Below are 144,179 nucleotides of genomic sequence, written 5' to 3' on the forward strand. Positions count from 1 at the left end.
TTGAGACCTAAGAATGTACTTTGTTCATATGATCAGCTGGTAATTTGAAATCTAGGTCTCCTCATGCTCTTATTTCCTGGCAATTCTTCCTAAAGACTGTTTTGGGGTGGCCAGTCATTCTCAAATGCTTCATGCAAGAAACTGATCTCTACAGAATCTCCGATAACTGTTGTCTTTAGGGGTGTTCTTTATTGCATGCCCATTGTCCAGTGTTATGTGCTTACCTTGGGGTATATTTATTCAGTGTGTCACATGAGCATCTGCAGGGCAGATAACAACAATCTGTGGAACTTCTGTCCTAAGCTGCAAATAACTCTTTTGTAACACAAGCTGCCTCATCCCTCATGCACAAGGGGAAAGCATTGAAACATAGGATGAAAATGAACTGATAATTTTACCATAACTTAGCAATGTTTCTTTTTTTTTTCTTGTTAAAATTAAAATCTCTTCAAATAAAGATTTGTATTTTTATTATCAGGGACAGAATTTAGAATGACAACTTCTAAAGATCTAAACTCCTAAAGGCTTTTTTGGAAATCACTGCCAGGAGCACACAGGAATTCTCCCCTTCCTATGTTCACTGTTGCACCAGTGGATTCTGTACTGCCTCTGACATAAAAGACACATGGCATTGCTGGTATTAAGACATAATAATTTTTGTCTGTTTCTTTGTTAGTTTTACGGTATAGAATATACTTTAGTTATTAAAGTATAAAACCTAATTAAACTTTTACATACATAAAGATCTCAAATGGTCATAGACTTAATGTCCCTCCATCCTTTTTACAGGAAGAAAAATGACTAAAACTTGAAGTCAGACTCTGGCATGCTTGAATACCATATGCCTGCACTATTGAGAGGCTGGAGCAGAGTATCTGGAGAAAGATGAGAGAGTGTGGGTGGCAACAGAAAAAACAACCACGACTGTAAGTTAGCAAGATAATATCCTTACTTTCTTCTGTGGGTCTCAAGAGTGATTAAAAAAACATTGGTGTTTCAAAAATATTGCTGAAGACTACAGTGTGACTCATAATGCTTTAGAGAATGGAATTCTTGGAAGTTTCACTGTAATGCCAGATTTTAGAATGGAGGGCAGCAAAGCTGGAGAGAAGTAACATGAGGCTATGTTGACGGAGAAAGAACATCTCTGAGGAAATGCAGGCAAGAGAGAAAAAAGAGAAAGAGTGCAAAGAGAGATGGAAAGACAATTATTTTTACTGAGAACAGTTGTTTGCACTGATGGGAATGTTTCATTGCCTTTTGAGATTTTATTGGCCAGCATGCCTGCCTACAAATTGCTTGGTCATATGCACAGCAGGGGAAGATATTTAAACATGTTAACCTATCAGACAGTGAAAACATTTATACGCGACTCCAAAAGTCCATCCTAGAGCTGGCCTGAAACTTTTGAATGAAACTCTTTATTTTTTGGAGGGGGTAGGAGGATTAAATTTCTGGTAAATTCAGCTATTTTATGAGGGAATGTATTGGCGAAAAGTAGATTTTCATTGGGAAGGTTTCTTGAGGCTGAATAGACTTTCTGGTCAGAATAAAATAAAGAAGAATGACAATTATTTGGAACTAAATAGTAGCCTCACAGTTATGGCATGCACCTGATATTTTGCTTGATACTGTAACGTACCTTTTTTATATCTTAAGTAAGTACTTTTGCTAAGAAAGTGGCCAGTCTTTCTTCCACCATCCACCACAATTGCTGACCCGTACCTATTCCTGCAAAGTTCCAAGGGAATGGTTTATGTACTTGACAGGCTATCACATCGGCAGAGATATGGAAATTCCAGGTTCAGATACATGAAAATAGGCGGGGCTTGTACCAGAGCCTCCTCCTTTAAGTGAGTGTTCTAACTGTCTGGCAGTGGAGGTATGATAAAATTCAGGAAAAAATATTGTTTATACTGGAAGCCTAAGTACTGAAATTGAGGCTTTTTGTTTGTGTGTTTTGTTTCTTTGTTTAAGAGCATTTTTATTATATAGTATCTCTTATAAGCTATATATTTAGTTTGTGCATACAGCTAAATATGCACTCAGAATGCTGAAAATGCATTGATTGCTTGAAGGTGGATAAACGCTGCTGTCTGAGTAGAATCCTTATATAGCTTTTAAACATTAAATGATTATTCATCTGAAAATTCACATCTGAGAAATGTCATGACTTGATACTTGGTACTTCCTCTCTGAAAAAAAGAAAAATCATCTATCCAGCAGGAGAGAAAATATGACACCATTTGTATAAGCGATAGTCATATATCACAGTTAAATAAATACCAGAAGCGAACAATTAGTTGATATGTTCTTGGCTGAAATTTGTTCATCTAATTTGATCGATGAAGTGTGTGGATAAAGAATAGATTAGCAGATCATAACCAGTTCATGAACAATTCATGAACAGGAAGAAAGACTGCAGAGCAGGGAATTTGAATAATGTATATTTTATTTCACTTGTGTAACAGGAAAATGTAGGGTTTTTGAGTTGGCCAAAATAAAAAAAAAAGAAACTTTTCATTCTTTGTTTTAGGTTCTTTATTTTCTTTTTTTATTTAAGAAATTAACCTAGTTATATTTAGAAATTAAACTTCTTACATGAAAAAAAGATCAATGATGAAAATATGAGTATAGAGTTTTTGAGTCTTTACCTTCAATGTTTTTATATTTTAATGAATTATTGTGGGAATAATCATGTCATTTGCAGGTGGATGACTCATGGATTTTAGCCAGGTTGAACAGGAAACTTATATGGATAAAACATTAGATCAAAAATTTGTCCAGCTTTCCTGGGCTTATGGTCTACCAATTCCTTCATTTCCCAAGAAACAAACTGAGAAATGTTTATCCATTATAGGATTTATGCAACCAATTTGCTCTCATATTACCTGTCATCCTCTAGATTTCATAATGCTGTTATGACCTCAGAGTCAACAGTGAAATCTACAATGCATGACAATAGTAGTTTCATAAATAAACAGGATCTTGGACAGAGTGAAGAAACACACCAAATCTTTGAGTAAACAACTCTAAGACAAACTGTGACCAGACAAATCAAAGACAAAAACAACAAAGTAAGACAATCTGTGTCTTCTTAGTTTGTGTAGGAGATAAGTCAAAGCCGGGAAACATTTTCTGATATGCTCATTAATGGATGTACATCCAATCACTCCAGAGCTAATACTGCACTTTTCTGTTCTGTGCATAAAAAATGTCATGCCAAATGACTCTGAGTGGTATCCTTAATGATGAATTTACAGCCATCACTCAGGAGCCTTCTTTGATTGTCTGCATTAAAGCAGCAGATGATTATCATTCCATCCAGTGATGCTTTTCCTTGTCCTTATTAAAAAGAGCAGCATACAAGCCAATCATACCCTTGGGTGTCTTCTGACTTGCTCAAAAGTATGGCATAAGTGTTGATTTCTTTTCCAAAAAATACCAAATTCCATTTTACAATGATGACACATCCATCATCTGAAAACGAATGAAATGGAAATTACAATGAATGCCCTGATTGCTCACCTGGCATTAAAAATAGTACCAGGTTTCACCAATGTTTAGCTGGCATATCTGTCAACTGTCCATGCTGTGCATGGGAAACAGACACCTGGCTCTCTCTTTTCATCAGCCCACAATTTGGGCTTTATTTCATGCATTTATTATGCATTGCTGCAGTCTCCCTCAGAGACACTCCATGGCTTCTTCCCTATGAACCATGAGCCCTAGGGTCCATGAACCATGGGCCTTACTGCATTGAGCAAGAGAAGTTTGACAGATCTGGAAATTAATTTTAAGTTAGGGGGCATATTCAATAACTAGAAAGAAAAATAAAGTCTGATATTCTTTTTTGTCAAGTCCTTTTTCAAAGGATTAGATTTATTAACAAAAGATTCCAAAGCAAGTTCACAGTAACACAGAAAGATCTTTCCAGCTTCCAGCAGTGTCTGCAGGAAGTGCTAATACACATCTCCCTGGATAGCTTCCTATACAACTTCAGAAAATACAGGTGTATTTCTATGATAATACCAATATGTTTCAATTCTACTGGTAAATACTGAGTTTCTCAAACCTCTTTTTCTGTTCATGAGAATGTGGCTGAAGACTTTAAATTTCAATGAGTTAAAAAAAAAAAAGAGAAAAGCAAAATCAATGACATTTCTTCCTTGATGTGCTCTTTTTTTCTTCCATTCTGTTCCTCCTAATAGATATTTTCTGGAAATTATTTTGGCTGAGTGAATCAAGTGTACACATCTCATGAGAATAGGAGAGGTCTTGCAGGTCAGTTCTGGGGAACGGTTCCATGTATTGCAAATGCTTTTCTTGCTCTTGCTTGCCACAACTTCGCTCTAATCAGGTAGACAGAAGTATTAGTTTGATGTCATGGTGGATTATTAGTATCACGTCAACTAAACACTAGCTACAATAACTATCAATCTGCATGAATATAAAAAACTAGAGCTCAGCACAATCATTCCATCAGTATGCATTCTAGAGAAGGCAATATACAGTTAAAAGGAGGAAAAAAAAGATTAAATTAAATAGAGGAAACAAGACACTGAGTTCCATTTAACAACTTTCATTTCCCCAGAAATGTTCATTATTCACTGACATACGTGCAATGGATGTGTTCCACTTAAGAGTGAAAAGAAATAGAAATGAACTTGGTAATTTGCTTAGATTTTTGTATAATTATCACTTTATGAAATAAACATTTCATTCTATAAAATGCACAGCTCCATCCATTTCTGATGTTCCAAAGCCACTTTGGACTAATTTTGATCTCTGTTTGCAATTGTATGCATGTGTCTGTGAGTTGGTAGCACAGTATGTTCTCTATGTCCCTGTGCTGCAAATCTAGTTGACAGCAGCCTTGCGCCCTTTTCCTTTGTGATTGTCCTTCATTACAAATGGTAAGTGATCAAATAACTATTTTTTTCCCCCTTGCTTTGAGTTGTGCAACTTTCAGAATTTCTTTAGTCCAGATCCCTGGTTTTCCTAATAGTCAATTTCCTTATAAATTTTTTTAAAATCATAACGTGTACTTTTACATTTTATTTACAACTTCATAAAATACAATTTTTCATAAACATACGGTTTAAAATTTATCCCTAGATTATGTAATGACTTTTATTCTTGGAAAGTGTTTCCATTATCAGGTCTTTGGTACTGACTATATACTGGGCATGCTTATGAAGTTATGTGAGCTCTGTGAAAGCTCAAAGATGTTTCAGCACAACATTTTTCAAGTTTATGATACCTGAAGTGATATTCTGTGCTGCGAATCCTCATTAAAAATTTAAATTCCTAATTTAAATCCCACAATGTGGCACAAAATTTGGGGAATTGTGCCTGATAATCTGGAGTGACTAAATAATTATACTGAATTTGGGCTACTTCAAGGACTGACTTTTCAGGCAAGAGAAGCAAGACCCACCAAGGAAATAGAAATGTGACCCCAAAAATCCCACCCAGGGAGCCTTGGAATAGATATGGAAGTTCAGTTAAATGCAGACTGCTCAATCACTAGTTGCTTTATAAGCTGAAAAGGTTAGGGAGGGAGAAGATGGACAGAGGGGATAGAAAGCTTTGTCATGGTCCTTACTCTCATTGCTACGGGTTTCAGTAAAATTTAAACTGTTTATCATTTTTTATAGTGCCCATTACTCTATAATGGATAATGGGACCCCCTTCTGCCAGGGGCTGTATGCCAATTCATCCTTGAATGTCTCCAACAAGAATTGCAGCTCTTAGATGTTGTCTTTATCAGACATTCAAGGATCACCTGTGTGTCAGGGTAATTCTGGGCACTGGTGATGTGTAGGAAGCTGAACTACCTTACCCCATCTGGCCATGTCCTGAAGGTCCTTTCAAGGGAAAAGAGAGAGGAAACATCAGATAGGCCTGATCTAAGTATGATGGGCACAGGAAATCCATGGACCATACTGAGGGATCCTTACCTTTGTGAGCATAAGTGTTATACACTGAGAAGAATTCTTACACAAAACATACTAGCTGAAGGATTTTAACCTTGTCCTGTAATGTATTGTCACACAGAAAGTATGAAATACTGCTTACTGTTCAAGTTAAGATGGTTTTGGCTGTTGTTTGCTAGTGCATTTACCACTGTAAACCACTTCCAGAATCGCTGAAGAAGCAGGTGGAAGGCCAAGAAGAGAAGAAATAAATGGAGTAGTCAATTAAGCGGTCATAAATGAACCCCTTTTCAAGAGGCATCATCACAAATTTGCCTGAAAGGAGAAATTTGCAAAGAAGGAAGCAGGTGTCAAATTCCTTTTGGCAGCTGGATGCTTAAAAGCATTTAAAATTAAAAGCTACCTGATGTAAAGCTCAAGACACCAAGAGGATGTGCCTTAACATGTGGAAGGGAACACTTATCAATGGGGTTTACAACTCTCATGCTCTAGGAAGGATGCAGAATTGTGAGAAAACGTGCTGACCAAGTTCTGGCAGGATTTAGGCCACTGGCACTGTCAGTGAGGAGGAACTTGAGAATAATTTTGAGCTCTGTATTCAAACAGCTGTCTGTCTTCCGCAGCATGCTGTAGAAAAATAGAGGTTTTGAACCCTTAGAAAAGCAAAGGAAATGCAATAGCCCAGATTTTTATCATAATTACACCCAGGTGGTTCTGAAGTGACTACACCCGTGTCATTGAAGTTACACCAGTGCAAAACCTGTGTGAGAACTGAATCAAGCCCTTTGTTTTCTTGCATTTGTATACCAAAAGAGCACTCTAACAGCTCTTAGTAAATAATAAATTAATAATGATATGATGATCTCCCTCATGACTGGAAGAAATACAGAAAAATTAGTGTCAGAGTAAGAATTTGCTTGCAAGATTCTTTGTATGTGCCATTTCTGGATTTATATTGGATATATAACACTTTACTGGACTGATTTCAATTTTAATTTCAAACAGGAGAAATGTCAAATTTAGTCAGTATGTGGTGAACGATACAAAATCTACAACATACAGCTTACAGATCAAATGAGTAAGACCTCTTTTCTGCTCATTGTAAACCACCTTTAAATCCACAGCAGAAAACTAGCAATGAAAACAACTAATGAGAGCAGATGCTTTTGCTTTCTCACTGCTGTAAAGCAAATAATATTTTAGTAGTTGATTTTGTTTGTATTTCCCCATTTGTGCCTCATAATACACCAGATTGCAATGTTACATCACATTTCTAATGCCTGGAACCATGTCCTGAGATCCCCCTCTGACCACACCACAACTTCCTCCTTTCTTTTCGCCTCCTGGCTAGAGGACTGTATGTAATTATGCTGAGGACATAATTCAATTAATTATTGACAGAACACGTAATCACCACTCAAATCGCTCTTTGATAAATCTCTTTGCTGGTCTCTGACTTCTGTTTGTCAGGCACCAGGGAGGTGGAAAGGCAGCAAAAATGCTTTTTAAAGATAGGACGTTTCTCAATACTCCCTATCAGCCGGAGAGCCCTGGGCTCTTTAGATGTAAAAGCATATTGTTCTCTGTGCTAAACATGTGGCCACGAGAAAGCTCAGTGGGATTGAGGCTTATGATTCATTTTAGGTGGCAGATATAATAGGAGCAGATAACTTTGATTTGTGCAAAGGAAAAGTGTGATCTCTTTCAGGGATTCCGGGCATTCACAGCAATTTTTCCCCCCTCTGCTGCTGATTAAAGAGAAAGTGATAAATAAGAGCTCTGTGCTCGGTTTAAAAGAGGAATGTAGCTTTAGAGAGCTGAATTATTTAGGGAAAAAAAAAATCCTGACCTCAGATAGCCTTTGACCAAAATCTGCTAGTAGTAGAAAGTAAAGACGAGGCTGTTCCTGTAACTGTCAGACCCCGAGTAAGGGCAGTGATCATTTCTGTCCGTATGACAGGAAAATGTCCTGGGGGCCGGGCCACGGTGGAGACATTCCCGGGGTTTGCCCGTAACTTCGGATTACAAGTAGAGCATGCCAAAAGAGAGTTAGGAAAAGGAGATAACCAAATGGGAAAGCAAATAAGGGCTTTATTGTAAAGTGAGGACAAGTGGGGAAGGAAAAAAAGGAAAAAGCGCATGTTGTCTCTTCGTGGGGCCTCGGGGAGGGGTCCGAGGCTGATGCTCCCATGCAGCAGGAGAGACAAGAGGAGGGCACCTGGAAGCGGCTCAGGGATCGACACCTTCGCCGTGCAGAGAGGAGCGGGAGATGCCCTGCTGCCGCCTGCGCTGCGGGGTCACCGCGGTGGTCTCCCCGCTTCAAGGCTTTGTCAATGTCTCCGCGTTCAGCGCTCAGTTCCCAGTCGGGGGAAGTAAGCCCACTGCAGGCTCTCCCCCCGTCAGCACCGGAGGTTCCCGAGGCAGGCGGAGCCGGTGCAGTCCCAAGCCCGGTGCCGCGGAAGGCTTCAGGCTTCAGCAGGGCGTCAGCTCGAGGGGGCAGTGGAAAGGTGAAGAGCTGCAGGGTTTGGAGCCGGCGGAGCGAGCTGTACGGCTGGGCGATCCTGGAGAGAGCACCTGAGCCGGGTCTGCTGACACTTCAGCCAAAGTGGTCTGATTTCCAGGGGCGCTGCCCTCCCGTCCTCCCGTCTCTCCCAGAGCAAGGGCTGCGGGGTGAAGAGAACCTAGGAGCGGGGACATGACCGCTAGTTCAGCCGTGGGAGACCACCGGGGGCTGCTTGTCTTGCGGAGTAGAGGAGGGAGCGGTCACACGAGCTGATCTAAACCGTGAATGTTGAGGGACAGAGGACCATTGTCATGGGCAAGACAGGCACTATAACGCCTTCACAAACAGCTTTCCGCGGGTTTACCTTAGTCTTGTGGACTCAGCTTGGCCCCCACCTGCCCCCTCTCCAAAACTTACTCCAGAGCTGAGCAGCCCTGGCGCCTCGTCCCGGTGCTGCCAAGGACAAGGAGGCGTTCAGAGGCACAACGGGAGGTGCTTAAAGACTCGCTGTTTCTGGGAGGCTTTGCGCAGGCTCTGCGGGGGTGGCAGGATGCTCCCCGTGATCCGCTTCACCTGCCCGGCTCCGGCACCCCACACCCTCTGAAAAGCGGCTGCCGGAGCTAAGCCCCACGCAGCTGGGCTGGGCGCTGCCCTGCTGCCCGAGCAGCGCAGCCGCCGCCGCTTGCCGGGGCCGCCCCGCCTTGCTGCAGGTGCTGGTCGCGCTGCCCCCGGCCGGGCTCTGGCTCAGGCTGTCCTCCCGCGACGGAGCGGTTCTCTCAGCCGGGACGGCTTCCCCTCGCCTGTTATTTTGACCCGGATTCTCTTGCCTGCACGACACCGACCAGCCCTGCACCTTCGCCCTCCCTGGGCTCAGCCCCAGGGGCGGCTCAGAGGGGCCAGAGCAGACGCGCGCGGTCCTGTGCCTAGGAGCACAGAGATACTCCCTCCCCTGGGGCGCCCGGGGTTTGTATTTTCCCCCTGGGGACGCCTGGTACACCCTGTTCTCCACGCTTGCCGCCCCTGAGCCCCCAGCAGCGCATCCTCTCCCGCCGGCCGGTTCGTCTTCCACTCCCCGGCTGTGGGAGGGTGTTGTGAGGCAGGCAAAAGGGAAAGTGAACATAGCGGTCTGGAGATAGAGAGAGGCGGTCAAGGTTAGACGTGTATTTACTGAACCTTTATTATTTAAAAAAATTCATAAAAAAAAGGTGAACGAACGTCTTACAAAACCCCCCCACATAAATAGGACATTCCGTTCAGCTCTGGCTATTGGCAGTTCTAGTACTTGACAACATCAGACGCGATTTCTTGGCATTAGAGGGACCCATTTCAAAATCGGTCATCACAAAGAAATACTAGAAATCCCAGTTAGCACTTGCTAGGCAGCACGGAGCACTTGTACACAACTTTCAGACACACACCCGCGCACACACGCAGCTGGGAGCAGATCCCGTAGGAAGAGAGCCTCCTTAAGAAATGATAAACGCTTCTTAAAAAAAAAAAAGAAAGAAAGAAAAAGAAAGAGTTATTTACAAACGCACATGGACATACAGTATTGACAGAGCGTGGCTGGCAAAATCAACGTGATTTGAATAGAGAAAGGCTATGGCACATCTTGCTCGAAAGCTCGCACAGCAGCCTCCTTCGAGTGTCCCCGGGGAAGACAGCTCCTGCCACCAAGCCGTAGCGCTTTCTCTCTCCCCACCTCTCCCCCCACCCTCGCCCCCCCCCCCCCCCCTCACACCTTTCCACCTCTGCACTTCTCCCCGGGTCTTTTTTACACTTGGATGACCACCGTGCTGGGGCTCTGGAGGCGGGTTTTGTACTGGTCTAGCCAGCTCCTCAGCTCCGAGATCTTGTAGCCCTCTGGTCCTCTGCCTCCCTGGTACATCACCTTCTCCTCCTGGATGATGTAGAGCCTCTCGAAGTAGGCACCGTAGGCGGCGCTGGAAGCATTGTCCATAGTGTCTACGGCCAGGGGGCAATCGGGTGCCCCTTCTCGCATCAGCTGAGCTGCCCGCAGCCGGTCCTGGAGGCACTGGTGCTTGGGGATGTTGTAGGCTGCGTCCGAGCTGACCCAGCCGTCGGACGGGTGTGCTTCTTCGATGTACACCAGCAGGAAGTCAGCAATGTCCACGAAGTGCGAGGCCAGGCGCTGGAAGGACCTCAGGCGGGCCATGAACGGGGGTCAGGTGCAGCTGCCGAAGTTGAGGATGAGGGGTCTCTTGCCGCGGGCGAAGTCCAGGATGCGGAGTCTCTTCTGCCCGTCCAGCTGGATCACCTCGGGGTTCGGGGCCAAGGAGCCCACGTGCGCCGACTTGAAGAAGTCCAGTTTCTGCCCGTGCCATACGGCTTTCAGCGACTCCAGCGTGAACATGCGGTTAGAGTCGGACACGCAAACCGGGGGGTCGTCAGGGGGCGGCCCCTCGCTGGCGCCGGCCACCTCCTCCGCCGTGGGTATCGTCAGCATCTTCTTCCTAATGCACAGAAAATCCAGGAGCCAGAGCATCACGGCGGTGAGCAGGAAGCGGGGGAAGAGAAGGATGCAGGCGGCCGCCTGGGTGAGCAGCTGCAAGGTGTGAACGCCAAGGGAGTGGAGCATCGCAGCGGCTTATGCTGCAGGGCGCTGGCTGCTGGGGGGGTCTCCACACACCCTGCTTGCTGGGGTCTGTGCAGCACAGCTGAGATCCCGCTTCTCTTTAAGCCCATTTTATAGTCAGGGATTTAAATGAAAAGTGACTCCACCTCCGGCCAGAACCCGCCCCTCTGGAACTTGAGCCTGGGGATTACCTACCCCTCCACTCTAATGACCTAAAAATACACAGACAAAAGGGGAGAGAGCCCCGGCGGGAGCTGCGACGGACGTGCAACAAAGCAGGGAGCAGCCGCTATCGGGCACAGGCACAGACTCCGAGATAGGGCACCGCCGGGATTCCCGGTCGGAGATAGCGGCAGGCGCTTGCAAACAGCCCCGCCAAGGGCAGTGCAACAGGAGCAGCCCGCGCCCTTGGCTCTCTCCGCACTGGGTGTGCGAGCGCGGGGCTGATGCCGCGCCGGAGCGGCAGCGGGGTCCGTGGCCGTCCCGGCAGCCGCCTGCAGGTGACAGGGACGGGCCGTCCGCGCCGCGTCCCTCCCCGTGTTTCCCTCCCCGCCCCGACGACCCAGTGGCCCCAGGGCACGGCCTCCGCCCCGCCACACGCCCCGCCGCCGCCGCGGGGGTACCCGGGGCTCGAACCCGCGTACACGCTGAGCTCGCATCCTCCCCCAGCGGCGGCCGCTGCCCCTACGCCCGGACATGCTGTCGCTCCGCGGCGCGCGGCCCAGTCCCGGGCCGGCGGGTGTCAGGTGGGCGCGGGCCGGCGGGAGCTGCTCCGAGGCGGAGGCCGGGCGCGGAGCGCGCTCCGGCCGCTAGGGGTAGCTGTTGCCCGAGAAGCTGCGGCGGCGGCGCTGGGCTGCCGCGGGCCTGTGCAGCCGCCAGGTCGGGAGGTGTGCGCGGCCCCCGAGCCGGAGGGAGCCTGCCGTCCTTCTCCGTTTCCTGTTGGGGTGGGGGTCACCGTCCTCCCCCTCGGGCCCTAGGGAATGAGGGTCATGTCAGGGAGCCGCGGGGCCAGAGGAGGCTGTGGCAGTGCGCCGGGGTGTGAAGGTGGGGCTCGGTCGCGCTTCAGCTGCGCCTTCGAGCACGTCCGACGCCAACCTAGTCAGGACAGTCGCTGCTTCCCCGGGGAAGATCGTCCTCCCGGTTGCGGGGTGTGTGTCGTCCGGCCTGGGGCTTCTCCTGGGCGCTCCACCGTTAACTGCGGAGCTTGGGTCCTCTCGGTGTTTCCGGGAGCAGGGGAGGGACGCGAGGGTGGGCGCAGGCACGGTGAAGGCGACAGGCGAGTGCTGTTCCGCCATGTCCCCTCTTCACTGGGGTGCTGCTGCGCCCAGGTGAGCTGTAAGTCATGGCAAACATAAACACAAGGTTCTCGTGTGAGTAGCTCTAACAAGGTCCTTGGACAGATGGCTGAAGTGTCACCTCGTGAGTAACCATCTGTAACCATCCACACAACAGGGCTTGTGTTAAGTTGGGTTGGTGGGTGTATTGGTAGCAAAGTGCTTGCAGTACTCAGAAGTGAACACAGACTGTCTGCCTTCAGTCTTCAGCCAGCCAGGAGGAATTTATGGTCTGTAAGTTCCTTCTTGCTGGACTATATGGAGACCTGTCCCAGTGGTGTGGAGCTTAAACCTACTTTGGTGTATACACACAGCCCTAGACAAAATACACTAGCTCTGCTTGCAGCTTTGTCCCTCACTGATGCAGGGTTCCGAGCTCACAACCTCCCCATAATTTGCCATCATTTTCTTCAGCAAAGGCTAGCTAGCTGGTGTCCAAAATGCTGAACACTGCCCTCTGCTATGCAAATCACACATACTGGAGCTGCTGCTGCAGCTACCACTGACCCAGGTGCCTGCCATGCTGACCTGGGGACACAGGATCCAAGCATTCAATGTGCATCTGGGTACTGGACGCCCCATTTCTGCCTGTGGCCAGCACCAGGACACTAGCTGCAGAGTCCCAGAGTGCCTGAGGACCTGCGACTCCTCCTGGGTGCAGCTTGTACTTCTCCAAATGGGACTGTGTGTGTCTCTGTGCCTCCTGTCTAACATCTGCAACATGGAACAATCAATGCTGAGCCTCCTCGTGGGAGTCCAGGCAGCTTACTTCATTTTTATGTAACTTGTTACGAGAACTCTGAATAAAAGGCAAAATTAAAATTGCATTATATTTTTTCTTTATCGGGTTCCGAATAGGCTGTTGGAGAGCAATCTAATCAGGCGCCTGGTTTGCAGCTCCCCGGTGTGTGTCTTTAGCTGGTGTCAACAGCAAGTGAAGGGAACTCAGCGTTTTACCATCTGAATGGAAATGTATGCTCCAGTCCTCATAATGCCACATTCCTACACTAGCGTGATTAATAACCTTTTTTGACGTTCTGTGGTACTCAGTCCAGGGAAAATTACTGAGTAGATATTTACTATATTGTCAAACTTATTTTGAACTCTTCATGTGGGCCTCTCACCACCTCTCTGTAAAGTTATGCAATCTTAAAAACCACAAATTAAAGCCTCTAAACAGATGCAATAAATTGTGGTAGCTGTGAAGAAACCCCCAGGAAAAAAATTGATCTCTCAAAGCAACCTCTTCAAACTATGCTGACAGACAAAAGCCTGAGTAAACAGATGGGTTTGCAACCTTGAATATCAACAAACTTTGCTCTACTAGATCAGTGAGAGGTATTCCAAGGAAAAAAAACCTCTTTGGTCTTGTATAGCTTATTTGTAGCTGGATAGGGACTTCAGAAATGACTTTTTCTCCATTCCCTGGAAACAACTTTGCTTTATTTTTATAGCTTGAAGGAGACTTTTGAATTGGGGTTTCCTATTCAGCTGTGGATACAGCAGAGAATGAAGCATTTTGCTGCAGTGTCCCCCTGCTATACTTTCCTGCCATAGCAAAATTCAAGTATAACCTGAGGATGCTGTTTCTTAGTGAAACAGTGGCTCTGCGTGGCTCTACAAGCCATGCACGGATGTGTCAGTTGAAGTACAGTGCTTGTGTATTTAGACAAAACTCTGTGGGAAAGTGTGGAATTCCTTCTGCAGCTCTTTGGTTCTCAGGAAGTTTGAAGTGATGTGTTGCTGCTGTCTTTCTGTGTTCTGCTGGACCTTTTTCAAAATCCTGTGTTTTCATGACAGTAACCCCTTTCTCTACGTCACAAGGGCCATACCAGCCAGCTGGATCTTGGATTATTTTTAGGTATGTGAAGGTAGTCTTTCTAAGAATCCATACCGCTGCTGCTAATAGTATGGGAACTTACGTCTTCCTGCACTCTGAGGATTTCATAGGATATACCCTAAAACATGGAATTAACAGTGGCACATCTGGTTATAGGTGTTTTTTACTCTTCTGCATGTGGTCTGTGGTTCAGCAGTCACTAACTTAAATATATATAAGTTTGTATGTGTGTGTCAGCACAAGTGCACATACAAGGCTCACATTATTTACTTTTTTAAGAAATTTATAGTTGTAGTTTTTCTCCATTTGATAAATGGAATTCATAACTCTTTTAAGTTCTTTTCAAAAACAGGAGCTACAAAATAAATTCAAGCAACTTATAAAAATAAAACCCCAAAAAGCTGAAATTAAAACCATCAGGTCTGCTTTGATGTAGAGGATGTGTTGAAATGGTATATTTACATGTTTATTTTCTATTTTATAATTTCCTGTGCAAAGGCACGCAATACTTTCTGAGAGGAAACTAAATGTATTTTGGAAGAGTTCCACCTCTCATGTCATCTAAGCTACATGTCATTAATGTGTTTGTTAGAACAGAACAGTAAAGGAAATGAAAAAGACTTTTGCTGACGTTTGGATCCATCCCTGGAATAAGAGCTGGATGATTTCTTTCCATGTAAGTGGCTACCCAGGGGCTGCAGAGAGCTGCAGTAGTGTAGTAGTATTCACTACTCACCTGTCTGGTATCTGTAAGAAATAGGTAAATGCTGTATTGCTGAAATTGGAGGTGGATAAACTCCATTTGCATTTGTTTGCTCTTAGTGTCACCTCTGGAAAAAAGTTGCCATAAGCTGGAGTCTGAGCATGGCTCTGGCTGTCTCTGGACCTACATTGCTCTTAATCTTTCACCATGTTTTTCTTTTCCTACCTTGTGTTTGGTTTTTTTTTCTTTTCTTTATTTGTATTTAAAAAAACAATTTATGTGACTCAGAGAAAACCATGAGAAGTCAAGCACCCAGCCAATGATTTGAGTAGCTATGAGAACTGAAAGGGAAAAAGTGCCATGCCACAGACTGATCTATAAAATTACTAACAGAGCCGTGGACTTTGACACTCCTACCCCAGCCTGGCATTCTCATCCTCAAATATGTGACAAGTATGTCATGTATGATGAAGAGGTTCCTTGCATTTCCCCTCCCCCCACACTTCTTGCTGACTCTGTGATGAATTTGGAAGGAATCGTTTAATTTGGAGTGAAGGCTGATTCCACAGCTACATCTCTGTTAGTGCTGCACTCAGGTCTTTCCCTGAGCGTGGAAATGTGACAACCAACATTTTCTTGAGTCTGTGAGCCACCCACCAAAGCTTTGCAGCATGAGCAAACGTACTGTTCTCTGGATGTGTTAATGGGCTTCTGCATCTGCCTCTACACTGCTGCTTGCTGGTGCCCCTTTTGTGCTAGCTAGCTGTGGTAGAAATGAGGTAATCAACAGGCTCCAAGTTAAAGAATTCTGGTTTTAAACCCAGGTGATTTAGGTGACTGGGTTTTCTTTAGGACCCCCAAAATAGTGTATAATAGCCCAACTTAAAGTCTAACTTGATGAATGCCAAAAGGCGCATTCTTTCCACCCTTCTTCCACCCTTCTTCCTTACTTCTGCTTGCACTGTGTCTTGTGTGATCTTCCATTGACCTGCAGTGACCTGAATCAGGGACTAAGGGGGCAGAAAAACTTGGCTTTAAAAAAATTAGTTATTTTTTTTTCCTGACAGGTTTGTTCCCTAAACTGGATCATGACAAAGGGAACGATCACGTTTGTTGCAGAGAAGGCATAACGGAAATGGCCACAGCGTGTGGCCAAAGCAGGGGTAACAGAACTGCCCCATCAGACTGCCCTAGCAATACTATCAAACTGCCCCAGGGTGGAACTGCAATTGAGAATATATTAAGAGCAGAAATTTCCTGAGTAAGCTTCACTGCATGGAAAATGTAGGTAGTCTTACCCTTTTGAGTAGTGGAAGAGTACAGGAGATATACAGGAGATGACAGTGGCTGTCACAAGGTTCTGCTGTTCAATGTCGCTGAAAGGGGTGCAGAGCCAGCTTCTGGGGTAAGCCAGCAATGTCAGCTTCAGCAGCATCTGCTAACACACTTCCTTCAGCAGTAGGAAATGAGATTATCCAGAGCCCCCCACGCCAAACACATCTTTGCTACCCACCAAGCAAACTGCTCAAAAGCTGCTGTGGCTCAAGAGCTCAGGCTGGACCCCCTGGTAGTACAGTATAATTATAGTCATCTGAATGGTTTGCTCTGCAGCAAAGACAGCAGTCTTGTCCAGAAGTGGAACCCCATAGAGTTATACTTAAGCAGCAACTTTATACACATTGAATACAGATGAAGTCCTTGGCAGAAAGAGAAAATATTTCCTCCATTGTCTTTGGTCATACCAGTTTCAGGTGTGATACAAAGGAGGATGAGGAGATGCAATTTGCTTGAAACTAAATCTCCTCTAAGAAGATTGTAACAGAATTCACCACATGCGGTGTTTTATAACAGTATATTTCAGCATATGACATCAAATTTCAATACATTAACACTGTTCAGAAAGATGACAACAGCCTGATAACTAAGGTTAGATTTTCATCTTTTAAATGGCAACAGACAAGGGTATTTTCTCAGAATGTTAAAGGTACACTTTTGAGTTGACAGACTGGGTCCAGGCTTTGTGGAGGGAAGTGAAACACCGCTCCTTTGAGCTTCCTTGCCATGGGGAAATCTCACTGCTGCCTGGCAGTCTTTGTCTCAGGCTGATGCTCAAAGCCCCAAGGTTTCTGTGGTGAAAGTCATGAATGATCAGCGGCAAAACTCCTGATGCCTTCCTTGTGATCAGGATTGGCTGAAGCCATGTGGCATGATAACAGATAAAAGGAAGGCTGAAGGCTCAGGGTGTGATTTCCATCATCTCACTTTCCTTAGAAGTGCAGTAAAATATGGAGGTTTAAAAAATAATATAATTTAATAATTCTCAGGTTTTCAGGCAATTGCACGTGCCCTGCCTGAACCAGTGTACGCATTTGAATTTTCAGTCTGTAACAGACTCAGAGGGGAAGGCATGAAAAAAGGCATTTAGAAAACATTTATTCAAGAAAAATCTTTAGGGATCATGTCTAGGATAATCTTTTTCAGGGTGACCCTCATTTTCTACAATATAATGGTTTTACCCAGCAGTGGTTTAATGGTTTGGAATAAGCTGTAGAGTAAAGGAACAAATACTTTAGCAAGAATGGCGGAGTTTTACCCAGAAAGGCAGGAGTGTCAGCCCACTTTTGAATATAGAGTGGGGATGATTCATCTACTGACCTTTTATCCCCAACATCACTAAAATGTATATTACATACATAATGTGGTCTGGTTTTGTGTAAATGATCACTTTAAGTATGACAGACCCGTTTGAAGCAATCAGCATACCAATCAGGAGGCTCGAAGGCACTATTGCTGTGCACTTAGTCTCTATCAAATAACTCACTTGAAGCCTTTTCTTTGAACATAAATGTTTGTGAAGTCTTCCAGTCATTTTTTTTTCCTGGCATTTGCCCCACTATTCATTATTTTTAGCCATGTAAAATGGCATTATGCTATTGCTGAATTTTGTTTCTTTCAGCCCATGATGATTTATAAATCTTAATTTCCAGGATACTCCCTTGAAGTTACCTTCTCTTTGTGACCTCAGGATTTCTCTTCCCAGACCTTTGGTATTTATTTTCATTATTTCTGTGGTTGGGGTTTGGCAGTGTTATTTTGGATTAATGACAAACATACATGAGAACTGAAAGGAATACACATCTTAATCTCCTAATTTAATGCATGGCTTGTTTATCAATAATAGAAGGAAGCTTCTGGACAGTTTGACACATCCTAATCATAGGACTCTGCAGCCAGATAGAAAGATTTTGATGTATCTGAGCTGCATGTAATTCTTCATTTGTTCCAAAATAGATGCAATTTGCTTATTTTATATTGCAGCGCGGTATTTCTTTCTCATACTTTGGCCAGAAAGAATTGGAAGTCAGTTAGTTTGGACAAGTATGCATTGTTTATATGGAATATTTTAATTGTCATAAAATTGTGTAAACCTGCTAGCTTCTCTGCTCTTGGATGAAGAAAAGAGCTTTGGCATAACAGGGGCCTGAATTTCTGTTATGTTTTTCCTTTTATGCAGGAAACTGCAAATAATTTAATGCTCAGATGAAATTACTCAGCATTTTACTCAGTATTTGGATTTTCCTCATAAGCAGTATATTTTGCTTTCATCATATATCCAGTATTTTTTTTACTACATCTGCCATCTTTTCTACATCTTTTCACTTTCTCTCTGTATTCTTATTTACCTTCATTGTTTGTTTACTTAGGCTTAATTCCTTCAGCCTACTGTGAATAAAATGTTCCTCTGAAAATGATTAATTTTTCACTTTGTTTACAGAATAGTCTTGCAATGTTATATCTGATACTCATTAGCAGGAAAACAGAAATAAAAGGAGAAACATTATTTCTCACCACAAATCATTTTAATTCACTGGGATCAGGATCTGACCCAAAATGTTTAGGTTAGCTCAACAGCTCAAGATGATTCGAAGGGTCTCAATGTTTATGCCTAACAGCACGTCCTCCTATGACTTTTTATTTTTAGCTGCTCAACAGTTCTTACTTTCTGTGAATTTTAAAGTTATTCTTAGACTAAGCAATACAGTCTCTTCACAGGGAAAAACTGTGACAAGCATAGAGCTATGTAATGCAGCTCATCATTTCATAGGGCCCATAATTTCCACCTGAAGCTCTGTCAGGAAAAAAAAGAAAAACAACCAAAGATTAAATGGTCGCATTAAGCTTTGATATTAAATTTTGAGTTCCAATTCACTATTTGTGGTGTGTGAATTATTGTGGCTACCAGGAGCAGTCCACTATCATCTGTGAAACTTAATTTAAGGGCCAAAAATTACCTTTGAATATTAACATATGTGCAAACCTGCTTCCTGGAATCCAGCTGTACTTTTATTTCTGACATTTTATTGAAATTGATTTTGTAAGAGTATTAATCCCTTGGTGCTGGTTCTCACCTGGAGCCACATTTGAATTTCTTAAAACAAGAAAATGGTGTTTTTTAAAAAAAGGCATTAAGAACCCCTTTTTAGAAATGGAAATCATATACAAAGTGGGGAATATATATGCGAATAAAATGGATCAAGGTGATGTAAGCACACTAGTACAAAGAGGAGAGAGTCCTGAAATGCATATTTATTGCCAACAAACCCTGGATTTACTAGGTACTGTGAGAACGTTTTTTTTTAAGAACAATTATGTTGTATTTGGACAAACTGACATTTTCTCTCTTAACTAATTTTAATTGGCATTATGCTCCCACTGAGCCAAAAAAAAGGAAGACAGCAGCAAAATATAAATTAAAGTAGGAGTAAAGTATCTCAGCTGATGAAAGCATAGATGAAAGACTGAAGCCTTTTTTACAAATACCTTCTTCAAAGTGGGGTGGTCCTCAGGCAGCGGTGGCCTGTGCCTGTTCCTTGGCCTCTTTTACAGATGTTGACATTGCGCTGCCAATGAAGCAGCTGTCACTTTTTACCCGTGTAATGCCTGCCAGCAGCCAGCTCAGAAGTGCTGCTTTTAATTAAATTCCTGATTTCAGTTGGGTTTTGGTTTGCAGCTCACAGCTAACAGAGATTTTCAGGGTGGGGTCTTATAGGGCATTAGGAGCATTTTAGACACCTTTGTGTTAGAGAGATCTGTTCCGAAACATCAAACATCACCTTAATATTATTTACATTTTTGTCCTCATTACTTGTGAGAACTCTTCTAGGTTCTCGCTTCCATAATAGTTAGAATTATTCATATTTCCAGCTTAAATGTATCTATGGTGGATTTACACCGTGTGTTCATGTGCCAATATTGTCTCTTTGCTGAGGCAGTTTTCCTGCCTTCCCTTTCTCTGTGTGTTAAAGAATCATAGAATCGCTTAAAGGAAAAGACCTTTAAGATCATCAAGGGCAGTCCTATATCCCCTTGGGCACCGCTCCACTGTGGCTGATAAGCCAAACTTTAGTGGGGTGTATCAACACTGATGGGGACAGGCAGATTCAGATTCTCTCTGCTAATGAACTGAGTGAGCTGGGGTCTAAACTGGCCCTCTCCTGGTGCCTGTAGGGCTATGGCAGTGTAATGCTAAGCCTGAGCTGGTGAGTTCTGTGGGAGATTTCTTTAGCACTGTGCTAATTCAGTCTATAAGGATTCTGGACCAGTATGAGGCCATTTGAGGCTCATATTGGTCTGCACCTGTTAATTCAGATGTGCTCACAGTCACTTTTCATGAGATGGATTTTCCATTTCTCTGATCCTCCTAGAAGTCATCTTCTGCACCTGTTTCATGTCAGGTCTGTTTTCCTGCACTGTGTAGGAAGAGATTAATTGGAGAACAAGAGATGGCTGTACCCTCTCCTCCTTTTCCTTGCATTGGCGCTGCTTGACACAGCATATGGTCACTGCTTCAGTACAATCATTCTCATCAGTCTGGTTGACGTCTGGAAGTCCTAAACAAACACAGATGCAGCTTGACAGCTGAACACCTGGGCAATGAGTACGGCATGTTAGGAACATGCTGGGTGTACCCTATGTGTGCTATGTTATTTGATTGATGCTGTGCAATACAGCTTGAACCTACCTGAAACCCAGAGGACAAATTAGAACTTTATATATAGTTGTTCTGGAGCCTCCCTGTTATATCAGCCAATACACTACATAGTCAACCCATCTTGGTGAGGCTAGTGCATCCAGAGAGCATTGGGAGGATTGTGCACTCACTGGCCATCTGTGCCACTCATTTTTCCCACAGGCTGGATTTCCTGCTCATGCAGTGCATGGCATGGGATTTCCCAGACACAAACATGGGAGCCCAGGCACATGCTCAGGGGCCGTGTGGCAGGGCTGTGGCTGTGGCTGTCCCCCATATGGAGCACAGCTGTGTCTGTCCTTGAAAGGGGTGACCTAAATTTTACACAGTACTCCAGCGACATATGACCAGCACATCCATTGCTGCTGGAAATACCTGTGTGGTTTTGAATTGTACTTCACCATGGCTGCCTCTCTGTAGGGGCTTTTGCTAACCCTGAATTTGACTGAACCAGCTAGAATTTTCTCCTCCGTGTGCAGCTGGCAACTGCCCAGTTTATAGTGATATTTTTTCACTGCCAGCTTTATGAAACTGAGCTAGGAAATTCTGGATTCCATCCTGTTTGTACTGCTTCAGTCCTTGAAGTCATGCAGTTCTAGGGAAATAGCCTGGTTCTGTTCTGAATACTCACAGATTTCATAAGCTCATTCCCAGTTTTTGCACCCCAGTTTTCTGTCATCTCTGCTGACAATATTCCTGTAATGATGTTTGATCGTGATAATCAGCAGACGGCAGATAACCTTAGCTGATGTAAACTGTCACAGCTTTTGCTATCAAAATAGTACTGGTAGTCTTTCCAGCTAAGGTTCTGCCAGAATGTAATTAGAAATGTACCTTTAAAATGGGATACTTCTTTAACTACTGTAAACATATTTTAAAAGAATTCAGAAGGCTTTGCTTAAAAATATGACTATGCTTATGAAATAGCTATTCCTAGACCAAGTTAACACTAAGAGTGTATCATAATATTAAAGATGCTACAATGTTAAAGGTTTAGATTTCTATTATTAGGAATATTCTCCCTTATTTAACCCTGTTGTAACTCTGTTTTCTACATACAGATGGCCCCTAGCTACTGCAATAAAGCATGCTTCTCTTTCTCAAGTCAGATGCCAGAGAGGTACTGCAACAAGCTCTTCTTAGCATGACATCAGTCCATTTCAACAGTGGCCTTGGAGCTGGCTTTTAAAGCAGTTTTGTTCTGATACCCAAAGAATTGGGCATTTTGTTGCTATCATCTTCTCTATGCCACAAGGGCTGCCTTATTCCCATCCCATCTCTCCAGTTTTATTGCTGCGAAGAATACCTAAGAAATATAAACCAAATGTGTGTTGGAAAAGAGTCTAGGTAACAACTCCAAAAGATACAAACTGGGCCACATCTCGCATATGTTCAGCACTGGTGATTTAAGTGTTGACATTGTCATGGTGACAATTAAGAAGCAAGAAGGGGAGGATCCTACATTTGTGTGGTTTAATGGAAATATTTTGATGCTGATAATCAGCTCTCATCAAGAGCCACCCAAACTTAGGCCTAGCAGTGCCCATGGTATGACCCCATTTTACAGGCAAAACAAGCTGGAAGTGCATACTGAGCAACTCTGGTTTTAGTGGCCAGTATCTCATCTGGTGAACTGGGACAGATGTCGCTTAACTAGTGAGTGCTGACATAACTTTGGACATTAGGTCTTTGACAGGAGATAATAAAATTTGACCATGTGGCAATAAGAGGCAGTGGTGAGGCCACTTGCATTTAATGAATCACTTTTGAAAGTGTTTGGAACTTTTTCCCATTTCTAAGCTATAATCTGTCAGAGGAAGACTTTATAAAAATATTTATCCTCCATTCTGTGTGTAAAAATTTCTGCTTTATTTGGTGTTTGATTAATTATGTTTTTTTTCTATTAGGAAAGCAAGCCATAATCTGCTAAACACCTGTGTGGAAGTACCCCAAAATGACCTGATATGATTAATACTGTTACAGACTTCAGTTGAATGGGTGCTTCTTTTCCCAGCTGTAGGAACTGCAGAAACTAAAATATTATTTCTGAAAAGTTCTTGAATCAACTTTTTCTCTTGTAGAGAGCTTTCTAGTATAGACTTAAAGTTGCTTAAGTATATTTGCTTGCAATGAAAAATCTAAAAATAATAAGGGATGATAAATAAGGTGACATTTATATTCAGTGCAGTTCTCATTGCTATCAAATTCCATAACCACAACCCTCTTGTACAGACATTCAATTTAACAATACATCACCTTTCATTCACAGCTCTGAATAGCTGAAAAATCCTCTTGTAATGCTTGCCCTTGGACTCCAATAACTTGCTATTTGCTTGAATTGCAAACGGTAAGCACTTGAAGTAGTGTACATCTGTACTTGTCAGTAATGTTTGCACAAGGTTTAATTTAGCACCATATATTGTATTGCAGCTTTCAGTTTCTGGTAAAGGTGATGTAAGGAAATTGTTTTGCTAAGTAGGGACAGCAAAATCATTACTTACTGTATGTTATTTTAATGTACCATTTTTTAATTCTAGATGGATTTTTGCCATTTGAGGGCCAAACAGTGTAATGCTGGAGTTCAGCCTGGGCATTTGTGTCCTGGAGTACATGAGAATGACAGTTACTAAAGAGGTTTCTAGCAGCTTTCTGCCAGTTCAGGTATGTAGTGTGATGAGGGTGAAGTTACTCCTTACTATAGAAGACAGAGAACTTAGAATGCAGCATTTCTCTCCCTGTGTGTGTGTTTGAAGCATGGGGTGCAAATTTTTACTTCCTTTTCTGCTCTAATTGAGTTGTATAAGACTGCCCTAGAATTTGCTGTAATGATGTTTGATTGTGATAATCAGCAGACGGCTGTCACTGGATAGTGCTATAAATGTGTGTCCAGATGCCCAAAATGCAACTCTTCTCTTTAAAATAACTTATCAGTTTATTTTATTTTATTTTCTTTTTAGTGGAAAAATGAAGTGCATTATATTTGTTCATCTGGCCTATTGCATTTCATCCAACCTGGTATCATATGTAGCTTAAACATCAAAATGTCATGGGGAACTGTGAGTAATCTGAGGCACTCAAGGTCTGACTAAGGCAACTTTTCAAGACTGTACTGAGAGATAAAATACTTTTAAAAGACTGTTGGAAGTCCTGGTCCATGCCTCATTTGTGGCATGCCTCAATTGTGGTGGTGTTATGAATGGTGCAATCAGAAACTTCAGAAACTAATGTAAAGCAAGTGCTTCTCTTTTTGTCTGTGTGGCTGCATTTCATTAAAAAGTTATCAACATCATCTGTAACTTCAGCAGCACCCCAGTCTCCACCTTTCGGTCCTATACTTCTTCCTAATGTATTTCTCCAAAGTGGCATTCTTCCAAACTAGTAAGCTTGGGTAGATGTACATCTACTTGTGGACCTCTGGTGACCAGTCTTCACCTAGATGTAACTGTAGATCTACGTGAAGATAATACCATTAATAGCCACAGATCCGTAGTTGCTCAGTGCAGCTCAGTTTGCCCAAAAGCATCATGTGCTTGTCTGAAAGGAATTCACTGTGGCTATCAATGAAATTCACTCAACAAGTTCATAACAAACTTTGACTATTATTAGTACAGTACAAGTGAATGTATTAACAGTGCAGTTGTTTGAAAACAGCACTATTGCTTATGAGATAACAGCTTCAATTTTCCTTACACAATTTTCACACATGGCTATTCATTTAAAGTGAAAGAGAAATGAATAGAGGCTCGATTTGTAATCTGGATATTTTACTACGTCTGTTATACATATAGTAATTTATTCTAACTTCTTCACTGTGTGTGTTTCTTCTCTCACTCTGTCTCCATTAATATCCTTCAGAAATGATTGGTTTATGTTTTTTTTACTATAACTTCAAAAGAGAAATGAGATTTTCTCAGCATGCTAAAATCTTGGGTGGTATACAGTGTTGTCACTAGTCATATAATTTAAAATTAACACCATTGGCAAATGCTGCTTTCAAACTTCTATTGAAAGATCCTAATATATAAGTGCAGAAGGGCTTTTTTTGCTGATCTGGATTTATATTTGTATAATATACAGTCAATAACTTGAGAGATCTTGTTATAGATTGATTACTCTTTTTCAGTATATCCCTTGTTTTTGTATCCTGTTATTCACTCGAAGAGCTTAATTAAATGAATCAGAGTATAAGCACACATTTGCTGCAACAATCGCAATTCCCCAGAGATAATTTTCTTTGGCTTGTCTTGCTGGGATTTCCAGGAAAGTTCCCAGAAGCAGTTTCACAGAATAGAGGGATTTCTCCTTTTAAAACCTTTCTTTTTGGTGTTACACAAATTTGAATCCAGAGGAGTTTAATTTTTGAGAAATAACCATGAATACTACATGCATGTGTGCCTCTATAATAACAAAATCTTCAGAATAAATTGAATTTATGTTGAATCTTATTTGATTTCTGTGGTTGGCTTTGGAAACATTTGGTAGTTATTTTCCATTGAAATTCACAGCCGCTTGGGGCAGCAATATGCCTAAATGTTTCTCTTGTTATTTCTTCTCTGTAATCTTACTTTTAAAAGTATTTTTTCCTTATTTGCTCTGTTGTGTATACTTGTCTTTTACATGGCAATAAATAATTCTGCATTTGCTATTGGTGGTCTTTGTCTTAGTGTGCATGTATCTGTGTTGAAGGGGTACAATTTATAGCTCTGTAAAGAGCGTTGTTTGATTTTGAGAACAGGAGAAGGAGAGATTTTAATTTACATTCATATGGCTGAAATAAAAATGTGTCCTCTCCATTCAAGAATGTGGCTGTGATTTTCCAAAATGACTTGTAAAGCTTAGATGACTCCATTTATGGGTGACTACACTAGCACAGTTTTCAGAACCAAGTTCTTAGAGGAGAAGGTTCAGCATTACAGGCATTTTTAACAGGACAAGCTGCCCCAAAGAACTAGCAAAACTTTCAACTGCTGCTGACTGCGAATGCAGTGAAGTTCTCCTGGTCTCTGCTGCATGTGTTGGGTCAAAGTGCTTGATTCTGTATTAGACTTTAAATAAAAGTGATTCACTTCTCAGTGTACTGACAGTCTGATGATAACAGGCATTGAGGAAGCACATGGAATAAGTTAAAAGGGAGAAGTTGTTCTGGTATTTATTAATTTAGCTTACAAATATAGAGATGAAATAAAGATATTTCTACAAGAGGAAGTGAAACCTTCTTAGCACAGCAGACCGAAAAGGTACAAGCCAGCTTTAATTCAGAAACTCTACTGCTATGTCAGCACACCACAATTGAGTAGAAAATATTAACTCAGGCAATAGCAGGCAAAGTAACCTGCTAACACTTTTGCACAATGTTTGTGCTCATGCCTAAGAGCTCAACTGCTGTTTGTTGCAACTAAGTGTTACACCTAGGAGCTCCAGCTGATGCATGATTCCAAATGGCAAATACAAACTAAGAAAGAGAACCTGCTTCCAAAACTTCAGCATGAATTGAGAGGAAGCTTAGATGGAAATGATCATCCAGCTCCATCACTTGCCAAAGCAAGACTATATCCTGCAGGCTGTTTTCTAGCATTTGCCAATCTGGCTATAAAAGCACCAAACAAATGAGACCCATTACTGGGAAGAGTCTGGGAGACTGTTCCATTGTTTAAAAGACATCATGCCAGTACATTGTCTTCCAAAATGAAGTATTTACATTTTTCTTATCTTAATTGCATCTTGTCCTTGATTATGTTCTGAGATACCAAATTAATATCTGTCATTCTTAAAGGCTATAATATAGTGTTGGCTATTACAATTCACCTTTGTGTCATCTAGCTGACCAGCCTGGTGTGTTGATCACCATAAGGGAAGGGCTTCTCAGCTGTTTGAACATAATTTCTCTATGTCACAGGGACCAGGGCAAATGATGGTTACAAAACTCCTTTTAACTTCTTTGTGCATCTGGCCTGCTCCTGCCGGTTTCTCCATTCTCCCATCCAGTCCCATCCCATCTCATCCTATCCTTTACTTTTCTCCAATGGATGTTGGCCTGCAGATGTCTCTACTTTGTGCAAGTTTTGTGGCCTGGTAAGAGTGTGGTGTGGATGCAAAACAGGACCTGTAAAATAAAATCATTGATGATGAGGGCTTAACATCCACAGTCATGCACACTTTAAGGTGTTAGAATAGTTCTGGGCTGATCCCTCAGAATGGATCTATGTACTGGTTAAAGATCATTAGGTGCACACCTGCACTGCATTTTCTGAGCGTTTTTTCTTTTTTTTCTGAAAATCTGTGTGTCTGACACTGTTGTATAAACCAAAGCAGGGATGAACTAAAATGCTAATGCAGATACAACCCAGATAGTTCTGGGAGTGTATTGTCCAGAGCTGAATGCAATGTTATATAGCAGGAAGAGAGACTTGAGTCAGACCCCAGGAAATGTTTGTAATAATAAGGACAGTGAAGCACTATGGAAGTTGAATAAAAACCATGATGAGAGATTTTTAGGAAAACGCTAAACAAAGCAGAATTTGGGAATATGATAGATAGACACAGTTGTTCTTGCATAGAGAAACAGGAATGGATTTGGTCAATTTATGACTGGAGGGAAGAAGGGCCCGACAAAGCTGGTGAACATTTAAGGGTCACCTCCTTTAAGCTCAGGAGCGATGCAACTTGACAAAGAGGAAGTCAGGCAAAACCACAAGAAGGCCTGCATGGATGTATGAGGAGCTCCAGGGCAAACTCCATCACAAAAAGGAAGTCTACAGAGGGTGTCAGCAACAATGAGTAGCCTGGGAAGGATACAGAGAAATTGTTTGAGCTGCCAGGAATCAGGTTAGGAAAGCTAAAGCCCTGACAGAATTAAATTTGTCCAGAAACATCAAGGGCAACAAGTATGTATGTATGTTATTGATAAAAGAAAGACGAGGGAAAATGTGGACCCTCTCCAGAAGGAAATAGGAGACCTGGTTACCTGGGACATGGAGAAAGCTGAGGTGCTCAATGACATTTTTACCCTGGCGTTTCCCAGCAAGAGCTCCAACCACACCGACCAAGACACAGAAAGCAAAGGCAGGCACTGGGAAAATGATAAACCTCCTGCTGTAGATCAGGTCTGAGACCATTTAAGGAGCCTAAAGGTGCATTCATTCATGGAAATTTACTCTTCCAAATACTGAAAGTTTTCAGTAAAGTTGAAACAAAAATGGTGTCTACCAAATAATCTACATTGCTGATGATAATTACTGTTAGCCAGATTTCAAAACATGTAAGTGGTTCTTTTCAAACCTGCTTAAATTCAGGTTCAGATCAGACATAATAGCAAATATTCTACTAAACTGATGGCATATGATTGTTTCCTGCCTCTCATTTGTAATTTAGTCAAGCAGAACAAAAAATTTCAGCCATTTGCCTACTCTATGTTGTCTATTATTGTGAATTTTTAAGTGTCTTGAAACAGAATTGTTCCCCACAAAATACACACTTCAGAGCCAAAACCCAAACAAGTCCCACTCCTAACTGTCAGATCACTCAATAAATTTGGACTTCTTTGACATTGAATTTAAATGGCTGTTCAGATCTTAAGTCACTAACATTCTTTCTAAACCCCTCCCTACTGTATAATTGTTACTTTATGTATTTTCTTCTGTAGCTTATGAGGCACCCAGTGTCCCAAGAGGACTGACCTTTTCAGTGGATGGTACAGGTGTCCATTTTCGACACAGAGGTCCAGCGTAGCCTTGCCTCTTGACTGCTGCTTAATCCAGTCTCTGGCAAAAGGAAGAAGTAGACTCAAACCTACCCTACAAAAATGTTTTAAAATCCAAGTCACTCGTTTCCCAATATTTTATCTCAACGTTGACTCTTGCTGAGAATATAGCAAAGATTTAGAGTTCCAAGGCCATTTCATGTGTGTGGTTTTGTGCTTTCTGATAACATTTAATTAGAAAAATATATGTTTTTACTTCCCAGAGAATTCTGTTTTGCTAGTATAAATAGTATTCAGAAAGATATTTTTTTATGTCCAAAATTAGTTGTATACCACTATGCATATTTGATACTGAATTTAGTAATGTTGAAAATGAACAATAAACGGGAAGTGTTTTGGTACAAACACCAGTTTTGGAATGAAAACATTTTCAGCTATGAGGCTCCATTAGTTCTGCAGTTAGCAAATAGTTCAATTGACACTGTTGTCAAACCAAGGACATAAAACTGAGAGTGTGATATGTTATCTGCTGCCAATTACGTAAGTTCATGATGCATAAGTTATTGCAAAAAATAAGGTCATGACTCCTAAACCAATTCCTTTTGAAGTTGTAGTTCTTCATAAAACCTCCCTCATATTTGTATATTTTTGTTGATTAACTCTTAACTGAATTTATGTGAGTGCTTATGAAAATGAAATATTATATGACATTAAAAAAAAGAGCAGAACCTTGCATGGTCTACAGGAATACCAACTTCTTGATATAAAATTTTTATAGAGAGGTGAGACTGTCTAAAATATGTATTTTAGTTTCTAAACAAAGAGCTTAATCAAAGTTCCCTATCAAAATGTTGTTTGAAAACAAATTATTTTGACCATCAAGCATAAATATTAAAGTTATTATGGAACATTATCTAGTAGATAGGTAAAAGGATTAGGATTCAACCCTCACAGTTCTTGTCTTACCTTTTATGTGGCCTTTTATGGTAACCTTACAGTAATCACTGAATGTTTGATTGCCTTCATTTATCTTTCTGTATGACTAAATATGAATAAATGTCATATTTGCCATATGAAAATACCATGTAAGTAATAAACTTAAGCCTTCCTTTGAAAAATTCCAGCAGAGCTGGAAAAATCACTGAAAAAATCACCCACTGAGAACCGGAACACTGAGGTTCTTCTTCATGGCTGGGGCAGAGGTTTCAGAAACTTTAAGAATCAAGCTATCATGATAATAAAGATGCTTAACACCTTCATCCTAATGTAAAAGATTTGTTAAGAATCATACAGAATCAGTTTGTTTTTTTTTCACTTCAGACAAAAAGGTAAGACCTTTAAATACTACCTCTTTTGAAAATTTGCATGAACCATGACCTTTGGAGATTATTTGACAAAGCTGCGCCTAGAACAGCTAGTAGTCCATGTTCTGTCTTATTCAGGTCAAGGGCTGAAAAACAGGTGTTTCATAGTCTACTAAATGACTTTACCAGAAGTCTTTGTTGGTTTTTTTTCTCTTGAATTTTTGGTACCCCCTCAGCTACATTTTGTTGCTCTGCAACTTACTGAGTTTTTGCAAATTGTTACCTATTCACTGGCCTGGAAAGACACCAATGCAATAGTCCAATGAGCAGTCTAAGTTCAAGCCCTTGTTCCAATTAATGTTTAATTTTTTATAGAAAGTGAAACAGGTCCAACAGAGAGACAGAAGAAGCTGTTCATCAGAATAACTGCTAGCTTGGTGGCCAGAAAGCTTGCCTGGGATGCGGGATTCTGACATTCAGACACCTTGCAGAACACAAACTTGAAATGTGGACTCCTCTGGCACCAGGCAGTGTCTTGATCATAGGATGATTATCTGAGAGGGGTGACAGTTTTCTTGCTCTTTCATGTATTCTGAGTCTCATCCTAGGCATAAGATCTTTCCCAGGTAAGAGCTTCACAAGAACTGGTAAGTACATTAAAAAAATTCTGGTCTTAACAGAATATAATTCTGTTGTGGTTTAAACCAAGTCCCCCAACTCCCTGAGAGTTAGGAAGGAGAATCCAAAGAATGTAGCCCCCACGGATTGAGATAAGAACGGTTTAATTGCTAAGGCATAACACAAAACCCCTACTGCCATTTACTACTACAAATAATAATGATACAGCAAATAGCAAGTGAAAAGAATACAACACCCCACCAGCCACCGACCCATAACTCACTCCACCCTGCCTGGCCGAGCACCATGTGCTCCCTCCTCCATTTTCCTCCAGAGCTCTACCCCTCCAGCTTTCTCCTTCCCAGTATGCATCCTGGGCATCACGTGCTATGGTATGGAATACCTCATTGGCTAGCCTGGGTCAGGTGTCCTGTCTCTCCTTCCTCCCAGACTCCCCCTGGCTGGAAAAAACCTTGAACAAAAACACCCTCAAAACGTGCTCAAACCATGACAAATTCATCAGTGAAAAAATGCATCACTGTAAACTCTGATGGGCGCATGACTAGTTTTCATGACCATGTAGGTCCAGAGTGGCTTGGCCATTGTGAAGATTTCTCAAAGTCTTGTGTTTGAAGGAGAGGTCAACAGGCAGCGCTGAAGGGCATGAATCTCCGGAAGTCTGTAGAATACCAAAGCATATGTCTGCATTAAGTGTCAGACTTTAAAATCAGCTGTTACAAAAGTTTAACGATGGAGAAATGGTCACATACAAACATTGGTTTGGACATTAGGCTTATGAGTCTTGCTGGTTTTAAACACTTCAGCTGACATTGGTATGAACATGGGGCATAAAAACAGGGCCCTAACATGTGATCTGTTGCCAGTTGCCTTCAAACTACCATGTCTGATGAGGAAAAAAAGAGAGGAAGTGGATGGAGAAATAGGAGAGGTCATCTGAACTCTGATAATTAATGTTCCTTAGAAAATTAAAGTTTTGAAACTTTCCTGGAAATGAGGTTTTATGATCTGCTACAATGGCCCACCGGGGATGCTGCAACCTACACATATTGACAATTGTGGTATTACCAGACGATTCATTTTTATGAGTAATTTCCAGAGCAATCCTCAGCCATGCAGTCACACATACAGGGAAACAGCATGCCATACAAGAAGGACTCAGCTAGAGGGCAAAGATTATACAGATTTATTAATACTTGGGAAAAAGATCTTAACAGCAGAAAGTAAGTTGAGCAACAGAAGGGGGAAGAAGGAATGGACTTGACAGCAAAGTGAGCTCTGTAAAGGATGTGATGCAGAACACAGTGAACTCAATGGAAATATTTCCATTGATTTCTTAAATTCTTGGATAGATCTCAAACACTTCTTATACCTTTCTCCCTCCTTTTCCATGTGAATGGAAAATACATTCTTTCTGGTTCACAACTAGCATAATTTAGTGTCCAAGCATCACAGTAAAAATATTGATCACACTTGGGATGCTAGAGCAAAGAATCCCTACCTAAGCAACCCCAAAAGGGGCTTGACTTTTCCAAGGGTTGAGCAACTTGCAAATTTTAACAGTACCTTCATCTTTTCATTAGACTCAGAATAGTCTTTACCTAACTTTGCAAATTCCACTCTGCTTTCTCCTTTAAAACACAGAGAGTAATGGAGCGAGCAATTGGATCTATAATACTGTTCTCTTAAATCTTTCTCCATAAACACTTTTCTTGTAAAGGTACTGATCGTTTAGTCTTCTGTTTATGTATAGTCTAAGTAGTTATAGCTTTCACTTTTAAACAGCTATTAAATAGCTCAGTAGTTCTTAAACTGTGCCAAGGAATACTTGGAATAAAAGAACAATGATTAGAGGTTACTGAAAGTGAAGTTGAAGAACTGAATTTGATTATATATCTTTCAGAATTAAAAAATAGTTCTGTCAAAGTTCCTATTAAAGGGGGTTAGAGAAAGTGATATACTTTATATGAAGTGAGGCTACATAGATCATGAATCATGGCTCCAAGTGATACATCTACAAGATCTGCTTGATCATCTACTTTCAAAATCCTTCCTTCTATGGGAAGAAAACTTTGCTGACTAATGTAATTAGTGTTTGAAAAACTCATCCTGCCATGATAGCAACTCTTATTTCATCCTACACACTGAAGAACATAATTTATCTTAACACTAGGCATTAAGCAAGGCTAGCTGTGGGGAAGTAGAATAACTAGTGTTTTCTTTTGCTACTGAACTCAATTGAAATCTGAAGTCAAGTCAAACCTGGTTTAAGTACTCTGTTGATTATTTTCTTTAACATGGTTTGAAAGACCAAGGTTGCTTTATTGCATTGGGTAGGTAAGTTACCATCAAGACATGCTGAGATGAGGAACTGGTGACAACATACAGAAAGAGAAATGCACATTAGACCCCATCACTTTGGAGATACAAGAATAAACTTCCTTATAAAGAAAACTAGAACATTTTCTGTAGAGAATGGTAAACAGAGAGTCCTACTGTTTGATGGATTGTAGCCTTCTCAGTAAGCAGGAGGTCAGACATGAGCAATTCTAGGTCCCTATGCATGAGCTCCTCACCTTGGTCAGTCTGTACATGGCTGGAGTGTCTGCTTTTTTTCCTCCCTATCAGGAGGCCAGCTGTGTCAGAAAGTCCAAATTCCGTGGTCTGAGGGCTTGCCCATACCCTCCAGTAGCATTGCTGGCTTTCGCGGTTCACTCTATGTTGCTTCCTCTAAACTCTGCAAGTTAGCATTGATATATATTTTACATCTGCCATTGGTAGTCATAGTTACTGTATGTATTAGGATCTTGAAGCTGGGTCAAGGTGACCTTCGTCAACAATAAGGATTTAATGAGTAAACCTAGGACCTGGTTCTCTTTAAAAGATCAAAGGAGAACATCAGGGACTGATTATGTCAAGGATAGATTTGACAGCTTGGCAAAGTGACTATTTGATTAACCAGCTTTGCACTGAAAGTAATTTTTAGGGTGTACTGAAGTGCCTTCATTATAATGAGTGGTATTCCTCATGGGTTGGTATTGGGGCTAGCACTGTTTAGCATCTTTGTCAATGACATGGACAGTAAGGTTGAGTGCATTATCAGCAAGTTTGATGATGACACTAAGCTACATGGAGGAGTAAGCATAATGTAAGGAAGGGATGCCCTCAAGACCTTGACAGCCTGGAGAGGTGGGCATGCATGAACCTCATAAGGTTCAACAAGGCCAAGTGCACAGTCCTGCACCTGGGTCAGTGCAATCCTCAGCACAAATACAGGCTGGGCAGTGAATGGATTGAGAGCAGCCCTGAGGAGAAGGGCTTGGGGGTCTTGATTGAAGAAAAACTCAACACGAGCCAGCAGTATGCACTCACAGCCCAAAAAGCCAACCATGTCCTGGGCTGCATCAAAAGGAACATGACCAGCAGGTCAAGGAAGGTGATTCTTCCCCTCTGCTCTCTTTCATGAGGCCCCACCTGGAGTACTGCATTCAGCTCTAGGGCCCCAAACACAAGAGGGACATGAACCTGCTTGAGAGAGTCCAGAGGAGGCCACAGAAATGATCAGAAGGTTGGAACACCTCTCCTATAAAGGTAGGCTATCAAAGTTTGACTTGTTGAGCTTGGAGAAGAGAAGGCTTCAGGGAGATGTTCCAGCAGCCTTCCATTACCTAAAAAAGGGGCCTACAAGAAAGCTAGAGAGGGACTTTTTACAAGTGTAGTGACAGGACAAAGGGGAATGTCTTTAAGATGACAGAGCGGAGCTTTAAATAAGATACTGGGAAAAAATTTTTAACTGTGAGGGTGGTGAGACACTGGAAGAGGTTGTCAGAGTTGTGGATGTCCCATCCTTGGAAGTGCCCAAGGCCAGGCTGGATGGGGCTTTGAGCAATCTGGTCTAGTGGAATGTGTCCCTGCCCATGGCAGGGGGGTTGGAACTAGATGATCTTAAGGTCCTTTCCAACACAACCGTTCTATGATTCTATGATTTTATGATAATGTTGTCACAGAATCACAGAATGGTTTGGGTAGGAAGGGACCTTAAAGATCTAAAAAGACCTAAAGGTCTAAAGATTATTCTATGACAATATTAAAAATCACATCCAGAGGTCAAAAAGACACTTAAGCAGGTGAAGACCTCTTCTCTGAGCATGTGTATCTATATGAATGAATATCTAATCATATGTTTATTAATAACCGATCAGTATGTAGTGGGACATGTACCAATCTATTATTGGTGTGCATAAAAGAGCCCTGAAACTTGCTGTTGTTTTGCTTCATTTGTGGAAAAATCCAATGAGCACCTCAGCCTGAGTAAACACAATATTTCTCCGGAGTGTGTGGAACTGACTTATTGCATGCTGGGCATAAATCTGCTTTTTGGATAATAGTTTTTGGCGACCTAGATAGGACAGCTATAATGCTTTGCCCATATCCACTTGCCAGCTCTTGGAAGGAAGACACTGCTCTTTGGACTCCAGTGTGCACTGACCTTTTGACGGGGGACTCTGATTTCCAGCCAGAGTGGGCAAGTGACACAATGGTGCAATGCTTAAGAGACACTGTTTTGAATAAGGTTGTGCATACACTTGGAGGATTGTTGATAAAATAGATAAAATTTATATATGCTTGACAGTTATAATTGGAGTATTTGAAATTGTGGATCAAAATGTTCTTTTTGGGTAAAAATGTGGAAATTCAGTCATCTAAAATGAATCCTTATTCTTCTGGGTGTATTGTGAAACATTATGGAAGATATGGAGAAGACTCATTAACAAAGGAACACGTAATTGAATATTGTAGTAAATGGTGACCACTATATAAGTTGGAAGATGGGGGAAAACAGCCTGAGAAAAGATTGTTAAAATATAATACTCTTTTACAACTAATGTTTCATCAAGGACAAGACAAATGGGATGAAACTCGAGTAAAATGTAAACCTTTAGATTCTGATTCAAATGTAATGATGATGGAAGATACGGATACAGATTCATGTTGTTGTTCAGCATGTAGCATTGGAATATTGATAGCTCCAGACAGTGGAAATAGCCATAGAAATAATGATAGAGTGATAATTTTACTCTCATAACAGGGAAATATGAAGCACAACAAAATCCTATAGTACTGGCTCCTCTTTGTCAGACTGTAGGCCCAGGAGGAAAACCTGTATTTGTTTAAGTGCCCTTTACTAATTCTGACTTAATGAATTGGAAAGAGTCAGATGGATCATATAAAGAAAATGTACCCTCTTTTAAGATGATAATTGAAAATCATAACCCCAATTGCCAGGATATACAGATTTTATTAAATAATTTGTTGTTGATGAGAGGAAGCAAAGGAAAAGAAAATGATAATGGAAAAAGCTAAAACAGAGAATAAAAGATTAAATGGAAGAGATACAGATAATTTTATGCCAATTCAGGAACACAACAGAGAAGGTTAATGACAAAGCAGTATTAACAACTGATATTATATGAAATAAAAAAATGGAATAACTCTGCCAAAGAATCTTGCTAAACTAACTAAAATAATTTAGGGACAACCAAAAAACCCCTACGCCTTCTATGAAAGGTTATGTGAGGCAGCTAGAAAAAAGACTGATCTGGACCCAGGAAATTAAGGACGTAAGGCAGTATTTACCACCTTGTTTGTTGGACAGGTGAAAGTTACAGAAAGTAGATGAGGTCATGGGGACGACCATATCATAGGTAATTGAGATTGCATATAAAGTTTATAACAAACGAGAAGGAGAAAAAAGCAATAGAGAAAGATCAACAGACAAAAACCAAAAAACCTGCAATCTTAGCAGCTGCATTTGCCCAGTCCCACTTGTCAGCTTGAGGAAGGGGATTTCCTAGGGAGTGTGGAAGAAGAGGCAGGAGAATAGGATGTGGAAATATGATAAGACCCCTAAGGATCAATCAATGTGCTTTTGCAAAAAGCAAGGACACTGAAAAAATGGATGTTCAAAAAATAAAAGGATCAGCCAGCCTCAGGAAATACCTCCTGAAGCTGATTTACTTATGAGGGGAACTGGATCTGAATGATAGGCAGGAGGGAAGCCAGAAAAGATTTAGAGCCAATAGTGAATAATTTCTTTCAATATGGACTTTTGAAAGAATGTCAATCTGAATGTAATACTCCTATTCTTCAAGTGAAATGTCAGACACAGCTATATTAGATCCTGGAGTTGGAGTGGCTACAAATTATCATATGATAAGAATTACTTATGCCTTAGTGAAAGATATAAATTATACTTTGCAGTCACTTACAGCTATTGGAACCGAAATAATGCAGATAAGAGAAGCTGCTCTTGAAAACAGAGCTGCAACTGATTACTTACTCCTTCAACAAACTCATGACTGTGAAGAATTTAAAGGGATGTGTTGCTTCAATCTAACAAATAATTCATAACTGACAGAGGGAAAAATACAATTGAAAGAAATAGCATCTGAAATTAAAGAGCAAGAAGGATTAGACGTTTCTTGGTTACTCCTGTGGCTTCCCAATCTTAATTGGCTAAAGCAGCTTTTTCTGTTTGCATTGCTCATTATAGTCCTAATCATTATAACCTGCTACATATTACAGTGCCTGCCTCTTTGTAGACCAAATACCTAGAAAGGAGCGGTATTAGACTTATGATGTGGAAGATGTTGAGAAGACACAAAGGTGGGAATTGATGTATTTTACATCTGCCGTTGGTAGTCATAGTTACTGTATGTATTAGGATCTTGAAGCTGGGTCAAGATGACCTTCGTTAACAATGAGGAATTAATGAGTAAAACCAGGACCTGGTTCTATTTAAAAGATCAAAGGAGAACATCCAGGACTGATTGTGTCAAGGATAAGTTGACAGCTTGGCAAAGTGACTATTTGATTAACCAGCTTTGCACTGAAAGTAATTTTTAAGGTATACTGAACTGCCTTCATTATAATAAAAATCACACCCACAGGTCAAAAAGACCATTACACAGGTGAAGACCCATCCTCTGAGCATGCATAGCTATATGAATGTATATGTAACTGCATGTTAATTAATAACCAGTCAGTATGTAGTGGGATGTGTAGTAATCCATTATGTTTGCATATAAAAGATCATTGAAACTTGCTGTTGGTGTGCTTGATTTGTGGAAAAGTCCATGAAGCACCTCAGCCTGAGTAAATGCAACATCTCTCCTGAGCATGTGGGATTGACTTACTGCATGCTGGGCACAAATGTGCTTTTCTGACATTATCAGTGGAGACAGCTGTACTTAACCTGGCCTAAGCACATGCACACACAAGCTAACAACAGCCATTGACATGTCCTTCTGTAAGGTGATTCTGACCTAAGAGTTGTAGCACCAGCACTTCAAACTTTGCAACAGAGCAGAAAAAAAATGCAGTAGAATTGTTTTAAAACAACAGTGATAAATAAAAAAGGCTGTTCTCTGCTATTAGAGCATGGGATAGTGAACATCAATGCCAGTCTAAAGTCTGTCAAATGATGAAGCACACATAGTGCATTTAGAGTTTTCAGTGCGACTTCTGACCCAGACCTCCCTGAGGACACTGGGAATCCCTCTGGGTTTGATATGCCACAGCAGGGACTCTCTCCTCAAGGACAAGTAAACACATAGTTATTAACAGGTTGTAAAGGAGAACTGGGCTTACCTAAGGACTTGTTTTCTCAGATTAACCCTACCCTATCAGTTTGAACACATTGGTGAAGATCCCCTGTAGGTCCTGCAGTTTTCCTTTGGCTTGCTCTCAGGGTTTGTTTAAATGAGTTCCCTGTCCACAAAGGATGACGCTTGAAAACCTGGTTCAGCTCAATTTGTGCACAGTAGATCTGGTTTGTTTACCAGGAAGCCTCAGTGTTACGACCTGAGGAATGAAGGGGACATAGACTTTATTTGTAGAAGGTATTTTAAAAAATTGGCATTGTTGCCATAAATAATGTAAAGATGAAAAATTCTGATTCATACATCGGGAAACAAAGGTGCGTATGAGTTTGTTGGGCAGAGACAATGACTTGATCTGTGCTGTGAAACAAGTTCACATGCATCCTGATCTTGGTTATATGCAGCAGTGATAATGATGGTAAACATGATATAGTCCTATGCTGTGACAAAATTAATAGATTTTTCTATGGGCTTGGTCCAAAAGCAATTGGAAACCGCAGGAAAAAACATACCTCCCCCCAGAATACCCCAACAACAAAAAACCCCAACCAAACATAAAAAAAGCCTCTCAAACAACTAAAGGAAAAAAAAAACCCTGAAACCAAGCCTCCTCAAAACCCCACAAAAAACCTCCCAACAAAACCCAACTGAAAACAAACAACAAAAGGTGCTTTTCTGTGCTTGCATACTGAAGAAGATGAATATCAGTTTTGCTTTCAAACACAAGTCTCAGGATGAACCCAGACACATCCAGCACATGACTACCCATTTGATGTGTACATTTTTCCTTTTTCCACTCTCACCAAAAAGTTCATCAAAGCGGTGGAGATGTTTGATATTCCTGGTGAGACGAGGTCAGTGCCCCTCTCTTGGAGCTGAATCATGTGAAGTGGAAGCTGAAAGGGGACAGAGGGCATGGGAGAGAATAGGTACTATTTTTAGCACAAGGACATTCTTCAGTAGCCCTGGCATCACTGGGTATCTGCAAGGAGAAATCTCTGTTAGTGACAGGATTTATGAAATAATATACAGAGGAGGTATGGAGACCTGCAAATAGCAGCCTCCCTTTCAGTCATGTCATGACACTGACATCTGTTTGCATTTGGATTTTATCGTACTTGTGTACCAATATTTCAGACTTCTTATTTTTTCCTTTGGGTCCTTCAGGGGGTAGCACAGAATGCAACTTCTCTTGTGTCTTTTGCCCTTTGCACTTGTTTTGAGTGACCATATGACTGCCTTCATTGTGCTTCTGTTCTTTTCAGAGCACTATTGATTATATACTGCACTTCGTGGGAATCTGGCATAAAAGGACAGGTTTATAAGGCATCATGGGCTCCAGGTATCTATTTTTATCAACCTGAGCAATTGTTGCTTAGACAAAGAGACCCCCTACTTCCTGGGCCATGTGTGGCTGACCTCGGTTAGTTCGAACTCGATTGACCCCAGTGCAGCTTAAGCGATGTGACAGCCGAGTCAGCCCCTTTAATTCCAGTCTTTGTGAGGCTCATGTGATAATCATGCACTTGCTCTGTCAGAGGAGCCAGCAAAGAGCGATTCTGTCTGTACTTGCTCCCTGCAGCAGCCCTTTTTCTTGCCTTCTCTGTTCCACCAGATTCCTTTCATTTTGTTGGTTCTATTCAGGAACAAAGAGGACTTTGTTGAATTGCCTTTGTGGTTTATTTTCCTGAGCCTTGGAAGATAGCAGACTTTTGCCACTGTTTTATCCAACCCTTTATCACACACACAATACTCTGAATGCTTGATGGAGGCTAGTGTGTGTTAGCCTAACTCTTTGCTTTTTTTTTTTTTTCAGGTTGAAAGCCAGGGCTGACTTCTGGATGCCAAGTTAGGAATAATTGCTGGAGTAAAAATTCAGGGAGGAGTCTGTCCATGCAGCTGCCATAAAGGCTCGAGTCAGAGGAGCCACAGTTGTCAGTAGATTTCATCTTGTTTTTCATATTGTCTGGTCTTACCAGGTCCCAATGTCTTCACAGCCATGTGTTTGTTTAAAAATGTAGAATATACTGTCATCAAACAAGCTCTGGGCACATGTTCAAAAAGGAGTAAAAATGCATTGACTGGCCACTAGAACTGTTAATGCTTATCAGCTTCTATCTGAGCCTGTAAAAGTGTTTTGACATGATAAACTGCTACAGTCTTCACAGATGTGGAAGGGCAGTTGAAGAAGAGTTAGATGAGGGAATCTGGTTTATAGACTTTGCCATAAAAGACTCCTTCAAATCTCAGAACAAGTTAGTAGTGTGGAGAAGACTAAAAAAAGCAGCTAACTCTAATCCTTTGCCCTAACCACTGTCCCAGCTGCTTTTCACATGACCTGGCACTCTACCTATTCCCAGCACAAAGCTCCCATCATAGTTTTTTTTTTTTATTTAATGCATTAAAAAATCTTTTTTAAATAATGGAAAATCTAGCCATTACTCAAGGCTGCCCTTGAGTGATAACTTTATCTATTTTGTCTATTGCCAGAGGGACACAGCGTGGTCCTGGAGAGTCTCTGGACAAGGTATTAACAGAAAGTTGCTTCATCAAGCCTCTTCCCATGAGACACGAGATCTATAATCTTTGTTTTTAGTGGAACAGACTAACATCTCCGAAGGCATAGTAGGCGTCAAAATACAGTGCTTCTGAGCTCTGTATGCAAAAGGTCAGGCAGTGTTTAATCCTGGGAGTGACCTCATGGTCCTTGAGGGAATTTCATCAAGGATGTAGCTAGTCTGTATTTTGCAATAATCTGTAGGAAATAAGCTTGGCATTTCAGAGATAAAATTTGAGAGCAGTACCATTCCAGTCACCCAACATGCTTTGTAGATGGGGTTTCTGTGACAGTTTATTTCTAAAAAAGTCTCATGCTCAAAACAGAAACTTTCAGCCCTTACTCAGGCAAAAAATTGCACAGAAATCAGTAGGAATACTGCCTAGAGCAGAGTGAAATAAAAGCTAGAGGATCTGCTACTGTGTTATTTGGCTCATGCTGCAAAACTTCAGCAGATTTGTCTCTAGCAAGCAAAGTGAGCAGTTTTGACAGCTTTTATTATATTGAATTACAATGACAAATAGGGGCATTGATTTGTAGAATCTTTAAAAGTGTGATAAACACGGTCCTAATGAGAAAGATGTTTCTTTTTATTTGACAGAAACACTACTGTTTTTCCTTGTGCATAATCTAGGTGCACCAACAAAAAGAAAAGACCTGGCTATTTGAGGCAAAATTCCTGAAATATCATTCTTTAAATCTCTAAGCTTTCACTTATTACTTTTTATTCCCAAAAGTACTTGATGGTTTTATTGTCCACAGAAACTGGAAGAGTAATAAAAGAAAATAAAAACATTAGTGAAAACATAGAGTACCTTAGTGTCTTCTTGTGAATTCAAGTATGAATTTAAAGTCAAACATACTTTTCAACATTAAGAATCCTTTTGTCTAGAGGATAAATGGTGCTCACAGTAAGGAGATTTCTCTTATGTAGTTATAGTCTTTGGGTGGTTTAAGCAGTTTCACCCACCATGGTGTTTTTTGAACTCGAAGCCTAGGGTGAATAACTTGTACTGTAGAAGAAAATGAATTTACATCCACCTGCACATAACAGTTGTAGCAGGCTGTTTGGAGAACAGTTTGGAAAGCAGCTAGGATATAATGGGTGCTGCCATAAATAGGAGCAATAGCAAGGTAATTTTGCTTACCCACCAGTAACAGTTGCAAGTGAAGGCATTTTGCCACAGCTGTTAGGGATTCAGTCACCCCTAACCAGATGTTTAGTCCAAAATGTTGACATTTTATGAGTGTGGATTTCACTGGAAACTGTTTAGTGCTTCTGTCATATTTATAAACCTGCATCTATCTTTATCTAATCTAATACCTTTAAATATGAAGAGTTGCACTAAGCTTGTTCAGATTCATTCTGTTGTGCCAGTTCTCACACACAGACCCATATATTTCATCACCTGCTTTACTTTAGATATGACATTAAAATAGAACCGGGAGGTTATTGCTATTCACACAAGTGTAGTCATGGGTCCAAGCCCTCCCAACAGGTGTGCATGCATATGCATGCCCTTCACACACATGCATGTCCCTGCGTGCATGTGTGCTCCTTTGGTGTTGTGAATCTTGCTTTTTTCTGATTTTCTGAGGAATTTTCAGGAAACACAGCTCAGCTCAGCTGTGTTACAGCTGGATAAACCTTTTCACCTACTTCTTATTTACATTTCACTTGCCCATTATCTCTCTGTCCTCCCTGCATGCCTGCCTCCAACAATTTTGCAACCTGCTGAGATCAAGCCCCTGAGCCGCCCTGGGCTGGGGTGCTTGTCCTCATGCATTCTGACAGTGTTGCCTGTTCTCTGCAAATTCATCAGTCTGGGATCTTTCTCTGTGTGCATGGATGCAGTGGGGTGCAGGACCAGATGAGAGGAAGCTGCCAAGAAAGCCGTAGAAGCAGAATACATATGGAAATTAAGCAAGATACGACAAATATATATTCCTGGTTAGGTGGGTGCACAAGAAACAGCTGCCACTGGGGCAGCCTCAGCTCATCCAAACCGTGCTGAGATGCACAACTAAAGGAATTTTTCATGTGTTTCCACATCCTCAAAGCTTGTTTTTCAGAACACAGAAATGATTTTATTAACTTGGAAGCCACCTCCTGCACATTTACAACTTTTGAATCAGCCTTTCTTTGATTCAGCAGAATTAGGGATAGGGAAATCCTAATAGGTCCTATTATCATTTGAGCTGTATTGTTCTATATGTTAATTTGCCAAACACTCTATTCATGTTTAAAGAACTCAGTGTAATAACCATGTAATTATTGTCTATGCCTCTTAATACATATTCATATGTATGAAAAAAGATTTTTAATATTTCTCTTAGAGTTCACCTTCCTGACTATTTTTAACCCTCTCAATGACTCCTTTAACAAGAAGATCATGTTAACTTAATTTTGTAGATAAGGCAGTGGAGAGAGGGAGAATCTACACCTACTGCTTATGTCCTACTTCCTTTTACCACATTGCTTTTAGATTGCTTTTGAATCAATCAATTCCCTTAAAAACAGAATCCAAGAGGAGGCTTGTCTCCTGGTACCTCTCCAGAAGCATAATGAGGAAAGAAATGCCATGTCTGACTCCTTACACCTCACATACACTATCCCCAGTGGCTGCTCAAAGTGATGTTTGAGAGAATACATGCCCTCCCATGAGCTCCAGCCCCTTGAAGTGGCAGGAGAGGCAGGAATCAGCTAGCAGGCAGAGACAGGCAGAGACAGAGTTTATTTTTCTGTGATGGCATTATTCCAATGCATCTACACCCATGCCCTCTCCCTGTCCAGCAGTCTGGCCTCTGCCCACACCCTCACAGCCACAGCTCACCTTCCCCTCTCTCCTTCTGGAGACATCCCTATTCAGGCACACCCTGTCAGGCTCCTTACTCCATGGCCAGGGTTTCTGCAGAGCCATGTGCTCTAGCATTGCATGAAGTAGCTCTATGATGTTAGGACTGCAGGCAGCACTGCTGTATTCCAGGGCAATGAGGCTGCACCCTCCCTCTGAGGGAGGGTTTCTGCCCTGGCCATCCTCACGATAGGCCTGGCATGTAGAGGTGTGTGCCTCAAAGGAGCTTTCTCATCAGGGTGTTTGCCTTGTGTAGGAAAGACACCTGAGGCCAATGAAGATGCTGGACTGATGCCAGGAGATAACTGGATGGAGACATTTTACTCCTGGGAGAGAAAGAAAATGCTGTGCTGCAAGCTGAAAGCAAGTTCCTAGAAGGACTGACAGTCTTCATTGACAATATGGTGAGACCTCCCCTCCATGATAGTACCAGTGTCCTCAGGGCTCCAGACAGTGAGGCCCTTCCTCAGGGTGATGAAGGCTGACTGTCCAGACCTCATCAGGACACAGCTGTGGAGAAGGTGGGGAGGAAGGCTGCGCTGACTTTTTTCATGTTTACTACTGCTTAGGCTTTTGTATGCCAAATTCTGTATTTGTATCTGTTAAATGCTGGGTTCTGCACTTGGGTGATAGGTGTGAAACAGCAGTAAGGACTGCAGGGATGAGCACAAGGAACTTGTTTAGTAGGCAGTGAAGTAAGTGGAAGCAGTGGTGGTCAGAAACCTTAAAGCATGGCCCACTTTCAATGTGCTTGCTAGTGTGGTGGAACAAACAAGGTTTGAGCCTGATGTGTGAGCCAAATTGAAGCTGTGCATGGGTAGGTTCAGAGCCCTATAGCTAGGTATGTCGCTGGGCTCACTCCAGTTGCTTTTTGTTGGAAGTAACCCGGGCCAGTGAAACACCCAGATGTTTGTGACAATGCAAAGGGAGACGCTGAGAGATAAGTTTCTTGTTACGTTAACAGGGAATGGATTTGGACTTCCTCAGTCCCAGTGTCTCTGTTAGACCCTACTGCAACTCCAGGACTTGGATCTGATTCCCTTATACATTTCTTTCCTCTGGGGAATCCCTCTTTCTCAGTATAAGAAACACAAAGCACAAACTGTAACAGGCTCTATTAAATTATCCAAGAGTTGTGCTGGAGAGCATCCTTGGAAGTCATCCGCTTGCTCTGAGGGAAGATCACACTTAGCTAGATGGTCCCTGGGAGAAATTCCTGTAATTCTTCCTTGACACCTCCAGTGTTGCAGCACCAGCTACAGAGGCTGCAATGTTTCAGTCCCCTTGCACCTAATTTATTTTTTTCCTCCTGACCATAATGTATTTTTGCTGCAAGTCAAGCTTATAATTTCTTGTCCAACTCTTGCTATATATGGTAATGCTTTCTTTTGGTAACAGCCTTTCCTTCATACTCGACAACACTTTGGAGGCTTCTTTCTCTTTATCAAGGCTTCCTTTTCCCAAACCACTTAATCTTCCTGCTGTGCTCTGCTGGCCCCTCTCTCTGGCTTCCCTGCTCTGCTCTCTGGTGTGAGCTTTGTCTCCCTGTTGACCTTGTTGGCAATTTCAGTCTAACATTCAGTGTGTAACACAAACCTAGGAGTGAGGTGACCTGATTCAAAGACCAGGACCCTGGCTGAATTTTAGCATGTGGTTCTCCTAAAAGATAATAACTCTACGGGGATTTGGTGACCCCACTGTAAGTCCTGGTGAGGATAGTGCTGGCTAAGGCCTGGGGAGTTCTGTGGCATGTTGGCCCTCCCTGCTCCATCTGCTTTCTATTGCGCTTGAAAAGGAAATTAGCTGAGCTAAATGATTTCAAAGTGACATTCTCCACACTGCGCTCTAATTCTGTAATTGCCAGGTCCATGCAGTTCCCACTACTAATATATTTAAAATAATAACCTTCAAAAAGAGCCAAGGCTTCGAAATGGCCGTACACCACCTCTGCTGGAGCAGTAAAATGGTGGCAGAATAATTTCCATATGCAGTGGATGAGTGTTTGGTTATTTGGGGGTCGAGCATAGTTTCTTTCTTTGCCAGGAATTTCTCTAAGCCAGGAGTAAAAATTACTTTTTCCCTCTGTGAACTCCTTTTAAAACACTGTGGTGAGTGATATATCAGCTGTTTGGTCTACAGTTGACCGCTCAAGTCTGCTGGTGCAAAGGTTTGAACAGATGAAAGGAACTTACCTTTTTTAAAATTCCACTACTCTGTGTCTCCATACAGTGCAAGGATGAAATAAATATTTACACTCAGCCTTTTGATCCTATTCATTTCCCATGTGTAGGTCTGTAAATGCCTCCATGGCAATGATAGCAGTGTCTGATTTAGTCTGACATCCATTAACTACATTTTCAGTATGATATAACATCTAGGTCAAGAAAGACAATACTCAGCCATCTGACAGTGGGCAGCCACCAAAGATTTGTTACCCAGTGATGGTATGTACATCACAGCTCAGGAACTCCTGGCTTAGAGACTTCAGCATGCAGACATGCAAGACTGTGTTTTTTACTAAACTGTTGGTTGGTTTGTGTTGCATTTATTCTCTAATGCTATCTCCCTTTGCTTCACACACACCTCATATTTTCCCACCCCTTAAATTTTTATTTCTTGAAATCTACCTCTGAAACAGTTCTACCCTTCTGGCATAAATTACCTACCAGCATGATTGACTTTGTTGTATAGTATCGAGTCCACTTCTGAAACTCATCAAGTTATTGTAAAGACTGTTGCATGTATTCTATTAGATGAATGTATATGTTGCCATACCTTTTAACAACTCTTCTGTTGGTTTTGACAGAAGATTCAGTTTTTTTCTTAAAGCAGAAAACAAGAATAAAAATAGCAAGCAATCTCTCCAAGCAACGAGCAGTCAGAGTTTATGTTCTCAGTGTGCATGGCTCTGAAGATGTGATGATTCCATTCAGCTGAGCATCAAAAAGATCAAAAGACTTTACTGAAGTGTAGCTGTCACTTTGATCAGAAAGCTGTATTGGAAATGTAATTAAAATTAGTGGCTTCTTTAGACAGTTACAGTATTTCTAGTTATGGTGCTGATATTATGGGGAAACAACCTGACCCTGTTGAGTCCAGACACTGTGGTTGGGTTTTAGGCAAGAGACTAAGACCAGGCTTTGCTTTTTTTTTCCTTCCAGTAAATATGATTGTCTTGATTTTTTGCTCCATCCAACTGATTCCTGAAGTTGGGCTCATTTGTTTGTTTTTTTTTGTTTTGTTTTGCTTTTTTTTGTTTTGTTTTTTCTGTCCTGATAACAAGATGTTTCATTCATTCTAGATTTTCCAGCTTTCTCAATAATTCCTGAAATGATATTATTCCTACTCCAGGCAGGCAGAATTATCTGATGGCTGAGGCCGTAACCTGAACCTTGGAAACTTTTGGCAGAATTGCATGGAAAAAGCTGGCCATCTTTTGTAGGAGAATTCAATGACTCAAAGTTTGGTTTTGTTACAATTCCATTGTGCTTGACTTCACAGTAATCACTGTGGAGGCTAGAGAAGACTGTAGGATGGAGGTGGTTCAGGAGGTTGACTGCTGGGATAGTGGCTGGGAATGAGTCAGGAATGAGCAGTGCAGGTCACTGTGAGAAGCTTTATGACTGACACTGCATTCTCAGGTGGTGACTAAATATGGCTTTGAAGTGATTTGCCTCCTACTAAGCATAAATAACTGGGGGAAATCAACCTGCTTTCTTCAGCTTGGTTCTGAAGTTAACTAGAAAACTCTTGGTTCAGTGTATTCTTCATTCTTTCTTGGATTAGGATCTTAGTTTCTCTGAAAAAAAACCCAATTTCTGTCATTTGCTATTGGGTTTATTTTGCAAATCTCTCTAAAAAAATTCTCTAATTTAAAGTTGTGGCATTAATTTCTGTAAGTCTTTTTGTTTACTTTGTGATCTAATCCTTAGGGCATTATCATATTACACATGATCAGATGGTGATCTCAATTTAAAAAAAAATAAGATTTTTGTGTTAGTCCCTGTGCTGGACCCTAAATAAGTGGCAATAGATGAGGCACTCCAAAGGCTCTTCTTTCTCTCTCTAACCTTCTACAGACACCAGCTATAGTAATGTTCAGAGGTTAAAGTGACTAGATTTGGGGCAAATGAACATACTGAATTTGGATGCCCATCTCTGAAATTTATAGGGTTCAAAGTATTTATTACGTGCTAGATTTGAAGCCCAATGGTGACCAGACCACAGCTTTGCATCACTGTAATTCTGCTGCTGCAGACATGGGGACCATCTTCAGAGCAGACGGTGGAAACCAGGCAGAAATGTCCTACCACACCTGCCCTCACCTTTAAAAGAGATGGCAGTAGCACTCAGCCTCAATTTCTGCTTTTTCATCAGAAGTCAGCTGACAATTTTGCTGGTGTTGGCTCTCCGGTGATGCAGAAAGCTGTCTGCCTTGTCCAGATCTCGAGTAATCCCCAGATTCCATGCAGAATCAGCTTCATTGGGTAATGCCCATGATTTTTTTTTTTCCACAGAGTGACCAATTCCAGCAACAGTTGATGCCAGGTTGTTCAGAAAAGTTAAGTGGATGGTTAACAATTAGCTTGTGGCCTGAAGGCTATGGCCTTTTGAAATCTTGTTTAAAAACAAAACCAAAACCCCTAAAACAAGTAGGAAAGAAAAAAATCTAAAACCAAACAGAAGGAGCTGTTTTGTCTTCAGCAAAAGGGACAGCTGACAGTGGAATAGTTTGTTTCTTCAGTGAGACCTTGCATCCCTTGCAAAAAAGATATCTAAATTCTTGTTTCCTGAACCCTGGAGAGAAGTCAAGTGTCCAAAGAAAGTTTCTTTGCTCATAGGTCCAGGACTTCTGCATTCAGCATGCTGGGCAGACAGTTTGTCTCCACTTTCCATGTGAGTGTGTTGCCAGAGCTTGCCTGGCTGCTTTGAACAGCCAGTATTTCTCACTGCAGAGCAGGCTGCTGCCTCTCTGGGTCTATCAAGCTGCCTGGAAAGTCCAGCAGGCAGCTTAAACCCTGCCATTCCCAAGCTGTATGCAATAGCCTGTGTGAAACGTGGGCCTTAATCCCAGCTTTTGCTAAACAAAAGAGAATGTAGACGTGCCTGCATTTAGCCTGAGCAGTTGTCAGCCATGATCCCCATGGCCCTGATATGGCTGTGTGACCACCTGGCCTCCACCATTGCAGCAGTGGGGATGAGCCATGAAGTTTTCCTCCTAACTCGTAGGTTGCTTTGTGTCCTGAAGCTTGAAAGCATAAAGCTGTCCAAAGCACTTGGCTTTATAAAATGCTTGTAATTCTGGGCATTTTTATTGCCTATGTGAAGGCTTCCACCAGTGTAACTTCATGGATTTCTAGCAGAATTATTCCTGATTTCTACTCATATGAGAAGAGGATCATATTCCAGGACTTTTCAGTCTGGGACCATTATATTTTCAGTTGGAAGCATCAGCATTTTGTCTATAGACATTTGTAAACCTAAGTTATTCTGATCTTTGAGTTCCACCAATTTATTTAATTGATATTTTGATTTCTTGGCCTGTTTTAGAACGGAAATGAAAGCTGAAATAACAGGATTCCCTCCAGACTGGAAATTTTGCTATTTGAGCAGGTCTTATGCAGCGTAGGATTTTTTCATTGCCTAATTTAACATAAATATATATATATATGTATATATACATCTCTCTAATGAGCACAGTGGGACCCTGAATAAAAGTTCATTACAGTTGAGTGTTCCTTGTAATAGCATTTGGCAATTTACCAATAAATGTAGACATGTCCAATTTTAATCCAGCAGGAATTTTATAGTAACTTCATTATAAGCTTCATATTGATCAACTTTTAAAAATATCTTGTAAGGAATACAATAAATACTTGATAATAGAAAACTTGTGTATTGTATCACAGCTTGAAGTGAACAAAGCAAGAGAAGTAAACCTATGGTATTCAGGCCAGCCTTATGTCCTTGAGATTTTTCTGTATGGGAATTTGGCACAAGCAGATGTACTATGGCAAAATCAGAGTGTTTCGAGCATCCCTGTTAAGCTCCCCCAGGCAGCTGTTTAACACTCCCTTCTTCTCCCTCCATGCCTCCTCTTCATCTATGATGTTTGGAGCTCTTGCTCTGCTAATCTTTGTCTTTCCCAGACCAACTCTCTATCTTGCAGACCTTTATTTAAACAAAGACCTACCTACCTATCTTCAAATATTTAGTTCAAAGCCTTTGTTTCACCTTTTAATCTCTTCCCTCTCTTTCCCCTCTATCACTAAGCTTTTCAGGACTGTGGCACCTGCTTTTGGGAGGAGACCCTGAAAGGAGACAGGAAGGGCAAGAGGGCATCTTCATGGCTAGGAATACAGAGGGTAAAGTAATCTAACTTTGTTTCTTTCCCTCCACATAATATCAGGAGCTTTCCGCTTACAGATGGAGACAAAAGGAATTTTTCTCTTGTGGAGTTTTTGTTGCATGATAGTTTATATGTTCCTGTTCCTGGGGGTCAGTGGGGATAGCCAGTGTGGACTGTCTCTGAAAATCCTTGTTCTCAGGAAGTCCTGCCTGGGAAGGCCGGGCTAGGTCAGGCTTGGTCCCACATGGCTATAGATTGGTTCTGAATTGGGCCTGGATGCACCTGACATATGCTGACCCAATGGCTCAGCTAGTCTTTTGCTATTTTTGTCTTTTCTTTAGGGAGACAGCTTGACTGCTTAGCAGAGCCCTTAATTCTCAGGTCATGATCTGCATGTCTTCAGGTCGTAGGGGAATTTTTGGCTTGCTAAGTGTTAAACCTTCTGTGTTTACAAGCATTAATGTAAGCATTAAACCTCTCTGCTGTGTTTTGTTTCAGTCTTGTGAAGACTATGACATATATCTTAAAGGCACTGCAGACAGTAACTCAAGCTTTGTTTAAGACATCACAGCTAAAAATGTTTCATGCTGCTAACAGTTCATTATGCTAATGTGGGACACTTTACTCTGTGTAAAAATAGAGTTTGCATGTTACGAGAATGAGATATTTTATATTTTCTTGCCAAAGGAAATATTTACTTATTTTTTTTAATATTGATCTGTACATCATTAAAAAAACATCATATTTTGTTAGCTTTTGTGTGAATTAGGGGACAGAATCTTTAATTTAAGAATAGAAACCACATCATACAACCATTTCTACATGATGTGGGAGTGCTGACCTCTTTAGTCACTTACAAAACACATTCAGTAGGGATGAGTAGAGATGTCTGGTTGGCTTTTCCAGTCGCTGCAGTGCTGACAGCCTGAAGGTGAATGACATGTGGGGAGGACTCACTGTCTTCTGTCTTCCCACCTTCTTACTTATTTGTCAGATAGCTTTAGATTGCCACAAAATTCTTGTCCCACTGAGCATCTGCTGACCTCAGTGATCTGCTGAAGTCAATTGGTCTCTGCTGACCTCTGTGATTTCCCTAAGAACTGTCATGTATATGGAGTATTTCCTGCCCTTAAGACCTATATTTTAAGGGCCTGTCCCAAAACTCACTGAGTTGATGGCAATCCTTTAACTAATCTAAATAGGCTTTAATTTGAGTCTTATTATGGAATTTGCTAGGGGAATACAATGGGGATTTTATGTCCTGGCATATTTTAAGCAGAAGTGCCTTTCTGCTTCTGGACAAAGAGGGTGTTTGTTAGCGACAGGGAATTGGTTCCTGATGTGGGTCCAGAGAAATACTTGTACGTAAGAGGCCATGAACAGCTCTTCTGCAAGCATTAAGCACTGGTTAAAAAGCCACTTGGCAGATTTTAAATTTAGTTACAAAAAATGTGTGCAAATCTTATTTCAAGGTAAGTGGAAAGCAAAAGAGAATACTGAGCTATTAAATATAATCTCTATCCAGCACATTGTAACAGAGAATGAAAAAAATATCTAACTACCAAAGAACCATATGAACATATTAAGTCTTCTAAGTTGGTGTTTCCCTAGACTCCAACCAATGCCTGGTTGCACACTATAAATTTACAGCTGGTATTTCAGTTTGACTTCATTCAAGCTTCTAGAGCTACCTCTTCTCTAGATACATGGTGTGAGGAGGTGTTACTTTCCTTAGTGGTATGAGAAAGTCTTGCACACACTTGGATGAGGTCTTGCTATAAAAAGCAGTAACTATTTTGCCTTCTATGTACATATTGGTTAAGGGACAAGACCTATACAGAAAGGTACTTCCATCTTTCATTATTATAGAGTGATTGCTGGCATGCTACAGTGTGTTATTATAGGAGGCCAAATTCTGATCTCATTGGTAAATATGCACCCTTTATAGAACATAAGGGGCTCAGATGCATTTAAATGAGATCGGGAGTTTATTTCATTCTTTAGACATTTAAAGCAAAGTACAATCATAGAAAACAGAGGTAAAAGAGTCCTCAACAGATCCTAAATCATCTGTGAGGATCAAGGTAGGACAGTTATGTCTGTATCATTCCTGTCAGCTGATCATTTAAATTGCACTACAAGATAAACCAGTATGGGAATCTCCATTCCTTCCCCACATGGTATATTCCAATGAACTACTGCTAGGTTTTCTTTATATCAAACCTGAATCTTCCCTACTGCAATCTTAATCCAGTTCTTTTTTGTCCTAAATACCATACAACACTATACTCCCAATTTCTATATTGCTGGGAATATTTTCCTGTGTTTTCTACCTGGAGATGTTCACAGACGTGTTTTCCAACAGAACAATTGTAATTTAATTAAGGTGCTATGGGGCAGCAAGAATAGAAACTGTTATATCTGCTAACAACAGACATATCTCTGATTATCAGCATAATAGGAAAACAATTCAATTAAATGTGTCTGTTTAGTCAAGTGGGTTTGCAGTCTGAGTTTGCCATTCGTGTTAATGGAGCCAAATCTATTTATTTCTGGGGATCCCAGGAATTCATTTTCTAATAATGGCTGTTGTCAGGAGACTGATAGTAATGTTGAATAATTTGTGCTGGGTTGTGACAAGGGTTTCCATTCCTGAAGAGAGTGCAATTGGAAGACAAGTATGTGCATGGTGGGCATGTTCGGTGTTGCTGGATGTGAAGAGGACAGAGGAGCTCTTAACAGATCAGCCAGCCGACAGAGAGAAGGGGATTTGAGGTAGGGTACCATGGACTCGGCAAAGGAAATGAAAACTTTGTCCCTGTAAAGGGAACTTTCAAAAAATGCCTCACTGTTGGCTCTGCTCCACTGACATTAGTTAGGCTGGAAGACGTAGTAATAGCCTAAAGGATGAAAAGCATGAGTAGGAGTTCTCTGCTGTGCCATACTGTTGGAAATGAAGAAGTGCTCACAACAGTGAGAAATACTTAGCAAATATCCCTAGTGTAGACAGGGCCCCAAGAAGCCTTTAGGAGTTAAATCTGCAGGAAATAAGAAGAGGGGGAAGGAGTGTGAGAGATGCAGTACAGACCATTCCTAATAGGAGTAAAACTGCATATAGACCAGAATACAATATACAGAATATAATTGAAAAAGATGTTTTGAATTAACAATAATCTCTAAATTCTTTAGTGTGTGTGCTCTGAGCTGTAGAATGTTCTGATTGTTAAGACAATTAGCTTTTAAAAATAGTTATTTTTTTAGATTTTAATTACATGCTGCAGTTTGCCTTTGTTATTAGATGGGGTCAGTAAGGTTACTGAAGTAATTATTGCGCTCTGCTTGGCACTGGTTAAAGCATAACTGGAGTAACTGCATTCAATTCTGTATGAAAAAAGCATGTACAAATTGAAGAATTTAGAGGAGTGGAAGAAAGATGGTAAGAAGTTTGGCATTCAGATCTAAGAGGAAAGGTTAAGATAACTTGGCACCTGTAGCCTAAAGGCAAAAGAAGAGTGTGGGGAACATAATAATGGGAGACATAAAGGAATGTTTTAAAGAGGACAAGGATCAATTATTCTCATTAGTCAACAAGGATGAGACAAATAATAATTGGCTGAAGCAGAAAGGAAGTTTTAGGTTAAATATTAGGCAAAACTGTGGAAGAACTATTTGGAAGTTGGACAAGCTGACAAGAGCCATTGGACAATCACCATTGTTGGAGTTATTCAAGGTCAGACACCCATCTACAGGAATAGTTATAGAATAATTAGATCAATCCTGCCACAGGCAGAGGGGTGAGCAAGGGGTCCTTCTGGCCTCAGCAACCAAGATATTGTTATGGATCTACTTTTTCAGGTTTCACTCTCACCCCCTATTTTGTAAACTGTGGAGTCTGCTTCAGCCTCTGCTAAAATCAAGTAGGAGAGCAACAGTTTAAAGCTGCCCCTCAGGGTCAGAAAACATGTGAGACATAAAATTATCCCCTGATCTGTGGCTGTGCATTTCTTTTTACAGTTTCTTAGAATCAAACTTCCCCTGCTCTGGGTGTCTCTGATTTGTCGCTTTTAAAATATGATCTCTGGGAGAATAAAATAGTAACCAAACCAGAACAGAATGGTTTTGGACTTGTTCATTGCTATTCACTACTTTATAGAAGCTCTTAGAAGTTGAATTGTAAATAACCTCTGTGTTTTATTGACAACATGCTCCTCATCTTCCCCACTACTTATATGGAAGAAACGGATCATGTCAAGTGCAAACTCTGCCTTTCCTATGTCAGCAGACCTCTTCCCATAGATTCTTCAAGATGCTGAAAACAAAGCAAATCAGAGGTAACTCTGCAAAAAGATGCTCTGGTGCACAATGGTTGCCAGCTGGATTTGGCCCAAAGACTGGTCTGGACAGGTTCTGTTTCCAACTGCATGGTGAATGTCAAAGGATGGCTCCAAGTATTAGTTGCTGTGTTTGCAAGCAGAGCAGATCAGTTTTAGTGGTACATCACAGTTTTCGGCACATCTGAGATTAGAATCTGGCTGCCTGATGGACAAAAATGAGATGGCTTATGTGCACTTTGGGAGGCACTGCAGAGATGATATAAAGGGCAGTGAGCTAATTTGTATTGCTAACAGTGGTCTTAAAGTGGTAATTATATATGCAATTATAAACCATGAGCCCAGCCTGTTTATTTTTCCCCTCTGGTGCTAATGAAAAACAAAGTAGTCTTGGTGCTTTGTGAGATCCTGAATGCAATGCAAGTGATCATTTGGCTGACTAACTGGAAGGCAGAGGCACAGTATCATAGAATCATAGAATCATATGACACTGCTTGGGTTAAAAAAAAAAAAGAAGCACTAGAGGCAATGATTTTAAATCCCCAGATTAATGGCAAAATCATACAAAATCCTTACATTTGCTAAGCCTGAAAACACTGAGCAACCCCAAAGTGTCTAGAATGCCCTGTCCAGCTGTGCTATGTCCACTTCTAGTCAGTAACATCATCTCAAAAACATAAGGATATGTGTTAAAGATGAATTCTCTTTTGACAAATCAAGAGACTAGAAAACAGTCACAGGGTAGGAGGTGCCATTGCAAAGTGATGCACGACCTAAAGTGGTGCACAAACTAAACAACCCCATGACCATAATAACCATGAGATGCCTTCACTAAGATTCATTGCTCTTTTTTTTCTCCCACTCCTATTTCTCTTGATATAAGGCAAAAGATGCTGGTATGCTTTGAAGGGAGCTACATAGGAGGGCTCCCCTGTGACTTGGGAGCTCTGGAAAGCCTGAGCTGGGAAAAAGTCCCCTCTGGGGGAGTTGCTGTGGGTGTGTGCTCGTGGGTTACTTCCAGCCATACAGCAGGAAGATGGCCCTTGTATGTCCAGGGGCTCCAGCAGGAGCCATGTGCGCCTCATTTCCACACTTCACTTCTTCACTCTGAGGCGCCTCAAATCATCTTCAGCAAAGTGCTGAAAGAGAAAGGGGGGATGTTTTACACAGGCCTGTTTTTCTGCTCTTAAGGAGTTGAAAGACGCCATTTTATAGCATTAACTCTGTATTTCTTTTCTAAAAGCAGATTGCACTTTTGACGAACAACTAATAATTAACATCCATTAAAAAAACCAGACAACAGTCTTCAAATTTAGTTATCCTTGGCAAGTATTATTGATACTTAAATGTCTAGTAGGTCATACATCTAAGTGGGGGGGAGTGAACTTTTTCTTCTGTCATGTCTATTAATGAGTCTACATGAAAAACTTCATCCAATGGTATTTGGAACTATAAACCTTTCCTTTCTTGGCTTAGTGCTTCAGGTTCTGCTAACTCTGGTTTGTTTTTTTTTCTTTTAGCTGCTGTCTCATCCTGGACTGATTCACATGTGAATGTGAGGGGGAAGAGTACCTTCACCACCCCTTCAGTGCTGGACTGAAGCAGTCTGGAGGGCTGAGATGCTAGGCATTTCTACCTCCAGAAGTGGCTGATGTATTAGGGTAGAGGGCAATGCATTGGTAACAACACTGATACTTAATAACCACACTGCTTGGTGTGGCCATATCTTTTCTGCTTGTGGGTCTCCTCTCCTCCTAGCACCTCTCTGTAACCTCAGGCACCCTTGAGACCCAACCCCCTCACTTTTAATTCGCTGGGGAACTTGTGACATAACAGCATAACGGCTCTGCCTCCTCTGGGTTTTTCTGTGATGGGGCTGTTTTAGACAAGATCCCTGCTACAGAGGTGAAAGAGCAGAGGAAGAAAATCCGGCATGATTTCGGGGTAGTGCAAACGAGTCATAGGAAACTCACTTTAGAGATATCTCCAGAGACTAGTCAAGACAAAAGTTACAGCACAAGCATTTGGAAGGGGGCCACTGCAAACAGTTTGTCCTCATTCCAGTTGAGCAACTGTAAGCAGGGACATTTTCAACACAGGCCATTTAGGGACAGAAGGAAAGATTGGATGGCACTAAAAGAAACTACACAAATACATGGTGATAGGATGACTCGGCCACCCGCCACATACTCTGCTGCTTCATTGTTCTTTCTCCTATCATCCCAGCATCTGAAAAGGTCCCACCCCAGCACAACTGTACCACACAACAGAGAGCATAAATTAACTCCAGGTGACAAAATCACCTTCCTTGACTGGTCTTCATTTGGTGAGGAGGGAGGGCACAGGTTGTATGTGTAGCAGAACAATGGGGGAAAAATGGATTTTGCTTGTCAAAGTGAGCAATATATTAAACATAGGGAGAAAAGATGCTTTGCTCTGTTGTGGTGTATTTTGCTGTGTGAGTCTTGGGTTTAAAGAGCTGCAATCATCCTGTGTCTTGAGAAAGTGCTTGGATATGATTATTTCAATTTCTTTAATCCTTCTCTTCCCCCTAACTTACAAGTTGTTCTTGCTCTGCTATTTTCCCCAGCATGCCAAAGGCACCATACCTTTCTGTGGGAAGTTTCTGCCACCCTCTCTGATTTTGTATTCATGCTGCATAAATAAGAACAAGACCTCCCTCCAGCACCTTGGCACGGGTTGAGGAGTTGGATGGGAGGATGGTGAATGATAGAAATATTATGTAAGCAAGGTCTGAATGCCGGCAGCCGCAGCTCTAGACAGCCATTGTCCACAGATATTTTAAAACTGTCTTTTTTAATTTTTTTCCCCCCTTCCCCCTTCCGAGCACCACATGACAATACAGCTTCATTCAGTGAAGAGCTGGCTTCTGGGGACTGGATGGCTTAGCTGGCCTATTTTGGGATGGGGCGCCTTTCATCTGTAGGTCACTGCTTTGAATTCTGCACACATTTTTGGCAACTGGGAGCCCTTCTCTTCTGATGGCAGCACAGCAGCATATGTGAAATTACTAGGAAGTCTTAGATCCTAGACACCATGTCTAGATCATAAAAGCTACCATAACAGTGGAGTCTAAATGGCACCTTTTTTGGCAGCTGAAGCAGAGTCCAAGAAATAAAAGGGCTATGGAGAATTGACTACTGTTTAGCATCTATAAGCTAATAGTGAGGAACACTGGTGAGGGAGTGTGAGAAAGTATGCACAGCCCATGAAGGCTCTTTTGGGTGAAGAAAAAGGATTTCAGTCTTCTAGGCTGAAAGGCCAACACCTTTCAATAGCAGAAGAATCATTTAGAAATGTGAGAACAAAATCATTGTTACTCCTCGTGCCTTTAACAATGCTGCTTCCTGTTGGCATTTTCTGCTTACTAATAACACAGTCTGACAATTTGTATCTACACAGTCCTGCACGAGCACTAACTAATTAATCCTTTCTCATCCCTTTGAGGCAAGTAGTTTTTTTTTTATTTTTAATGCTCTGTAGCAGAGTTTGTTTCCTTAAAAGTGTTGCAGATATGTTTATAAAGGCTACATAATACTGACTGTACAGTGTATGTCAACCTTAGGTTTTCTGCTTTTGATACAGCTATTCCAGTTCAGGTAGGCTACACACAGTTATATGTTTTACTGAATAGAGATCTTAAGTAAAATAAATGAGAACCAATTCTTGGGAAAAAAACTAAGAGCAGGGCCAGGTTTCAGTGTAATGATACGAAACAAACAAACAGCCCCTCCTTTCTGCCCCCCAAACAAATCAACTCCCCTTCACTGGAATAATCTCTGGCTGTTTGACCTTATTTATTCAGATGCTGACATGAATCATCATCTGAGCAAGTATTCCCTCCTACACCTGCAGTACTTAGGGCTATAGCTCTCCCTGGTTTTCTGCGGCAGTGTTACTTGGAGCCGTCTCCATCTGGCAGGCCATGAAGTCCACAAAAGCACAGAGGTCTTTCTGTGAAAATGGAGACAGCTCAGATTGCTTTCTCTTTACACAACATCTCAAGAGGACTCTGGACTCCTTCTTTTGCAGTTATAGTCAAGTGAGCAGTCTCTTTCCCTCCTATCTACTTTTTGTGTGATGACCTCTTCCTGGGGTAAAGAACTGCGTGGGTGAGTTTGGGAGGAGGGGCTGTTCTTCTCAGGAAAGCCAAACTGCAGGATGCAGCACATCTTGAGCTTGGCAGCCTTTCACAGTTCCCCAAGAGGCAGCTGAAGGGCCCAAGCAGGGGTAAGACGTTATCAACTCACTTCTAGCATGCCAGAGCATATCTTTACACACAGATAGTGACAAATTGTGCACCACAGTTGACCTTCACAGACCAAGGGAGATCCTTTGGTGGCAGCTAAGGGAATATCTCATGTCATCTCTATACTGTTACAAGGCTGCGTACTTAACAAACAAGTAGTTCTGCAGTGCTAGACATAAAGCAAGTACAAATGCAAAGGCAGAAGTTAAACCTTATGTTATCTGCCAGTCATTAATTGTTTGGAGGGAATATTCCAAGAGCATGGCTGAGGGTTGGTGTCATAAAGAAGTATACACTGCTGTTGGAATGAGGTCATTTGTCACTGTCTGGGATTATACCACTAACAGTATATGAGCATATTCAGAATATTATGCAGCTCCAGGTTTCAGCCATATGGAAAAAGTGTAATATAGTGAGAAATTTAATCCTTTAATAGAATCCAGAGCACCTCCAGAATGTTCTCCTTACTTTTATTTCTTTGCAATACAGTCTTAATAACCACTGATGTAGCATTTAAATTGGAAGAGATGTGACATCTAGATAAGCTGGGAGATCTGCTGATACCAAGTGCCTTCTGACAGGAAAATCCCTTGTTGTTTCAGTGGAAAAACCCACCAGGCTTACTAGAGCCAGAGGAAGGGCACAGCATGCATTAACCTCTTTTGACTTGTCTCTATAGTCACTCAGAAAGACTCCCTTAGCCCAAAAGAAAGTAATTTTAACTCTGGAATTTGTCTTTGCACTCACCTCGTTCATGCATTGCTCATTCAAAATGATAAAAGCATAGAAGAAATGAGACTTGCAACAGGGTGCTGATGCACAACAGGGTGTGCATAAGAAAACACGAGTCCTTGTCTTATTGCCTATCCATCACCTACCCCTCTTTATAGACAACATTTGTGGTAGAGTAGCCATGTTGATATGACCTTACTGCTTGTAGGAGACTGGTTTAGTCTGTGCAAATCCATGAGTGACTGTAAGACACCAGAATGGTCATACTGATAAGCAAAAAAGATGAAACTGCTTTTCTACAGTCCTGTCTGGAGGTTCCAGGCCACCTTCCCCAGTGCTGGATAGAGTATATGAAACTGGATGTTATATTAAGGATTTGGAGTGATGGTGAATCTGGGAGCAACATTGAAATGAGAAGCAATGATGTCTGGACCAGACTGTGCTGCTGGCTGAACGTTGATAGGAGCGTCTGAAGGAATTTGATGTAATTCTGAGCTTGATGTCTCAAAAAAATGCTATTCTTGGGATGCACCTGGCAGGGCGTTGTAGCCTAATGCCAGAGAATTGCAAATGATCCCTGACAGAAATTGTGGGGTTTTCTGAGGTCAAGAGCAAAAAATATATGTTGCTGTCTGGGAAAGGTACAAATAACTACAGCTCAGTGCAAAAAACTACATTATGGCTATATCTGGCTTAAGTGCTACATAGTTCTGTGGGCTGTTAACAGATGTTGCCAGAGCAACTTGTTATGACAAGCTATGTTGTGTTTCTGAACCCAGTAATTTTACTGGCAGAACCTCCTGCATCTCTCAGAGAATGGGAGATGCTCTTGATTGAGATAGGTTCACAGCCCATCCCAAACAAATACTCTTGAAGGGTATATGAAGAACTAATGAGTCTCAGTGAGTGTGACAAATAGTTGTCTGATAGCCAGGTCTTCCTTGTTGCTGCTCAGGTCCACAGAGCTGGTCAGGATATTTTAAGAGCTACATTTTTAGAGGTAGACCAGGGAAGGAGATGACAGAAGGGAGAGTACAGATTGGCAGAAAATGGGGAAAGAGGGCTAGAGAGAGGCGGAGAAATTCTGCAAAGCAACCAGTGACTAAAGGAGCCATGTGGCAGCCCTATGCCTACATCTATGTTCTAAATCAGACAAAGAAGGGATTTGTACCCAGGTGGGTAGCCAAGTTGCAATGCAATTGGATTTGGTTGGGTAGGTCACTCTGTGTTCCTCAGATATTTTGTAGAAAAATTTAAACTCATCACAATGAGTCTCAGGAAAACATTATAGAATTTTTTTTAAATCAATCTAATTACGGCTATCTTAGCCAGGTTATTTTCTCATCTTATGAAAACCCTGCAAGTAAACTTTTTGGGAGAACATATGAATGGTGCCTACATGATATCTCAGTAAGTCAGGCTAGCAGAGGATAAGCTTTTCACAGTGGAACAGATAAATCAATGGCAGTGATGTAGGGCAGTAGGAAAGACTGTGGAAAAAACTGTTAGAATTTTGTAAGTCAGAGTCAAAAAACCCTGTATTGTGTTGCTTAGTTACTTTTCTTTCTTACTGATGCAAAAGAGTAAACAATGTAGAAGATAACCTCGAATAAGATTCCCACTTCATTGGCTCTTCCTAGTGAGAAACCAGAAATGAGGAAAAATGAACAAAGGCTCCTTCCAAGGGACAGCAGAGGGAGTGAGTGCGGTGCATGACAGCCACCATTGATCCGTCTTTCTTGGTTTGTGTGTGTCAAAGCAAAGTGTAATTGTGACGTAGCCCTTATTCATCTCGATTACTTGACAGAACAATGACACTGAAAAGATAAACGAAGTGATATAATAAACAAATCATCTAAAGCTTTTATAATCTAACTAACCGATTCTTTTCTCCCAAGCAGTCTTCCCAGTGGCAAGATGGGGACTCACAGTTTGTCAAAAAACAACGATCTGCTGAGCCTGGAGAGAGAAATGCTTTCAGTGAGAGGAAACAGGCATTTCAATCACTTCGCAAAAAATGGGCCCTTCTTCTCTCAGTGTATTTGATAGGCTAAAAATAGCTGTGTGACATGGTCTGTGATCAGAAGCCATGCTGATCATGGCTGGTCAAAGCCAGCAAGGAATGGCTTGGGCCATTACTGCCAAGAGGACAGACTGATGTAGACCACAACTGGCTTATTTCAAAAAGCAAATAATCCTGAGGGTCTGATCTGAAAAGTGCTAAAGTAAATGGGAGTTGTGGTTGCTTAACAATTCCATGGATCACACTGCTCTGCCCTTGTTAGCTGTGCTGCCTGCTAACTCTTATAAACCATGCAATTTCTTTTCATGCAGATATGTTATCATGCAGGAGTATCCCAATACCTAGGCTCTGCTGGTACCTTGGCATCTCACATCTGAACTTCAGGCCCAGTTCTGGCTCAGAAACTGCCCCAGCAACTCTGAGAAAAAAGAAGGGTCTTAAAAGGCAACATCTGTCCTGGAGTGGGGGCAGAAGGCCTTCCACCTGACAAATCCCATAGTCCCTCACAGAATAAAATCCCCTGAAATATTTTTCACAGCACTGCCATTCATTTTCAGTAGTCTAACATCTGCAGATGCCTAATTTTACTAATCTGCCTGTGACTAGCTCAGGCAGGCTGGCTGATGCATTTGCAGAAAGATGGAGCTAACATGTGCAAGATCAGGAAAAAAGCCAAACCCTCAACAGGCCAATGAAGTCAGACAAGCCCAGGTTTCTGGGATTTGGACATGTCATGTCTGCCATCTAGTTACTAGTCAGGGCTTGTTCTATGTAGAAAATGAAGAGTAAATAATCCAGTACCACATAAAAGGAGAATAAGTTTACTGGGACTTTTGACAAATGAGAGAAAGACTTTCAATGATATTTTAATTGAGGTGCTTGGAAAATAATACGATTCATAATTAAAATAAAAATATGTGAATTCCTGAACTTATTTTATTTGGCTGTAAAAATAATGGTGTATGCTAAACTAATAGGCAGGAATACAAGTGATGAAGTGTTACTGCAATAATGGAGTTGAAAGTTCTGGGTCCCTCTCTCAAATACAATGAGATTGTTAGCATGAGGTCCTCTTGGCATGAGACATGATCTGGTGAAAGTTTGACCAGTGAAGTGGAAGCCTGGACATCATAAGTTCTGTGCTGTTTTGTTCTTTGATTGATTGGGTAAGGCACAAATTGGCACAAAGGACCACTTACAGTCTCAGCTTACCCATCTGTAAATGGAAACATATATCACAGGGATGTTTCAGACTTCATTATTGTAATGTATTTAAAACTTCTCAGGTGTAAGGTACTATAGAAGAATGCAAAGGTTATTGTTCCTAATCTAAAGTACCATATGACATTTTCAGTATTCATAATCTTGTATTTCATCTGCAACTTTAGCTTTGAATAATGTTTTGCCTTTATGCACATGTTCTAGCTGAAAAATAGCATTAATTTGCTTTCTAACAAAGCTTTCTGTAATTTGGTTCAGCATTCAAAAGTAAGGCTGCAGTTGTGTTGAGCATGGATTTAGTTTAAATCTTTGATTTAGCTAATTGTTCTGAGCCATGGAAGATGTTGATTCACAGATAGTTATGAAATAGTTAAAATACTGCTTAAAATATCGTACTGGTGAAGAGTGTAATGATGTAAAAGACTCCTTAACTTTACAAGCTACAGTTGTTTATTATAATGAACACTAAATTTTTGCACAGAAACTGTTAATCTTAATTTTAGCTTTTTGTACATAGTAGAGGATGCCCACATCTGTTAAAGTGCCAGTGTTTGCTATGTATAAAGGAACGAATGAGTTAAGGGTCTTCTGCTTCTGGTTTTGAAATACTGTGGCTGTCTTGACAGAGTGACATACTGGGTCCATGTCAAAATATATGAAAGGGCTGTATGATACTTCTAGTTTCTCTGAACTCAGAAAATAGAAGCGCTCATTGAGTAAGACATAGCTCTGTTGGCCTCAGACTCTGACCCAAAGATCAGTTTTCTGTTCCTGGTGCTAGACCAATCCTCTCTGACTAACTGTCAGAAGATGTCCTGGCAGGGACCTTGTGCGCTCACCTGTAGCCTTGCCTGGTGTTGTGCAGTTGCTAGCAACAGAATGCTGTTATGAGCAGCTGTACAAAAAACTGGTGACTTGTGCCAGTGCCCTGTCCTGCGCTGCAACTGGGGGCAGGAGCTAGTGGGCAATAAGGAATTATGGCAGGGCAGTGCACATGCTGAGCATTTCATCATGCAGTGGGGAATGTGACATGCATAAACAGGAATGGAGTTGATAATGAACGAAGAAATTTGCATTTTCACCAAAGGTTAAATAATATATGTGAGTAACCTGTGGTAACACACTGAAGATAAGCTTGTCTGAATACCCTGCACTGAATACAGGGAATTTGGACCTGATGCCAGAAGCAGCTAATGCCCCTCTACTGAGGGCAGCTATGTTTGTCAGGGAGATAGGACAAGTGTCAAAACCAGACCGCATCTCCAGGATATTCACTACAACCCATGCGCCAGGTCCCTGGACAGGCAAACTGGTTAAGAGCAACCCTGTACCTTAGCCTGGGACTGTCCAAGGTGAGTTGGTGTCACTAAAATTCAAGGGCCTGATCTTCTCTGTGGATTTCTTTGGAGTGGCTCCATCTGCTTGATTTGTCTCTCATCCCAACCCTCCCAGATTTTTTCATCCCAAGCAAAGCTGCCACAGGTTATGTGACAGGAGGGCTGCTGGGGACACTGCTGGTGCTGGGCTTCCTACAAGCAAAGCTGATCTGGGCTGCCCTTACCTCAGATGGACAGGGTGGAGGGCAGGTGACACCTTCTTCCCTTTCACTGCTTGTAGAGGTCTTTTTTAAGCCTAACTCTTCTCTTGCTAATTTTTGTCTTACATAATTGAATTACTCCAGTGAAGTTGCCTCCTGATTAATGTTGGTGTGAGTGAACAGAGTACCAGCCCTTGAGCCTTTTACCAAAGTATGATGTTACACTATTTCTGGACATCATCATGTGCTGGTTGTGCAACAGATAAGAATAATGCTTGGTAAGTCATTAGTACTTAGAGTTCAGTTTGTGCTAAAATAATCAGCTACATCCCATTTAGTTTCTAAAGCCTCCTCATTATTGCTGCAAACATCAGAACCATGACCTGCTTTCCACTCTGTGAGAGAGGCATAAGTGAATTTAATACCATCTCTGCATTACAAAGAGTCTGCTGCTGCTCCCTTGAAATCAGGTGGTGTCTTATCATTGACTTCAGTGAAGGTAGAATCAGGTCCAAATTTCAAACACCTAATTTTCCAGCAGAAGTGCAGCAGTCTAAGCCTGCTGCACTTCTTTGGCAAATAATGAATGGGACCTCATTATCTCTGTTGGGACGTGACTTTACAGACGATTACATGCTGAAAGTATGCCACCGATAGACTGGTTCTGTCCTGAACTGTGAAACTTGTTCAGAGAATCAGAGACTGCTAACTTTCAAGACACTTCATTCATTCTTCATATCATGAATGGTTTTGTCAATGAATGGAACTACTGACCTTGATGATCTGGTATCAGTATTTCCTGCTAGGTACAAGCACACAGTGATGCTGTGACTACTGAGCATTATTCCTGCATTCTTTTCAGATGAAAAGTTATCCACAGTAGCATTTACCAGAATTTCTCTCCCTGTAAGATATTATTGTGACCCTGTTCACTTACAAAGAATTTAGCCTTACTGCATATTAGAGATGACATACAAATAGCACAGGAATATAAATTATTTGACTATAATGGATCTTTTTGCTCCTGCTATATATTTTCTGAACTCTACTTTTCAGACATATTACGTAGCTAAAATCAGTAGTCCATGTGTGGTTCTTGAGAGTATCTATGATGAGTGCTGCATAGAAGGTTTGTTGAGAGTATGTAAGAGACTTGATTTATGGATATATCCTTACAAAAACTTTTCTGAGTCAGATAAATACTGTTATTGCTGTTGTGCAGATGGGTAAATTGAAGGACTGAAAACTTAAGTAGCACGCACAAGATCACCCAGCAAGTCTAGAGAAAATAGGCTGGAACCACAACGTTTCATTCTATTTTCATGTTCTGTAAGCATTAGATCATCTTTCTCCCATGATTAGCTGCTATTCTGGCACAAAGTCAGGCCCATTATGATAGAGCTATTTTTCATACAATGGGATGAGACTGCCATCACTTTAATTACAAGCATGTGTTCAGTCTTTTATGGCATTGTGATTATTATGTAAGGTGATGTGTAAAAATAATGAATTTTAAATTAGGAATTTACATTACAAACCCTTTGGGGTAAGGAAATTTTTCTTCCTCTCTGTCCATACACCACTTATCAACTTAGAGTCCTAGTTAATGACTCGACCTTGAAACTGGTATGCCAATGTAAGACTAAAAGTAATTATCATATAATTTTTATTCAATATAGAAATTGTTTTAAATAAATGAGGAGTAAATCCCACCTTTAGAAATTTGCAGAAAAGACTCAAGTGCTTACAGCTAGCTGAACACACTTTTGATAGAATTTACAGCTGATGGGACACAAACTCTTAAACTTGAGTTCAAGGAGTAGGGGCATCCAAAATATATACCCCACAACATACGCTCTTAAACTTTGTAAAATTAACTCAACACTGGGAGGACAATGAGATGATTTCAGAAATGAATAAATGATGGTACATTTATAGCTTCTTTTCAAAGAAAAGAAAGGTAGCCAATCCTTATGACTAATAACTATTATTTAAAGTACAATCTGAGACGCTCCTTGTAAAATTTCAGCCAGGGTCTTGGCATGACTTAGTGCCAAAGAAAAGGATATCTATATTGGGAATCAGCTGCTCTTACACAATCTTTGTGATGATTTGGAACCACTTAAAACCAAGGAGCTGATGATATAATACATTCTTTGGATTTGGAAATGTTCCCCTTATTCCTGCTTTGAATTAAGAGAATATATTGGTGGTTTAGTTACATGTCTCTTAGTCAAAATTTTATGTCTGTCTTTATCATGCAATTGAAGACAGATCCATCTCTTACTGTAAAAAAAATGAAATACAGGTGTGAAGAACTCTCATCTGTTCTAAGTGTGAGGTCATTTCTATACTACAGTGGATTTTAAACTGAGGTTTGCAGACCACCAAAGACCTGAGGATTGTCTGCTGGAGGTCTGTAGAAGAGCTGGCTGGTCAGAGAGGATTGACTTTTTGTTTGGGTTTTTTTTTTTCCTGCTACAATTTAATGGTGTTACAAGTAGCTAAAAATGTATTAAATATTTCTCAGCTAGCACTTTTAAATGTTAACAGTTGTACTTGCCTCAGGGCTGTTATTCAGCCACCAAAACCAGGAGGCAGGGGTGATTCTCAATGACAAAATTTATGAAGATGCTGTCTGTATTTGGAAACTCTTCAGGAATCTGTAGCCTATGTCATGCTTTAAAACTTGTTGGTAAATGCAAACATCTGACTTCACTAAGTGACTGAGGTGTATCTCAGTCACTTAGTGAAGATACACCTCAGCCACTTAGTGAAGTCACTCAGTAATGTGAGAATGCAGATAGGGTTCTAATTGTAAGGGCTTTTTCTGATGTGATACTGTCACTATACAAGTTATTCAGAAGACTTGCTGCTGGTAACAGGCCCTAAAATAGCTAATGATCAGCATACTGAGGAGGACAAGTAAAACTATCTGTTTCTCTAACCTTGAATAACCAAATAATAAAATCAAGACATGATCTATTATTTCACCACTTAACAGAATACCCAGTCTATTTTTCACCTGAAAAGCTTATAAAGTATACAAGATAACAAGTGTTAGTTATAGTAGTATAATATATGCTCTTTGATTAATAATTGCAAACACAGAATGAGTTTAAAAGGCTATGTTTTGGTCCTTTGAAACTCCACCCAGTGTGTGTCTTAGACAACAGAGAAATAACAGAAAGTAATGTTTAGCCACCCATATGTGTGACATTTCTAGATCTGATGTTCAGAAAAGACTGCTGTTGAAGGCACTATTTTCCCACTAAATCTAGAAGGCAGAAAACTGTTTTCACTCGCATTTTCTTGCTGGCCACAGCAGGGAGAAGCATGGGTTATCAAAATATTTTTTTGCTATGGAATATGCTTATAAATCACAGATTTCATAATGCTACTTATACAGAGTTTATGATGGCAATTGACTGTCCATTACAACTGAGACTAGTAAAAGAATTTGTCACTGGAATTCTTGAGGCGAGAATAATCTTTGGCTGTTTTTAGACTGATGCAATACAAAATTACAAAGGAAAATAAAATTCAGTTAAACCCTGAGCAAAAAAATAGGCACAACTCAGGGAGTCCATTCTAGGAGACCTGCCTAAAAGAAGAAATTTATTTCAACAGCTATAGTAGATCAATCAGGAATTGCTGAAACAATTAATTAAATCCATTACTTGGAAATCAATAGAAAAGAAACAGTATCAATTTACTCAATCCAGCAATTTAAATTTCTCAGAGTGCCATGAATAAACTGTGAAATATATCTTTAAAATAAAGTTCTTAATTAGAACTGGCAGTTCTAAACCTGCTGTTAGCAGGAGCCAAACTACCGAAAAAGAGCTCAATGCAATAGATTGTAAAGTGTGTTTGCTTGCTGCTCTAGCATTTAAGAATTAAAACAAACAAGCTAGCAAAAAAACTATCAACCTTTAAAACCGAAAAGTGTATTTCAACATCAACATTAGAGAATTTTTTTCTCTGTGGTTAAAGCAGTTCGGAATTTTCAACTGACATTTTTTACAATAGGTTGCAAATACAGCTGGTTTCCTGAAGGATGAAGCTTGTTTCACAGGAACACACACAATCTAAGTACCATCCTACAATCCACTGCTGGACTGCTGGGTAATCCTTCATTGTTTGTGATTTGATTCAAGTATTCAACCAAGCACATGTCGTATTACACTTTGCTTAAATTACATTGTTTTTATTGAGACTTAAGCATGTGCTTAAAGTTGAATATCTGCATTTTAAATAGGGATTATATATGACACCTACTTGGCAGAAATTACCCATTTATTTTCAAATATGCCTCACTGCATGTTCCTGAGAACAAGAAGTGTGTTTGTGATTTTAAAAATCCTATCTTAGGTTGAGTAAAATAGGTGAATTTCCCCCATTTGTGGACATTCACGGGGAAAAAATAAAAGTTTATGTTAAAGGCAAAAAGGTTAGGTAAATAAAAGAGCAAAGTGTCTCATGCCACCTGTCTCTGCTCATTCTTACAAGAAGCATGAGTCTGTCTCCGCTTCCATTCTGCCTGTGGTTTAGGGGCCTTGGTGGCTTCTGCATTCCTCTTCTTCTTTCATGTTGCTTTGACTGTGCTGTCACTTAGCAGAATCCATTTTTTCTATAGTCCAAGCCCAGTAACCCTTGTCGCTGACCTCACCAACCATGTGCTCAGTGTGAGCATGACTCACAGTAGCGATGAGAAATCCTTGTTCTCTCTAATGTGGCCTTCCCAAGGAAGGGGGGTGGAGAGGGGATAGGGGAGATTCTGATATTTCCAAACTTGCTTGCTGGAAGTATTGTGTCAGTTACGATAATTTGGTGTAGCACATAAATCCTTAGGGTGACTTGCGATTCCCAGCACACCCCTTGTAATCTAATTGGGGAATTGCTTTTCTGTCAGTCACATACTCTGGTGGAAATGCAAGAATGTGAGAAACAATAGGAGTAGGGTAGTACTGAATCAAAACAGATAAAGCCAAATTGCTTGTTGGACTGAAAGATAGGCAAAAGCAGATGAGAATCAAGTTGGTCAGAAAACCACTGCTGCCACTGATGGCTGTGTGGCTGTGTGAACAGTACACTCAGTCTGTGAGCAAAGGGAACAGGCAGGCACACCAGCAAAAACATGACTAATTTTTATGAAAGAAGAAAGATGAAGGCATCAAAATAATACAGTATGCTGCAGCCTGCCGATGGATTTCATAGTTAGGAGAGCACTCTGCAGATAGATCTGGAGATAAAAAATAGCTGGTGCAAAATAAGCCCATGGATAGATTGGGTATGAAGTGAGTGGTGCATAGCCTATGTGGAAGGGAGAGAGCCTGCTTGCAGGCTGCCGGATGTGGACAGCACTCTGAATCAGTTCAAGATGGCTACCCAGGGGGAGTACATGGTGGGCCTCTTTTTCCTCTGGAGATTTTTATTTGTTCTCCCTTTCTTGGTGATTCTCTCTAATCTGAAGAACAAGATGTCCTTAACGAAAACAGATGTTTTGCTCCCTTGTATATGGGAGAAAAAAAAAAAAAAAAGAAATCCTCCAAAATAGAATAAACCCAAAGAATGCTAAGACCAAGGATGGGTTTCCACAATGTCAGAACAAACATGGACACTGATCCGGCTCATTTCCCACCAACATGCCATGGATGCTGTTGATGCAAAGGTCCACAGTAAGACCTGGGTCTAAGAGCGGGTGAGCAATGCATCTCTGTAAACCATAAGCACCACACTGAGCTGGCTGCAGCTTTCCTCATCCATAGTCTCCCACTGTGAGATCCTGGTCAATGGCAGCTTTTGTCATTGGCTTCAGCATAACTAGGAATTGGTCCCAGTACTTAATTTAAAGCACAGCACACAAAACCCCAAAATCATAACATCTCTGCTACATTTATAGAGCTGCATAAGCCACTGATTAACAAATGGATGAGATACTGAACTTTGCTTTGCCATCTGTCTTTAATTACATAAAATAACTTGAAGCAATTAACAAGAAAGAAACACTATGACACAAATAAATAAATCCTATTGATAGAAACAGATGAGGGAATAGTTAGGATCTTTGAATATATAGATGAAAGTCACTATAGCAGTACAATACACACCCAACATTATTACAAGTATTATCTAACAGATTTACACTGACATTACAACTATTTTTTAAAAATAACAGTTACCTGTGGAGATGCAGAGAAACAAAAGGAAAGCCCTGTGTGTGTAACTAGAAAATAAAATGTGTGGTCCATCCAACAGCTGTGATGTCTAAGCTTTGCCTTTCACAGATAAGAGAATCTAATATCAACGGCAAAACATACAAAACATGAGGTTTCATAACTGCAGACCTAAAATTAGTCCATAAATCTGCATGCTAATAAGTGTTTAGGCACCAGTGGGGATTAGGCTCTTTAACACTTTGCAGGATTTAGGTTCTAAGTCTATTTTTTCAGCATTCAAATACACTTGTTTGCCTTCTCTGTTTAGCCACTTAGAAAAAATGAGTGCTGTACAATAGATATTGAGTGACTGCTGAGTGGATTAAGAACTGACTAACTGATAGGTGTCAAAAAGTATCTGTCAGCTTGGAATGAAAGCTCTGGAGTCAGTTTGCAGAAATGGGTGTTACCCCTGGCAGGCTACAGAATGGTCCTTAATAGTTGAGAGACAAGTACATCCCTAGTAAAACAATGCTTAGTAAATTAAGGAGGAAATTGAAATTGGTGGAATGAAAAATAAATTATGAAGATGGAGCAGCCCAAATTTGATGAGCGAAATCTCTGCAGACAAGATGAATTTTAAATTGTGTACTAACAGTGGCTCTACTGATGTACTAGCAATTGTATCCCAAGGGTGGTGCTTGAAAAGGCTTTGGTACCTTTGTGGGGAAGCAACTGGACACAGGGCTCAGTCTGATGATGTGAAAGAGGATTAATGTTGTCTCTGAATGAATTATCAGGGACATAGGGGTTGAGTGTAATACTGCTTATATGGCAGGGGTGTGGTACAGTGTTTTTGAGTGCTAGAAATCTTAAAAAGGATGACATACAAGGCAGAAGAACCATTTGCAGATTGGAAAATATGCTTTGTTTCCCTTACCAAAAATTACTGGATTACAGTGTATGGTTACCTTCACACCAAGAAAAAAGTGTCTTGCATCAGATGAACATATTACAAGAATCAGTGGGTGGAAGTATAAGACAAGCAAATTAGGCAAGCAATGAGACTTGGATTTGTAGCAATAACTGTGATGAACTGCTGAAACAAACTGCCCAAGAAAGTGATAGTGTACATATAAAAACTAGATCCCTTTCTGGAAAATATGTGTCAGCCAAATAAAAATCATTTCGCTTAGTATATAGGGAATAGGGCAATGCTATAGTCTGTGACACGGAAGAGATTAGACATGGTGGGTTAATGGTCCTTTCTGGCCTCAAAAGTCATAAATCAAGGAAAATTTTTTAAACATTTTAGGCCAAACTCTTTCTCATCCACTAATCCTGAGGAAACACAGAGGCAAATATAACCAGGAGGAGCAAGTGGTGTAGTCTTGGATACTGTCCTGGGTTCAGCAGTAGCAGTCATTATTCTCCTTCTTAGTAGCTGGTGCAGTGCTGTGTTTTTGACTTTCAGCCAGGAACAGCGCTGATAACACTGTTGTTTTTAGTCGTTGCTCAGTAATGTTTACTCTGATCAAGGACTTTGTGAGTCTCATGCTCTGCCATGGAGGAGTGGAAGCCGGAAGGAAGCAGAGACTGGACACCTGACCCAAACTAGCCAAAGAGATATTCCATACCACAGCACGCCATGTCCACTATATAAAACTGGGGGCAGTTACCCAGAAAGGTTTGATCACTAGTTTGATACCCAGTCAGGCTGGGTATCGCTCGGTGGGTGGTAAGCGGTTGTATTCTCTTCCCTTGTTATTCCCCTTATCATTATTATTATTGGTGGTAGCAGCAGTGATTTGTGTTATGGTTCCATGGGATATGGCCCTAGAGGGCAGGGGGGCCTAAGACTCTTGGTTAATATTCAAGAATCACCTGCTACAAGCTCAGGAGTGTTGCATCCCAACTAGAATGAAGTGCAGCAGGAGGGCCAGGAGACCCCCTTGGATGGATAAGGAGCTGCTGAGAAAAATTCACAGGAAAAAAAGAGGCTTATAAAAGGTGGAAGTAAGGACAGGCGGCCTGGGATGAATATAGGGGTGTTGTCCGGGAAGTTAGGGACTGGGTTAGGAAAGCTAAGGCCCAGTTAGAATTAAACTTGGCTAGGGATGTTAAGGATAACAGGAAGGGAATCTATAGGTATATAGCGAATTAAAAACAGACTGGGGACAACGTAGGTCCCCTCCAGAAGCTTTCGGGAGAACTGGCTACCCTGGATTTGGAGAAGGATGAGGTTCTTATTAACTTCTTTGCCTCGGTCTTCACTGGCAAATGCTCTGACCGCACCACCCAAGTCTTGGAAGGCAGACGCATGGACTGTGAAAACCTAGATCTTGGGCCCGCTGTACGAGAGGATCTGGTTCGAGACCATCTTAAGAATCTGAACGTACACAAGTCCATGGACCTGATGAAATCCATCCACGGGTCCTGAAAGAGCTTGGGTGATATGGTTTAATGTGAGGTGTGCCCGCCCATGGCATGGGGGTTGGAACTATATGATCTTAAGGTCCTTTTCAACCCGAACTATTCTATGATTCTATGATTAGTTACTGGGCTGTTCTTATCTCAGACCATAGGAGTTATGTTCTTTCAGTTCTCCTCGTCATCCCTCCAGGAGCTGGGGAGAGGAAGGAGGCAGAGTAAGCGAGTGGCTATGTGGTTCTGAGTTACTGGCTGGGCTTAAACCACGGCAGATATGATAAAGCATGTTAAACATTTCCTTCATGTTAATATGCAACATTATACATTTTGTATATTACAGATTTGGGGACCAAGGCTATGGTCAGCATGCTCCAAGCAAGGTAACATGCACAGTGAGTGGAGAGATAAACAGACTGGGTAGGAATGCAGGAGAGTGGATATAGCAAGCACTGAATATGTAATTTGCTACTGTTTCAGGTATTCATGTTGAGAGAAAGAACTTGTTTTGTCAGGGAACACAGCCATGTAGACTGAGATGGGAGAAAGAATTCAAAGGGCAATAATCAATTGCGGTGTTCTCGTAGCTTGTAGAAATGTCCTGTGGGTCACAGCATGAAATTTTGACAGACATCGTTCTATTTAATATCTATATGCTCATCTCAAAGTAGAGCTAAACAGCATAGTGAAATATGCTGATGATACTAAACCAGGAAGGAATGCAAACAGGAGACAGCAGAGAAATAATACCAAAGGACAGGCAGATACTAGAAAGTTACATACAAATACCCCGAAAAACTCACACACAGAGAAAAGAAGATATATTGGAATGTGTATGCCCTGGCCACCAATAGTGCTGATAGACCTTCAAGGTATAGTGTACAACAGAAAGATGGGAGTGAGATATGATTTTGTGTAGTGATTAAGGCTACACACATACTGATGTCTGTTACAAAGCAGGGACGTTATAGTTTGTGTGTAAAGCTCTGTGCCATTACATTCAAATCTGTGTTGAATATTGCCAGCCACTGACTGATTGGAAGGAGTAGGAAAAAAATCCCACAAAGATTCAAAGGCTGGAAAAATCACCTTGGGAGAAAGACTGAGGCTCAAACCCAGCATCTCATTAAGCATAAACTTAAAGTGCATGAGCTGTGCTGCTGATTTACAACTCCCTTTACAGCCCTGCTAGGTGGAACAACATATCAGCTTAAAGGGTGCACATGTTTAAGCACTTTGTTAGATTGGAGCAGAAGGGGCTTGGTTAGACCTCTGAGGAAATGCGACAAAAGTCTTTGAGCCCTTGGCCACTGAAAGGTTCAAATTAGCTGCATCACAATCAGCAGACAGTCATATTTCCATAAGGCTTGACTGCTGCATTCTTATGCACAGAACAGAGGTCTGCAAAGGCTTAAACTAGGTAGTATCATATAACTAAAAGGGAGGAAGGCAGTGGAATCAAGCCTTTTGGGTGTATTTTTTTCAAGGTGAAAATTGGAAGACAGTCAGATGGTCTTTTAAGGGGAATTCATATTGCTGGGGCTTTGGGATAGATAGGTTTGAATAAAGCACCGGAGAATGCCTATAAAGCACAGCTTTATGTCTTTACATTGGAAGGCTGGGAGTCCTTCCCTATTCCAAGAATTCCTGATCATATGGAGTTGCCACAAAAACTCCACAATTCAAGGTGGGAGGCATAGCTCCTTTCTGAGCTCTGAAATCATCTCTGAGACTGCTCATAAAAGAGTTCCTGTGAGGCTGAATTCCTGATGCTGATTTTCAAACCAAGAAAAATTAATCTTTAAAGAATAGGGCTGTGAAATGTTGAACTGGGATCACAGATATGGTGGGAATATCTCTTCTGTGTAACCATTTATTGTGCTTATAATTGAGAATTATCTGAAGTAGAGAGATAATTCTTAGAGAGATTGGGCGAGTTAGTACTTGATTCTTTTTGAAAGTCAAGAGAAGGTGAATACCCAGCTCCTTACTCTTTTTTAATCATTGCCATAATCTGAGATTGTTGTTCTTTTTTTTTTTTTTTTTTTAATTTTGCTCAGAAATAGTAGAAAACTCTCTCTGGAAAAAATCAACACTTCAGTGTTTCACTTAAGTAATGATTCTAGACTTATAATGCATTATGTATCACATGGTTTATGATTAGTATTAGTAAATTAGTGTGTAAGAAGAACATCAACTAATTTTATCTTTCAGAAAATTAATAGTGAAAATAGAAGTGTGGACTTTGGCAGGGATTTAGTCTTGGAAAGTTAGCAAGAAACTCTTCTGGTCTTGACTGGTCAATTCTCATAAGAATTTAATAAAACCCCTGCATAGATTATAAAAAAAAAGCCACAGGGACCAGGGGATGATGATTAGGATAGAGCTTCCCTTTACAAATCTTGATTGAACAAATACTTGAAAGCTATGTTTGTCATCACAGGATGGAAGTCAAAATATGGAGTTAAATTATTGACATAAGTGAATATATACAGATCCTTCTCCTTTTTCTTATTTCTCATTGACCCTTAGTCCTGTTTTATACTGCACTGCTTCATTCACTCCCTAGTGCTTTTCCTTTTCTGATAAGATGTCACTATAAGCTTGTTCATGATTGCAACCCATTGCTCTCCTCATAGTTAGCTTTAACATTCAGCACTTAGTCCCCTTCAGATGCTGAGTTGCTACAGCACTTGTTAAAATTTTTATGTGTAGTACAGTACAAAAGCTACCAAAAGAGGGCAACATATGAGCCGACAATAAGAAATGTATCCTGACAAGTTTACAGTTGTGCATTTGTGACACCCTTCCCCCCTCCTTTTTGATAGAACAAAAAATGTTAGCAGGGCTGGTCAGGAAACAGAATCTCCATTCTATGGGAAATACCAATATTTGGGAAAAAAGTGAAGGTGCTGAAGTTTTCATGGATTAAAAATTCAGAGAAAATATATTTGACATAATGGAAGTGTTCCATAACTGTCAAATCAATCTCACAGCAGAATGCCAAAAGTTATAGCGACAATAAAATATTTAATTTAGTAGGCAAAATATTAAATACATGAATGTTATAAAGTTCAAAACAAAATTAAATAAAACAGCGCACAACTTTCATTTTCACTTTATGGAAAACAATACATTAAATATTATTGAATGTAAATATTGTTTTAATTTGTCTCCACTTAAAATATTGTCAAGATATGTATACTCTCAAAAAAGCAAGCTGATTAAGACCAGGTTGTATTTCCTGAAAGAATATGTTTCCTCTGTACATTGTTTAATTACAGGTGAAATGCCTGAGAGAATTTCAAAATACTCTTAATAATCCTGCAAAAGACTAAGGTAAATTGACCACACCCCAGGACTGTCCCTGAAGCTGTCTTTGTGAAGGTAGACGAGGCGCTGTCCCACACAACATGTGAGCTCAAGCACTAGTATGCCCTGGACAACACCAAATGTGCACCCACTAGCAAACAGTTTATTATAAACAAAAATTTTCTCAAAGTATTCAATATTACCCCAAGGAGTTAGTCTTGTACACCTGCCAGCATGGCAATGGATACAGTAAGCAAATCTAATCTACCTCACTTAGGGTAAATATTTGGTTATGAACCTTTGGAGAGCTCTGTAATTCTTTGTACACTTCTGTGGTGAGAATCAGAGGAAAGGCAGTGAAGATGTAGAGAATGGAGAGTTATTTTTTTCTTATCAGCAGTCCAGATAGGCTAGCTGCCAGTCAAATTAAAAACCTCACCGGAGGAAACAAATGAAGGCCGGTAGGTGTAGAAATGTGCTGTTTGTACAGCTGTACCAACTTCTGCTAATGAGAAATGAGAATCAGCCACATCTTTGTGGAGATGTGCAAAATTCTGTGGCTATGTCCAGGAGGTTGACTATGGAATTTAGGGTCCTCAGACTTTTTTGCATTGTTTTTGTTTTTGTTTTTTTTTTCCTTTTATTTGTCTCATGTCTTTTTTTGAGACTAACTTCTGCATTTTGCTTGGTTCTATTATGGCTTAAAATGCTGGAATATTAGGGAAGGTGAGGTGTGCAGATCTATTACCTATCTGGAGGGCAATGAAACATTTGGAAAGTTTGAAAATACTCACCTATCTTGAAGACAGGATGTTCTGCTTGTAGGAGCAATACCTTGTCTTCTCTCATTTATCCGTGTCCTGCTTTTGCATCTGTATTTCTGTGGATTCCAAAAACAGGAAAGGTTTATTCTTCCTAGCCAGGAACAAGTAGATGTTTCTGTCTGGAGAGTTTCTCCATTGTCTGATCTATCACATGAACAATGACTTCACATAGTTCACCGGATGAAGAGCTACAAGGGTATCAAAGACGTTCAGCATAGGTATGACAGTTGTGCATACTATCTGTATGGCTTTATAGAGTGTATCAACTCAATTACAATGTTTTCAGACAGATCCTGTATTCTGGATATGCAAGAAGATACTTATACTCATCTCCTTGGCCTTCATTTCTTGTACTGATCATCTATTTTTGATTAATGTCTCGATACTCCCTCTCAGGCAACAATGTTACGTTTTGGAGACAAAAGAGGAACAGTTATGGAATTAATTTTAATGGCACTAGGAGGTGTTGTTCATTACCCGGTTGTGTTTATTGGTAGGAAAAAGGTAAATTGCCTTGCCTACATTTGTCTGACTGCTATCTTATATTGCCACTTTAACCAGCAGTCTAGAGACTGGTGGTCATTCCAGAAAGAATTGGCCCTTGCACACAGACCGACTGATTCTCACAAGTGATTCTACGTATGCCCTTGCTTCTCAGCTTCTGCCAAATTCAAGCCTAAATTCTAGGAAGCAACAATAACAGGAGTCATGTCAGACTTGAAAGCAATCACGTTAGCTCTGTGAACACAAACTACTTCCTTTTGTTCTTTAGAAATGATTTTTTAAACATGCCTTGGCTTATCTGTGAGTCAGGTTATGAAAAGGGATCTGTTACCCCCTTTACAGACATGGTATATGAGCCTAGTTACATCACATTTCAAGGCAGATGGATCTCCAAAGGGAACTGCATCATCCAATCGTGTGCTTTCTGCTTCTTGCTATTGATTCTTGTGGTTTGTCTGTTTCTGATTTTAGTTCTCTGTGTAGTTTAAGGGTAAGTCTGTGGTTTGCCCCATGTGCACAAGTGAGGGAGCAAGGGTGCAGAAGACTGCCTGAAAATAAATAAATCAGAAACAGATAGACTAATTATAAGGACACATGCCAAGGGATGGAGAATACACAGCATCCTCATGATCAGATATGCCTAGCCTGTTGAATGAGAGATGGATGTCTCACTATGTGACATAATTCTATACCACATCAGAGAAGAGAGCCAGAACATCCTCTTCCTTGCCTGGTTGAGCAAATCCTTCTTGTGTGGTTTGCCCACATGGCATGTCCCAGCATGGAGAGGAACAGCTTCCCTGAGGTAGGGGTGGGGAGGAGCAAGGCTGGGAAATTAGAGTCTGCTCCTGCCTCTCCAGTGCCTGTCCCAACAGCCAGCAGGGCTAAGTTGGCATGAGAAAGGATGTAATCTACTCCTGGTTGTTTTATGCTCAAAGAACATTACTTCCTTCCGTGGAATGAGGCTAGTCATGGATGCCACTGTGACTCATGGTCTCCTGGGGTACCACAGCTCTGTGCCATGACCTAGGGGGTGAATTAGGAAGGCTTTTGATGTCATTCTCTAAGTGCTGCACCAAAGGAGACAAAGACTTCTTAATGTAATGTCAGGCTATCTCTTAAACATAACCATGAAACTAACTCTGACTTGCCAGCAGCTGGTAAGGCAGTAGTTTCCCCACACCGCTCTGGCACTTAGCATAAGAAATGTCATCATGTGGGTGGATTAGGCAGAACCTGTCAAAAGTTATGTGCATGTTCTTTGGATGTGCTTCCTACCCTGGCCTAATAATGCCAAGGAGATGGGGAGTGGCATGTGTCACACTTTCTGGCATGTGTCATGTAACCCAGTGAAGGAGAGCCACAAGACTTTTCTGCTTTAGTAAGTTGCAGGCAGAAGTGACATGCTGTAGCAGCTAGAAGTCTTAATTCTATATGTATTCACACTGCTAGTGCCTTCACCATGTTTTCTGCTTCCCCAGGACTCTCTGACAGAGCGAGAGGTACATTTTGAGGAAAGGGTAAGGAAATGTATCCAGACAGATATTGTTTAAGTTCAGGGAAGCCAGGGTAGACAGAGACATTTACATAACATGTCACCTACAGTCCTCAGAAAGCTTTACAAGTTCAATGGCATGATCTCCCTAAGAACCACTGAATTTGGCACAGATGTCCAGGGGGAAATATTCAGTGGCTGTTTTGCAGTGTGCAGAAATGTTCCATAGCAGTTCAGCAGAGTTTACAAAGAATATTCATACCTGATAAGAAGAGACATAAGATTTTAAAGCAAGACTGGACACTGTTGAAAGTTAGGGCATAGTCACTGTCACTCACTCCCTAAGGTGGTGTGAGGGGAGTTGATATTAGTATTGGGGTGAGAGAATTTCCCAAGGTCTGGCCCAATCTCAAGGTAAGTCATCCTCAGGGGAACAGGGAAGTGCAGTGTATTCAATCTCATAGCAAAGCCTGGTTTTGCACAGCTCCCTGCTTGAATTCTGCACTGAGGAGATGCACTGTAATCCCTGGGCTGAGGCAATATGCCAGGTGAGTTCATCACAAATCACCACCAGAGTAACAGTACAAGCATGTCTGCCCAGTATGACTGGAATGCCATCTCCTGTCACTGCCAGTATGTTGCAGGCTGTATTTGGTTGTCAGGAAAAGACCTATTGGCTGGGAGTCAGCTGCATACCACAAAACAGACAGGTCATAGGTCTGACGTGACATAGCAGGAACAGCACTGAATTCACCAGCAAGAGTTACTGTACTGTTTTCCTTGTAGCTTGTAATACCACTAAAAATAAAAATAAATAAATAAAATAGGACCAGCAGCTTCTGCAAGGACCTACAATGAATGACAACTGCTACCTTGATGTAGCATCTGTAGCACCTCAGGTCAAGAGCTGCCATCCCCAGGTGCCATGTTCTGATTCTGCGTGAAACTGAACAGCAGTAGTTGCATAAGTACATATGCTAAGCGGTAAAAATACAGCTTGCTGAGCATGAAAGCAGCCTTTGTGGACAAGGGAACTGCACAGTAGCCTCATGGGATGGGGAATGCCTCCTCCCCTCACTTGCTGGTTTTGATCCAGAGCATAGGATTGTAGTAAGGGGGTAACATAAACTGGCCAGTAGCTATACCTCCTAGAAATACACATCCTCTCTCCTGATGTGGGTGCTGCCCCTGTGTCAGACATAGCTGGTTAGCTAGTCAGCTGGTGTCCTGTATGTGGGGTGAAGGAGCGGGATGGGAGCTTGAGGGACTGCACTGGAATGCTCTGAAATACCAATTCTGCAGGGAAGGAGGAAGAGGCAAAGGATAAAGCTGAGATGGGAGATGACTCTGCCACTTAATTTGTGCTTAACATTTGTGTGAAGTTGAGACAACCTGCATCAACATGACGCCTGACATGGAACTTGTCCCATGATCACCATGACTCTGCTCAGATAGCCAGATAATGTCACATCCCCAATTGCATAACACCACGATGCTCTCTAGATCCTTTGCCTGCAATGATTATTGAGCTGACTGTTTGTGCACTGGAGAGGGAATTCAACTATTTTTGATCAGTGGAAATGTTAGGTACATGTCCTTTGTTGGGAGTAAACCAACTTGATTCTTCCTACATCCACATATTGAAAATAGAAAATAATTGGAGAGAAAAGAATATGTGTCAGCAGGGATAAAGGAAGAGCTTTCATCTATGTATGAGTACATGATGTGCAGGGTACACAACAGTGTTTAGGTAGGTACCAGTGTTTTGTAATTCAAAGATCACATAACTTTAAACAAACAACAACAACAACAAAAAAATCCACTGCTGCCATGCTATTTTTCGTTTACAGATAAACAAAAATTAAGCTAACCTCTCCATTTTCATTTATTACTTTTATTCTCCCTCACTTTGTTTCCCTGCTTTCTTGTATGGTAATGCGTTATGTTGTTTGGTTGCTTGTTTGGTTTTATTTGAAATAATTTTGCATGTAATTTTCTGAATTCTTACAGAGCAGAGGAACTGGTAAATGTGTATATTTATGCACCTTTGTCTATGTACAAAGATTGATGGATAGCTAATAAAATGCATATCTCTGCAATCCTTTCACGTTTAAGATCCCCAAGCAGAAGTTGTGAGTATTCATATAAAATAGAACTGATCCAAAATGTACATATTTAGCTTAGATAATAGCAGCCCCCAGATATGTGCCTCTTTCTGCACTTGGAAATCTGTCAATTGAACAAAGAGCAGGATATAGTGTGAATCAAGCTGTCCTAAAAGCTTTATGTGATAGACACATTTTATGGAGTTAGTTCCATTTCTCTCACATTTCAAAAGCAGACTCAGCCCCTAATTATCATGAGGACAGACTTCACAAAATCATTTTTTGTACTCAAGGATTGCAATGTGTTTTAAAAGAATATATGTTAAAAGAAAACAGTTTGTCCCAAGGCTTATGGTTCAGCTGTTCCAAGATTCTTCCTTTTTCTTCCATCTGAAAAATTCTTCCTGAAAAGTCATTCTGCTTTTTTTTTTTTCCTGTTTTTCTGCTTTTTTTTTCCTGTTTTTCAGGGAGGAAAAAAAAAAGAGCTGTAAAGCTCATGTTGTTCTGAACTCCTTCTCTCCTCTTTCACCAATGAATTCACCAAACAAAATTCCAACAGAAACAAATGTTATTATGAGATTAGTAGAATGAATGCCAGAGTTCAGATACTAAACTTTTTTTTAAAAAAACAGTGGGCTTAATGACGTGAAGGAAGTTGTAGTTTAAACATCAAGGTCAATTATTTCGTTAAATATTATTTAAAAGTTACTTGCCTTGAAACAAAACCAGAACTATCCATTTCCTAAAAATGCAAACAGATTATTCTGCCCCTGTTTGTCAGCTTCACTAGATAACTCCTATTTGATCTTCAAATGAAAACAGTTTCTGTTTCAGATTTATACAACAGGCTGTCTCTAAAAAGAAAAAGATTTTAAGGCTGGACTGTTGTTTACTTTCCCTTCTAATCCTGTGAGAAGATTTGCATAAGAAAAGCAATAGATTTGAGTCTAGGTTTTTCACTCTACATCGAAAGCATGAGAATAAGCCAGTCCTCACCCATCTATTCAGAAAGAAAACAATTGCTTTTTAAAATCAGGTGAGCAGGAAATCTTTCAGTAAGTTCAGCAAGGTTCCTGTAAAAGTAACAGGGACTAATTATCGAAACTAACTGGAGCTTAGTTAAATAATTATAATAGTCAAACACTGAGAGTCTAAAACTCAAAACCTCCAGTTCCAGGTTTGTTTCCTCATACTGTGTACTTAGCTTTAAAACAACATCCAGAACTGGTATTTCCTGGATCTTGCAAAGCAGCCCCTTGTATTTGTAGATAGCCTTCTCACAGTTTCTAACAGCATCGGTCTCATTTGGGACTTCAGTGAGCAGAGCAGTGCTGGGAGGTGATGTGAGCTCCGGGTATCATTACTGAGAGAGTGCCTCCAGCTCCAAGTGTGACCCCGGGAGCAAACCAGTTAACTCTGCTGTAGAGTGGCAATATGGACTTGTACCTACAAGACTGCTGTGAAGCAGAAAAGTTTAATGCGTGCAACGTACTTGGAGATTCTTTTGGTGTATAGAAAGGCAAATTATTATTTTATAGGAAGAGGATTGGAAAGGATGTTTTGGATCAAGGGGTCAAGTCCCTTGCTGTGGGTGGTAACCACATCTCAGAAGCTGGTGCACAAACCAGTCAAATTCCATCTTCCAGTTGCTTTGATTCCTTTCTGCCTGCAGAAGGCCTTTCTGTGTCCTCACCACTCTGGTGGGGTGAAGGTGCTTTTCTGTTTCCAGCTTGAATCCCCTCCTGGACAGTCTGTACCAATTCTTTCTGTAATAATTATTTTATTTGGGAGAAGGGGAGGGAAACTGTCTCATAATTTTAAGATTAATCTGAGTTTTCCTGTGAGCCCCAGACACCTGGTGGAAGGACGCCAGCAATGCTGTAGGCTGGTTCGATGTACCAATAAAAATAAAATTAAATTTGAAAAAAAAAAAAGAGTAAGAAAAGCGCCATTCTTAGAAAGCCTCCAGCGTTCCAGCTAGAGCACAAACAGCTGCTTATTTGGGACTGTCCTCTGGTAAATCAACAGCCCCGGGCGAAGGGGCCGCAGCTCTCGTAGTCTCATACAAACCCAGACCCCCGCGGGGGGGGGAGGATAGACATGGGTGGAGGGGGAGGAGAGGAAAGGAGGTGGAAGAGGGAACCATCCTCAAACCTCGGCTGAGACCTCGCCCGAGGGGTCCGACGCTCAGCTGGGGCGAACCAGCGAGGAGACACCACCTTCTGGGACGCCGGTGGCTGCTCGGCTGGCTGGGCTGTGTCCCGCGCTCCCTGCCCCCCTCGGGGGATCTCTGCCCCTTCCCTGCCCCCCTCGGGGTTCCCTGCCCCTTCCCTGCCAGCCCAGGGGGGCCTCAGCCCCCTGCCCTGGGCTTCCGCTGCCAGGCTGCAGCAGGTCTCGGCGGGAGGGCAGACCTCCGTTTTGTCCCTTGGCTCGGGTTTCTCCCTGTCCAGGGAACAGGCGCCTTTGCTGGAGCTGCGCTCCCCAGGGCCTGGGGTCATTTTTCGTTTGTTTGGTTTTGACCTTGTCCTCCGCTGTCTCCCACGGGCCTTACTGTTCCCGCACCGGCGGCCCCGAGGGCGGGCGGGCAGCGGGCTGCCGCCTGTCCCCGGCCGAGCCCCGAGCACGAAGAAGCCCCGCACCCTGCGGGATTGAAATAGTGGCGAGCGGGAGAGATTCTGGGGCACTTCACCCTCTCCTGGCTGGGGTTCAGAGGCAGTCTGTCCGTGTCCCTCGCTGGCCTCTGCCCCCACATTTCCCACGGGTGAAGGCGGTGCGTGTCCCCCGCGCAAATGCGGCGCGGCAACAGTTCTCTGCCTTCCCGCGGGGCACGGGCTGCAGCGGAGGGGCGCTGGCTGGAGCCCGTGGGCCACCGGGAAATGCCACCTCCAGCCTTCGACAGAAGAGTTTCCAGTCCGCGGGTACACTCGGCTTGACGGGGGAGCAAACAGCCCTCCCACCCCCAACCCCCCAAAGAGCTCTCTCCCCCCCAACCCTCAAGCTCAATCAGGATAAAGCAACAACCACCAAAAGCCCTCGAAAAGCCCCGACCGAAGCTCAGCACCCCCAAAGAAAACTGAAAATCAAAGAGCGAGAGAGCCACAGCACCACCAACGAGCACCCCCGAACCGGCAGGGCAAGCTGCTCCGTACTGCGCTGCACTGCACTGCCCCGTCCGGGAGCAGCGCTGCCAGTCCGCGACCGGCCGCAGGGCCCCGGCTCCCGGGGACCACTCTCGCCCTCCACGTGGTTCCTAATTCCTACGAATTCAAGCAAATTGTTCAAGTGATAGAGGGGGCGAGATGGGGTTTAAGCCTAGCCCAATTACAGGGAAACCACAAGAAAACAGATGCAGGTGAAGGGGAGAGAACTCCCTCGCTCCCACGAGCGCTGCCGCAAAACGTGCGGGTAGCAACGGGAGAGACTTTCCCGAGGGCTCCCGGCGCGGAGAGAGAAGCGGAAGAAACGGGCTAGTGCCGGGGGCTCGGGTGGCAGGAGTCCGACACGGTGTGCAGAGCTTCCCCCCCCGGGATGTGGGGGGCAGCCGCCTCTGCGCGCACCTTGCGTCCGCGCGCAGCCCCGCCGAGACCTGCGCGGCTTTGACACGGGCGGTCGCCCCTCGACAGCTCGTATCGAGCCAGAGCCTTTCCGGGAAGAGGGTTCTAACAGCTCAGCAGCGGCAGCGGGGGGCCGGGGAGAGTGAAGTGAAAAGCTGCAGCAACAGTGCGATTTTGGGACCAGGATCAAATCCTAACGTGTTACATAAAAGCCACGGGCGGTTCTTATCAGCAAGCCCGGTCTGAAGACGAACAATCCCCAGGAGCGGCTCCAAAACAACCCTGTTAAAGGAACAATTGTGAAATGCCAACTTCCCACAAGAGTATGAACAGCAGGAGCCAGGCATGTCCTATCTGTAAACCAGGCTTCTGACAACCAACAGAGGGGAGGGGGAGGGGGGGATACTTTCTTGACAAGATTTATCAAGAAACATTTAACTGGGCTTTAATCATATTAGCAAGAGCCCAATTAGGGCTGAGAGCGAAGCGAGGCGGTCGGCGGGCTGGGGAGAGAAGGGGGAGGAGCAAGCGATGGAGTCACTCGAGGATAAAGTCCTTTCATCAGGCTGCGCTCCCGGCAAGCAGAGGAGTGAGAATAAACTGTGCCCTTCACTGGGGGGACGGGGGAGGGAGCTGGCGGGGAATGTGTGTAAAGGATCATTAAGGCCAGGCAGAAGGGGGTTTTTGTTGTTGTTGTTTTTAATTATTACGGCTATTAAGGTGCTGTCTCTGGGAGATCTCGGGAGCTGTTCTCAGGGACCTGCAGCACAGCGACTACACATCTGTGTGTGCAGATCGGGCTCTCTCGCCGGGGGCAAAGAGGACCTCCCCCTCCCTCGGAGAATTTCCTTAAAAGCCCTTTCCCAGGTCGCCTCTCCCTCATGCGGAGCTCTTTCCCGGCAGCAGTCCGCCTCCCAGAGCGGCTCCTCGAGGGGAGGAGGTGCGGGGAGCGGGTGCACCGCAGACCCCGGTAGCCAAAGCTCGCCGAAAGCCCCGGGAAGAGCTCGGCGCCGGGGCTGCCCGGGACACGGCTACAGGGGTGAAAGTGTCTTGCCGGGGTTCCAACTTTACACGCTTTCGCGTGGGCAATCTGCCTCGTCCTTAGAGACTCGCCGGCTCCAGCTGTCGGGGAAGGGGGGCGGGGGGGGGAGACTGCAAAGAATAACTAGAGATGACAGGTGGGAGCAAAAGAAAGCTCTGGCTACGAGCCCCCACCGGTTTACGCCACCTCGGGGACACGCCGCGGGGAGCGGAGGCGGCCGTGACCCTGCCTGCGGCTTTCGAGACATCGTTGGCAGCTGCCAGCAGCTGCCCCGGTTTCCTGCAGTTACCCGCGGCCGGGAGCAGGGAGATAAGGCTGTTAGGCAACCATACACCTTTCACCCAAGAGGAACTGGATCTCTGCACCGCTGGGCAGGGGATGCTGTTGTTTTATTGTTTTAATAGGACAGGGCCAAAGGCGTTTGCCATTCTCACTGATGAGCATCCCCGCTGTCGCGGGCGATCCCCACCTCCTCCCGGCTCGGAGGGGCTCTCCACGCTCCCCCTCTCCATCGCCCCGGGGCGGTGGGCCCGGCCGCTCCGACCCCCAGCAAGCCGCCGCAGCTTCCCCCTCAGGGACGAGCAGCCCGGAGAGGGCAGCTCCTCTTCCCCCTCCCCGTGCACTTCTAGTGACCGTGCCCCCGCCGCACCTTCCCTGTCCCACGCTTACCTTTCCGGCCCGGCCGCCGAGGGGCTCGCCCCCCCCGCTCCCGCCCCCCGCCCCGTCTCCGCCATCCCCGCCGAACGGGTGTCGCACGCCGCCGCGCCGGCAGAGCCCCGGCTCTCGCCTTGCGCGCACCCGGCTGGCGCTGGCAGCCCCACGGGTTCATCCAAGGACAGCGGCGTCTCTGCGCCGCGGCTCGTCTAGCTGCCAACGCCGCGGCGAGGCTGACGCTGCCGCGGCCGGGGGTGACTCACGGAGGCCCGCAGCAGCCGCCGGTTAGCGGATCCACCAGCTAAGCGGTGAGCGGGCACATTGCGGCCGTCTTCGGCCCTTTCCGTGGGCACCGCGGCCCCCCTCACACAGCCCCCTCCTTGCTACCCCTCTGCTTCTGCAGCGTGGAATAAACGCCCGGTTTTCCGGCACATATTCACCCTTCCGACACCGAAAGGGGGCCCGACTCTTTCCCCCTCCCTCCTTGTCGGCCAGGCAGCCCCGTCGGAGGCAGGGCCGGGGTCCGGCCCTGCGGCCGGCAGCGTTCCCTGCGGCACCCGCCCCCAACGTAAGTGACCGTCGGTCCCGGGAGGGGGTGGCTGTCCCTCATATCCCCGGCCCCAGCATGCTGTCGGAGGGGCTGCACCCGGGCGCCAAGGGCGAAACCCTGAGGGTGGTCTGGGCAAGCGGCCTAGGGCCGGGGCCGGTGCTCACCTCTGGCCGGGGTCCTGAGCTCTGCCCAGCGGAGTCAGGCGCCCGCCCTGGCTATGTGCATCACGGAGTGCCGCCTGCGCTAGGCCGGGTGAAGGCAAACACAGCCCAGAGCCAGCTGGATGGCGGGGTGGGGAGGGAACTGGGGGCTAAGACCTGTAAAGGGACCCGCAGTCAAAGTGTCAGGGAGCATTGGTGTAATGCACCATAGACGGTCTGCCTGTTTAGCAAGCAAACTGCAGGGTTTTAGCTGCATGTGGTTCCCACGGAGTCCCGGTGGCATGTTCCAGCTAGAATGTGTTGCAGATGCCTTCATGGTGAGTGTGCAACAGGTCTCCTGCATATGCTTGTGGGTCCCAGGTGGAGCCTTTTCATATCCTTTATGTTGTGTAGTTCAGCACCAGCAGTGCTTTTGAGAAACATGCTTCCTGCATGACATCTTGGTTCTGAAACAGGTTTTTGAAGTGAAGCTCTGGCAACATACATTTTCCAGTCCACCCTATAGGTTGGATGAACAGTTTTAAAGCAGTGTCTTATTAAAATTAAGAGATGATTAAAAACTCATTTATTGAGAAACTTAAGCCAAAAAGGTAGTGGGAATGAGTCTTGTGTTCTCTGGATACATGCTCAAGTTTGGAAGTAGGAAGAAGGCATGCCTGGGCCTGTACTTAAAAAAACTTCAAAACTACTTGTCATAAATATGCTCAAATGATAAGATGTGGATTTATGGATGGGGATTATGTTGTCAGTGCTTCAACCTTAAGTTAATTTTTAAGTCCAAATTTCAGTCCTTTGAGAAAAGAGAGTAGGAGGAGGAAGAGACTATTATAATAGAAATGCTGACATTGCTAACCATGGTGGTGTGAATTCGCTATTATAAGACCTCAGCTAGCAGCTTAATTCCAAAAGGGTGATGTTATCCAATAATAATGCAATCAGTTTGTTGGCTGTAACATAGGAGACTGGGAATTGGTCTATTTTATTGCTATTTTTGGCCAAAATTTTAAGAAAAAAATAACCTGTAAGATGCCAGGATAAAGCAGAAGAGCTACCTTTTCTACTTAAAATAATAAACCAGAGTTCTTTGTGAATATTTTTCACTTCAATGCAGTTTTACAAAAGCATATTTAAAACGATGGCCAGTGAGAATGCAAGCTTTCAAGCTAGGGATTGGAGGATGGAAAGGCCCAAGGGTGGAACATTGTTAAATGTTTCAGAGAGGTCCTGAAAGCACAGTGTTCACTTTACAAAATAGAAGTTTTCTCCTGGGTAATGGCTAAATGAATTTGCATTGATTTGCAGCTGCAAATTTAAAGAAAACAGAAGGAAAGAAAAGAAATGAAAAAGAAAAATGTCCTGTTAGTCATTTAGAATTATGCTGCAACAATTAAGAAAATTGCATCAGATATATCAAAAATTGGAACTGACCACTTTGGGTTTTCAGTTTATGTATTCAGTATTCTCCAGTCCTTGCATCTTTCTTTTCAGAATTATTTTTAAGGAGTAAACATTCTGACCATTTTCTAGGCAGCATTCTCTCAAATTAGAAATAACAGCTTAAGTGAATTAACTTGTAAGGTGTATGTATCAGTGAAACCTTCTTGGTGAAATCTTCCATAGAAATTTAGTCAGCGATGTTAGTTAGAATTTCACCTGCTGTGAAATTCTGTTGCATAAAATTACAAGACCATATTATCCCTCTAGTTCAGGTTCAGATTTTGCTATTTCTCTTGGTGGTGTTCTGTATGTTTAACCTGATCCAGAATACAGTGAGTTCAGTGGGACTCCGGTTTGGGATAATGAATTATTTGAAGGATAAAGTCTTAAGTTATGTGAAAGTTAAGATACGTGAAAGTATGTAAAGACAATTGAAGTTATGCCTATAGCCAAATCATAACTGTCCATTTTAACAGAGAGACTTGTAAATAATAGAACAGTACAAGAATACATGGGTGTGACTGAGTCAACCCATTCTGGAAATCCTATGACATGCAGCTGCAGAAACTACACAAATTCTTGAAAAATTGTCAGCAAAACCCGAAAGGACCCTAAGGGTTTTTTTTATTCAAATTTGTTGAAATTTCTTGAAAGTCACATTTCCTGAGTTATATGCAAGCTCTGTTCTGCTTGTAAATATATCACTTGAAATGTAGGCTAAAACTACTACACTGCCTACCTTGTTCATCTGATCTTCAAAAGCAACATTACCCTCTTTTTAGACTTGCCACTTAACAAAGCACTATTTTAAGTATTACATCCATTTGTGAATGTGTGTACCCTGGACTGTGGTAAATCAGGGGATGGCATTTACTGTCGGGCTTACATCCAAAAACATATGAGTTAATTTGCACTGTATGACCTCTGGCACTACAGAAGGACAAACTGGAAAAGGTATTTTGAGAAGATGTGGCTGATTCCAGAGCTGCCCTTAAACACTTGCTTTAAGCTAAAACACAGATGTGATATAATGATAGTTGATTTGTTTTTATTGTGGAAGATAATACCAGCTTGTGATTGCTGACTGGATATGAAACAAAACCTTATGGCTGTATGGACTGGATATAGCACATCGGCAGTTGTAAAGGATGCTGGTTGAATCACCACATGAGTTCTGTAAAAAGATTCAAACAACAATTAGTTACTGTTCTCACAAATACAAAAATGAGAGGGTACTGAAAAATTAACTGAGGAAGTTAATGTATGAATGCAGAGAATGGTAATCTGGATGCTGGGAAGGGAGAAAAGGGAAGGGAGAAGGTGTTTGGAGAGCAGAGAAGGAAGATAGGAAATAGGAGGCTTGCAGAAGAGTGACTGATGATGAGACAGGACAGGAAGAGACTAGACCACTGACTATGCAGAAAGCAGTGTTCAGAGATGGTGGTTTGATTGAACTACTCCTTACTTAACATGCCCTGCATTTCTCAGTGGGAATGCAACTTGCAATCTATGTGCAACAATGAAACATTGAAAAAGGAAGGAAAGAATGAAAAAGCAAGAGGCAATTTGAACATTTGTTTTTTTTCTATTTCTGAAGTCTGCCTACCCCACACATTGGGTAGGGTACCCTTGGAGAGAATCTTGGACAAAACTAAGCTGGAACAAAGTTGGAAAGAAACTCCAGTAAGTTTAAAGAAAATTAAAAATATATCTGACCTCCCTCCTCCTCCCCAGAAGGTACTTAATATCCAGCAAAATCATCTACCCTTAGGCAAATGCCTGACAAAACCATGGTGTGTGTATCTACTCTGAAATCAGAGTTCAGGGTATATATGTATATATATCTGTAACTGCAACTCATACTGTGTCTTCCTGATAATATGTTGATATAGAACTTTCACAGTAATCTTTTTCTACTTTCTTTTCCACTCATTTTTGATTCTTGTCTTTTGGGACAGAAAATCCTGCATACATTGTGGTCCAGGTTATACTGGATGTCTCATGCAGGACAGTGTCTTATTCCCTGCATGACTTACTCATGGTGTAAAAGCAGAATGAGTAATGGGTACTGGAATTTAGCTCTGTATTGCATTTTGCATTTGGGGTTTCTGTAATAGGTTCATAAAGTTCACAGACTGCCACTAGTAATTTTTCTATTTTCCTACCTCCCATTCCTGCTTTCCTTTTTTTTCTTCTATTTCTCCAGAGATTTTCCTATGGTCCTGGAGGATTTTACAACTTTGCAGAATGATACAGAATTATATAAAAATGCTCCAAGCACTGTATAAACACATAGAGCCTATTTGTGATGCAAAGAGAGAAAGACCAGGATTTGACTAGGTATAATCCCTTATGATTCTAGGACTGTGTGTCAGCATTGCACCTTTACCAGCAGCAAGGTTTTACAGTACCTGCAGGTCTTAGGGATGCACTATGTGTGTAGATGAGAAGGAATGCTGGACTATTCACATTGCAAGTGGAATGCTTTAGATGGCAACATCACCCTTAGGTCCACCAGGAGAAAAACTGCTTTCCACGTATCGGTGATGCTCTGAAATACCTGCTGTAGGGCTCCAGGTACAAGGGCAAATTAGAAGTTAAAAAGAAGCTCTCCAATGCACTAAAATGCTGATGTAGTGCTCACAGTGAGAGAGTCCTGGTCCAGATATAACTTTTGGGAGTACATACAGGTCAGACAAAGAGGACCTCAGAAAGAGGTGCAAACCAACCAAACAAAAATGTCCAAAATCAGAAACAACTAATCATCTGATCTGGAAACAGAATGGAGGAGTTGTCTGTAGCTGCATTTTGTTAAAATTTAGGTTGGGCCTATGTAGTAATTTACTGCCAGTCCACACAGTTCATGTCAGACTCCAGGCCGTGGGTTTTCTTACTGATGATTCTGCAGCCTCCCAGGGTAAAACACAAAGGTGTGTGTTTGTTCAGGGATCTTTATTCAGTGCAAAGAGGTGGTGACAAAAGTTGCTGTTAATTGTTGCCATAAAGACAATGGGTAAAGGTTGGGGGCTGCTGTGTTAACAAGTGTTCTTTGTGCTGTCCCAGTTCAAAGTCAAGCCATCTAGCTGAAACCAGAGAAAAGTATTAATGCAGCTAGTGTTTGATCTCAAGAGAAGAGAGGGAGGGACAGGGAGGAAGGTAAGTATCTGAATTTGTACACAGGAATGGTGAGTCTGTTGGGTCAAGCCTTGAGGTAAGACCCAGAGTGCACATGCAGTACAGATGTGCCGAGTCCAGTCTCATGTACTATTAACCAGATCAGTCAGTTGTGAAAAGTGCTCTGAAGCTTTCCAGGATAAGTTGTCCATTTAGTTTGTCTTTCTAACCAGTCAATAAAGCTCAAGCTCAATAAAGCTCAAACAATGTTCTTCTAGAAATTCTCTTTGTGTTAAAATTGCCTTATTCCTATGTGTCTAACTCTTTATTAGGATGTGAATTGTAGGACCTTGGGGATATATGCAGAGTTCAGAATTTTTACACAGGAGCAACTGAATGATTTTCCTATTCATTTTCCTAATCTGTAAACAAGCTTTTGTGCAAGACTCTTGGCACTGAAAGTCTGTTTGAAATTGAGTTGTGGAAGCGCAGGAGTTCATAACCCTTCTCTTGCAGCAGCTATCGTTGCCATCTGAATACTGGGTGCCTGCCCTGGGGAGGAGTGGTGAGGTCTTCCTTAGCTGCTTTGGCTAAGCTTTAGGAGAAAGCAGCATTGTTGCCAGCTACATGATAAAGGACACAGATAGTGCATACAACATCCTTCTCTTACCTCTGCCAGGAAGAATTAATGATACACTTTATTATTGAAACACTTTCTAAGGCAGAGCTTCAGATTCTTTTAACCTGAGAATGGATTTATTAGCATGCATTTATGAGTACTTTGCAGCTCACTAGGTTCCACTTTTGACAGCAATACAGAGTTTTCAGCTGGAAGCCTTTACTTTCTTGTTTATTTAATATGCATGCATCACTGCTGCTGGTTTAATATGTTAACAGTTATTTAAAGAATGGTCTAGTAAATGCTTTTGCTCATGTATGGATTATAAAATGTAATATCTTACAATATATTGCCTGGTCACTCACTTTATGTTAAGATTTCATTAACATGCCTTTCCTAAATAACAAAACAGTTCCTGCAGAGCTTGTTAGCCATGTGAGGACCATGTGGTATAAGCAGTTATAAATACACCAGTAAAAAAATTCCAGATTATAAATGACTATAAATTCAACTCTAGCAGTCGATGAATAGTATCTTTATTAACTTACTAACCACTTATCAAAGTGATTTGTTTTGTACTTAGACTTAATTTTATGTTCAGTGTAAATTTTATACTGACTTCCTTTTGCCAGACATATTTATTTCTGAGTCAAAACTCAGTCTCTTTTGCAAAAATGAGGAAAATCAGAGGCATGATAATCAGCCTAAACTCATCCAAAGCACTTTAAAAATAGCCAGCCCACCTACTGCAATGAGAGATTATATAGTGCAGTGTACAGAAGCACAGTGGGGAGTAGCTAAGGAACCATGCAATATGTAAGCTTTTCAAAATGTACTTGAGGCTATCTAACCAGAACCAGTTTTTTTCCTGCTAGGGCATCTGCCTTTTAGACCCCAGTCCCTTACAGCTTGTTGCCCAGGATGTTTAATTCTGCTTTCCATGAGAAATTGCCCCGCATGGATTTTTGTTTCCAAATCAGTGGCTTATAGTGGAGAGAGCTATGGCAGAAGGTGGCCGAAAAGAGCGAGACAGTGGTGTTGTTCAGTCACTAGTGCAGTGGGTGGTGGTGCACCAGCATTGTCACTTGGGCTGTTACACAGATGGTCTGTGTAAACTTGGAGTAAAATTCTTGCAGATAGGTCTGCAAAGGGACGTAGGCACACATATGCCCTGTGTGGGCCTTGCTAGGCTCCACAAAACCATGTAAACCATGCCCAGCTGTCATCTCACTTTGTAAGGTGTTTGGCTCTTCCAGGGAGTGTGTTACAAACTGCATGCAGGTTCTGGTAGGGGTCTCAGGTCAGACCTTTCCTGGCTGGTCTTCTCCGCAGAGTTCTGCATATGACTGTTGGACTGTTTGGGCTTCTGCTCATACAGGGATACTCTTTCTGGATGGGCTTTATGATTATTATGGTACATGTAAGTACATGATGTATACATACACCAGTTAAACCAAACTGTTCTAATTTGGAGAGACCATTTGTATCTTTTTTCCTGCTTTACCCTCCATCAAGCTTGCTTTCTCTTATTATAAACCCTGCTTGTCTGTTTTCACTGTTTTTTATCAGTGTTTTACCTTTAATTGGTACACATAGTTGGCCAATTTACCTCATTTCTCAATAAATAGTCTATTGGTGAAAGAGCTTTTGGCATGTGAACAGCAGACATTGCAACAGATGCTGGAGGAGGAATAGTAGTATGCATGTGTGTTACCACATTATGGCTTAGGTCAGATGGTCACACTGTTGTATCTGAATGGAATTTTACCCCAAAATAAACTTTGAAGTTGACTAAAGCAAAGGGTATTTTCCTATGTTAGACCAAACAGAATGTACTGTGCAGGGAAATGAGGAAATCCAGTCTCATACTTTTCGGCATCACTAATTTTTAAAGGGTTAACTACCTGCCAGTAACCACATCTTAATGTAAGGCATGTTGGCATTTCCTTTGCATATTGCTATTAGGGAATTTCGTGAAACACCTCTTGTTTGTTCACACTTGTCTCTCTTAAAATTTTTATATCATCAGCGAATGTTATTTTTTCTGCACCAGCTTGCACTTTCTTCTTCATGCAGACAGAAGTCAAGTCATACTATTGCTTTAGATTATAATTTTCAGCTCAATTAAAAAAGTAAATATGTAGACTTTAGCTGCTCCTGACAACAAGGATTGTAACCAGTTTACATGCTGAGATTTGTTAATTTTTCTGTCTATTGAAGTTGGTCACTACAGGAATGGAGGGGTTTGCACGGACCTAGAACATTATATTAGGCCCTTAATTACAATTACAATTTTGAATGCTTTTTGTGGAGGTAGGAGTGAGAATGTGAGTCCAAGTGAACACATGGAGTGGCCTTCCTTGTATCCAAAGGGAAGGAAATTCTTTACTTCTTTGCAATGTTTCAAAGGCTTTTGGTCCCCTTTAGTAGCAAATATGTTCACAGGATGGGGGTTGTCTAGGCTTCACTTTAGATTAAGGGTTTTACTTGGCTGAGAGCTGGAGTTCCCTAAATGGTTGGTGGGATTTAAAAAGACCTTAATGTCAATGGGGAGAAAGGAACCTCCTGTAGCTCTTCTGGGACCTGAGATGCCAAACATATAAATGTGGATTAGCATGTCCACTAACTGCACGGGAATTTCAAATAAAGCTCTTTCAGAAGTTTTGTCAGAGTTGGGATATTAAGCAGTTTCTGTGCTAGGCTGAGTGCAGAAATATGTTATGTGCTCATACAGTAAACTTACTCAAGTCAGTGCAAAAAATCAGATGCAGTTGGTTAATATTATAACATGAAATATAGTTGAGATTTTTGTAGCAATCAGAATGAAGAAAAACTAAATTTAGAGAAATGGTAATAATTATTCCTGATGCAGTACAGGGAAATAGTTACTGTATTTTTGTTTTTACCAGCCTTTGCTTCCTTCTAGCCAAATCATGTTTAGAAGTGACCTGTTGTAATTTTTGCAGCATGCCTTTTAAGGGTGGCAGAGAGAAAGCCTTGCAGGGAGGTTGTTGTGCAATTATTGCTATGTATCATCCTGTTTATAAGCCTTAATTCTGCTCTGATTTTTTTTCTGTTTTTGTTTAAATCCTTGAAAAGATGTTATTCTCTCACTGAATGTGCTTTTCTTCCTAAATGCAAGCTGTAAATGCATACACAGATAATATTATGTGATTCTTTGTGTCAGCTGCTTGCAGTTCTCATGTGTTCTATTCTAGGTAAATTTAGAAAATTAGTATCAAACCTCATAAGCTCAGACATAGAAGCTCGTTGACTGGTCTTTGCCATGGAAATGGCAAGTTTTAACATGTATATGTAAAAGAAAAATCCCAGAGGTAACAGACAAGAAGAATTTTGCAGGGTTGTTATAGACACAGTGACATCTGTTTTTTATTGCAGTTAATGATTCCTAATATTATGTGCCATTTTGTGTTATGTAACCATTTATTATAAATCTGCATCTCCTATTACAAATCAGTTTTCAATGCTTTTTTGCCCCAATCATATCTTGAGATATTATGAGTGTATATTATTTATGCCTTCTAAAATAGAACTAAAATTGTCCTTCTATATTGAGAATTTTTGAAGCACTTGGAGATGGAGTCTGTGTTCTCAACAAAGTAACTGTTGTCCTAATCATTACCAGGAATTGAACCTGGGCTTCCAAAGCTAGAGGATAGCTTGACAATTTGAGCTCAAAAAGGCTAAAACTTCTGGCTAGCAGTTGTAGGAGAGTCACGGCTTTTGTGGCTCTGGCAGTAGTTACTAGTTGGAGAGGGAATTATGCTTGTGCAACTCAGAATTGTCAGTGAAATCCAAGGGAATTTGGAGGTTTATAGGGAATGCAAAACTGGGCTTTTCCAGGAGCTTCCCAGTAAGCATGAAAGGTTTTTTTCTTGTGTGTGTGTGTGATGGGCTGTGAGAAATCCTAATGTCTGACATCGTTCTGGCTAAGTGCATTCTTCAGTTTTCCATTAGTGGTGGTGGAAGCCATCAGTGAATCCTTTCAGGAGTAACCAGCTGGCATCTCCTAAACCCTTGTCTGTGTATCATGTAAAGCTCAGCGTTACCACTCTAAAGAAAGACCTTGAAAAATTAAATGCCATTGGAATTTAGTAATGTAGGCCACAGTGTAAACTGTGGTTAAGTTGAGCCTAGGCTTGCTATAGAGAAAGAACCTGTAATTGATTAAACCCAGCCTCTAGCTAGATAAAAATGAGTTTGAAGTAGATTAATATAAAAAAGTTAAAAGCTTCCCTGTTGTTGTCAGTTTTCAAAATGCAACTTGTCAAGAGTTTGGCAGAAAGAGCTCAAAGGCATATCTGTTTCTAAACTGAGAAAAACAAACCCAAAGGAGCAAACAGCATTATGGACCTTCTCATGTTTGGTTGTTTTATATGAATTTTCTCATTGAAGGCTGTGTCTTTACGGCCTTCATTTTTACTTGCAATTTTTCTCCAGACTACAGTTATTCAGGAGTTTTGTCTCATACTTTTATCTAACATAGAAATTTCTTCTGTACTGTTTGGCATATCTTTGCATGGCCTTCATGAATCTTCTCTGACATTTACTGTGTGTAATTATTAGAAGAACATAAACCAAGGGCAAAACTCAAATGATAGTCTTGGATTCAGTAAGAAACTGAGAATTGAAACGGAGACAGCACAGCTGAACAGCTAAAATGATGCTAGACTTTTTGCTGGAATCTAATTCCATCTGTAACTTTGCCTGGTATGTGACCTCTGTGCCACACAAACAGTTTGGCCTACTTCAGGCACAGCCACAGTTTGGTGACAAGGTGGTGCAACTTTCTGTTACTGATTTGGACATAGATTATGTAGTCCCAGTGATGAGTGAAAAATGAAACTCATAGACCAACTCCAACAAATGCTACTAAGGTGTTTATCAATAAACAGTCTTGGTTTTACTTCCTGTCACACTGGAAAGTAATTTCTGAACATATTTGTGCTTTAATACCCTTTCTTAATATTTTTTCCCATATCCTTTTGTATATACAGCAAGGTCATGCTAATGACCACAGGCATGAGTCTCAATTCTATTGCACACTGATTTTATGCCAGAGTAACCCTGCTGGTTTTCACAGAGTGAAAAACGGATGAAATGTGGTGAAAAATTGATTCCATACATATTTCAATCTCTGTGTGACTTAATATTTAGTGCTAAAACAGTTTCAACCTTTAAGAACAACACTTCTATCAGTCATGTTGCACATTTAAAGTTTGCTGTCTCACGACTTGCCAGAACTGCAGCAAATTCTGAGAAGTGAGCATGTCCTTAAACATGGCAAACCATGGGATATTTGATCTTGAAGTTTGACAGTCCTGTAGGATGGTCAGCTAGTACTCTCATATATTGACAGTGTTGAAACATGTGCTTTTTGTACATATCACTCACATTTCTGAAGCTAATGAGCCTGTTCTGTTAAAATTAATTGTAAAACTCTAGTTGATAGTAATAGGAGCAATCTCATTATTCTCAATGATCATAAGCTAATATTCGTCAACTAAGTTGGGAAACAGACAGACAGTAGCCTCAAAGGACAGACCATTGGGGAGGTACAGGTGTGTAAAAGGGATGTAGGGTTCTGTTGTATTTGAGACTTTGTTACACCTCAGATCTCCTGCATGACTTTTAGACCAGTTAATATGGTTCCCTTCTGAATCTGTAAACTGGGCATACATAGCAGTACATCCTTATAGTAAAAGGAGTGATATGCTCAGATAATGATCTGTGGCACATTTTGTGTTTGGGAGAGATTTCTTGTAAGACCCAGGCATAAGGTAGGTTTGAAACAGCTAGGTAAATAGTACCAGTAGTTAATTACTTATTAGTTAATTAGTTCAGTTAATTAGTAACCGGTAGAGTGACAGTTCTTTTTCCTTCTTGTTGTGTAAGAGAATTGTGACCCTTGGTCTCATATGGTGTTCCTAAGGGCACAGCAGTAGAGCAGCAAAGTAATAGTGCTGCAAGTCAATTATTGCCTTCTTTCTTACATGTATATTCAAATTGCTGCAGATTAATGAGGTGCTATGTGTTAGTCCCTTCCAACTGATATTCTGAGATTCCATAGGTGAAACATGGTAAATGTACATTAAGGCTGTGGTATATTTAAGGCAATGAAACTCGGTTACAAAAATGATTATGTTAAACCGCATTGTCTTGCACTAGTTGAGGGCTGAGGATGTAAGAAGACGTCTTGGTTCAGCTGACATGCTGTAACTTGTTAAGTCTTGGTAATTTGATCTGAGGTCATATAAAGGTTTAGGTAAGAAATGGTGGTTGTTCCTTCTGCAATCAACATCTCTGGTTACATGAAAACAAGTCTGGGGTTATAAAGGTCTCAAGGAGGTTTATTCTGGTTAACAGTATTCCTTCCTCCTTTTTTTCTTTACACTTCTCACCAGTTTACATTGGCTGAAGAACAATTCATCATTCATGGGGAATCTTTTTTTTTTTTTTTTGGAGTGGGGGGCACACACACGCTAGGGAGGGTCTGGTCCAAATCCACCTGAGAAATACACAGAAATATTTCTGCTGAACATAGATTTTGACTTCGTTCTGGAAACAACAAATATTTTATTTCTGAAATAAACGTGCTCCTTGGTTTCTGCAGATTCTCAGTGAAAATAGCATTTGACAGGTGACTGTCTATCAGCTCTGCAGAGCAACTGTGGAGCTACAGGGTTTAGGTGGAGCTTTGGCAGCCCTGTTTGATGGGCTGCCTGGAAGTCCATTGCTGGTCTTCTAAGTTGTCAGTTGGCATTTACAGGTAGGTGATCAGGAAGTCTGGAAATACTGGAAATTACTGTGATTTCCATGTTTCCTGTACACTCCCATGTGTACATGAACACATGGGAGTACAGGAAACATGGAAATCACAGGAAGTGGGAAGTCACTTCTTTTAAGGTCAGGGTTTCCAGGACTTGCAGTTTACTGGTTAAAAAAATGGAAGCCTGGTGTTTTACTGTATTGGGACACCCCATTGAGCAGATCTGTCTCTGATTCCTCAACTAAACTTACCTTTATTTCAAGAGAACCATTTCACACCTTGTTTTCAAGCAGCAGGGTGGCATTCTGTGATGCCAAAAGAAGGGCCTTCTGTCTGAGTATTTCCTCTGTCTCCTCTTGCCAGAGATGTACCTACCTTGCTTTTAGCTGGCTTGATGGGGTATGGGTAGCAATCCAGCTGTGGAAGCCTGGAATTTAGTGTGGGCTAATTCCTGTATGCAGTTTACCCAGCTTCTTTGGGTGTGTCCTGCATCATTGCTAGACCACAATGGAAACTACCCGCACAGCTTCAAACAGCTAATGAAGCGGCCTCGCACCCACCACACCCAGTGTCTGGAAGATTCTGGCCCATCTTGCAGAGTAACGCTATTCACAGTTAACAGCATCTGGCTTTGGCAAGTCTACAGGCACAGCCAGCCTTTGAAACAAAAACAAAACCATGCATCCTCACCACTGTTCCTTCCCTAATTTATGTGACTAAATGCTGCAATGCACACATGTGGGTAAAAGCAGGAATAATGCAACCCACCAGTGATTGTAAAGGAACTGTAGTGGCTCGGCACCCTGCAGGAGCTGCTGCTTGAGCTGATCCACAGCTTTTTCTAGCCACACCAAGGGTTTCACACGTCTGAAGCAGAGTTGCTGCTTGCAGCATGAAATCTACCTAAGAGGTGTCAGATTTGACCTTCAAAATTGAAGGAGTTTTGTCAGACATTTTCAGAGGCAGATTGCAAGTGCACCTATCCTTAATCCCTGAATATCCATACGTTTCACAAGAAATGCAACTCCTTTTCTTGTCTTTTTCATACACAATTGGTACAGATCTCCTTCGATTGACATGCAGGCACATTAAAAATTGGTTTCTTGCAGTCTTGCAAGTGTTGCTACAAGTATGCTTCTCATGCTGAGGAACTGAATATCTTCAACTCCTTTTATTGCCCCCAGGTGACTAGCATTTCACAGTCTATGAATGTCTACAGATGGCAGGAGATAGAAAATATTTTAGGTGAAATACAATAGAAGAAAGCAAGAATTGTTTTCAGTCTTAACTGGCATACCAGGTTGTTTCTTTGTCTCAAACACTTGCACAGAAAGGCTTACTCTGGGAGTGTTAACACTGAATGTATCTGATGTTTCATGGTCCAAGTGATTTCTGCCTGAATGCATTGTGTTGTCTATGTGCAGGTACCTGTGCTTGAGAACAGATTTGAGCCTATAAAGATTGTTTTGTCTCTTTAGCTTGTCTTTGAAGATGTCTGCCAACCTTAGACTTCCACAGCAGGAATCTTGCGTAAGACCACATGTGCAGGAAAATCATCCATGTAACATTTAAAACCCATTGTTTCTTCCATTAGTTAAGAGGAAACACAGTTAGACCAGTTTCTCACTGAATGTATTTTTATGGCCTTCGCACAGCTTTGATGATCTTGTGGGAGCATGCAATCATAAATTATTAAAAGGAAATCAAGCTACTCAAAACTAAAAACATCAATTATCTTCTTAAGGGGAAAGTATGTGAAAGGATCAATAGGATGAAATCACTGTAAAACATCACAGCCTTCTGTTGTGATTGCATATAATGAACCTGATAATCTTGGTTGTCTCTGGCATAAGGGAGCAGAAGGATATTTTTATGCATGCGTTTTATGACAAAATGAAACATGATGCTCTAGGCACAAAGTGGAGCAAGAGAATGTGTAAATACATGGGGATGTACTTGGGTATATATACTTGCATTCTTTTGGTAAATGCATATTTTCTTCCAGATGCAGTCAGAGTCCTGGCTGTTGTAAGGGTTTGGCAGCTTCCTTGTTCAGTGTGGGTGTTTATCATTCTACTGTGATTGTTCATGTTGTGATGAGTTTCCTCTTGCGTACAATTTTCAGGCACATGTTCCTGTCAACCAAGGTCAATGCTGAGCCAGAGAAGCAGTGCACAGGTGGTACATCAGAGTTAGCCTCTCATTTGGCTGCAGCGGCACTTCTTAATTTAACTTATGATTAAATTATTGCTCTGATACAGTACCAAAAATATTAAAGTCCTTCTGTCTGGATTTCGGTGAAATGGTTCTTTACATAAACAAGAGAAAACATAAGTGAATAATAAAAATAAACTCTCAGGACCTGATTACAAGCCTGTTGAAGTAAAAATCCAAAGACTCATTGGATTTCAGCAGGCTCTGCTTCAAGCCCTTGATGCATTCTCAGGTGTCTGTAATCCCAGGTGGGAGAAAATCTGATGAGTAAATCAAGATGATGGTGAATTCAGGATGACGGGACAATTCACAGTAAAGAATGATTTTTGTTTGTTTGTTTGTTTTATTTTGGGCAGCATCTGGGTTCTAAACAAAAAAGCTCTAAGGGGAGAAATGCATCAGGGTCATTACAGCTTATTTGGCAGTTACTAACATGTATTCTTGAAAGAAACTGTTAACACAATTTTGTTGTTTCTTGCCAAACAACAAGGGCAAGCTGTTTGTTTTGGAGCCAGATTTGAACTGCAAGCTTTAGAAATCCTTTCTAGGATCAGCTGATCAAGAAATATGGAAAACTGAACACAATTAAGCAGCCTGTCTGCAGAAATCCATGCTGGTCCACTCACAAACACATACTGTGTTTCTGCCAAACTTCAGATGTGTAGTAGAGGTTATGGAAAGTTACACCAGATTTTTGCTTGTCCTTGAATAACAGTAGCAGTAACCTATGATGATGTAATACTTTAAGATCAAAGATGTTGATATTAGTTGACTTGGAAGAAATTTATTCAGCTATGTAGACTGTACGATGGTTTCGATTCCACTAGGAGTGGATAAAAGCCAGATTTCAGCCCTGTTGGTCAATTTTTTCCTTTTGGAGAAGCACCTCCTGTCCATATTAAAGGAGGTATTGCTTATTCCTCCCAAAACCTTGATATTTCTCTGTTTGTCCCATTTATCATAGAAGAAACAAGCCAGAGCTTGCCTCTTGTGTCTAAATTACCAACATTCATGACCTGTGAGAAATTCAAGGCCTGAGAAGGAGCACTGGTGCCAAGGATCTTTCACAATTTGGGATCCACTTTGACTCCAGTACTGCTGCTGCCATGGCTGTTTCAGCCCTTTTAGAAGGGCTGGTAATAAAGTAGTGGTAGCCTGGAGCACAAAATCAGCAATAAAATCTGAAAAAGGGACAAACTCTGTATGTGGTGGCAGGAGTAGTTATAATATTCCACTGAAGCTGGACTGGGAAGGATACATTCAAGGTGGGCTGGAATCTAACCTGCTGTGTTTTCCCGTCGCTGCCTTGATGTTCTTGGGCTGTTTAGCTGTGATTCTGTATCACTGGGTTACATAAAGTAAATATTGCTTAAATGCTTGACTTCAGCGAGTTCAGTACAATTGAGTCCAGCCAATACTGTAAGCAACCTCCCTAGAAGCTTATAGAAGAGTTTTATTGCTCTGAGACACTTGCTTTGTTGTGACTAAGTTGGTACTTTTTATGTGCTTTTGAATTTGTTTGGAGCATTTGACAGTGCCAAGCCCTGCAAAACTGGAGTAAATGTAATTCGGTAACTGTACAATATAGAATTTCTTGTATGTGTTGTGAATGTTGGCAGTGGATTAGAGGAACTGTGCTGATTTTCAGAATATATTGTATATTTCTTTCTTGCACACATAAAGAAAAATATCCTGAACTCATTTACTTTATGTCACTCTGGAATAAATCCACTTTAGTCAATGATGTTAAACTACTCAGCTGTGCTACTGATATGGCTACATTTTATTACCTGCTTCATGCAAACCACAAATAATACAGAGAGCACTAGATACGTGATTTTAGTTTCGGATGCAGGATGTGTGATGCAATCCACTGCAGTTTATACACATAAGCACTAAGCATATTTTTGTGCTACTGTACTTTGAAATCTGTGCCAGACATCTATGCAGCCAGACAGTAAACAAAGAAAATGATACCTTAGGCTAGGAACCTTCACAGAGGGCTTACCTCAGAAGCTGCAAATGGGAAGCGTAGCATGTGTTAAGTCACAAAGGTTAGTAGGCCAACCAAGAGCAGTGCTGTGCCTGTGAGCTACACGTATGGGATTTGAAGTCAGTGGGAGTTTGCTACAGATTTGAAAAAAGGTAGGACTGCCCCAAGTGTTTCTACAGCAGTTTCGTTCCTTTGGCATCAATGGAATTGCTTCAGCTTTGGTCAAGGATGCAAAAGGTGAATTCAATCTGCTGTCAAAGGAGGTTGTAAAATTTTGTATTTATTGCTTTATTCAAAAAAGATTTCCCCCTGACTGTCACATACTTCATGAACTTTTTGACTGAATTGAAGTAAAAGTACTGCTAAACTAAACCCGCATTCCAATGCCACTGAACACAGATTCCACTGCATGATAGAGTATTGTAATTGAAATGAATATTAACTGCAGGCTCTTCCAGATCCCAAAATGGGACTTTAAATTGCAAAGTTTTGATATGTGGCTTATGTGTTCCTGGAAATTCTGTGAAATTAATCAAAAGATTGAAGGAAACATTTTTTTCCTTCTTTCTATTTTTTTATCCTTTTTTTTTTTTTTTTTTTTTTTCCCCAAAAGCCAAATATAAACTTAAAAGGCTAAGCTTTAAACAATCTGGTCTGGCTGTACAATTAATTATAGACTTCAAGGAGGCTTGAAGAACTATTTCACGTTCCTTAGTTGCAAGAGAATATAGCAATGAAGGAAAAAAAAATTCTGGAAATGGGAAATCAAGCATTAAATGTATCCATAGAAGATGAGGCTGCCGAAGTATGAGACTGCTGATTATTTTTTGGTGCATATATTATGTCTAGTCAGTTTTCAGGTGATTTTTTTTGATGCACTTGTAATAATGATTCTTGAAACGTTAATGTAGTGGGTAGGTAATGATACTGTTTTCAGAACTATCAAAATCAAGTTCTGATGCCTGATGGGAACAGTAGTTTCAGATCTTTTCTTCTCATCATAATGAAAAACACAGTGCCGAAAGTTGTTTTCTGCATGTGCCGAATAGTACAATAGAGAAATTTGGAGAGTGTTTGGATTTTTTGGCCTCTTTCTTTGGAATATCTGTACACTGGCTCCACTAAAGCAGGAAAACTAATGTTGTTAAGTAGATAGATGAGAGAGTAAGAAGCAGAAGATGCTGCATAGCAGAGCAGTCAGATAGAAAGAAAACTACAAAATGGATATCTCCCAGTGGATGATGTCTGTAGTCCAGAGGGTTCAGTCTGTGAATAGCGTCCAATATCTGAGGAGAGTGACAGCAAGTCTCACGAAGGGTTTGTGAAAGGGATAATATGTCTGGAAAAACAAAAAATATTACCAAGATCTGGTCGTTGGATTTTGGTGGTAGTTTTGCAGAAAGAAAACTCAGACCTCTAACTGACTAATTTAAAGATATCAGTCATACTGATATTGTTCTATGGCCTTATATTTTCTTCCTGTATAATATCATTGCCTAGAAAGTAAAGAAAATAACAATTGTGGTTCTGTCTGCCTGCTTCCCTGGACAGGAGTGTGCTGCTGTAGTCAGAAGACTGTGCTCAGAGAAACCAACTCTACGATCTAATCTTGAACCACCAGCTCTAATATAGAAAAGAAAAAGGATTTTTGCTTCACAGTGGTTCCCCTGCCTGCCCCCCCCCCCCCCCCATATGAGGGGGATTTTCTGAAAAGAGTTTTGTGTTTGAGATTCTGCTTTCTCCTCAGGGTTCATCCAAGAGGTCACACATCCATGAATTTCAGCAGTAAATGGCTAGCTGAAGCCTGTTAAATCCAAGAAGCTGGGTTTGCCAGAAATGTAGAAGATGATAACATGTTCAGAACCAGAGAGGTGGCTACCTACCCAAGGTTTTGTCAGCTGCATGGGGGCAAGTGACTGTAATTATGTGAAGAAAAGAGTTGTTTCAAGGGCTCGTTTTTCTCCATCCCTTGCAAGCTAATGGTCAAAATTATTTTGTTAGATTGAGAACAGTTAGTCCTGAATCTGCAGCTTCCCTGCTGCACTTTACATATATTGGGTTGTATGGTGGTCATACGTGTGGGCTGAAAAAGGATATGTTCTCTAAGAAAAGTATGAATAAAAGAAAATTAAGGGCTCATTGACTCTTTACAGGAGGCTTATTTAGCTAATCTAACAGAGCTTTTCCCCCATTTTAACTAACATGGATTGAAGTTTGTTTAGCTGCTTTCATTATCATTCACTCTGGCTTTTTTTTTTTTTTTCAACCCTTGCCCTTCTTAGCTGTTGTGATCTCTGTTTTCCTTCCATCTGTAGTTTCCTTTCCTGCATTTCTCTCAAGCAGATTCCTTCCATCCACTACAAGAAAGGGTACTCAATAAATTGTTGATTGAAATCCTGGCTCCCTGGGTATTTCCTTCTGCTGCCTTTAGTAGTGTCAAGATTCAAGATACATTTGTTTTTCTTTTTTTGCCATTACACAAATACTGCTCCCCAGTAGGACTTTGAAGTTCATATTGTATTCATTAATAAGATTTTAAATTTTTTCAAAACAGTCCTTCCTAGCCCTTCTCCACTAGCAGGATGTGTACCCCATTGCATATGAATTGGTTCTGGGAGTGGGGCCAGGGAGTATGGCAGTGGGGCTGGTCTGGGAAGTGGGAGTAACCACTTCTCTAAGCCTAGGAGAAGGGATTTCTAGTTCCTAGCTTGTGAGGGTTGAGGAGGGAAGAAGTGTAGCCATCTGCACAGTGCATGGGTGGATCAACTTCTCAAAGAGCTGCCAGCAGTAAAGGGGAGTGGGATCTGCTAGGAGCATAGGAGGTTCACAATTTGTGAACCAGCTGTCATTTCAAAAATTAGTTTGACCAAACCGGGACGAACTGTCTCCAGCACAGTTTTGGCTACCCACAACCTCTATTGGCTTCTTCCTGTATTTCTAATGCCAATGCATTGCCTAATGATGTCAGCGGGTGTTTTGGGTTTGCAAGGAATGCAGGAATGGGATCTCTGAAAAACAGGATCTGTATGTAGAAATGTCGTAAAACAGAAAGATGTTTTGCAGAAACTTGCATTAAACAGTTTAGCAAGAAAACTGATCTTCTTCCAGTCTATGGCTACTGCTTTTATGAATTATCCTAGCAGGTAGCACACATCATTCCAGGCTGTCTTCAGATGCTTTTGTGAAATGCTTCTGAGGGGGAATAACTGAGGAGAATCTTTCTGACCAAGACAGCATTCATCACTTGCCTGGATACCACTGACGTTTGCCAGACTTCAAGGAGGCGAGGTACTTTTCTGAATTATGCCTTGTTAGATCGTCTTAGCTGTTCCAGTGGGTCTTTTGTAAAGATGATAATGTCTCTCAAGCTGTTAAAGATTTTAGCTTTACATGATTTTTGTTCTAGACTTTAACGGTATGCCCTTGTGTCTATGCAGGCCTTTGATAAGCTTGATGCTTTCACCAGTTGAGTGGACTCGCCACACTTCTTCCAAGCGTATGACCTGCCATAACCAGTAGTATGTCTGCTTTTAATATATCTTTTCATTCTTGTAAATTCTTTTGGAGTGGTCTTCCTGTCTTTTTTTCTTGATTTTACTCAACGGCATGTAAGTCTGAGACAGTAATTGGGTTCTTTGTAGTAGAAGTTTCACACATAGTATGAAACAATGCTTTTGTCAATAGGTCTGTAATAGGCTCTTGGTGGGCCTCACAACCCACAGGTGCTTTTTATGCCCTTATCAAAAGAACTGATTATAGTTTGATGCAGACAATAAGTATTCACTTTTCTAATGTGATGCTCCAAGTATTCAGGGATTCATTACTTATTGACTGATGTGATTAGTAAATTCAGCAGGTTCATCAGTTATAAGCATCCCCAGGTGGCTTCAGTGTGAAAGCTTCTGAAGCGTATCAGCTTGTTAGATGATAGTTTTTATACTCAAGATGTGCTGAACACAAGAGCATTCCTTCTACAACAGTGTGTTGAATAAATTTCCATATAGCCTTAAGCCACTGTTGCGTGTTGGCTTTTGCCAGGCAGTGACAACCCCAGCTGTCTTTTCTTACCTTCTGACAGAGAAAAGTCATTGGCCTTTTCTGACCTTGTCCTGAAGACACACACAAGATTTTGAAAGATCTTTTGAAATTACTTGGGTTCTCCCTTGGTTTGGTAATATCACAGAGTACTACTTCCTGGATTTTCTGCTAGAAGATAATAGTTTTTACAGTGGTAAAGTTTTAAATAGAGTTTTAAATACTTGGTATCAGGATAGAGTTTTTTGCATGCAATATATTAGTCAGTGTGACTTGTTAAACCCTAAAAAGTGGCTTGTGCAAGGAACTGCATATTCCCTAGTAAATCATAGAAATGAAGGAATGGGAGGGAGCTTAGGCAACCGGTCTCTGTTTTGTGGCCTAGCCAAGGACTATTTCTGACAGGGATTTGTCTAACCTTTCCATAATGGACTCCAGTGATGAAGATTCCATGACCAGCCTCAGTGAGCTGTTCCAGTGCATGGTTGTTTTTGTTAGTTATTTTGCCCTAAGAGCTAACAAATCTTTTTTTACCACACGGTAAGCGGAACTATTCTTCTAACCTAGCAGGACATGAAGAACAGTTGATCACTGTCATATTTATAACGGCATCTTGCATATTTGAAGACTTATGTCTTCCCTCAGTCTCTTTTCTAGACTAAACAAACCCAAATCTTTCAGCTTTTCTTCCTAGATCGTATATTCCAAAGTGGCGTATTTTTTTTTCTGCTCCTCTCTGGACTCTTCAGATTGTCTGCATAAATGTTGAAACATATTGTTCAAAACTGAACTGTATTTTTGATTTGAGGCATCACTAGTGCCAAGAGGTGTGGATTCATTGCCTCTCATAAAATGCCATATTTGTGAGAGAATTATACTGCTAACTTAGTTTGCACATGTTTGTATCTAAGATCTTCCTGCAATTCTGTAGCTAACTTGCTTTTCTCTGCTTTGTAATTATACATTTGATTTTGCTACTGAGGTGCAGAATTTGTCTTTTTGTTTCACCCCACCAACTTCACAGCCAATGATTAATTGACAACTCTGAACTTGTCTTGTGAAGGTTTTTCTACTCTTCACAGCTGGATGCCCTGCAAATTTGAAGTGTACCTTAATATTCCATCATCTTGCTTCTAACTGGGCTTTAGGCAATCTTCTCACAAAGGAATAACAAACAGTTTTCATCCAAGAATCATATAGTAATGTGTTTTGCAGAACACATTTGTTGACTGCTGAAAGCATTAAAGGCTCATTGTGCAGCATGTATCACAATCCTACTAAGCTTGAGATCTTCTCTTCTGTTTCTACCTTAGCCTGTGAACCATAAACATGGAAAAAATAGAATGGGCTGACATGATTTATTTTTCACCTCCATTAGGAAGGTTGGCCAGAATACTACCTGTGTCCCTGGTTCCCCCAGCCCTTCTGCAGAGCCAGTAGTCACTTCTGGTTGGTCTGGTCTGAATCACACCTGACAGTTTTATTAGTGCTCATGAACAGCACTGGGAAATGGTTGGATCACTAACTGAAGCTTGGCAGTGTGTCCGTAATATCATGGATTTGGGCTTCTGGCAGGCAGGCAGCTAACACCCTAGGACACTGGGTTGACAATGGATCTCTCTGTTCATCTCAGAATTGTAACAGGGAAAAAATAATCTTGCAGTGATATTCATCAGTGAAACAGACAAAAAAAAAAAAAAAGCCAAACCCCAAACCAAACCCCTCAGCATTTTACCTGGAGTGTGGTCTGTTTGGTAACAGGTTTCCCAGCACTGAAATGGTCCCTCATTGCTTCCCAAGTTATTTAAGAGCAATAAACATACTCATCAGCTGACTTGTCCTCCAACTGCTTTGAGAAAGTTTTTGAAGGGCTGCTTTATTTCCCCCCTCTATTCCTGGCAAAAGCACAAATATCTAACTGAAGTCACATTACTTAAATAGAAACTAATAGAAGAGGTGGTTGTACAAGTAGCCCTGGATCTGGACAAAAATATGCACTAAGCTGCTGGTCCTCCTGGGGTGATAGTCACCTCGGACAGAGACAAGAATTACAACTTTTTAGCTCAAAAAAAGGTAACTATCCTCATGTCTTTTAGTCAGTCCAGCTATAGAGTGAAATGGGAAGGCAGAAGAGGGATCTGAACAGTGTTGGCCTTATAGGCTATTAATAGTTAAAGAGAATAATTATAAAATAAGATAAAGATATTTTTGTTTTATATTAAGTTATCCTTAGCCTCTGAACCAATAAATAACAAAGTGTTTAAAAAGGGGGGAAAAAAAAAGAAGTGATTTTGTTTGTCTCTTCTGGAAGCATGCTGTGCCAGTGGCAGTAGTAAACATACGTCCTTTGAATCACTGGAGATGAAAAAACCAGCCGTATACTTGAGCTTAGGTAGTTCGTATGGGTTTATAACTGTTTTGTGTCTTTTGAACATTCAGGAAAATCAGGCCCACAGATTTTTAAACTATGATTCTGGCTAGAGAGGAACAACACATTCTTTTCTGTTTTTAATAAGTCTCTCTTTGTGCAACAAATCCGTCTAAAAAATTGTACCAGCAGTACTAAGCAATGGGTAGCAGCTAGAGGCTGGGGGGAGAGGAATTGCTTTGGCTGGACAGAGACTAAGGGATTTGTACACCCAAATTTCTATTGTTTTTAGTAGGAATTTGGCTTAAAAAATCTTAGCCCTCATATGTATTCAGTCTCTAACAACTGGACGTCTCTAACCATGGATTCCTATCTTGCTGGATGAAAACCTCCACTGGCTGGTGTACCAGCCAGGGGAAATAGGTAGGTTCTTTCACACACCCTCTCGAAGACTCCTTTCTTGTCAGGTGCACTTTGCTGCTTTTCTGATCAAGAGCACCTACCATCTGCTGGCTGGAGCTTACAGCTGAAGGAAGAAGGAACCTGTATCTCACCAGGAATGCAGAGGTTACTTAATAATCTTAAGAAGGTTTACTATGTTATAATGTGGATTAGTTTTCTCATTCTTTCAATGGCTTTTCAGATTAGGAGAGACTATGAAAATGCAGAACACTTGTGCATCCTGCCATTGTTCCGTATGCTTTGGCATAATGTCATTCTGATTCTCCCATGCAAGTAAGTGAAGGAAACAGAAAAATAAATAATAATAAAAACATCCTTGAATAACAACAGAAATAAATCATCTCATTTCAGTTCAGGTAGGAAACCTGAATGAAAACTTGGAAGGTTAAGTATATAGCAAGGGGATACTAATTTAGTTTATGAAGACCTATATGATTATTGAGAAGTCTACAGTTTAGAATTATTTACAAGAAGGCTAAGTATTACTGTTACTTTATGGTATTCAGTTCATCAGTGACTTGTAAGTAAAGAATGTAACTTGGTAAGGTTGTTGCAGGTGAAAGGGAAATCGTTGCAGTAGTGTTTTCTTTTTCACTACCTCTTCAAGAGTCTCTTTAATTTGCACAGAAGAGAGCTGGCTATACAAGGACAGCATTCACTACTGCATAAACTGATGAATAAGTAGGTTGCAGAGGAGTAGATTCCTGAGCAGAACTCCAGTGCTGGTGCACTTAGATTAGTGTATATTCAGTGTAATTTTGTCAATGTGGAGGATGTCAGAGAAATGAGAAACTTAGAAACCTTGGTCAAGACATCAAGACAACGGGACACATCATTTTGACACAGGAATTTTTATGGATTGCATGGGACTGGCTGTACTCCAGAATTAGTTCCAGTCTGAAATGTAATTCTATTCTGTATCTTCCTTTGTGTTAGAAACCTGAGTAGTGAGTGGTTATTACACTGAATTATATTACGTGCGCTATTTAAGCACACTGAGTACAGTACATGATTACAACTCTGTTTTTAACTGCACTTCTCTTTAATGTGTTTTTACTTAGAATGGCTCTGTAGGTTAATGTTGGACTCAACCCGTACAAACAGTGCATGTGGTTCTAGAGGGAAGTCGCATTATCTGCCAGTGCTGAGCATAATGAAGGGGGGAAGTGCTCTTCAAACTGTATGAAAAGAATGTATGAACAGGCAGGATATTTTTACTTTCCTGCCCACTGCAGCTGCTTCTTTCATCCCAAGAAAATAAGTCCTTAGTGCATAGAAGGTGATGGCTGAAATTCTCCAGTTATTCCTATAGATATGCATCTTTTTGGCAGCATAGCACAATTCTTTGCCCAGGCAATTGAACTACCTGAGCTAGTGGGTTAGATTAATGGGAGGAATTATGTTTAAATGCCTCTTTAGCACTTAAGGATATCTCTAGATGTCACTGGCATTCCTATACCTTCCCATGTACCTTCTCTTCCTTATACCAGTTCTTTCTGGGCTAGTTTCTTCTGGTGAAATTCCCACGGGACCCATCCATCTCTTTCTGAGTTTGTGCCACCTGCCTGAGTCCTGACCACATCAATCTTTAGGTCTCTAGCCCACAGTTTAAAATGGAGAGAAAGGTTTTCTCATCCCCTTTCTATCCTGCCTTGCTTGTGGTTACAGCAAAAAGTGTGTGTGGAGTATATGTACAATTTCATGAGAAAAAGGACTGTTTTGTGGTGTTGAATCAACCATTTATTAAGGTTCTTGCCTTTCAGACAGGAGATTTTGATTCAGTGGACAATTTATCCAGGAGAATGCTGTAACACTAGTTAGGGCTGGGGTTTTTTGTACTTGGTGCCCTCCTACTGATGTTCCTGATGTTTCCCTATGCAGTATTCAGAGGGTAGGAAAAAGAATGGTTTCTAGAAAACCTGTTTTAGGACATTTACTACAGAGGAAGGAGAAATAGCTCTCTATCCATTGGGATTGGTAGGGATCCAGAAAACGTAATAATTTTTTTAAAAGAAAGAAAATAAAAAGGGAGGTGGGGTAGGGGTGTGGAAGAGGGTGAGGCAAGCATGGCAGTGGGAACTGGCTGGGGCAACTTGGTGGTTGATGTTTTGTTGGAATGTGTAAGTTAAAATCTCTCAACGGATGAGGAGCAGGAAACAGAGACTGAGTCTAATGAACGTCCTGACACTTGGATTACATAGTACAGTCTTCAAGCCAGTTTGTACATGTGTGTGTTTGCGTGTGTGTCTGTGATCTTACACTTCACTTGTCTGTGTTTCCCACTGGCTAGTTTAAGTAGCTTCCTGCTGTCTGGGTATCCCTTTTCAGTGTGCCTGAGGCCTCTGATTAATTTATGTATTGCTGCCAGCTTGAGACAGCTAATGTGGTTATCACCTCTAGTTGCTCACCCCACCCTTAAAGTGCTAAATAGCTCCAGTGGTTCAGCAGCTGGTTTATGAACAGCTCAAATATGAGTGTAGGGAGGGTGAGGGGGACACTCGGGCACAGTAACCTCATCAGCTGTCTGCGGCTGAGCCATCTATTCTTGGCCATTCCAACTAGTGTCCCCTTGCATGGGACAGGCCAGGTACAAGAGCAAAGCACCTGGTACAGGGCCAGGTGCCCTTTTGAATCTAGTTTAGATGCACAAGAATTATATTTTATAGTGCTGAATCTAGCCCTTCAAGTAGTATTCTGAATTAAATGCCTAATCTCTGTGCATAAGACTGGTGAAAATCATTCGCAGTATATCTGGAAGTGGGCACCTCAGGAATGTCACTTGAAAATGAAGTCGTCAGAAGTCGGGATGCAGTTAGCTGAGTGGTTTTCTTTCTTGATCAGATTTTTAGACTGTTTATATAACTCTGACTGGAGAAATGGACACTCGTTTATGGTATAAAGCAGCCCTGGAAACAGGTATCTCAAACAGGCCAGATGAAGTATGCCATGAAATTCGCCATTTCTCTCCATTGCCTATCAGGAGCAAGGGGACTATCTCAGCTGCAGACATTATATAGCAGAGTCCAAAAGTGTGATGAGATGAATAGCTCCTGTAAGAATTGATCTTGGCAGAAGCTTATCTTGGGATTCAGTGAGTCAATATATGGATTTAGGCCCTTCTATACAGGCACAGTTCCTTTGAGTATCCAGGCCTTCAAAGCTTGCACCTTTGAGAAAGGCATAATCTTTCTGAGTGCTGGGATTACTTGCAGCAGCATGTGTTTGTTTTCCCAGTGTGTCTCAGCAGAGGTGGAGGAAGGCAGCCTCCCTGCTCTGCAGCAGGAGCAGGGTAGGATCTCTCCTGGATATTTCCATCTGGTGAGCCTTTGCTGCCTCCCTTTGCTTGGACCCATACAGTGAGGCATTAAGGCTTTGCCACTGAACAAGGATCCTCCTTTTCCCTCTACATTTTAAGTACCTTGCAATGTGAAGTGCACCCTGAGCTCCTAATTGGGCTTCCTAGCCTGTTCTTTCCTGCCCCGTCTTTGCACCTGCCTCCAGTTTATATAGAAAAGGAGATACCTCCTCTTAAGCCCCACAATTTTTGTGATGTGTATCTAGTCATTTGGCTTAGGGTTCTCAGATCAGCATTATGATTTAAAGAGAGAACAGAAACTTCTGGGTAAAGATGTCAACAATATCAATTGTTCTGTGCTTCTGAGAAACGTCTAGCTGATATAAACTGTGAAAAAAAAATCTACTGTGAAAAGCTATTTTAAATTGGAGTTTACATAGCTGAGGAGAAACGCAAGTTTCATTTTTCTATCCACATTAGAATTACAAAGGTAGATGCATATAAAGAACTTTTTTCCTTGAAATTTTTGCCTAGTTATTTTCCATTTCTTTCTCTTGTTTACAGTCCCCGTGGTTATGTAACAGCTCTCAAGAGGAAGCTGCTAACAAGCCCATCTGATATTTTGTGCCAGCTGTTTTAGTGGAGGCGTGCTGAACTAAACTGAGCTCCACCTTCTTTGTTGAGGTATATTATATGAGAAACAGCATAAAATATGGTTTGGTCAGAATGATAGCCTACTTAACCTCTTGGTACTCTTTTCATTAATTTCTTGGATCAATTATTATGTTTTGTCTGTCACAGAACTAGGCTGAATAGTCCTCTGGGCATGGAATGTGTAATTCATTTAAACAACATCAAGGCACACTGTTCATGCTTAATTATTACTTTATTGCAAGTGCTAAACTGTTTTCAGTCACATCTAACAAACATGTTTTCTGGGACTGGTTGCTGTCTGACCTCAGGTAAGGGCAAGTCAGGCTAAGCCTTGAAATGCTGCATCAAGCTGTCATCTCAAATAGAAGTGAGCTCATTCATCCTCATTTGAACTATTGTATAGATGAACTGATGGAAGCAGGATGTATATAAACTGCCCACCAGAAAGGACATTGCAGTATGCTGATTTATGATGAGTAAATTCTAGAGTAATCCTATTGATAATGCTTAAAAACATCTGTTCACAATATTGCAGTAGCTAAGCTAGCAATATTGTGTAGTAGATGAAAGCCACCTGTTGATGAAATCTTTTAAAAATACATATAAATATTTCTGTTGGTGCTGTTGCATCAGTTCTTTTTCAGGATATCCATTACAACATGACACATTCATTTGGAAATGGCCAGAATATTTATAGGCTTGGTTCCAGCACAAGAGCATGGGATCAATGTTCTTCCTTTCAGTTGCTCAAAAAGCCAGTTTGATGCAGTGTTTAGAGGTGAGTGCCATGCTAAGGTCATTTTAATGACAGAAATAAAAAAAAATCTAGAGTAGGTTTGTTTTTATTTTTCAGGATAAGGTACATGTAGAAAGCAAGGTCTAAGCTGTGTGTATTTAAGATATCAATCTGAAAGATTAAAGACAGAAAATGCCACAATACCTAATGCCTTGGTAGGAGTAGGCTTTACTGGGTTTTGGTGTATTCCAACTAAATTACATTCTGAGCAATGAATTTTGGAACATCCACAATCACTTCATAAGGCTGATGCATTCTGGTTTTAAACTGACTAAGTCAGAGGGCACATCTACTTCAATTAACCTTCCATTCACCCTGATTCATTACTCTATATTAACAGTTGACTAATACAATGACAGCACTTATATAAAGATACAGACTGGACTTAAAACTTCCTACAGGCATGATCCTAAGACTTGAGAGTGTTGTTTGTTTCTAAGTAACATCTGTTGGGAAAATTCATTATGTCTGGCAGTAGATCTGTTTTGACATCTGAGACCAAACTTTCCCGGGTTTTCTTTTTTCTCTTCTTCCTTCCTGCGTGTCTTTCCTGTTTCTTCACTGAACCACCTTGCAGTCATTACCGAGGCTCAGCACTATCCTTTCTTCCTGCCAGTGACAGTTGGAGCAGCAGGATTTGGCTTGACAGATACCAAATGAAGCACATATATGCCAGAAATGTCTACCTGTGTTAGTGACAGCCACAAGCTTACCAGATATTGTATCACAGCCTTTTGAAAGAAGACTTTTAAGTACGAATGACTGCAAAACCAGTTGTCTTTTGCTGCCCTTAATGTAGAACCATTAAGAGTTTTAATGCTTCAGCTTAACTTTTGAGTTTGAAGAAAGCTTTCTTTGTAAATTTCCTGGCCTAGAGTGCTCTTGCTTCATGCTCTTGCCACGGTACTCTGTTGGTTTGTCCCAGTTTGAAGGAATAAATCCTGTTTTAAATTTCCTTGGTTTCTTATAACAAAGGGCTCTGGAGGAAAGAAAATCTCTTAATCCTCCCAGCAATAACCTGACATGACCTTCTAAACACACTATTAACTAAAAAATATTAACAATATTTTGTAGCTGTCTTAAGAAGATCTTACAATAGAGATGGGCCAAATATTTAGAAGAAGAATTATGCTTGGATCTGAGGAAAGTATCCACAGCAGAATTACATGTTAAAAATTACTATTTAAAAAGCTGTGCAGTGGGGTATTGTTCAGTAGCAGTGACAGAGCACAGCCAGTATTCTGCATGCTCTTTCTAGGCTTGTGATTACTTGACTGCCTTAGCACAAATTACTTGCCTTCTCTGTGTGTTTTAGTTACTCCAATCTGTTTTGTCTTTCCTTCTAAGCTTTTAGAAGATGTTCAGAGCTTTTTGAAAAATACACTCAATATGGGATAGTTCTTAGAAATTCACAGAAGTATTCAGTTTTCTGGAAATCTTGTCTCAGCTATCCCAGTAGGCTGCAAACAAATGCTTATAGCTTAAATATTAAATAGGTGTTTTGTAAAAATTGAATACTATTGTACTAGTATAAGTACATTAACCTAACTCATTTGGAAAGAAAATATAGTACTAAAGCATCACAAAGTTAACAAGTTAAAATTAGGTATCCAGCTCTCTGACTGGGGGCAGAGAGAGATACCATAACATGGAATGCATAGTAGAGAAGATAAGAGGAAAGAAGTAGTGAAAAAAAAAATAATTCAAGCTTACTTTCTGTCGCTTGGGTTAAGATATCTAAATTCAGAGATAAAATAGGGGTTGGAGCCAGGAGTTGGTTTGTTACTTTTAAGCACCTTAGGCATGCATTTTGATATGCAGCAGGCAGCACCTGTGCATTCTCTCATAAAATTGCTTGATAAGTCTGGCAGCCTTTAGTCTATCGTCCTCCATTACTAATTGCCATTAGATCTGATCTAAACGTAGTGATGTCAGTGAAAGTCTTTCAATTGCATTAAGCACAAACTACAAAATAACAGTTAGACCAATGGAGAGACATGGGATTATGATGCTCCAAAGTGGGATATACACAAGCACCCCATGTTGCCATATGCCAGCAAGTTGTCTCAGAGCTAATAATAACCATACTGTTTTCCTGGAGAGTACTTCGAGGGTGGAGTTCCCACTTCTTCAAATTCAGGTTTGGACCCAGATGAGTGATCCTGATCAGAGTATATGCTTGGTGCTGTGTCTTCCTCCAGGTTGTGAGAACATTTCTGGGTCAGGAAGTATTGTATGGAAAGGTATCATGGAAAGAGGAGGGTGACAGGAGCGGTCATTATCAATTTCCTGTGTCTTTAGTGGCCTGTTCCTGCAGCCCAGGCCCTCTCTCATAGCAGAAGAGAACCACTGGCAGTTTGGAAGCTGGAACATTGGCTTCACTGGCTATACTCCTGGCTCTGACATAACATGGCCCTGTCATGGCTGGCAAGGTAGCTGCAGTGTAGCTGTTCATAGCTGGGGTCAGCAGTAGTCTTGTTATCAGAGTGACCTCAGCTTACTCAGTCTTGGCATGGGTTTAGCCTCTCTCAGGCAAATCCTGAGTGTAGGTCAGTGTCTGAATCTCACATTTTTGGACATTTGTATAGCTGTGTCATTTACTCAGCATTAAAAGGCTGAGGCCATTTTCAGTGCCTGGCTGGTGGTGAGTGTGCTCTCCCCTCTCCTATATGGGTTTAAAATATCCTCTTCATTCTGTTTTCAGCCATATCAGGTACAGTTGTATGAATCTACTTGGAGACTGCCTTACCTAACACATTAAAAAGTCACTTAGAGGAGTGTGGCAGGGATGGATCTCTGCCCCACTGACACCACCAAATTTGCAAGAAAAACTTCTGAGGTCTTATCCTGCTGGTTATTACACCTTAGCTCTAGTAGCTACCAAGTGTGCGAATCTCACAGGTTGCTACTTCAGGGAGGAGATTGAGATAACTGTCAGATATGTCTTTGAGACAGTCCCATTTCATTAAAATAATATTCCTTTAGTCTTAAGTTCTCTGGACACACTCAAGTGTTTCTTCATTCTGTTCCAAGTCCTCCAGCAGCCAGCACTTTGCCCAAAAAGCTTTCTGCTCCTCTCTGAGGGCCATACTGCTGTCTTCACTAGCCTCTGTGGAAGCATCTCTGGACTGTCTTCTTCTTCTCCTGCGTGTTTTTGCTTCTGACAAGAAGTAGTTGTCATAAAAAGCAAAGTCCAACTCCTACTTCTGCATTTGACTCTGGGGAAGATCCCTCAGGCTGCATGGCCCAGTTCCTTCTCCAGCCTTGTCTTGCCAATTCATGATTTAGCCTGTAGCTTCTATTGTTACATTTATTACTAAACAAAAGGAGTATTTTCCTGCTCCCTCACTTATGCTGAGTAAAAGATATGTCTACCAGTTTCCATAAGCTCTGTGGCTGGCTGCTGATCAGAGGGCTTGCTTGCCAAGCACCACCTTATCTCCTGCAAGACAGTATGCAAGGAGGTTTATGGCCTGGCAAATTCAGTAATTTTCCTCAAGACATATGGATCTTATATTATCCATGGCTTCTAATGGGCTGCATATTCTTCACTGATTTAGTGGTTTACTTATGATGTTTTTGGATGAGTCAAATCTCTGTAATAGTGACACTAAGTCTATGTATGTGGTAAATGTGAAAGAAAACAGATGTCTATAAAAATCACTGAATCTGATTTGGAACGATGAACAGTATTATGATTAATCATAGCTGTACAGCTAATGTGTGTTATCTCTACAGGATGGGTTGGAAATTGTTTGTTTCACACCTACACAACTTTTAATATTTGGATTTCTTTTTAAACTTGGCCCACAATGCTTTAGAGTTAAGTATAGGATTGTTTTTTTGGGGACTAATTGTACAATCACTACTGTGTTTTAAAACTTCTAGTACAGTCTTGCAACCTTACATTTATTTCAGCATTGTTAATAGCTACACTGCGCTCATATGTAAAAGGAACCAAACTGTAGTCACTGAGTGTTGTCTAGAAATGTGTATAAAGAGCATAGCAGTTGTTCCCCAATCAATTTCTTGAGAAACCATGTACATTTATTTGGTGCTGTTCTCATAAGGTGTCTCAGACCAAAGCTGAAACATTTGCTGAATGCAAGATTAGGACAGAATCCTAATCCAGATTTAATCAGACCCTCTGAAGCACAGAGTTTCAAGATTCCTGAGATCAGAAGGCAAAGAATTTTACAAATAAGTATCAGCCAGGTCTTATTCCTCTAAGACTGGAGTCTGAATACTGAAAGAGAAGTGAGAGAAAGTAACAACTGAACAAAAAATGAAGGGTCTGACCCTATGAACTAGCTTTAAGGTCATGAACAGGATCTTAGAGAATCAACACAAATTCATTACTGGAAGAAGAATAAAGTCTTTAACAGAGGGCCTGTGTGATAAGTCAGATCTTGTCAAGTGGTGTATACGTGCAAAACTTTGATTAAACTGGAGTTTGCTAATCAAATTAACAGGCAGTGAAGGGAGAATTTCTATAATGAAGCCTGTAATTTCCTGGAGACATTCCTATAGATTGCTAAGCATGGTTTGGACAAATCATGAAACAAAAGAATAACTTTTTTTTTTTTTTACAGGGCTCTGTGTGTCCTCTAACAGGATTTTGAGGGATGGACAGACAGCCTACAGTGCAGATACGATCTTTTGTGGCTTTTTCTGCTTTGGTGTCAGGATTGAAGAGATCTCATGCTCTTTAGAACCCTTTTAAGACCTTGTCCTCTGGCTTGAATAAAGGCTATAGAATGTTCTAAATGCAGTTACAAAGATGTGTTTTTTCAGAAGTACATAAAATGTAAGTTGGTAAATGGACACTGAGCATAAGTGTTAGATATCTTTAATTTTTTTTGTACTGGTTTTTGAAAGATGATATTTCTCAGAATAATGTGAGAAGGCTTGGAACACTGATTTATTCCTGTTGGAAGATCATTCTGCAAATGACTCCAAATTGCAGTAATTTAGAAATCTTGAGGTTCTTTCTATATTTGGATTTGTACATTCAGCAAGCTTTTAGAACAAATATATGAATCTTTGGTAATTACTTTAATTTATGAATAGAACTTTGACTGAGCTGACTACGTGAATGTACCTTACAGTGTTCAGGCTTTGTGAGATATTTCTACTAAATCAGCTTATGAATTTCCTTTTGATGAGCTTAATTGTTGACAGATTTTTCAAAAGCCAACAGCAGCTTGCTTTGCTAGCTAATATTCACATGAACTGGATAGTCTTGTGAAGTCTTTTATTCAATTTGCATAATATTTTACTTCTACTTTAAGAGGAAGTGAAATCCTTTGTAGTGAACCTAACAATGTTAGACATGATGAAGACATCAATACAAATAAAATTTAAAAACTCATCCTCCAAGCTTGTCTTTTGAGATCTAAAAATATAAAGCTAGAAAAAAAAGTTTCTTTTTTTTCTCTCTTTTTCTCTTTCTTTTTTCTTTTTTTTTTCCCCTCCCAAAGAACAATTTAGAAATAGGTCCTAAATAATAAGATGAGATCTCTTACTTGGTGAAGATATTTTGCTGGTTTCTTCAGCAGAGTTGTTAACTAGGCTTTTCATTTAAGATCCCTCAGGTCAGAATGTACTGCAAATGAATACTATGAATACTATGTATTCATTAAATTAACACAGTAAACCAACCATTTTATCCTTTCATGTGAAACAGACAAATTCCGCATCTCATCTATCCAGATTTTTTTGTTGATGTTTGTAATACTTTAGAATTTCTATCTTTGAATAGTTTTCCCTGGGAATATAGGTTGAAAGAGAATGGAATTCAGGCTAAGCAGTGGGATCTCAAGCCATAATGATGGTTGTGGATATCTGAGTGAAGTGAAGCATGTAGAAGCCTTTAAAATAACTGACCCTGTTTTCCTCTGAGCATTTCTGTAGAATTCTGGTCTGTTAATAATGCCTTAAAAGTAATAAAGTCTAGGTTCTGTGAATTCTAGCCAAATGAGGCCACATCCTACAGTTCTTGCTTTGTATTACTGGAGTAAATTTCCCATTTGCTTATGATAGGATGGGGACTAAGGACTGAGTAAGGGCAGCACGATGGGAAATGGTTTGTCACCTCTGAGAGTGCACTTGCAAACTGCTGGAACCACAAAAGGAGCTCAGTGTTTAGCAAGATGGTGGATGCCAGCATGAAGCTTGGAAATGCCATTTTTAATTAAAAACTGCATTTTCAAATCAAGTTCCTAGTTAACAATGGGTGGGAAATTCTTCCCACCATGTAAGCTTGCTGAATGCTGTATTGACTAGCAAGATGGGTACAGCTTCTCCTTCCACAAAAGTGCTGCTACCATCATCTTCCCTTTCACCTCCCCCCATCAGAAGAAAAAGACTACATTGTTTGTAGAATCTCTCCTTGTTCACATCCTGCATTTAGGCCAGAATAGACAGATTTTATTTTGTCCTCCCCATCCCCCTTCATTGTTAACAATGGAGTGAACACATGAGATTAACATGGCTCTTGACATGGCTCAGTTGTTTGCCATTTGGAAACTACTGATTCTTTGGTTGTATAATTGTTTAAGAAAAAAACAAGTATGAAAAGATTCAATCCTTTTCTGTTTATTCCAAAGATGGGGAGAACAGACTAGTAGGGGAGAGATGGGAGAAGCCAACAGCAGAAACCAAATTAGTTTAAGAACCAGCATGTTCCCCTTACTTTAAGGAACACAGTAAACATTTCAAAAGTGCATGCCAGCTCATTATCTAACTCGGTCTTCATTGACTTCATGAAAAACAGCAGCAGTTAAGCAATGTCTGCCAAAAGCAAATTTGGGTACATGCATTGCTAAAAAAATGTGATATCTGCTCTGTACAGGTTCCTTAATCTGCCACGCAGGGGCAAATCAGCATTTCATCATTATTATTTCTCTCTGTTGTTTAGCCCTTTCGTGATTGCTCTTCTAGTCTGTTTTGATCATTGTTTATCCAGAACTGCGGTGTGACATATAATTTGAGTTGTTGGCCAGAAAAAGCCTCTCCATGTATTTAAAGGTGTAGAGGCTACTTCAGTAACGTAATCTTGAATGTAATATCTTCAAGTACATTTTTTACAAAATTTTTTGTTAAAAAAATGTGATCAAATGGATGTGGGCTATTTAAGAATTTCTTATGTGGGTTTTAAGATTTAGTTTGTCATTAATTTAATATTTTTAATGAACACATTTTTCTATTTTATGAATAATATTGTTAGCTTTCTTTTTCAATTTGGTATGGCATTTGCAGTTACAATATTGAAATTACAGTGACAAAGCATTTGAATATATTCAACTGTATGTTCAAATATCATCATTTACTGTGATAACATGATACAACAGATTCCATGTGTTGTTCCCGATAGATAAGTTACCAGGTTTATGGGAAGCTCATACAACTATGTCCAAAACAAATTCATGAACAGTTTGAATACTATTGAACTTAGTTTCTTTTGGGAGCAACTCTTTACTCAAGAGAGAAACAAGCATCTTTTGAACAATTTTTTTATTAAATAGCTTAAAGAACAGCTCCTTTTGGAAACTATGTAGGCTTTTTCTCATAGCCCTCACACTGTCTCGTGTGCATGTTTGCATCCTGTGGCCGTTGATTTCTCTCATCTTCTCTCCCATCAAAATTAACAAGCTATTCTATTAGAGTTATTTCACTTTGGAATCTGCGTACTCTTCTACCATATGTTTAAAATTCAGAGCTGCTGTGCAGTTCTGAACATTAGTTATTTTATTTCACATACAATACATCATATTCTTTATTAAAGGGTATTGAAAAAATGCTTGTTTACTTGTTTCTTAAATATATAATTTCTGATTCTTTAAAACCCCCCCATTGTTTCGATTCAGAATTTCTTAATGAAACAATCATGCTTTCTTATGTTTTTTGAAATATTTATCTCATTTTCCTTTGGGGGAAAATAAAACAGCTGGTGAAATTAGGATTTCAAAATGGAAAAAAAATTGCTTAAATAAACATCCATTTAACATTTTATCAAAAGCTGGGAAATGCAGGTGAAATTTAAATCTCCTCATCCTCCTTAATTCTCCCCTTCTTCAAACATTCCTGCTGTAATTATTGAGATTGTGAATCCTCATGAGGACTAGGTGACAGACTGCAGATTTTCTTTTTTTCTTTCTGTGGTTTTTTTGTATTTTTTTTTGTTAGCTATGTCCAAACCAGTGTATATCAGTGTGTTCCAATATTTATTTCAGGCTATTCTTGTTATGCAAAGATTGCTTCACTCCCATGGCGTGGTTACTTTAGCCAGTGCAGTACAATTTGGAAAGTACATTGACATGGAAAATCAAAGTATTAACTTTGAGAGTAGTTTTTAAACAACAGTAGAAAGGACACTGGCATTGTCAGCTGAAATAACTGAACATTTACTGTTAGTGTTGATCATGGAAATGTCAGGGGAAGAGCATAAGGGAGCAAGGCACGCTTGAACCAAAGCTCCCAGCACCTTGTTCCTGATAGCAGTCAGCAGAAGATGCTTATGGAGAAGCCTAATAAGCAGGGCAAGTACAGAGTGATTCTTCCTGCTTGTTTGCTTTCCCAGCTTCTGACAGTCAGCAGTTTTGGGACTCCCTGTGCTGCAGTTGCATCTCAGGCATTGTTTTTATGAACCACTGAGTGCGGAAACAACAATAGGAACAATGGATCACTGTTCAGCATCAGTGGCAACTGCACTTAGAAACAAGTAAGAGTGCCACTTCAAAATGCTTGACATGGACAACAGAACTGAAGAGCCATGAAATTAAGGCAGTACTAAAGCCACACCCATGGCCAGAGGCAGCATCTCACAGCTCCTCCAAGTTGTGAACTTCTTGGGAGCTAAGAATCCCTACCATGCAGAGAGGTAGGAGCCAAACTCACCATTATATAATACAGCAACTTCAGCCCCTGTGGGATCTTAATGGGACATGGTGTCTTGTTCTTCAATGTAGGGGTTCCTGCCTGTGTGTTCCTGCTGAGATTTTTGTTTGATAAGTGTTGTGTGACCTTGCCTCACACCATTATATGATGCCACCAGTCAGCTGATTTCTGGTAGCTAAGACAGACTTCCACATTCTCTCAGAGCTACTGACTTTCTCTAGTTCCTGTTCAAACATCTACCCCATCTAGGATATAAGCAATTCCATGTTGTTTCCCCTCACAGTCATCTCTGTGGGCTGCCAGCAGGGCTCCCCAATAACTAGCCCTACAATAGTCTTCCTGCACAGTGCTTGACCTATTATGTGATCAGCTGTTTCTTTCTTTCCACAGCAAAGCATTTGGAAAATGACACAGCCTGAAGAATAATGTAAATTCAAAATCTGGCTCCAGATTTCCTTATGAACCAGTCTGCTCTTCCACATCTGTGGAAAGGAACAGGTAGGCTGCTGCAAGAGCAGTCTGCAAGCCCCTGCTCATCAAGCCCTACTGTTAGTGAGTCTCTTGATTCTTGCTGAGTTCCTGTAAGGTTTTTTTGCATGCAATGCTTCTCCCTCCAAAGTGGCAATATGCTGGGATGCAAAATAGAAGCTCATCTCCTGAGTGAGTACTGTGCAGCATGGGAGGGCAGTTGTGATGGATAAGAACTGAGCTGTGATGGTGTTGTGGATAGTTCCTGCTGTGTTTTGGAGACAGCGTGTGTATGTTTGAAGTTTACTTGGGGATGCAGCGTAATACGACAGCACAGGTTTCTGAACAGTTCCTTGCTGGATAAATAGCCCCATTCATTTCAGCACATGGCTCTGAGTGTAACACAGCTGCCAGAGTATAGTTATCTGCCTATGCACATATACTGTGCTATAATTCCTTGTTTCACTTTGCTCTTACAAAAATGCCACTGAACCCACAGAAGTTTTGCTTGGGTGAGGACTGTGTTAAATCATCAAAAAAATATTTCAGGAGCTGAGACCAGATAAGAATGAAATGTGTCTCCAATAATCAAAATTGAAACAATTTTTGAACTAAGCCACCTGTCTTCCTGATATTGTGACATTGTAAAGGGCAGACCTTTTTTTCCTTTTACAATCCCATTATTTTTACTGCATCCTTTATCTTTTGGAAAGAGCAAATGAAAATAAAACTTTGCTTTACATTTTTTCTTGAAGATAAACTGGAACATTTTAGCAGACTATTTTTAAATGACTGTCTACTTTTGCAGTGGTCAGGGCCAGTACTCGGGGCCACAGCTACGTGGCTAAACTCCCATGCTCCTTTTTAACAATTTAGGGGTCAACATTTCTGAAAGGGTGGAATTGATGGTGTTGGTGCAAAGCCATGGATGTGCTGGTGCAAAGCCATGGATGTGCTGGTGCAAAGCCATGGGTATGCTGGCCACTTTGCTTCAGAGAACTGCAAGACTGAAAAATAAAAGCAATGTAATTCAGGCTCTGGGAAGTGACAGAACACAGTCTGAATTACACTGATGTACACATTTTAATTTTACTGGAAATACTCTCATTACCTGCTAAATATAGTCTGTTAAACTCATTTCTGTGAAGCCAGAGCTGAACCACATCCTTTGGATGTGAAGGGCTGTTGCGCTAAACCATTGTGCTACCCAGAGGGCTCATTCAAATAAGGACAAGTTTGTAGGCAGGTGTAATTTCCTTTTAGAAAATTGATAATGCTTCTGCATTCTGTAATGTGGTGGTTTTAGTCTCTACAAAATACAGCTTACATTCTCTTATAACTAGTAACAAATCACGCATCTGGAACAAAGATGAACTAGCTGAGCAATATATTAGGTTTTACTGCAATCTGGTTCAAATCCCCTGGTTCCTTTCAACTTAAACTGTGCACAAAAATGTACTCCCAGTCTTTGTTTTTATCACTTGCAGCATTTAACAGAGGTCATAGTGACCCAAAGGAAGCTTAAGAGGAAAGTGTTTTTATGGATCTTGGAAATGGATTTTGACTGTGATAACGGGGGGCATGGAGCCAAGCCCAGCACTCCTGTGTGTCTTTCATTTGCACTCTTTATTTTTCCTTATGCTGGGTGGATTCAATCATGTAGCCACATCTATGGATGAGGCTGAAATCTGCAATAATTTGTACATCTCTCTTCTCTGATGGCTTTCGTCAAAAGAATACTTTAAAATGTTTATTTTTTTCTGTGGTTGGATCATTGAATTAACAAATATGTAGCCACTGTTGAAAAGAAGTCTTCCAGTGAATGCCCGAACATTCGATTCTGAGCTTAGTAATTCCCATCTTGTGATGACAAACTTTTTCTTAATGGGGATTCATCTCAGGTCACTAGATTCAACACCGTGTTGTCTATTTGATTTCTTTCTCTCTCTTTTTTTTTTTTTTAATGATTTTATCTGTTTAGATTTTACCTACTTGGCTGGCTGGCTGATTAGACTGGTGCAAAGCTCTTTGGGAAGTGACATAAATGCTGGTATCAACTAGTATTCACTTATTGACTTTATAGTGTTTCTGTTTAATGTAATGATCAATTTTTTAACAAAAAGTATTTCAAAACCTGGAAAAAAATAGTAAGATATGAATCAGTAGAATTTCATTAGATGTTCTGATGGTAACTTATTTCATGATTCAGAAGTGCTAAAGCTATCCAGATATAAACACTTAACTGAAAATTTATTAAAATTTATTTCACTGATATTTGTGCTATGCTTTACACCATCTTTTGCAACAATGCAGAGCCTAGGAAGGCATGTAGGTATCTAGCCATATGTGTAGCTGCTAGAGTTTCCAAGTACAAAATGCTCAGAAGGTTTGTTTCTATGAGATTCTTGGATTTTGCTGTATCACACAGTTTAAAAAAGCGTTTCCAAGTTTTTTTTTAAAGGGTAGTGTCCATGTCTTTACTGTTTTTTCAAATGCTCTGTATACATCTTGGTTCTGTGTTTATCAAGTTGTCTGTGCTCAGATCTTACTAACCTATGGATTAACATACTTTTGCATTCATTATAATTACTCTTTCATCTGGGCAAGACTTAAAAATCTACCTGGGAGAGGGGTTGGTGCTCAGATGTACTTAGTACATTCAGTTTCTTTCCCTGTGTCTATCTGATGTAAAAGACTAACTCTAAAATGTAAAATGTACAAGCTCAGGTGAGCTCTGCTGTCAATATGCAGAAATAAGCTGGGTTTTTAGCATTTTTTCTTTTTTTTTTTTCCTTAATAAGGAAAGTAACTTTTGCAAACAGAAGTCCTTCAGTAACTGTGTAGCTCAAAGTATCTAATATTAGTTTAAAATGTAAATAATCTTATTTTGGTGTTTTATATAATCACAAATGTAAACATTTGCTTTTGTTTTGTTTCTAACCACATCATACGCATCTTCTTACTGCATAGGAAAGAAACTCACTGCTATTACTGGCATCATTTTGTAGTGACGTTTCAAATTAAAATTGTAGAATTCCAGGTCTTTGTGTAATGATATTCCTCCTTTCATGCACTTAGTTCTGATCATTATTATATAATTCAGTGCAAAAGAAGGCCAGAAGTCCTTTAAAAACACATTAATTACATTAAAACTTGTTACCAGTGCTGGTCATAATAGCTACAGGACACATGTATCAAATTGTACTATAATATTTCTACACAGTATGCTACCCTTTCCTACCTCCCTCTTATCATTGTGATTTGTATTAGGCTACAGAAGCAACTGTTGTCTCTAGTCAAACTAAGAAAATGTAGTTTTCATAGTTTCAGTATGCCATGAATAATAAACAGTACATTTCCTCTGGTTCTCTGGTTAGTTTGTAATAAAGTATATTACAAATGTAGCTCTGGCATTGACTCCAGTTTAAAAAAAATAATTGTATCAGACCCCTTATTTACCAGAATCACACTGAGTAAAAGTTTAACTATCATGTCAAGGCTATCTTCTCAATAACACAACAGGCAAACTTAAGTGAATTAGAGAACAAAGTACGAATGTGTTTGCAATTAGCATTACCATAAGATAATTCACATTTTACTATGTACTTATGGAGTGCCACTGTGACACTTGGTGGATATATACATGCTGAGTAAATAAGGGAGGGGAAATCATGTTGTAACATGCTTCCCTTGTTGAGTCATGAACCCTTTAGCAAATGTTACTGAGCCTTCTATCCAAGTAATTTCTGTCTGGTTTAAGTGTAATTATCCATTTCAAATAGTGCATATAATTAACAGTGTTAGAATTCCACTTACCTGTGGATGAACTGCCTAATTTTTTGGCCATTATGATAATGGCAGTTGTGTTGGCCATCTCACAGAAGTCACATCTGGTGGGCTAGTGCCGCGGCCAGGTGGAGGGGAGAAAACACCGATACGATGTAGATTCACAAAATGCTCCATTTATTGATTACAAGGCTGCTCTTAATATACTGTCTTACACGCGATCACGCATTACTTGATTGGCTGCTTTGCTTTGCCCACGAGGGATACACGCTCCCCTTTACCTCTCCTGATTGGTTTCACACCTTCACTTCAGCTTAGCGTTACATCATGCTTCTGCAATTACTGGCATCTTGTTATTGCATTCCTGTTTTGCTGATCTTGACACTTCTTCTTCTTTTAACCTGGGGTCATAAGTTCACTTTCTCACAGCTTGCTGTAGGCCTGTTCAAGCACCCATGCTCGACCCCCAACAGGCTAGCAAAGTTACTCTACAGTGAAGAGACCTTAAAGTGACAAAACCTGGCTCTGTTGAAGTAAAAGGTGTTTTTTCTGTTGACTCAGATGGCTTGAGAATTTACAAGAATGGTTTCAATATGCCCTAAGATCAGCTTTTGGGGAGCATTATGTGGGTCTCTTTTCCAGCAGCACTATGGTCTTCTGGACTTTGAGATGTGAGGGTCCACACAGGGGCCAAGAGCAGCTCATTAAAAACTCCCTTTCTGGACCATAGAAATGGTCAGGCAAAGCTTTTCTGTGAATACAAATAGGAAGATGCATCATGTTATCTGGTATATCTTATAATCTCTGATTTAAGAATTTAGGAATTTAACCCTAAATATGTCAATTCTTTAAACTGACATGTCACCACATTGGTTTAGAAGTAATACAGTCACATTTTATTATCTTGCGTGATTATGTGGAACAAAACCCTTTAAAATCTTGTAGAATGATCTAAACACTACTTTTGTAGTTTCTGGTATTATTTGAAATGCTAGAGCAATCACAGAATAATTTCTATTTTATTTAGGAAACATATTTTTAAAAAAGTTTAAGGCTTTGCTTCTGGTTGTGAAAGTGGCATTAAAACAAGGTGGAAATATGTTTGTAGTTAACTCCCAGAGGGCTTGGTGGCAGAAGAAATGTAGCTCTGTATTATCCTTTTTAGGAAGGTAGCCTCTACCACATGTAAGCTCAGAAATGGCAATTGTCATAAACGTAAATGACTAGCAGGTTTATCATGCCAGTCTCTGGGGCTGTCTTGAATTTTGGCAAGAGGCAAAGAGCAGGCCAAGTAGTTCTCATGGGAATAGTAAAAATATGTTGGTATTGTTTAATTCTTTCATAACATACTAAATTAATTTATTTGTTTTTGAGCCTTTTAAAGTATAATGCCATAAGGGAATGTGTTTTTCATATAGTTCTCTTACAAATTTGTTAAAGTTTTAGGAAGAGTAGCCTATGCGTAAACACTACTAGTCATCTACATTGGTGACTGGGGGACAGTGCTTGATTTTCTTGCTGTTTAATATTCTGCATAGTAATTGGCATCAGTGCAAAGTGATCTTACATGTACATTTTGTAATATTTTTGTACAGATGTAGACAACTTTAAAACATGAAGGAGTGTGTAGTATGAGTCATATTGTTCGTAAATTCTTGCAAAGCACCTTGTCATAATACTCATAATTGTGTAGATGCTTTTGATGACTTTTTGTGTTTGACTAGTAATGTATAGTTCAACCATGTTTCTTCCAAACCACTCAAACCACTGCATGATATGCTCTGGACTAGGCCATAAATTCTGAGAGTTGAATGAAACTTACTCTTCAGTTAACTCATTGGTGGATTATTGGATTATTTCAGTAGGAGATGCCTATTATTTAAGTTAACTGAAAAATTTTCTCTGTTTCATATGCAACGGGTAAAACTGAACCTCAGATTTTTTGTTCCTCATAGCTCCATGGATCATTCACAAGGTAATAGCTTCAAAAATGCCAACATTGCAAGAAAGCTTAGTTTTACAGCTTTTTGGAGAGTTACCAGCACCAGAACCAAGTATACTGTATTTGCTTCTGTTCTGTTTCTATGGAGCACTTTTTGATGTCTGAAGCTGTACATATTAAAGAGGGGGGAAAAAAACCCAACAAACTAGATTTTTCCCAGGTGATTAACCATCTTTGCCCATTACTGTATGTAGCCTCTGTTTTCTACCATTGTCCTGGGTTCAGCAGTAGGAGTAATTTTTCTCCCTAGTAGCTGGTGCAGTGATGTGGTTTTGACTTTCATCCTGGGAACAGTGCTGATAACACCAGTGTTTTTAGTTGTTGCTCAGTAATGTTTACCCTGACCAAGGACTTTCTGAGTCTCATGCTCTGCCAGGGAGGAGGGGAAGCCGGGAGGAAGCAGAGACAGGACACCTGACCCAAACTAGCCAAAGAGGTATTCCATACCATAGCAAGTCGTGCCCAGGATGTAGAACTGAGAGCAGTTACCTGGAAGGGCTAGATCACTGCTTGGTCAGGCTGGGTATTGGTTGGCGGGTGGTGAATGGTTGTATTCTCTTCCCTTGTTGTTCCCCTTACCATTATTAGTATTGGTGGTAGCAGCAGTGATTTGTGTTATACCTTAGTTACTGGACTGTTCTTATCTCAACACGTGGGACTTACATTCTTTCGATTCTCCTCCCCATCCCTCTGGGAGTGAGACAGAGACTGCATGGTTCTGATTTACAACTGGGCTTAAACCATGACAACCATGCACCCTGACAGGTATTCTGAAGAGAGAAAAAGTACAGAAGCCATTGAAAGCTTCTGGAACTGTCAGGTTTCTACAGATATTATCTGACTGTCCACTTATCTGTAATACATTTCTATATCTTGTCATACATATCTAGACAGAGAAAGCCAGGGTATCAATCATTTTTATGAGTACTGCAAAGATCAGAGTTAACCTATGGGTCAAAACCACTTCATTTATTTGGAAACATAGAAAGAAGTTGATCCTTGGACACAACTTGGCAGGTTTCCCTTAGAATCGGTGGAGCTCTGCCAATTTATGCCATGCTTCTGTTTTGCAAAATCTCCTCATAGGATCCACTGAGTATTCTTTTCAGCAGACTTTATTTTTTTTTAATTTCCTCTTGATATTGTCGAGAAATGAAGGCAACAATGGTGAGAATAAGAGAAGTTATATGCTTTAAAATTAAGGGAAAAGAGTCTTATAAAAATTAGCAGACTGAAATTAGAAGGACTTATTTATTTCTGATGCATTGTTGAATTTAACATCTGATTTTTTTTTTTTCCTGAACAACTAGCATATCTATTTTTCCCTATCAGATCTGATAACAGACATGTTAGTGTGCATCTAATAATTTCTGAGTGGTATTAGCCACCAGTACAAGTCCACTATGGCCAAGTACAAGCTTTTTAACTTCTCCGCCAAATCTCCGTCAGTATCTTCCTTGCCTGATCACCATTTTGCCTACTGTTTAGGCCTTTGGCCTGGAAAATCATTCAACAGAAACTTTGTTCTAAGTCATCACTTTCAGTTCTTGAAGCCTTATACAACTTTTCTAAGAGAAGCCATTTTCTTCTATCCGCATTCATCCAGATTTCCCTAACCAAATGCAAATTACTTCCCTTTGGTTTCGCAGTCTTTTGTATCTTCAGCCTCTGCCTCATCTTCAAGACGACCTTCCTGTTGGCTGCTGATGCCAACCTTTGTTTCTTGGTTTTTATTTCATGCAATTACTTTTGTGTTTTCTTTTCTGCTGCTTCTAATACTTGAAAAGAATTTCATGTAACCAGCCACTAAATAACCTGTAAGTCTTACTGTAGATGCTAAAACCTCTTTTTATTTTTTTTTCAGTAGCTAAAAGAAACCTCAGCAAAAACTAGGTCAGTAGTTGTAGATCACTATAGGTGGGACCACCTGGTGTTGTACTTGTTGTGGTTTAAACCCAGACAGTAACTCAGAACACTGCAGCCACTTGCTTACTCGTCGCCTTCATCCCCCTACTCCTGGAAGGACGGATGGGGGAGAGAATTGAAAGAATGTAAATCCTGTGAGTTGAGATAAGAACAGTCTGCTAACTAAGGTTTAATACAAAACCACTACTGTTATCATCAATAATAATAATAATGATAAGGGAAATAACAAGGCAAGAGAATACCAAACTAAAAGGAAAACAATAAGCACAAGTGATACACAGTACAATTGCTCACCACCTGACGAAGGATACCCAGCCCAAACTGAGCAGCGATATGGACCTTCCAGGCAACTCCCCCCCCAGTTTATATACTGGGCATGATGTGCTGTGCTATGGAATACCCCATTGGCTGGTTTGGGTCAGGTTTCCTGTCTCTGCTTTATTCCGGCTTCCTGTGGCCCTCCTTGCTGGCAGAGCATGAGACTGAAAAGTCCTTGATTGGGGTAAGCATTACTTAGCAACAACTAAAACCATTGGCGTGTTATCTGTATTGTTGTCAGGCTAAAGTTAAAAACAAAGCACTGCAACAGATACTAAGAAGGAGAAAAGCAATTGTTACAGCTGAACCCAGTACTGTTGCCTTTAGTATTTGTTTCTCACCCTTTCTATATCCATAATGTATTTTCATTGGGGTAGAGTGATGTGTGTTTTGCTCATGTTGCCACAGCACGCAGCACAGGAGAATCTTCATGCCTAAATACTGTTCCTCCATGAAGCAATGTTAGGTAAGCCACAGCATGTTAGGAAACGTCTGACTGCCAGTTGTCACTAATTCTCAGCACATATCCTGCACAAGCCATCAGCCTAGAGAAAACTCCAATAGTCATCTGCTGCCTCAGTTCCTGTTGGAGTGGTGATAGATAAGTATGTTACTGAATACTTTTATTATATGAGCTATCTTAAACATTATGGTCATATATATTAAAATGTATCAAAGGAATGTGGAAGCACACTGACAAAGTCGCTGAAAATCGAGTTGTGGATTCTGTGAGACATGTCTACCTGAAATTATAGAACATCTGGGATATGGTGGGACTACTCATGTCTGCAGGAGAAGCTGCTCGAGTAGTCCTTCAAAAAATGTAGTTAAATATTAAAAAATATAGAGAAGCAGAATACAATTAAGATTAGATAACCCTTAGCCTGATTGGGAAGCACTAGTATTCAGCTGATGAATAATGTGTGCCATAAAAGGAACAAAGGATAAGCTGCAAGAACAGAGTACACTTGAGTGAATGTAGAAAAATATCCTAGTCTTAAAGACATGAGATGACAATTTCACTTCATGTTTTCTCATTCCTTGCTGCAGAACAAAGCTCCAGGACTTTCTAATAGGAATGTTACCTGCAGATGAACTTGCTGTTTTTATAAGTAATAGATGCTTCCATGCCCATGGTTTTGCACCACCCAGAAAAATAATGACCTGCATATAGACCTCTCTATTGTTAAGAGAAAACTGACTCAGGAGCCTGAAATGCAAAGACACTTCCATAAAGATATGTGGAGGTGAGATACCGAGAACAAAAGGGGTGGCCAAAGGATGCTGAGGTGAAGAAACAAAACACAGAAAACATGAGCTAGAAAGGATGATAAGTTGAGAAGCTGGTTTTCTGAAGAGAGGGAGCAAAATAGGAACTTGAATACAGATGGATGGCTAGATGTTACAGAAGATGGGAATGGGTGAAAATGGGAGAGAGAAATGGGGAGAGTATATTACTTATTTTCCTCTTCTGAAATATCTATAGCTTTTCAGTGTTGTGATAATGAAGTTATGTTTTGGGTAAATTGCTACAAGATAACCCCTTTCACTTGTACTAAATCCTCATTTTTAGTTGTAAAATGCAGTAGTAAAATGCATAGTGAAGCTCTCAAACAGTAGCATAGTTGAGACCATAACAAGATGTATACCTCTTCAGGAACAGGAATTTAAGTTAACTACCAGTATTTTCCTGTGGTCAGGAAAAGCAATGATGAAAAGAGTTACTTGTTTTTCCAAATTGTGCAACAAATAGCATGATATTACAGAGTAAAACAGATGATTTATATTCAAGAAACTAATAATACTGTAAAATAGAGAAGAAAAATACCTTTTCTTTAGGACTTGCAAAGCCTTTGCTTCTTTTCTGGTTTATAACAGTCTTGCAAAATCATAGAATTGCTTAGGTTGGAAAGTCCTTTAAGTTCATTGAGTCCAACCATTAACCTAGCATTGCCAAGTCCATCACTAAATCATGTCCCTGAGCACACTATCTACATGTCTTTTTAATACCTCTAAGAGGTGGTGACTCCACCACTTTCTTGGTCAGCCTGTTCCAATACTTAATAACCCTTTCAGTGAATAAATTTTTCCAAATATCCAATCTAAACCACCCCTGGCACAACTTGAGGCCATTTCCTCTTGTCCTATGTTGCTTGGGAGAAGAGACTCACACCCACTTTGCTAAAACCTCCTTTCAGGTATTTGAAGAGAACAATAAGATCTCCCTCCCCTCAGCCTCTTTTTCTCTAGGCTAAACAGCCCCAGTTCGCTCAGTTATTCCTCGTAAGACTTGTCCCTGTTTCAGACACACTCAAAGCACCTCAATACCTGTCCTGTAGTGAGGGGCCCAAAACTAAACAAAGTGTTCGAAGTGCAGCCTCACCAGTGCTGAATACAGGGAAACAATCATTGCCTTAGGCCTGCTGGCCACACTATTTCTGATACAGGCCAGAATGCCACTGGCCACCTTGGCTGCCTGGGCACAAGCAGGCTCATATTCAGCTGGTGTCAATCAGCACCTCAGGTCCTTTCCCATCAGGCAGCTTTCCAGCCTCTCCTCCCCAAGTCTGTAGCATTGCATGGGGTTGTTGTGACCCAGCAGGACCCAGCACTGAGCCTTGTTGAACCTCATACAACTGGCCTTGACGTATTGATCCAACCTGTTCAGATCCATCTGCAGATCCTTCTATCCTTCAGCAGATCAACACTCCTGCTCAACTTGGTGTCGTATGCAAATATCCTGTGGGTGCACTCGATTCCCTCATCCAGGTCATTGATAAAGATATTAAGCAGAACTGGCACCAGTACTGAGTCCTGATGAATGCCACTTGTGACCAGCCACCACCTGGATTTAACTCCATTTGCTACCACTCTTTGAGCTTGGCTATCCAGCCAGGGTTTTACCCAGCAAACAGTACACATGTCCAGCCAGTTTCTCCAGGAGAATACGGTGGTAAAAGTTGTCAAAGGCTTTACTAAAGTTTAGATAGACAGCATTCACTGGCTTTCCCTCATCCACTAAGTGGGTCACCTTGCTGTAGAAAGAGATCAGTGTAGTCAAGCCAGTCAAATTAAGCTCATTTAATTTAAAACTACTTTATTTTCATTCAGTTTTTATTAGATCTATCATTTTTTTTTCATGGTCTTAAGAAGTAAACAGCAAGTCTTAAATCAGCTGATTCTTTTAAACTGCTCTCCTTGAGTTAGCTAGGAAAAGCACAAGTAGTACTTACAATACAGAGGGAAAGTAACACCGTTGCCAGTTATCAGTTTGTAATGTATTGAACACTAGTTGAATTAACTTGAATGTCTTCTGTGGTGGAAAATGTTAGAATTTACTTTAAACTGTAAAGAGTCAAATACTTAGGAAAGAAACCCCAACAAACTGTAAAATGCTTTATTAGTGTTGTCAAAACCAGCAACGAGTCAGATTTTCCCTTGTGGTATGTTGCTTGTGAGAACAGTGCAGACTGTCATGCAAGTCTGAAATCACAGGCAGTCCAGACAATGTGGTATGGAATCACATTGTCACTATACTGGCCTTTGGGAAGGATGGATATCTTGGAGGTCCTTTGTCCAGCCAGATTGCAGACAAGGAGTCCAGGTAGGTCTCATGACTGAAGCAGATGTATCTCTAAACCCCTATTTTCTAGGTCTGTCTCCCTTCTTACTTTCTCACCTGCTTGAGGTCCATGGAGATTATCAGGAAATAGAAGGGTGGAGGCTCTGCAACCTTGGGGGTGTTGGGCATATAGGACTAGATTTTCTAGCAGTGTGAAGAAAAATGGCAGAGGAAAACATTTTGTTCTCATCTCCCACTCGTTGCCAAAATCTACCACCAAACCCAAGAAATACTGTACACAGGCCAGGGACAAACTCTGTACTTCAAGCTACTGTTAAGAAGCTGTTATTTATTTGAAACTTCAAACAAGGTTACAAAATCATAAGCATAAAAATCAGCAGAGGATGTGCTCTTTCCACCACCATAACATAAACTTCAGTATGACAAATTACCAGAGCCCTGCAGCAGTCGAAAAACCCAAACCTTTGCTCTTTCTTTACAGAGGTTTTAAGGAATAAAACTCATAAATATTGAAACTACCCAGGACAGTAGATGGGGTTCACAGTGTCACTGTCAAAACCTGTTTTTCCCTTGGCTGCCCTCATAATAAAGCTTTTCAAGTTGGATCCAGAGAAGACTTGTGCATACAGAAATGTCTTTTTGTTTTACTTAGTATCAGCCAATAGTGGACAAAATAATTCTAATATGACAATGATAACTTACATATCATACCTGTAGTACTAGCTTGATTGCAAGGAAGAAGGGACCAGGACTCTATTTTTTGCCCTCAGCCTGCTTGTCTTATACATTTACACATATTTTGGGTAGCATTCCTTCTTGGCAATGATGCAGCAGCATTAATACAGGAAAACAAGACTGGATATGGCATAAAACATGACTGTACAGACATGTGGTTGTTGCATCTACATGTTATAAAAGAATCTCTGCAATCAAGACCACAGTCAATACTTAAGTCTGGATTGTCCAGTATTGTCTGGCATAGGTGTTCAAGATGAGTTTCTCACTTGACACGTCCAAGAGGCCAGCCTTGAACTACTTCTGGCTTCAATATGGCTATCCGCAAAATATTCTCAGGGTTGTAGACATCTCCTTTATTTCACAGTCTATATCACCACGAGTTGTTAAGTCCTCCTAAGAAGGCCTTTGTGTTTGTCTTGCCTGTTCTTTGTGGATGCCCTGAGATAGAGCTGAACACTTGAGGCCTTCTTGTCCCAGGCATAATTGCACTGGAAACTTATGAATACTCTATCTTTTGCTACTTGAGCAGAATATGCTCTGCCCAAGGCTGAGTTTAACTGCTGGCTTTAACTCCTCCATACTGGGATCAGCCACTGTCTTAGCCTATGGGCTAGAAAAGAAACTGGTGGAGTATTTAAGGTCCTTCAGGACTTGGGTATCAGATTGGGAAGAGAGGTTCAATCTCCCTCTCACGTTAGCAGTCCCAAGAGGTAGGGACTTTAGACTTCGGTGATGAAGAAAGGAAAATGCCATTTGGTTTGAATAGGCAGTTTCTCTTCATGGTCTTTGGTGTTAGTTTCCCTTGTTTAGTGTGTGGGTATCATACATGACAATGGGAAAGAGAAAAATACTTTAGAAAAACAAACAAACAACTCCTCCCTCTCAATAAAAAAAAAAAAAGAAAAAAGAAAAAAAGAAAAAGCAATAGGAGACCGTGGTTGTAAAACCACAAAAATTGGCAACAAGGCTCCAAGGCAAGTGCAAGCCTTGAAATTTCTTCTAGCTCTTAAAAAAAACCCATCCAAACCAAAAAACCCCTACAGCACAACAACTCTCTTTCCACAGATTCCAGCTTAATGATGTTTCCTCTCTTTCCCCTCCCCCTTTTTTAGGAAGGTTTGAAGGAATTTATTTTAAGCTTTGGCATAACTATTTTTTTTTGCTGTTTTATGTTCTATAAAGAATGATGAATGATTTTTATTTAAAAATTAAAGAAATGCCAAGTCTGCTCTGTTACAGTTTTCCCGGTGATTTCCTGGATATCCCAGAGGATAGGTATTGATTGCTTTCTCAATAGAACAGCAGGAGTGAAAATGTTGATTCGTTAACAAAGAAAATCTTAATCAAAGCCTGTGTTAGTTGCAGAAAAAAAAGTAATTTAAAACAAAAAAAGGAAACAAAAACTTTAGAATAGTCTCACTTTGCAGTTTCTTTTCCCCAGTTGTTTAGTTTTCACTCTCTTGACTTTGGTAGTATCATGTGGTCAATCATGAGAGTCATTGACAGCAGACTTTCTAATACAAAGGGAGAAAAGTAAGGGGAAAGAAAAACATACAAGGAAGACTAGTGTTTGGAGATGAGCTGGTTTTTGTGCTTCCAGCTCAGCATATGATATGCCCTGTAACCCTTCTGTACCTCAGTTCCTCATTAGATAAAGTATGGAAGAGAACACTTATGCTATTTTTTTGTGGAAGTACACTGAGATACAGATGTAAAAGTATTCAGAGATTATTCTTCCTGTGCATCAGAGAAGTGGTATTGGATTCTGTTTGTGTGTGAGGGAGACACAGCCCTATTAGCGTTCGTTAACACCTGAATTACACAGAGTAACCAAATGGAATTAATGGGAAAAAGCAAATCTGATAATTCACAGTGGTGTCCATTAGGCAATCTGGTTTGATTTTTGTGATAGAGTTAAAAAAAAATTAAAAAAAAAATCTAGATACCAGTATCTTGTCCCTATAAAGCATCTCCTTTTCACAGGTTACCAAGGGGGCAGAAAATAAAAAAGGTATTTTCATTTGCATCTCTGAGGAAGAGGGTATCAATGATCAGTTTTGGAAATCTTGGCTGGTGAATGAGTTGTGAATGAGAGTGGGTATGGTAAGAGGTATAATGCAAGGCAAAGTGCATTTTTGATTATTGATGATGCTATTAGCTGATGAGACTCTAAATGCTGAATGGGGCAGAAGTCACCACTGGAGGCCAAACAGCAAAAAGATTCCTCATAAAATGTGGTGGTTCAACTGTATAGATACCCTCTAATGGCATGGGTCTTTGGTATTTGTGTCTCAAACAGCTTAATTTCAAACTAATTCCAGCATAACTACCATGTAATTAATGTCTCAAGACTCCAAAACTCATTGTATTATGTCTGAGACCACAGGTTAATTGTAAGCACTGCAGACATTAAGGTAAAATGCTGCTATTTGGTTTCATGATTTTTAGTAACATTAAAAAAGTCAAATCCATTGTAATTAAAATGGACCATATATTATAAGAAAAGGGTTTCTGGGCTCCAGATACCCTGTAAAACAAACTGCCTTCCGAATGAGCAGGATTTAAGTATGCTTTTTTCTTACATTTGCCTGTGGCTAGCTCTAGGCGATTGTCCCCTGAATATGTTGTCATTAGGTGCTTGCATGGTGTGCTGACTGCTTTGAATTAAATTCTGAGGCACTAACTTATCCTATGAATTGCATAGAAAGCCTGTCACTCCATTCCCTCTTTGAATTTTCTTAAGGACCTGAGGTACCAATAGATAACTGTTATACTACCTGCCACTGAAGTATATATCTCACTGGATCTTATCCAATTTAGCTACAATGCAGATGAACATACTTTACTTGTGGAATATGGCTGATAATTTTTATGCACATTTTAAAAAAAAGGTCTTAGTAATCGATATTAGCAAGAGGCTCATTCTGTATAAGATTGTTAGAGTATTATGATGTATTAAACTGTCAAAATGTTCATATCATGAAGTACCACCACGCAAAAATATAAAAGCAAAAAACTCACAGGAGAATCAACAAAGTGCAGCTGTTACTGGCATTCTTCATGGGATGCATTTTTTTTGCCTTCCTCATAAAAGTGATTATGAAAGAAAGTCAAGTAGCTTACCAAATTCACTGGCATGCTCTGGGAAATCTTCATGGTGAACGTTTGAGTCTCAAGAGCATGCAAGTGAATCCTCTTCATATACACATACATGCTGTATGAATTGCTCCCTGGAGATCTGTTTTCTCTTGCCTTGTGCATCATATTTCCCTTCCTACCACTAGAAAAAGCACATAAATATCAGGATATTAGCAATTTATGTACCAGTGTGAAGGACTGCACAGAAGGAACTGGGTAATTTTGCAGTTGTGATACCCATAGAGGTAAACTGTCAGTTTAAATACTATAAATCACAGTTTAAAGGGGTGCATGTTAAAGTAGACTTGCTTGTTTAGCGGCAGGTCTGCTTTCTCTCAGGAGTCACTGTGTGAATGGTAGGTTATCCTGCTACTGCTTTTTTTCATTTGTCCCGTATTACTTCTTCCCAGCTTACCTCCTGCTGAAATAATAGTGGTGCTAATAACAATGTGCGGGGAAATGACCAGATGTGCTAGTCTTCTTAAACAATTATACCAGTTTTTCCAATTTTCCAGACATCTTTTCATTTCTGTATTAACTCACTGGTGCCAGGAATTGGATTTTTCCAGTACATAAATCCTAATTAGTGAGCCGGAGGATTGAGTGCCTCATTTTGCTCCTGATGTGTCATTTCCCCTCTCTTCTTGCTTAATTGGCATTTTGAAGAGCCAGCCCTTGTGATTTTAAAGATAAAAAAAGAAGGTTTTGGAACAGAATGGAAATCTGGTAAAGGGACAAAAAATAAGAAGGTGTAGTTGGGATCTGGGTCATCTGGTAGTGCTGGGATCACAGGGCATGGAGGCCTGCAGAGTTGCTGTATTGCTTGAGGCTGAGCCTGGCACCAGGTGTTACTGAACCCCATCTTGCCATGCCCTTGTTGCTGTCTGCTTCTCATGGGCACAGAGGGAGTTTATTTAATGATGCCAGCCCTGAGGTGCAGCTACAGATTGATTTTGTAGAGCAAAGGCAAGTGTTTGATGCACTCCTGAAGTGAGTTTCTCTTACAGTCTTTCCCTACAGCCTCACTTCTTGCATATCAAGGGCCAGAAACGGAAGGAGGAGGAGGCAGAGGCTTGTCAGGAGTGAGGGTATCCTCTGGTTTTGAGTTTAAGGACTCCTTCAGCTTTAGTATGTACTTAGGAGACTGTGGGAGGGGGTGGTAGGACAGGAGGAGTGGTTGTGAGTCCCAGGAAGGATGAAGAACTACATCATGTCTGAGAGATGTGAGAGTGAGTGGGTTTACTGTGGCAGAGGAACAGAATTGGACAAAAAGGTGTTTTTCTGTGTAGATAGGATTATAGGGAACTGAAGAGTTTGATGAGGTTCTGAGATTCACCTGGGTGGTAGAAGGAAGGTAATCAATTTACAAGTAAGGTAAATAAGGTTGTGGGTTCCTGTTGGCACAGGTATGTTGAGGTTTGGGGCCAAAAATGTTCACCAAAAGATGACATGAAAAGTGGGAGCTCCTCCTACCTTGTACTGGACAGTTTGCATGCTGGGAGGGAAAAGGGGAGAGTGTGGGTAGAAAGTGGTGGTCCTTTTTCAGCTTTTACCAGAGTGCTATAGAGGACAGAGGTAAGGGAAGCAAGCCTGATACATGCAGCCTCACAGCTTACTGTGGGTGCCAGCTGGTAAGAAGAGAAATAAATAGCAAGACTTTCTGTCAGCTAGGAAGGGGTAACTCAGTTCAGATCTCTATAAAGGCCTGTCCAAAACTTGAATCTTTTGAGGTTCAGAAAAGGATGATTAATTCTTTTTTTTTTCATTTTTTGTGCTAATACATTAATTGATTCCAGGCAGACAGGGAACAGCAGAGCCAAGATATTGCAAAGAAGGCTGCAGTCCAGGTAATTCAAGGGCTGTCAGGAGGCTGAGAAGCACCAGATACTTCATGATGAAACCTGGAATCATTTATTTTCCAAAATGTTTCGTAGGTTCAGGAGGTCTGAACAGTGCCATGTTTTGGGGTGCTCAAAAAGAAAGGAAGAAGGGAAATGTCAGAGTACTTTGGAGTTATTCCAGCACTGCTGTGCTGCCTTTAAAGGGAACCTCAGGAATTTGTCTGCTTACCCTGGGGACCATATTTCTGGCTCCTGAGATCATCCTCCCAGCTGGGCAGGATCAGTCCTTAGCACTGCATATGAGCATTCCTTGTCCTGAGACACAAGCATTACCTTTTCTTATGACCCAGTTCAGTGCTAGCATTCTTGACTGCATGTGTGGGGGTGGCCAAACCTTGAGCCTGTTATCTCTTTACTAACTGCTTGGGTTATTGCTGGTCTAAAACATGTAATTGCAGAATTCATGCTTACCAGGTGCTCTTTCCCCTTGTAGCTGTCTGACTTGATATGCTCTCCCAGGATGAGTACTAGGAGAAAAACAGCATGACAACAGCTTTCAGGGGACTGCATCGCCAAATCCTGCCCTCCCAGTCAGCAACAGCACAGTATCACCAAAACCACAAGAGCTTTCATATGAGGCTTTTATTTAAAGGAGGTAAAAAAATGCTGGCTTTAGTCATATTAATTTCTCCTTTTTATTAGCTTTTAGGGAATGTGCAACAGCTCAGTGAGATGTATTTGTAACAAATACAGGTTATGAAATAAGTGTATTTCATTATTTGCTCATTTTGCAATGAAAGACTCTCCAAATCTGCCTCCTAAATGGTTTAACTCAACATTAGAATTGATGCTGCCAAATACTGACTGATTCAACAGACGATGAGTTTCAGATTCCATCTTTTACATGGGGAATGGGATATAGAACAATGACCCGAATTTTCAGCTCTGTCCTCAGATTCACCTCTTTTTCTGCCTGTTTCTTTTTCTCTCTCAGTATCTTACCATAATCTTTCAAGTCCTGAGGGTCTTATAAGGGCACTACTGTTTAATAATTAGACACTATAGCTCTGACGGTTCTTCTGGTGACATCTTTTACAGCTAATGAGTATTTAATAGAAGGCAATTAAAAGTTCTGATCCTTAGACCTTGACCTCTCTAGACCTTTTATACAACTGAGTGACCAGACCGCCTTAAACACTCATTAGGGGTTATCTGCACCCCACTTCACAAAGCTATGAGTGGAAACTGTTTAGATTTAGCTTCAAGCCACCTGCTTTGTAATCTGTTGCTGTGCACTCAGTTGATCCTGCTGTCCTTACAGAAACTGTAAAGCTACCAATGATTTAATTTTAAAGCAAATACTCTAATTCAGGAAGCACAGAATGGAAAGCTGGTTGCTATATTTGTCAGTATGTGACCTTCAGAAAGCATGTAATTGAGAAAGTTTACTTTAGTCATATGGAGAAGCTGGTCACATAATTGTAAAATGCATTTTGATACAGTATATTCAGCTGGGATATATCTGATAGTGCTCTTTTTACAGATAATATACCCGGTCTTCTTATTTCTAAAAGTCACATCCTTAAAGTAAATTAAAACTTTTTATGATTGCTTTTTAAATAAATAAATAAATAAATAAATAAATAAATAAATAAATATACGCCTTTCTAAAGAACAGCCGATTGGGCATGCTACTGAGAAATGCAGGGAGCAGGTATCTTCATTAATTTTTGAGTGTATATGTGCCTATATTGTAAAACATTGTTAAATACCCTTTTACCTAGTCCATAAACCTACTCTTTCTCTTTCTTAGTTTTCCCCGTTTTCATTTCATCCTAATGAGACAGACTAGTTGTTGTCTGAGTTTTTTTAACTCAGACTTTGGAGTCTATTACCATCCCACATGCCTAGGGTTATTTTAAAGATAAATGCAGCAAATCATGTAACAAAGGAAAGGAAAAATTCAGTTCTTAAGATTTCTTTAATAAATTTTCAGTGTTTCAGGAAAAGATCCAAATACATTCTTAATATATTTGGTCTTAATCCTTCTGGAAATTGTTGTATTGTACCAAATGCATCCATATATAGAAGATAGATTTTATTTAATAAAGTGTCCAAATCATCTTGTTAATGCAAATACAACATTTAGATTATTTGCCTTCTGAAAAGTGGTCTGTTTTGAGATGTTAGCTGCAAATAGAGGAAATGAAGTGTTGATGTAGTAAGAATAATTTACTATGTCTGGAGAGTTGTAAAGCAAAACATCTGGATCAATTTGTTTACAAAGTCCCTGTAGATAAAAAGCACTATCTCACCAAGGAATCAGTTTGCGCCCTTTCTGAAGAACCATTAAAAAAAAAAAAAAGGAAAGTTGGCCATTGTCATGCACAGAAAGCTCCCGGGAATTTGTTTATAAAGGAATCCATGAAGAGTTTGAAATCCTTTTTTCATAGGAGATCAGCTAGTTGCAGAAAGCCAACTGTATTCTGGGCTGCATCAAAAGAAGCATGACCAGCAGGTCAAAGGAGGTGATCCTGCCCCTCTACTCTGCTCTCGTGAGACCTCACTTGGAGTACTGTGTGCAGTTCTGGTGTCCTCAACATAAAAAGGACATGGAACTGTTGGAACAAGTCCAGAGGAGGCCATGAGGATGATCAGGGGACTGGAGCACCTCCCGAATGAAGACAGGCTGAGAAAGTTGGTGCTGTTCAGCCTAGAGAAGAGAAGGCTGCGTGGAGACCTCATAGCAGCCTTCCAGTATCTGAAAGGGGGCCTACAGGGATGCTGGTGAGGG

At 40.9% G+C, this 144,179-nt stretch overlaps 1 protein-coding gene and 1 long non-coding RNA gene across 2 annotated transcripts; both read right to left on the reverse strand.

Moving 5' to 3' along the window:
• Positions 1 to 10,186: 10,186 nt before the first annotated feature.
• On the reverse strand, positions 10,187 to 11,548 carry DIO3 (iodothyronine deiodinase 3). Its single transcript, XM_005155178.3, has one exon. The coding sequence runs from the start codon at positions 11,039 to 11,041 to the stop codon at positions 10,217 to 10,219; it is 825 nt and encodes a 274-aa protein (XP_005155235.3). The 5' UTR covers positions 11,042 to 11,548; the 3' UTR covers positions 10,187 to 10,216.
• Positions 11,549 to 11,668: 120 nt separating this feature from the next.
• LOC115946594 (uncharacterized) lies at positions 11,669 to 76,896 on the reverse strand. Its single transcript, XR_004080639.2, has 3 exons — positions 76,816 to 76,896; positions 28,623 to 28,706; positions 11,669 to 12,371 (listed from the first exon to the last, which is right to left on the reverse strand). It is a non-coding gene; the product is annotated as an uncharacterized lncRNA (long non-coding RNA).
• Between the last annotated feature and the right edge of the window lie 67,283 nt (positions 76,897 to 144,179).

This window comes from Melopsittacus undulatus, chromosome 4 (assembly GCF_012275295.1).
Source record: "Melopsittacus undulatus isolate bMelUnd1 chromosome 4, bMelUnd1.mat.Z, whole genome shotgun sequence".
Classification (NCBI taxonomy): Eukaryota; Metazoa; Chordata; class Aves; order Psittaciformes; family Psittaculidae; genus Melopsittacus; species Melopsittacus undulatus.